This window comes from Podarcis melisellensis (assembly GCF_964234715.1).
Source record: "Podarcis melisellensis genome assembly, chromosome: 14".
NCBI lineage: Eukaryota > Metazoa > Chordata > Lepidosauria > Squamata > Lacertidae > Podarcis > Podarcis melisellensis.
This window is the reverse complement of record NC_138546.1, coordinates 7,398,501-7,542,679: the sequence shown is the minus strand read 5'-3', so window position 1 is coordinate 7,542,679 and position 144,179 is coordinate 7,398,501. Positions and strand designations below refer to the sequence as shown.

At 45.6% G+C, this 144,179-nt stretch overlaps 1 long non-coding RNA gene across 1 annotated transcript; it reads right to left on the bottom strand.

The window, feature by feature from the left end:
• Positions 1 to 75,453: 75,453 nt before the first annotated feature.
• Positions 75,454 to 115,292, bottom strand: LOC309357332. The gene is made up of 2 exons (XR_014163099.1): positions 115,233 to 115,292; positions 75,454 to 75,497 (listed from the first exon to the last, which is right to left on the bottom strand). It is a non-coding gene; the product is annotated as an uncharacterized lncRNA (long non-coding RNA).
• Between the last annotated feature and the right edge of the window lie 28,887 nt (positions 115,293 to 144,179).

The window sequence follows — 144,179 nt, the reverse complement described above, 5'->3', positions numbered from 1 at the left end:
AACACGTGGATTGCATGAGTATTTGCTGCAGCTTGTTCTCCTTAGCACTGTGGATCCGTGGCTTATCAAAAAGGGTTGGTCATCAGGCCACCTCAGTGGCAGAGATAGGAAGGGCTCATTTCATCCCTGAACTGTGTCAGCTGGCCATTATGGAAACAACTGTTTAGAAACTGTTCTGACTCAGAACAGCCCCAGATATGAACAAACTAGGGCTCTTCACAGATGACCTGATAGTCGTGACACCAGATGCCATAAACACAGCAACCACCCTAACTAAAGAACTCAACACATTCACAATGGTGTTGGGTCTACAAGTAAACTTTGCAAGATCTGAAGATATGTGCTTCAACACACATACACACACACCGCATATCCAAAAGGAATTCACCAATATCCACAAAGATAAAATTCTGTTGCATCAAATTCAGGTACCATGGGGAACAAAAAACCAGAAACCTCAACAAACTATATCTCCACAATTACAAGCCCCTGTGTCAACAAATCTAGAGACTTGAGGAAATGGAACAACACCAACTTCACCCTCTCAGACAAAATAGCCATGATCAAAATGATTGCCCTCCCCAAGCTAACCTACTTATTCCAAACCCTCCCAATCTGAATTTCCCCAACCCAACTCCACAAGTGGCAGAACGCCTCCCCCCCATTTATTTTCTCACACAAAAAGCCAAGAATAAGCCCTAAATACCTGCACCTCCCCTCCTCAGAAGGGGCATATGGAATCCCCAACACAGAATCATATTACATTGCCAACCAAGTATGCCACATAGTCCTGTCAATTCTAGAAGACGAGAGGAAACTATGGGTCGAGTTGGAGAGAGACACCATCAGAAACACCCCCACAACAGGATACCCATTTCTCCAAAACAAACTAAAGAAAATCCCCACAACGCAGAACATGTTCACACAGTCAGTATAAGGCACCTTCCTATGTACATGTTTTCCTGTCTCCATGAAACTGTAACTGGTTTTGGACATGTTTCACCTGGACTGAATCCTCAGCCTGCAGTGCAGCATGTTCACTTATTATCTGTGTTTCCCAATTCCTGTTTATCTACAGATAATGAGAATTTGGCAGTTTTAGGTTCAGCCACCGGCTACAGATTTTGGACCAAGGATTCAGTGCTGTTGAAGGAAGTTGAAGAGTTTGCCTGGAGGCGTCTGCCCTGAGTTTTACAGTGTAATGGAAGGAGAGCTCTAGAGGGCTTATGGAATACTCAGAGATCTCAACTTAGTGTATTAATCAGACTCCAGTACTCAGCCTGCAACAATAGGAGAGAAAGGAAAGGCAAATTCCTGTTGCAGGGATGGTTTTGTTTCCTTTAATTAATAAGATGCAGGGATTTTCAGTTCGTGATATGTCTGACAATGGAGCTTAGTGCTAAGTGGGGTGGTGAGATCAAACAAAGCTCTATCGAGCCCAGTGTTCTCTTTGGAAGAGCAGTTGGCCCTACCCCTAAAGCAAGTCAGGATTATATATCTGTGTGTGTTCATGGTTAGCAAACCATTCAGATGAAACAGGAAACTGAGAATTGTTCTCATTCTTTTAACTCTATATCAGGCCTAGGCCAACTTGGCCCTCCAGATGTTTTGAGACTACAATTCCCATCATCCCTGACCGCTGGTCCTGTACCTTAAGGTTGCCAGATGTCCCTGTTTCCCGGGGACAGTCCCCGGATTTACAAATCAGTCCCCATACAAAATCCATTGAAGTTAAAACAAAGTTGGGAAAAAAATCTGGTAACCTTATGTTAGCTAGGGATGATGGGAGTTGTAGTCCCAAAACTTCTGGAGGGCCAAGTTTGCCTATGCCTGCTCTGGATGATGGTTTAGTATTACATTAGAACCAGGCCTGTGTGTATGAACAACCTTCTGTGTAAGCACTCCTGTAGCCAGTAGTAGTCAGTGGAGCATGGACCTCCTACTGAGGTTAGCACAGTATAAACACAAAAGCAGAGCCAATCCATAGCTGTCAAAGATTTGAAAATAAGGGACCAGCAGCCTTGAAAATAAGGGATCAGCAGCCAAAATAAGGGATTTTAGTCAACCAGCAGCCAAACGAAGCCTCAAGTGGTGGTTCCCACAGCGCAGCCACCTGGCAAAGGGGATGCAGCAAGGAAAACCACCGTCACCTCTCTGCTGGGAAGCACTGAGCAAAGGCGAGTCCCCAGGCAACGCGGCCGATTTGATTGGCACAAGGCATGCAAGCTCCACCTCCCAGTCGTTCTTAGACTCCTTACTGGGTGAGCAACACAGCCAAGCAACACAGTTGGAGCCTCCCTCCTCCTTGGGCGGCAGGGAAGGAGGGAGAGGAGCTGCTTCCTTTGAAACCCAGGAAATTTAAGGGGCATCATCAATAAGGGACAGCAGCGGGACATGGCGCTGGGATAAGGGACTGTCCCGCCAAATAAGGGACGGTTGACAGCTATGAGCCAATCTAGGGCACCTACTAGTCTTGTCACCATGTTAACCATGCCCTCACCTTGATCCTCTTTTTGCCAGTAAGCTACAGCAATGCCAGCAATGGGAGATCAGTAAATGCTGAGATTCTTGTTTATCACTCTTGCCCGTGGCTTAAAACTGTAGCATGAAGCAGAGCTAGAAAAGTGTAGAATGAAGTAATGGGTTCTCTTTTGCAATGCAAAGAGGACAGATTTCATAACGCTCTCCGAGTTTTATTAATCAATGCTGTCACTCAGCAACTGCCCTCTTTTGTGCACTGCTCCTTCTGCCCTTTGAAATTCAAAAACAATTTGGGACATCTTATCTCCCCTAAAATGGCTTTTAGTGAAAAATTTGCAAAGGTTAGGGACAAATAAATGTCTCTTTAAATTTTCCCCAGTCCAGTAGTGAGTATTCTGGAAGGCAAAAAAGCAAGAAGGAAGGAAGGAAGGAAGGAAGGAAGGAAGGAAGGAAGGAAGGGAGGAAGGGAGGAAGGGAGGGAGGGAGGGAGGGAGGGAGGGAGGGAGGGAGGGAGGAAGGAAGGAAGGAAGGAAGAAAGAAAGAAAGAAAGAAAGAAAGAAAGAAAGAAAGAAAGAAAGAAAGAAAGAAAGAAGAATTTACAGAAGCCACCCCAGTTTCTGATTTGATCCTGGAATGTCCCACTTTTCCTTAGGACGTCCCTATTTTCATCAGAAAAATGTTGGAGGGGATGCCAAGTTCCCTGCCCTGGTCAACAGAGCAGAATTTGATGCATTCTAGTACAATACACACAGCTGGATAAAGGCTTAGCCTCATATACATTTCTTGCAGTTCCATGCCGTGGTCTCATTGTCATATTTGCAGTCTCACCTAGAAGCTGACTCTAAAAAAAAAACACCCTTAAAAAAAACCCCAACACTCCCCCCCCCACACTATCCTACCATCAGCAATAATTATTTCTAATTTAAATTCTGCCCGCTCAGCGATCTGCTTTCCAAAGCTGGCTGTGAGCCAGAGCTGTTCTCTGAATGAAGATCCTTAACATACGGTCAGCAGAGGAAGAGAAATACAGATGCCTTCACTGATGTGAATCATTAGGGGCCCTTTTTCAAGAAGGGCATTGAGCCTTTCAGGCCAGAGACTTCCATATCTGTTTATTAATAGAGCTCTTCCCCTTTTAGCTTCTGTGATGTAAATGTCAAGGAGCAGCTCATACGGCCAGAAAAAGAACAGGGAAGAAGGTGATCAATTTTTCATTTGCTGCATTTTGATCTATTTGAAGCAGGACCATGAATCAAAAGTAAAATAAAGTGGAAGTCTTACAAGGGGAGTGTTTTGCAGAGTTTGGAACAAGGAGAGGCCTCTCTCTTATTGACGGTCCAATGCCTCACCAGACATTCTAATTAATAAGGCACACAGGCGGTATTCATTTTCATGACATAATAGGTTATTGATTGATCAGTGGGTTTGACAGCCAAGGTTGTATCCTGCATGCAAAATGATAGTGTGTGTGATGCTGAACATCCATCTTTATTCCATGTGCCCAACAGGTACTCATAAATTCTCACCTGTCCAGGCAGAAGAAGATATCGGCTTTTCTTGACTCTCCAGTAGGGGTGTGCAGTGAAAGATGACTTAAGTGGAGACATAGTTTAGGTTTATAGGATAGTATAGGTTTATAACACTAGAACACAATGAAGCTGAGAGCTGATCCATTCAGGTGACCATCAAGAATGGCTCGATCTGGATGCAATCCCCTCATTTGTTCAACTTTTGAACAAATGGGTTTAGTGAAATACCCAGACGTCCCAGACCAGACATAGGCAAACTCCGGCCCTCCAGATGTTTGGGACTACAATTCCCATCATCCCTAGCTAATAGGACCAGTGGTCAGGGATAATAATAATAATAATAATAATAATAATAATAATAATTTATTATTTATACCCTGCCCATCTGGCTGAGTTTCCCCAGCCACTCTGGGCGGCTCCCAAACAAGTGTTAAAAACAGTACAGCGTTACATATTAAAAACTTCCCTGAATAGGGCTGCCTTAAGATGTCTTCTGAATGTCAGGTAATTGTTTATCTCTTTGACATCTGATGGGAGGGCATTCCACAGGGCGGGCGCTACTACCGAGAAGATCCTCTGTCTGGTTCCCTGTAGCCTCACTTCTCGCAATGAGGCAACCGCCAGAAGGCCCTCGGCGCTGGACCCCAGCGTTCAGGCAGAACAATATGATGATGATGAGAATTGTAGTCCTAAACATCTGGAGGGCCAGAGTTTCCCTATGCCTGTCCCAGACTGACTCCATCTGAGGTTGGTTACTGGATCCACCTGGTCGAAGAAAGAGTAGGAGAAGATTTCTACCCATCTTTCCTAACACTAGAACTCATGGGCATCTAGTGAAGTTGAATGTTGAAAGATTCAAGATGGACAAAAGAAAGTATTTCATCAGCACATAAGCTAAAATGTAAAGGTAAAGGACCCCTGGATGGTTAAGTCCAGTCAAAGATGACTATTGGGTTGCAGCACTCATCTCACTTTCAGGCCGAGGGAGCCAACATTTGTCTGCAGACAGCTTTCTGGGTCATGTGGCCAGCATGACTAAACCTCTTCTGGTGCAACAGGACACTGTGACGGAAACCAGAGTGCACAGAAATGCCATTTACCTTCCCACCACAGCATTACCTATTTATCTACTTACACTGGCATGCTTTCGAACTTCTAGGTTGGGACAGAGCAACGGGAGCTCATCCAGTCATGGGGATTCGAACCGCCAACCTTCTGATTGGCAAGCCCACAGAGCCACCCGTTCTTATTACACTAATTTATTTTTCCAATTAACTTAAACTCATTTCATTGTTTCTTTGATCTCTTCCTCCATCTCAACTTTACTCTCCTTTCATTCTATTCTTTTTCTGGATTCAATCAGTGTCTGTCAAAAGTTCTACCTTTTCCACGTAGATTTTAATGTATTCCTTAAAGATAGCCCACTCCGTGCTAACTTTTTGCACCATGTCTCCTCTAATCCTCCCTGTTAATTCGGCAATATGAAAGCATTCCATCATTTTAGAGAGCCAGTCTGTTTTTGTTGGGACACTGCTGCTTTTCCGATTTTTGGCCATTAATAACCTTGCCGCCGTAGTCACATGTATAAATATTGGTCTGGCCATTTCTTTGATTTCTTCTGACATGATCCCTAGGAGGAAGGATTCCGATTTCTTTTCGAGTGAAGATCTGAACATCTTTTTCAGTTTGTTATAAATATTTTCCCAGAATCCCACCCAGTTTTCTCATTGGCCAAGCAGATGCTCCAATAGGAAGCCCCAAAGCTCCTCTCATGGGCTTCCCAGAGGCATCTCATTGGACACTGCTGGGCTTAATTGGCTGATCTAGCAGCTTTATTCTTAAGCACCATCATTTTGTGCCCCTCCCTCCTTCCCAGAGGAATGAAGTTCACTCCATTTGAGTGTGAATAATACCCAGACTTTGAGGGGATGTTCTTTGGGGTGGGAGTAAATATATGACCCCTTTTAAAGTCATTTCCCTGGAAGGAGCTGTCAGACTGTATGGAGACTATCAGATGCTGTGCTCTTGTTATGACAGCAGTATATGCTTTCCACAGATGCCCAGGAGCTGAACCGCTGTAACGGGAAGGATCGCATGTGGGTGTCAAGGCATAAATCAGAAAAACAAACCTCCTGGACGTGAGCGATAAGGCACCACTATCCTACAGGAAGAGAAGCTCTGGGTCATTTAATGCAATATTATTAAAGCATCCGAGCTGACACAGATTAGACAATGCTGATGTCTTTTCTGCATCTCACAGCAAATTGTCTTTTGCATGATTATTTCATGAAAAAGCTCATCCCATTTTGCTTTGTGCTGCTAAATGACTTAGCTGCATGATTAAGCCCTTCTGGAAAGTGCAGGCTGGGTCTGTTTAGGTTCCAGTTTTTAAGAATTTCTCACAGGAGTTTCTGAATAAAGGAAGGGAGGCAGATCAAGAAGAGGAGGTTTTCTTCTGCATATTCGTACATTTGCAGCAGGGGCAGAGAGCCTCAGACCTGGGGGATAATGAGGGAAAACAGCCATTGGACTGAAAATGGGCTTGATGCACAGATTTTGGAATCATGAAGGATATAGGAAGCTCCCTCTTACTGAGCCAGTGTCCTCGTCCATCAAGCTCTGTGTTGCCTACACTGGCAACAGTTCTCTGGGTTTTGGGGAGGGAGGCCTTATTGTTGTAACTCCAGAATCTAGCAGTGATCTGGACATGGTGTTGGAGGCTGCAGGAGCATCATATGGTGAGCCAGGCCAAGTTCAGGACTCAGAGCTGAATGCTGAGCATAGGGATACCATTGTACCTGAAGCTGAACCTCCCAGACCACCAAGGCCTATAGGGCTAGAGGCTAGACCTTCATAGGCCCTTCCTCTGAAGCTGAAAAAACAGATGCCTCCCACTCCACACCACCCATCTGGTACAACTAGGAGCACTCCATGAGAGAGCCTATGGAACAGAGAAAGAGTGTCATTCTTCAGCCAGAGGGTTGGCCCTTTGAGGCTCTGAACTTCTCATTTAGGAAGTAGAGTCTGGAGACAGAGACTTAAAGTATGGTTACCAGATATCCCCTTTCCCTGGGGACAGTCCCCAGTTTTACAAATCTGTCCCCAGAATGTCCCCGGATTTCATTTAATGTCTCCAGATTGATATTTTAAGTGTTGTAGATTTATTAGTGGGGAATGAATGTTGTGTGATTGGTTCAACAGCACAAGACACATCATATGGGAACTTCCGGTGAGGCAAAATGGCAGGCACCAAGGCAGCTAACAGCTCCTGAAGCCAGCCAGAGCGAACTGTGCTATCAGGCTGGCTTCGGGCTGCCGAGACTGCTGCTGCTGCCACTGTCAAGGGGGGAACCGGGGATGCCCGGCACGTCAACTGGGGGAACCGCTGACCCCTCCCCGCAACCCAAATTGAGCCGGGAGCAAGAGCACCCAGCCACCCGGCCAACTGCCCACAGGAGAGAAGATATTACTTCTTTTTAAAAAAAACAAAAAAGAAACACTTTTTAAAATAACTTTTGTTTTCTTTTCAAAAAAAAAGGGGGGGTGTCCCTGGATTCTTTGAAAAAAATCTGGTAACTTTAACTTAAAGGGGCCCAGTCTGCTCCCAACATTGTTGGAGCAACTTGCTCACTTGGAGTTGTCCATGGTCCTGAAACCTTGGACCAGCCATGCTGATTTCTGTTTATTCTGTAGAATCTGGCATTGGACCTGAGCACATAATCTATCCGGTGATGCCATTGAAGATCATACCTGCGGCCTCCTGCATGCATAACAGATGTTCTACCCCTGAGCTGTGACCCTTCCCATTCCACATTGCATTAGCTTAAGAGAACACACACAACCCTGCCTACCAAAAAAACAATTCCACTTAATGACTTTGCCTATCCAAATACCTCCCCACGCACACTTTTCAGTGTGAAAGTGATGGAGTTTGTGCTTAAGTTTCCATAGCTAAATGAGGAAAGGCAGAGTGGTCTTCTGATGGTTTGTGGTGTGCTTTTGGCTACCACTAGACTTGGGTTGGGGGGTGGGGGTGGTGAGTTGGCCTGACTTAACTTGCTAGCTGAATAAGAGGGAGGGGGAAGATACAGAAGACTCGACATAAGTTCCATCAATCCATCTTTACTATTGCAGTCACAGATCAGCCACTAAGCTACAGTCAAGCAGCTCTGATTTGCAAGGTCATAGAAAACCATTAGGAGTTAACAGCACAGCAAAAGACTATTCTTATTTTAACATGCATTGTTTGGACAAATTCTTTTAATCTTATAGCAAAGAGGACCCTGTTCGGAAAGTAACGAATTGGCCTACGTTAATGAATCGTTAAATTTGAAGTATTTATTGCGAGCTGATTTAATGCCATGCTCTTTAAATGGGTTGGTAGCTGGAGGTAAGATAGGATAAATATTTTTATGGATAATTCATAATGAGGATTGTAAATGGATATATGTGGTTATATTTTTTTATATAATTTTTTATTCATTTTTCAAACACATAATAAAAAACAAACACAACACAAAACAAAAACATACACAACATTAAACATATACCGACTTCCCCATACCTCCCTTTCGCTGCATCCTTATTCCACAATTCTTTAGCAACCCTTTAGTCAGTTTATCTATTAGTTCCCTTTCATTAAATTTCCTTAAAGTTATTAGTTACAGCTGTAATTCTCTACTTCTTACCCCTTGACATCTTAACACTCCTCAATTTTACAACAGTTTTTAAGATATGTTTTAAATTTCTTCCAGTCCTCTTCCACTGTCTCTTTCCCCTGGTCTCGGATTCTGCTGGTCATCTCTGCTAGTCCCATGAAGTCTGTCACCTTTGTCTGCCATTCTTCCAGAGTGGGTAGTTCTTGCATCTTCCAATACTTTGCCAGAAGAATTCTTGCTGCTGTAGTAGCATACATGAAAAAAGTGTGGTTATAAGGAATAAATTGCAATTGCATTGCTTTGTTGTGGATACAATAAGAATATTGCTGGATCAATCCCATCTGGTCCAGCAACATATGCTCATCGTGGCCAAACAGAAGTATTTGGGAAGCCTGCAAGCTGAACCTGAGTTCAACAGCACCTTTCCCAACTTGTGACTCCCAGAAACTGGTATCCAGAGGCACATATTACCTCCGGCAAGGGAGGGAGAACATAGCTGATGTGGGTAGTTGCCATTGATGGGGTTCTCCTCCATCTGTTGTCAAATTCCCTTTTAAACCCATACAAACTGATGGCCATGACTTCCCTAAAAGGTAAGGTAAAGGGACCCCTGACAGTTAAGTCCAGTCGTGGATGACTCTGGTGTTGCAGTGCTCATCTCACTTTACTGGCCGAGGGAGCCGGTGTACAGCTTCTGGGTCATGTGGCCAGCATGACTAAGCCGCTTCTGGTGAACCAAAGCAGCACATGGAAACGCCGTTTACCTTCCTGCCGGAGTGTTACTTATTTATCTACTTACACTTTGATGTGCTTTCAAACTGCTAGGTTGGCAGGAGCAGGGACCGAGAAATGGGAGCTCACCCTGTCGTGGGGATTCGAACCATTGACCACCTGATTGGCAAGCCCTATGTGGATGCAAATTCCATAGTTTGTCCATGGATTTAATGGGATGGGGAATAAAGGAAGCTTAGCTACCAGTTTTGAATTGCAAGTGCTTTCAATCAGCAAATAGGGTGGGAAAAATAGAGAGAATGTTTTGGGCTGGGCAAAATGGAAAAGGATGCTTCTATCTCACTCTATATCGGCCTTCCCCACCCTGGTGCCCTCTCCATGTTGTTGATCTCCACTACCCATCAGACTCAGGCAGCATGGTCAATGGTCAAGGAGGACTGGAGTTGTAGTCCAATAACATATGGAAAGCGCCAGGTTGGGGAAGGGACAGCGCAGTAGCTCCTGTGCCAGGTGAACCAATAGCACGAGTCCATACAAGCCAGCTTTGCACATCCATATGAGGTTTCTGTCTTGTTGTTGTTATTGCCACTCTCTGAGATGGAGCGGAGATCAAAACATGAGCTGATGACTCACTGAGTCCCTTTCAGAGGGATGTGTCCTCACAGCGAATGAGCATGATCAAAACAAGAAGACATTGACAGGGCAGAACATGCAAATACTGAAATCCAAACCGGGAAGAAAATGCTAAAACTTTGCATAAATAAATCTCTGTGGCTTGGGGGCACTAAGTGAGCAGGGGACCTACACTCAAGCACACACATTTCTCTTTGACAAGATGCCTGTCTTCCTTGTCGAGAGGGAACAGAAAAATAGACTTTAGGCAGATCGAGGGGAAGCCCCAGGTGGCTCCATGGTGAATGGAGATGTGATTAATACAGCTAGCAAACATGAAGTCGTTCGTAAAGGAATAAATGCCGTGATTCAAAAGTGCGTCCTTCAGCATGTTATGTAAAGGTTGCAGTGCACAAGGTGAGCTTTGTGTTTATTTTACAACCACGTTGCACAAATAATAGTGTACAGTTGTCTTCTGTAAGTGGTACATTTGTTGTTGTGTGTATATATGAGGTTTTTTTAAAAAAAAAAATCCCAAGTTGTGATTTAAAGTTAAATGTAAAGGTAAAGGGACCCCTGACCATTAGATCCAGTCATGGACGACTCTGGGGTTACGGTGCTCATCTCACTTTACTGGCCGAGGGAGCCGGCGTACAGCTTCTGGGTCATGTGGCCAGCATGACTAAGCTGCTTCTGGTGAACCAGAGCAGCTCACAGAAACGCCGTTTACCTCCCCGCCAGAGTGGTACCTATTTATCTACTTGCACTTTGACGTGCTTTCAAACTGCTAGGTTGGCAGGAGCAGGGACCAAGCAACAGGAGCTCACCCTGTCGCGGGAATTTGAACCGCCGACTTTCTGATCAACAAGTCCTAGGCTCTGTGGTTTAGATCACAGCACCACCCGCATCCCCGATTTAAAGTTAGGCTTGAACATATGTGAGCAATGCCTGATAGTTGAGAGTTTGAATTGTTGGTGGGATGTTGCATTGCTCTTTGCAGGGCAAATCATGCAAAGTGTATGCAAATGTGGAGATACAATGGAGATGAAAATGTGGTAGAAAAATGGTGGAAGTTACTTTACCAGGTAGCCAGTACCTTTCATTGAGGAAGGCTTCTGCTACTACTTGTTATTATTTATTCGCCATCCTTCACCCTAAGGTCCTAGGGTGGGTTGCAACAATCAATACACAATGCTCCTAGATAGCTCAGTTGGTTAAAACATGGTGCTTATAACACCAAGGTTGCTGGTTTGATCTCCGTATAGGATGGTTGCATATTCTTGCATTGCAGGGAGTTGGACTAGATGACACTCGGGATCCCTTTTAACTCTACAATTCTATGATTCTATGAAAAACAGTTTAAAACAACTTGCAATCACAAAAAAATGAGGTTGGTCCTCAAAATTGCTGTAACGTTCCTTCTAGATGAAGTCCCTCAACTCCAGTCTTTCAAAGTGCATATTAACTACTTATCATCTTCATATACATGGCAGAGAATTTCCTAGATCAGTGTTGAATAAATGATTTCATCTTCTCGGTCCAGATGCTACTGACCATCAGTTTGTTGAATGACTGCTGACTCTATTAATATGAGAAAGAAAGGAAGGACTACCTTGCAACTCTCGTAATTCAATCAATGGTGATGTTTCTCTTTGCTCAATGAATTTTTCTCCTACTTTTCATTTGAACCTCTGTGGTTGTAATTAACTGGGAAAACACCCCGCCCCCTGCAAAATGGTACATGCCAATCAAGGTTGCTGGCCTCAGAAATCTCTAACGGTGAAAGGACATCAAATGAAGCAGCTAATGTGTCATTCTCCAATTAGCGTCGTCGAGGTTTTGATTCATTCCTTCACCCTGTAACTCTGATTTCATGTCATCTGGCAATTTCATGCCTCTGAAAATTACACTAATTTGTTTGATAGAAAGTTCTGTTGCTTCCCATGGAAATCGGTGTGTAGAGAAGCCGGAGAGTCAATTGGTTAAAGAGGAATTAACGTGTTGCGAATCTCAAATCTGCTCTGCGAGGGTCTCATGGGGAAGGACAGTAAACGGGAGAATGAATGGCAACTGGCTTAAGGCTAGGCTGAAAAACAGATAGGTTGCTGTGTGTGTCACAGAATCATAGAATTGTAGAATTGAAGGGGACCCTGAGGGAGGACCCTTTGGAGGTCTTTAAGCAGAGGCTTGACAACCATATGTCAGGAGTGCTCTGATGGTGTTTCCTGCTTGGCAGGGGGTTGGACTCGATGGCCTTTGTGGTCTCTTCCAACTCTATGATTCTATCTGGTCATGTGCCATGCAAGCATCTCAAGATTCCACCTAAACATTAGGAAGAACTTCCTGACAGTAAGAGCTGTTCGACAGTGGAATTTGCTGCCAAGGAGTGTGGTGGAGTCTCCTTCTTTGGAGGTCTTTAAGCAGAGGCTTGACAACCATATGTCATGAGTGCTCTGATGGTGTTTCCTGCTTGGCAGGGGGTTGGACTCGATGGCCCTTGTGGTCTCTTCCAACTCTATGATTCTATGATTCTATCTGGTCATGTGCCATGCAAGCATCTCAACTAAAACATCCCTGGCAAGTGGTCATCCAACCTCTGTTTAGAAATCTCCTGTGAAGGAGACGCCACCACCTTCTGCAGGAGTGAATTCCACTGTCAAATAGCTCTTACCATCAGAAAGTTCGTCCTGGTCTTTAGTTGGATTCTCATCATTTGAATCCATTGGTCTGGGTCCTACCCTCTGGAACAGCAGTGGGGGGAAGCTTCTCCTTCTTCCATGAAACAGCCATTCAGATATTTGAAGATGGGTCCCATATTCACCTCTCAGTCCCATCTTCTCCAAGTTAAACATATCCAACTCCCTCAGCTTTTTCTCATGGGGCTTGGTTTCCAGACCCTTGATCGTCTTGGTCACACTCCTCTGCACACATTGCAGCTTGTCAATATCCTTCTTAAACTATGGTGCTCAGAATAAGACACAGAACTCAGAGGCAGGTTTGGGGCAGTGTGGCTGGTTCATCTGCACATAGACCAAGGGGGCACCTCCGTACCTTCTTTTCAAAGCCTTATAAGTGCAGGGATTTGGGAAGGAGGTGTGAGGTCTCTGTCAAGGTCCTAAACCGCTCCTTCCTCTTTCTCAAAGCCTAGTTAGTGCTTGCCCAGCTTTGGGAAGTAGGAATGAGGACTCTAGTACCCTGCCAGAGCCTCACATCTCCTTCTCAAAGCCCCATATCTCCCTTACACAGCTTTGAGAAGGCAGCATGAGGGGCTGGGAAGCGGGGTGTCAAATTTTGGCCTTGCACAGGGTGCCGTATTACCAAGGCCCACCCTTGCAGATCTCCAGGTGGGGTTTGACCAAGGCAGAATAGATTGGCGCTATTACTTCCCTTAAGCTAAACACTATACTTCTGTTGATGCAGCCTATTATAGCAATAGGGTGGGTTTTGCCCCCTGCTGCTGCATCATATCATTGGCTCCGCAAGTTGTCAAAACACACCTAATAAGAAGAGTCCCTTTGGAACAAAGCTAAATCTAGCCCGGATTTTTCTCTTAGTGACCAACCAGATGCTCATGGGAAGCTCACAAATGGGACCTCAGCAAAACAGTGCTCTCCCCACTGAGGGGTGGAGCCAGGAGCCAATGGATGGAGATGAGGGGTGGAGCCAAGAGATGAAGTCCAGGGAAACCTTAACCTAAGGGGTGGATTCAAGGGTTGGATCTGAGAGATTGAGCCGGGAGCCGAATGATAGATCTTTGCAAGTTTGACTGGGGTCATGTACCACCTATAGATCATTTTCATTATATTCTCTTTCAGGGCATTACATGCCGTAAATTTAACACCGGTGGTCCATAACTGTTCCCAGTCGTCAAACATAATGTCATGACCAACATCCTGTGCCCATTTAATCATAGCTGATTTCACTGTTTCATCCTGTGTGTTCCATTTCAGCAGCAAATTATACATTTTAGATAGATTTTTAGTATTGGATTCTAGCAATTCTGTTTCTAACTTTGACCTCTCCTTCTGAAAACCAAGTTTCCTGTCCTGCTTAAACATCTCATTTATCTGACGGTAGTGTAACCAATCTCGAACTTTATGCTTTAGCTTCTCAAAACTTTGTAACTTCAGTTTTTCGCCATCATATTCTAAAATTTCACAATACTTAGGCCAATTTGAGTCCATATTAATTTTTTTCACTGCTTTCGCTTCCATTGGTGACAACCACCTAGGGGTTTTACTTTCCAATAAATCCTTATATCTATTCCAAACATTGTACAATGCTTTCCTGACAATATGGTTTTTAAAACTTTTGTAAACCTTTACCTTGTCATACCACAGATATGCATGCCAACCAAAACTATTGTCATATCCTTCCAGATCAAGAATGTCTGTGTCTTCAAGAAGTAGCCATTGCTTCAACCAGCAAAAGGCTGCTGATTCATAATAAAGTCTTAAGTCCAGCAGGGCGAAGCCCCCTCTATCTTTTGCATCAGTTAAGATCTTAAATTTTATTCTGGGCTTTTTGCCCTGCCAGACAAATTTAGATATGTCTTTCTGCCACTTCTTGAAACAGTCCATTTTGTCTAGAATCTGCAACGTCTGAAATAAAAACAACATTCTTGGCAATACATTCATCTTGATGACAGCAATTCGGCCTAACAAGGAAAGTTTCAGCCTAGACCATATGTCTAGATCTTTTTTAACTTCTGTCCAGCATTTTTCATAGTTATCCTTAAATAGATTCACATTTTTTGATGTCAGGTTTACCCCCAGGTACTTAACCTTTTTTTCTATTTCCAACCCAGTTTCACTTTGAAACCTATCTTTCTCCTCTTTTGTTAGATTTTTTTCCAGCACCTTTGTTTTCTGTTTGTTCAATTTAAATCCTGCGACCTGGCCGAATATCTCCATTAATTCTAAAACTCTTTTGGTACTAGCTTCTGGCTGTTGCAAAGTTAGCACTAAGTCATCTGCAAATGCCCTTAACTTATATTGTTTGGATCCGACCTGTATTCCTTTTACCAGCTGGTCCTTCCTAATCATGTTTAATAAAACCTCCAGGACAGATATAAACAGTAAAGGGGATATAGGGCATCCCTGTCGTGTACCTTTCTCTATTGATATTTCATCCATTACCACATTGTTCACAATTAGCTTCGCTCTTTGTTCAGAATATATTGCACCTATACCGTTTTCAAACCCTTGGCCTACCCCCATCCCATGGAGATTCTTCTTCATAAATTTCCAAGAAATGTTGTCAAAGGCCTTCTCCGCATCCACAAAGATCAGAACTGCCTTCCTGTTAATGTCTACCTCTAGCATCTCCAAGATGTCTATAATGTTCCTCACATTCTCTGACATATGTCTCCCTGGGAGAAAGCCTGTTTGGTTCTTATGAATCTCCTCCACCAAAACTCTCTTGAATCTTTTTGCCAAAACGTCTGCAAAAATTTTATAATCCACATTCAAGAGTGATATAGGGCGGTAGTTTTTAACTTGATGTTTCTCAGTTTCTGTCTTCGGTATAAGTGAGATGAATGCTTCTCTCCACGATTCGGGAGTCTTTTTCCCCTCTAATATCTGATTGCATACTTCCTTCAATGGCTGTATTAGCCATTCTTTAAGATCTTTATAGTATTTCGCAGTCAAACCATCTGGTCCTGGTGATTTCCCCAATTTCATATTCTGGATGGCACCCTCTATTTCTTGTTCTGTAATTTTTTCATTCAAAATCCTTTTATTTTGTTCTGAAATCTTTGATAGTCCATATTTTTTAACAAATTCCTCTATTTCTTGTTCGTTTGTAGGCCCTTGTGCATAAAGTTTTTTGAAAAAACTTTGAAAACAATTACTTATTTCATTTGGTTTGTTGATAATTTTCCCATCTATTTCCAGGGATGTCACAGTGTTTAACTTTTGCCTCTTTTTCAGTTGCCATGACAGCAGTTTCCCACATTTATCTGCCGATTCAAATGTCTTATGTCTCATTTGCTTTATCTTCCATTCTATTTCTTGATTCATCAATTCCATATATTGCGTCTGATGATATTTTATTTCTCTTAAGATCTCATGAGACTTCGGTTTAGATCTCAATTTCTTTTCTCCTTCCTTTATCTGGTTCAAAATCTTTTCCTTCCTCTCATTTTGTTTCTTCCTTTTTATAGAATTTTGCTGAATTAGGAATCCACGCATCACGGCCTTACTTGCGTCCCATACTATTCTTTTTTCCACCTCCGTTCTCAAATTTATCTCAAAGTAATCCTTCAATATTTTTTGGGCCTTTTGATAAATTTCTTCATCTCTAAATAGGGTGTCATTCATTCTCCATCTGAAGGTTCCAGCCGTTGTTAATTTCATTTCCATCTTGACTGCGTTATGGTCGGAGCAGGTTTTTGTGCAGATTTCTGTTTTTTTCACTCTTGGTGCCAGACTGCTAGAAATCCAAATTTGATCAATTCTAGTCCAGGTCATTTTTGCTTCCGAGAAGAAGGTTCCCTCTCTTTCCAGAGGGTTCCTAGTTCTCCAAATGTCAATCAAGTCCATGGTGTCAGTGAGTTCAAAGAAAGTCTTTGGTAGTCTCCCGTCCTTAGATATTACTTGTCTTTGTGCCTTGTCCATGTTTGTGGAGACAACTCCGTTGAAATCTCCCATCATTATGATTTTAAAGTCCATAAAGTCCATTAAAGTCTCATGCAACTTCTTGAAGAACTCTGCCTTCCCCTCATTGGGTGCATAAACTCCAACAATTAAAATCTTTTCTCCTTGAATTTGAATCTCTACTGCCAGGTATCTTCCTTCATCATCTTTAAAGATCATTTTTGGTTCCCATTTTTCCTTGGCATAAATCACCACCCCTCTTTTCTTAACTTTGTCTGAGGAAACAAATTCCAGTCCTAATCTCTTATTTATCAAAAGTTTCCTGTGTATCCTGGCAATATGGGTTTCTTGCAAACAGATTATATCTAGCTGTTCTTTCTTTAATATGTGGAAAACTTGATCTCTTTTTCGGGGATGGTTTAGACCATTGCAGTTCCAACTCAGAAGTTGCAGGGACATTTTTGTTATTGGGTATTTTTCCCACCCACTGCTCCAAGTTCTTGTTCCTCGTCGGTCGGTGCTTGGTTCAATCCAAACGATAGGTTGGTAATGTCCAGTGTTCCCCCCTCTGCAGTTCCTTTCTGAAAGTCCTCAAAGTTTCTCTCCAGAAAGTGTTCTTTATCTTGAATTGTTTTTATTTTAGTTTTCTTCCCTTTGAAGTTAAAGGACAGTCCTTGTGGGAATTCCCACCTGAATTGAATGTTGTTTTGTTTTAATATGTCGACTAGGTCTTTACATTGTGTTCTCACCTCCAAAAAGTATCTGGGAATATCTTTGAAGATCTGTATTTGGGAATTTTTGATAACCAATGCCCTCTGGAAATGTAGGTTCAATATTTTATCTCTCTCTTCCTTGGATCTGAAAGTTATTAAACAATCCCTTGGCTTCTTGCCTTGCTTTCTTCCAATCCGGAAGGCTGTAGTTATTGTAAATTCCTCTTCCTCTTCTCCCAACTCTTCACTCCAAAATTCTTGGAATTTATCTGTAAGAAATTCCCCAAGCTTGTCCTCCTCCTCCTCAGGCACCAGTCTCAATTTCAAGTTCTTGCCTTTCCTCTCGAGTTCCATAAGGGCCAGGGCTTCCTCATGTTCATGTACCTTCTTTGCAATAGGAACAAATTTCCCTTTGGTTTCCTCGGCCGTGGTCCTCGCGTTTTCGGCTATTTTCCTCGTCTCTGCACTTTCCTGAATTAAACGATTTATAGAATCTGTATTAGTCGATATAATTGTCGTGTTCAAATCCAATCTTGTTGTCAGTTCAGTCAGTTTCTTGGAGTTCTCTGTAGATTGCCTAGTAAGCGATTCTAAAGATTCATTTATCCTGAGTAGAGCCTGTGTCATGGAATCCATTGATACCGTTGTTGTTCTTTCCTGTGTTGCTGTTGCTCCTGTCAAGGAGCCTCTTTTCTTTTGAGCCTGAGCCTGTTTTGCCTTGGATCTTGTTGATATTTCATCCAGTGGGCCGCTCATATCTCAAGGTCGTTCCCACAAATGCTGGAAATGTAATGAGGCTGAAGGTACTTTTTACCATCTTTGGTGGACCTGCCCAAAGATTAAGGCCTACTGGGAAATGATCTATAATGAAATTAAAAAAGTCCTTAAGTGGACATTTGTTAAGAAACCGGAGGCTTTTCTCTTGGGCATGGTCGGCCAATTGGTATCAAAGAAGGATAAGACACTCTTTATGTATGCAACCACAGCAGCAAGAATCCTGTTGGCAAAGTATTGGAAGATGCAAGAATTACCTACTCTGGAAGAATGGCAATCGAAGGTGATGGAATATATGGGACTGGCAGAGATGACCGGCAGAATCCGTGACCAGAGGAAAGAGACAGTGGAAGAGGACTGGGGGAAATTTAAAATATATCTAAAAAACTACTGTAAAATTGTGGACTGATAAGATGTTAAGGGGTAGGAAACAAAGAATTACAGCTGTAAATCTTAAACTTTAAGAAAATTCAAAAGGGACTTGACTAAAGACTGATTGATGAGTTGCTCGAAAAAATGGTAAAACAAGGATGTGGCGAAGGGAAGGCATGGGGAAGTCAATTTTTGTTGTTTGTTTTTAATGTTTATGTTTGTTTTGTTTGTTCTTATTATGTGTAAAAACCAATAAAAATATTTTTTTTTAAAAAAAAAAAGAGATTGAGCCGGGAGCCAATGGAAAAAGTCAAAGGGAGGTCCCAGAAGCCAAGCAATGGAACTGAAGGATGGAGCCAGGAGCCAATGGAAGGGGCCACGGGATGGTGCTAGAAGATGAGGGATGGAGTCAAAAGAATGTGTTGAGGGATGAAGCCAAGGGACAACATCCAGTAGCCAAGAGCCAATGGACTGGACTTGGAATCAGAGGTGAAAAGTATGTCAAAGCATATTGGAACCCGAAAGGCCATTCTAATCAGGCAAAGCTCCATCTCAAGGAGGAATTCCTTAAAGCTCTTCCTGTCTACTAGGAGTGCCCAGTGGCCAGCCTGGATAGGTGGAACTGACCCAGAGCTCAAAAATATTTCAATACCTGGAAGATACTCCAAGTCTGGCAGCTTCCCTACATGGGTCAGCCACACACAGAGCTGGGGCTCCTCACACTGGAAGAAAACACACACTCCATCTCTCTCCCAAGTACTAATGCAGGGGGATGTTGAGTATATAAATTGCTTCCACCAGCGTCCCCACCCCATCTGTGGAACAGAGGGAGCTCTCAGGCACTTGTCAGGTTAATCCTACCAATTAAACATGTCTATAAACCGTGTGGGTTGTTTTAAAGGAAAGCAGTCTCCTGAAAAACAGTTGTTACAGAATCCCACATTCATGGCAATTATTCCATCTTATTACAAATTATAGCACAGTTACCAGAAAATGTATTTGCAAGCAATTACCTGACTAACACAAACAAATGGGGAAAGCTTGCTGCATATCGTCAGCGGGTGCAGTTAGAACCAAAACCCACCCCGAGCTAATGGATTTTCTCCTTTATGCAGCACCATGGGAAATATAGTGTACAAGTGCACACTGATGGCCAACCAGGTGCCTCTGAGAAGCCCAGAAGCAGGACATTGGGTCATAAGAAGCTGCCTTATACTGAGTCAGACCATTGGTACATCTAGTTCAGTCTACACAGAATAGCAATAGTTCTCCCTGGGATAAGGTTCTCTCTCTGCCCTACCTGGAGATACCAGGCATTGAGACTGCGACCTTCTGCATGCAAGGCCAATGCTCTGCCACTGAGCTACAGCCATTGCCCACAGGAGTGTAGCAGCACTTCCCCACTTGCAATCCACAGCAACTGGTACTCCGAAGCAATCGGTCTCTGATCCTGGAGGGAATAGCCATCATGACTCAGAGACATTGGTGGACTTCAGAGACGTCTTTACCATTGGGAGTAGTGGCGCAGCGAGCCAGGGCACCAAGCAGTGGAGGGCGCCAGGCGGAGAGTCCAGGGTGGGGAGAGCGGGGAGGTAAGCGAGGTGGAGCGAGGGCTTGGTGCCTGCACGCCTCCAGCGCCCGTTGGAGGTGGGAAGGCTCTGGATGCTTTCCTGCAGTCCTGAGCTCTCTACACTGGTTCACACGACCTCCTCGGCTGTGTGGTGTGTGCTTGCATCCCAAGCTCTGCGCATATATATATATATTTTAAATATATATTTTTTATTATTTTTTTTTCATGTACAGTATACTTCTAACAATATATCGTTAACAATTTTTCAGATTTTGACCCTCCTCCCCTAGACTTCCGTTTTGTTTTATTTCCACATTCTTCGCCCTGCGTGTTGTTTCCCCAAAATTTTCTCAACACGTATAGTCTTATTTTTTCTTGTATCCAGTTGTGATCGTTTACTCAAACCCTGCCAATGAGTCCATTGCTTTATGTTGCCTCTTCATATCTGTTGTAAATGGTCCCCATTCTCTTTTAAAGTCTTTGTTGTCCTTTTCATGTGATTTTTTGGTTAGTTTTGCCAGTTCTGCATATTCCTCAAGCTCTGTGCATAATAAACGTGAATCTACCACCACTCCCTCTGTCCACTCTACCTTGAAAGATCCCCACGCTCAAGGCTACACGCTGCAACTGCTGCCCCCAGCGCCCCTCTCTCCTTGCACGGAGCCTGTCTCCTCCCACTGCCCCCACCACCTCTGCACTCCTCCACATGAACTACGTTTCCTTCCCCTGCCCGATCCCCTCCCAGTCACGCTCTCTCCTCCCCCCCTTCTGTTAGGATATTGATGTTCCGTTTCACCTAAGAGGAACAGATATGTGGATTGCTGCATGTCACATGTCTGTTTACATTCCAGCACAGCTTGCTGGGAACTTCCGTTTGTGTATAGCTTTTGCCTTGTGCTTCTTGCTCTTAGACATGAAGGAGAGCAAACATTTTTTTTTGGTCCCGAACTATGCTGATTAAACTGCTTGTAAATATGCTTTACATATGCCTCTGTCTGCCACTTCTATTGCGTGTTATTCACTCTGATGATTAAGGCATGTTCAAGTGTCTGAAGGCTTCTGAAGCTGTGAGTCGCTGTTTGATGCTGTTCCAATGACCGGAGTTCGTCCAGCTGCCGTCCGGTGGGCTGGAGCCAGCTGGGGGCCTGCGAATTGCCACAGTTCCCTTGGACGCATCCCAACACCTTCCTCCCCAAGGACAGCGAGACTGCGGCTGAGAGAGCGTGCTTCTCTGCTGCGGTGACGTGAATGGCCCAGCTCGCTTCGCCTGTCCCTGCCCGGACGAGACCCTTGCCTGCCTCCTGTGCCGCCCCCATCGCACCCGGCTGCCCGGGCCCACACCATGATCCCGCCGTGGGAGCCGATGCCCGGAGTGCAAGGGGGGAGCAGCCTTTCCTAAAAAAGGTCAGCAACTTTGGGGTCCCCCCCTTAAAAAAGGTTGACAACTCTAGGGAAATCAGGAACGTTGCATTTGACTGCTCCAATGGATTTCATCCAACATTTCATAGGAGCTTCCAGGTCAAAGTTCAGATACCTACTTAGGAACATCCTAAATTTAAATGCCCACACCCAGCTATCACAACCAGTGGCATAGTGGGGGGGGTGCAGGGGGGGCGGCCGCACCGGGCACAACATCTGGGGGTTAGGGTTAGGGGGTGCAAATCCATGGGTTGGGGGGCGCAAATTACTTGCCTTGCCCCGGGTGCTGACAACCCACGCTACGCCACTGATCACAACACTGCACACCCTCCTCCCAAGCCTTCCAGAGGTCTGTCCCTTTCCTCTTTGTCTTGCCCTGCTAACTGATACTGTGCCATTTCTGCAGATCCAAGAGCTCTGGCACTGGTCAAATGTCAGGAGCAGCAGCTAACCAGAAACAGACTCTTGAGATGCGTGTCTGGGAAGAGAAACCGAGGCTTCAAAAGTGCAGAGGATTCGGGCAGGCAAGCCAAGCGTGGCCTCCAGACAAAACCAAGCAGGATGTTCACAAAGCCTTCTTCATCCACAAATATATTTGATATTTAAGCTCAATCAACAGCACAAGCTGAAGGACAATACACTCGAGCTGGCAGTGGCTCTTGCAATGTCAGAGCGCCGAGAGAAGCCTTGTTTTACAAAGCTTTGGCAAACAGGGCCAGGTGACCATGCCAAGGCAACCCTATCAAGAGGATTATGAGAATCTCTACACTTCCATGAAGCGTACAATTTGGAGAGCACTTTTTATGGTCCACAGATTTCCAGTGCGGGGTCCAGATCATTTCCTGACATTTAAAATGGGAAGGGGGAAAAAGAAATCTGTTAGGAGGTACAGTGAAAGTTCAGCCACTTTTCCTAACTATCTGAACCAACTTTCTTTTTTTCCTCTTTTTGTATCTGTGTGTTTTGGTGCAATTTTTAAAAAATCTTTTTTATTTTTATTTTACAAATTCAAAATTATAACAATCCAAATGCTTATTCTTATATTCAGAGATTACTCTGAATCTTGTGGCTTCCCCCACCCCCACCCTGGGTCTTATTATCAACATATACAACTGCATATTAATCCATAATCTATATTTTGTATCAATCCATATTATCAATGGTTATTGGTACATTACATGTGAGATTAAGATCCTGCTAATGTTTCCATCTGCATGCTGCGGTCTCCTAAATAACATAATTTCCCCCCATCCTTTTTGTCCTCTTGGTTCCTGAGTTTTCCTTATTTATTATTATTAAATAATTTTTATTAATTTTCAATTACTAAAATCCAATAACATCCACATTTTATCAGTGTCAAATTACAATTCATATCCAAATATATATCAGTTATATATAAAGCCAATTATAGAATTTGTGTGACTTCCCGTGTGCTGGGTTTCGGGGTGCAAAGTTCTTATTTCTTCCTGCTTCCGAAATCTTGATTAATCCAATTACATTCAGTCCTGATCTTAGTTTCATATCAACAGCTACAGAGTTCTTGCCTTCCATTTGTATTAACACATACAGTGGTACCTCAGGTTACATACGCTTCAGGTTACAGACTCCGCTAACCCAGAAATAGTGCTTCAGGTTAAGAACTTTGCTTCAGGATGAGAACAGAAATCATGCTTCGGCAGCACGGCGGCAGCAGGAGGCCCCATTAGCTAAAGTGGTGCTTCAGGTTAAGAACAGTTTCAGGTTAAGTACAGACCTCCGGAACGAATTAAGTACTTAACCTGAGGTTCCACTGTATAATAAATTTTATTTCTGCAGAAGTTTTCCAGTTAGCTTCGCCATTCTGGCATAGTCCATTAGTTTATCTTGCCATTCCTCTCTGGTATCTGAACCAACTTTCAAGCTTGTGGAGCCAACTATTGCCCCATATGTAAACAGCCCTTTGTCATCCCTAGGGCTCCCCTAGACAAGGTTTCACAAGCTTTCAAGGAGGGCATGCAGAGTGGCACATCACATCATGTTTCCAAGAGCACTATCCACCCAGAGCCCCTGAGAAGCTTGAAATTAGTCCTCTGCTAAAATTTACCCTCCCCCCCAACCATTCTCCATTGATTAGTGCCAAAAGAAATGGAGTCTGAAAATTATCAAATATATTGGTTAAGGTCTCATGCGTAATGATCACATCTTGATCTCACAAGTGTCAATGTTTTTGGTTTTTGGGAGGAGGTCAGACTGGACAATGTCCTTGGATCCTTTCCAGGCCTGTGATCCTGCCTCCAGGAAGGGTTAGAATCTAGTCCAAAAGGATGCAGAACCTGCCAGGCCAGTTCCTTTATTAAGGTCATGCTTTTGGCTGGCCAGTAAAATGCCAGTCATCAGCATCACAAAGTGAGCTAGAGCTACAGCAAAACACTGGCTGGTAGAAGCCTGGTTGGTAGAAGCACAAAATCATAGACATCTAGAGTTGGAAGAGACCCTGCGGGTCACCTAGTCCAAGCCCCTGCAATGCAGAAATTCTGCCCACAGTCATCCCTGGGTGGGCTCAAACCATGAACCTCCTGGTTAACAAATCACCAACCTTCTGGTGAACAGCCAGATGCGTCAACCCATTGTGCCACAGGAAGACTAGGGTAAAAGAACATATGTGGTGAGTTGAAAACTGGAGGACAGAGAGAGACATGTGTTCCTCTGTGCTGGTATTTGGGGTTCTCCTAGAAGCCAGATGAGGAAACAAGATCTATGGGATCTTGTTTCCCATCCGTCCTATGCTGCAAGCCCCTTCATCCAGGTTGCATAAGCCATACCATATCTTCTAAAGACACCAGTGTCCATTGACCCACGCTTCAAGGAACCCTAGCCCTGGGTGAGCACTGGAATCCCTGCAATCTCTCACTGCTTGGAGATTGGGGTAGCACGTAATGATACATATGTTTATGTACCCTTCCCAGCATACAAATTTATGTGTGCAATTTTTTGGGGGGTTGAAGAACTGGATTGCAATATTTGGATCTTGAAAGATAGTTGTCTCTCGGCTGAGGAAGTATGGATTAGATAAGCTGGCATTAAAAGGTGAACCAAACACATTTCCTTCCCCATACTGGCTTTTGCGGGTGTGAAAAGGCTGATAGCTACAAAACAAATCTGAAAGGGAAAATTCAGATGGTTGCTTGCTTGCTTACTGAGCGAGGATCTTGGCAGGGCAGCTGGGCCCTGGGAGGATGGCTGCTGAAATTCCAGGAGAATATAAAGTAGCTTTTATAATGAACAGTAAATCTTTATACTTACAGCTGTGCTCGTTTGGATTGATTTTGCCAATACACATTTGAGGAAGAGGGGAAACAGGTTTTGAAGGTTATTTGACATAGAACAGTGACTGTAAAAATATGTGATCAGACTCATAAAAAAAGTTTCGAGTAATCCTGGTTTATAGTTGTGCATGAAAGTGTCTTATCTCCTTATAGGAAAAATAAATTGAGCAGAGCCGGCTAAGAGGGTGTTGACCTTGGGCTGTGATTCAAATTCCCATTTAGCCAAAGAGTCACTGGGTGGCCTCCATTCCTGCCCATCATTAAAAGGGAAAAGGCATAAGAAGACTCACCTCGGAAAGATTTCTCTTCCAGCTTGAAGTAATGAGGTATGAATTGCAATAAATAAATATGCTATTAACTTAAGAGTCCTATTTGGAGGACGGACATAGTTCAATGATGATAGGAGCAAAGGCAGATGCCTTATATCCAAGGGGTAGCCAGTCCATCAGGGCAAACAGAGATTTAGTTGAGATTCCTGAATTGCAGGGAGTTGGACTAGATTTATCTTTGGGGTCCCTTGCAAGTTTTACAATTCTAGGATCCTGATATAAGAAAAAAAAAACTGCTCCTTTTCCCTTATGGGGTACCCAAGAGCCCATACAGAGTCCTTTTGTAGGTTCTCTATCAGTAGGAGAAAATGACAGAGGCCAACCAGAGAATCTTGAGAAGCAAAACAGCTAGTAAGCCTGATCTTTATTAACTGTTGCAACAGGGTGCTCCCCCACACGCAGGAGAGAGGAGGAGGACCCTGAACAAAGGTGTGCCCATCCTTATATAGACATTTTAAATTGCCCACCCTGGAGTCCAAGACCACCCCCCAGATACATCATACCTACATCACAGAAAAGTCGGTCTACAACAGAAATCTGAGTGCGTTGTTTATCTCCTATCTGGCAAGTTACCTGATTGCATTATCTGGGTTTTGGCCACTCTTTTTGTTATTATAACTACTTAATTCCTGAATTGAGGTCACAGGCTCACACCCTGTTCATATCTTGAATGTGCCCTTAAGACAGGATTTGTGAGGAAAGAGACAATGGGGAGGTTTCCCACTTTGACCTTGCAGAGAAATATTTGAGGTCAATTTGTTCAGGAACTTTTCTATGGGGTTTCAAACATGTGGTTTATACATACAGTTATTAATATATATATATGACCTTAAAATTCTTATAACAATCCTATGCCCCACCGTGCTCAGACTGCCCTTGGCTAACCTTCCCGTGCTTGCCACTTTTCTTGGCTTGAACGCATTCTGGAGTGACTCCATCCAACCAGACTTGCAACTGACTCTCCCTAACCAGAAGGGCTCTTACGACTTTCTGTTCGGACTGCCGCTGGTCTGGGCAATGACAGTCTCTCCTGGCACACTGACTTGTGTTTGACAGCTGCCTTTGGCACAATTGCAGGCTCATTGGTTCCCAGGCAGAACCAGTTGTCTATTACATACACAGTGGAGGTTTTTGCCATTAGGACAAGTAAGATACTGCCCCTCTTAATTCAGTCTGCCCTCAGCCAGCTGCAGCCCACCCCAAAAACCAGAATTACTTCGATGGGTTAAACCACAGAACCTAGGACTTGCTGATCAGAAGGTTGGTGGTTCGAATCCCCGCTACAGGGTGAGCTCCCATTGCTTGGTCCCTGCTCCTGCCAACCTAGCAGTTCGAAAACATGTCAAATTGCAAGTAGATAAATAGGTATTGCTCTGGTGGGAAGGTAAACGGTGTTTCCATGCGCTGCTCTGGTTTGCCAGAAGCGGCTTAGTCATGCTGGCCACATGACCTGGAAGCTGTGAGCTGGCTCCCTCGGCCAATAAAGTGAGATGAGTGCCGCAACCCCAGAGTTGGCCACGACGGGACCTAATGGTCAGGGGTCCCTTTACCCTTTACCTAGTTCCACTAACCATTTGGTAGCAACTGCTGTTGGCCTCCTTGCCTTCTCCCAATGAGGACCACTCTACACTGAATACATGCGTTTAGCATCATGGATCTATTCTCATCATCACCACCACCACCACCACCATCATTTTATTTGTACAGTGGTACCTTGGGTTAATTGGGACGTGGGTGGCGCTGTGGGTTAAACCACAGAGTCTAGGACTTGCTGATCGAAAGGTGGGCGGTTCGAATCCCCACGACGGGGTGAGCTCCCGTTGCTCGGTCCCAGCTCCTGCTCACCTAGCAGTTTGAAAGCACCTCAAAGTGCGAGTAGATAAATAGGAACCGCTCTCCAGTGGGAAGGTAAACGGCATTTCCGTGTGCTGCGCTGGTGCTGGCTCGCCAGCTGCGGATTAGTCACGCTGGCCACGTGACCCGGAAGCTGTCTTCGGACAAGTGCCAGCTCCTGGCCTCTTGAGTGAGATGAGCGCGCAACCCCAGAGTCGGTCACGACTGGACCTGTTGGTCAGGGGTACCTTTACCTTTACCTTTTTACCTTGGGTTAAGAATGTAATTCGTTCCGAAGGTCTGTTCTTAACCTGAAACTGTTCTTAACCTGAAGCACCCCTTTAGCTAATGGGGCCTCCCGCTGCTGCTGCACCGCTGGAGCACGATTTCTGTTCTCATCCTGAAGCAAAGTTCTTAACCTGAGGTACTATTTCTGGGTTAGCGGAGTCTGTAACCTGAAGCGCCTGTAACCTGAAGCGTCTGTAACCCGAGGTACCACTGTATGCCGCCTTTCCATAGTGAAAACAATGCTCAAAGCGGTTTAAAACATGACAAGGTTTACATAATTACCAACATAACAAAAGTCATAAACAGCAAACAAAACACATCCAAAGGTACACAACCAAATGGAAAACCATTTCCACATAAATCATAAAATCTAAAACTGAAAACACATTAATATCAACAACGATCTAAAATGACATAGATAAAAAACATTTATTATTTTTTTTAAAGGAGCCCTTTCTGTTGAGCAACCGCAGCAGCAGTCCTTTATGGAGCCTGTCAGGCCACGCTCCAAGGCAGGTGGAGAGAGGCAAGCCAGAGCCCTCAGACTCTCAGCAGGTCAGTCCTGGGCAGCAGCATTCTCTTCCATTTAAGGTCACAGGAAAATGTTCTATGCAACACTAGAGAGTCTGTGGCACCAGGGACACATTAGAATCATAGAATCAAAGAGTTGGAAGAGACCACAAGGGCCATCAAGTCCAACCCCCTGCCAAGCAGGAAACACCATCAGAGCACTCCTGACATATGGTTGTCAAGCCTTTGCTTAAAGACCTCCAAAGAAGGAGACTCCACCACACTCCTTGGCAGCAAATTCCACTGTCAAACAGCTCTTACTGTCAGGAAGTTCTTCCTAATGTTTAGGTGGAATCTTCTTTCTTGTAGTTTGGATCCATTGCTCCGTGTCCGCTTTTCTGGAGCAGCAGAAAACAACCTTTCTCCCTCCTCTATGTGACATCCTTTTATATATTTGAACATGGCTATCATATCACCTCTTAACCTCCTCTTCTCCAGGCTAAACATGCCCAGCTCCCTTAGCCGTTCCTCATAAGGCATCGTTTCCAGGCCTTTGACTATTTTGGTTGCCCTCCTCTGGACACGTTCCAGTTTGTCAGTGTCCTTCTTGACATTGTGGCATATGAGGTGTCCCTTCTTTGAATTCTTTTGGGGGGATTTTGGGTGACATCCCCACCCCCCAAAAGGGAGTTGGAAGGATTCCTAAGGGTCTTTTAGTCCAACCCCTCTGCAATGCAGCAATCTCAACTAAAGCATCAATGGCAGATGGCCACCCAACCTCTATTACAAAAAAATGTTAAGGAAAACCCAATTGCTTGGGGTCCAGGCTTCTTGTTTATTGTCATAATTCTGATCATTCTGTGGGGATCACTCAAATGTCCATGCCTAAGATATTGTAGGGACGTGGGTGGCACTGTGGGTTAAACCACTGAGCCTAGGACTTGCCAATCAGAAGGTCGGCTGTTCGAATCCCCGCAATGGGGTGAGCTCCTGTTGATCGGTCCCTGCACCTGCCAACCTAGCAGTTCGAAAGCACGCCAAAGTGCAAGTAGATAAATCTGGCGGGAAGGTAAACAGCGTTTCTGTGTGCTGCTCTCGTTCGCCAGAAGAGGCTTAATCATGCTGGTCACATGACCCGGAAGCTGTACACCGGCTCCCTCGGCCAATAAAGCGAGATGAGCGGCGCAACCCCAGAGTCGGCCACGACTGGACCTAATGGGCAGGGATCCCTTCACCTTTAAGATATTGTAAGCTTCACTGTCATCACAGTGAAACCCACTACATTACATTATGGGATGGAGGCTTAACGTTTCACCCTCAGTAAGTTGCTGTCTGTAGCAATTATGGGGAATTTTGATGCTTGTGATACATTTTGAGTTGACTTGGATTAAATGAGTGAGGAATGTAGAAAACTGCCTTATTCTGAGTCAGAATCACTGGCGCAGTATTGTCTACACAGACTGGCAGCACCTCTCCGTGAATTCAGCCAAGGGCATCTCCCAATCGCTTGGACTTAACCCAAGATCTTCCACACAAGCAAGATGAATACTCTTATATTGAGCTATGGCTCTTTGACTTCTTCTTGTTGTTTCGTCGTTTAGTCGTGTCTGACTCTTTGTGACTCCATGGACCAGAGCACACCAGGCACTCCTGTCTTCCACTGCCTCCCGCAGTTTGGTCAAACTCATGTTGGTAGCTTCGAGAACACTGTCCAACCATCGCGACCTCTGTCATCCCCTTCTCATTGGGCCCTCAATCTTTCCCAACATCAGGGTCTTTTCCAGGGAGTCTTCTCTTCTCATGAGGTGGCCAAAGTATTGGAGCCTCAGCTTCAGGATCTGTCCTTCCAGTAAGCACTCAGGGCTGATTTCCTTAAGAATGGATAAGTTTGATCTTTTTGCAGTCCATGGGACTCTCAAGAGTCTCCTCCAGCACCATAATTCAAAAGCATCAATTCTTCTTTATGGTCCAGCTCTCCCTTCCATACATCACTACTGGGAAAACCATAGCATTAACTATACGGACCTTTGTCGGCAAGGTGATGTCTCTGCTTTTTTTTTTACTTCTTAGATTCTGCCTATTGACTGAAGGGGCTGGTTTTGGCTCAGGAAAACCATTGGAACTGTGCACAGCGGAAGCTGCCTTCTGCAGAGCTAGACCTTCAGTCCATCCAGTTCAATATTTCCTACACTGACTGGCAGCATCTCTCCAGGGCATAGCTGTCCACTTTCCACTTTTCTTGCGAGGAATCCTATTCGGAATAAGGGAATTTCCCTTTTAAAAAGGGAAACGTTGACAGCTATGCTCCAGAGTTGAAGGCAGGAGACTTTACCAGCCTCACTTAGAGATGCTAGGGATTGAGACTTGCTGTTTGCTACAGGCGAACCCTAACACCGAACTATAGTCCATTGTCAGTAGCAACAATGGTGGGTGTACCCTACACCCCCCCCGACGGTTGTGCCTGGGCTTGGCATGCAAATGTGGGTTGATGAAATCACTGGTGCCACCAAGAGGGTTCTTGGCTCGTGCAAACGCCTTGGGATTCCTGTGCAGAGTTAGGCCAGGACTGTGAAAAGTGCTCCGATTCTCAATGTCATTTTTTCTCCATTACATTATTATTATTTTTTACAAAATGCAGGGAGGTTTTTTTCTTTTCTTTTTTTGTATCCGAGCTTCACAGGGGTGGAATTTTGAAATGAGGAAAGATTAATGGTGGAGTGCTGCCTAGCAAACCCAGCATGTGAGATGGGATTCATCTCCTCCGTGATTTGATTTCAAGTCCCAAGTCCCCATCTTTCTCTTTTGCCATTTTGACCTTGCTAAGCAATTGAATTTTAAAGAGATTGGCTGCTGGCCGGGAATGTAGCCAGGCTAGCAGTCATCCAAAGCATCACTGAAAAGCATTTCACCATGCCCAACCCCTTTTTTAATCATAGGCAATTTTTAATTAAAGGCTATTAACTGCTCCAACTCCCAGTTACCTGGGACAGGAGAGGTGGAGAGAGGCCGTCTGCCATCACCCAGTTACTGGAAGACAGTGCCCTTCAGTAAGGAGGATGGATGAATCTGCCCATTTAAGTTTCTCATCCCCCCCCAACCTTAAATTCCAGTTCTCCCCATTTCCACAGAACTTTGCTAAACCTATCTTAGGGTTAATTCTGTGTCCAGAGCGGCTGTCTACCAGCTCCACCTGGTACGCAGGCTGAGACCCTACCTGCCCACAGACTGTCTCGCCAGAGTGGTGCATGCTCTGGTTATCTCCCGCTTGGACTACTGCAATGTGATCTCCGTGGGGCTACCTTTGAAGGTAACCCGGAAACAACAACTAATCCAGAATGCGGCAGCTAGACTGGTGACTGGGAGTGGCCGCCGGGACCACATAACACCGGTCCTGAGAGATCTGCATTGGCTCCCAGTACGTTTCTGAGCACAATTCAAAGTGTTGGTGTTGACCTTTAAAGCCCTAAATGGCCTCAGCCCTGTATACCTGAAGGAGCATTTCTACCCCCGGACATTCAGCCCGGACACGGAGGTCCAGCTCCGGGGGCCTTCTGGCGGTTGCCTCATTGTGAGAAGTGAGGTTACAGGGAACCAGACAGAGGGCCTTCTCGGTAGTGGTGCCAGCCCTGTGGAATGCTCTCCCATCAGATGTGAAGGAAATAAGCAGCTATCTTATCTTTAAAAGACATCTGAAGGCAGCCCTGTTTAGGGAGGTTTTTAATATTTAATGCTGTATTGTTTTTAACACTCGATTGGGAGCCACCCAGAGTGGCCGGGGAAATTCAGCCAGATGGGTGGGGTATAAATAATAAATAATAAATTAGCATCATCATCATCATTATCTTTGGCAGGGAGGACAGGGATCTGTGTGAGATTTCATCAGCATTTTTGTGCAAATTTCTCCCAGAATAAACTGTGTGTATGTAGTTTCGACTGCTACACACAGTTTTCACAGCAATTTCTTCAACAGAATGCCCTTTGTATGTTATTTTCACTAATACACAGTTATCTGTGCACAAGGCCCCCGAATGTATTCACTTATTGCACATGTCGTTTTGACTGGAGGACTGCATCACCCAATTTGGAGAAGCACAGATTACTTTTTTTAAAAAAGTTATTAGCAGTTTCAGCATAACAATATTTCAAACCATATCATAGAAGCACAGATTTGAAAGGATAGCTCCATTTCAGTTTGCTAATAAGTTTGAGAAGTATGAATTAGGGTATTCTTTTTTTAATGCAGAGAAAATTAAATTTATCCCCCATCCCTACCCGTTAGCTCCAGGAAGAACATTGTGGCAAAGGGGAGTCCACCTTGTTTTGTTGTTGTTCATATTTACTAGTCACTTTCTTCACAAAATTGACCCAAAGCAACTTACAAACTGAATATGAGCACTAAAACCAATTGCAACCAACACAACTGATAAAAGCCTAAATAGCAAACAAACACACAATCTGTCCCTTCCATCAGCCAGTAAAGGAGAAGCTGCTCCGGTTCATACTTTCCTCTGCCCTCCCCATTGCTTTTTCCTTTTGTGCCATGTCTATTAGACTGTGATGCTGGGGGTCAGGTCTGTCTTACACATATGGAACTTAGAAATTGTAGGTACATGATGTATTGCCAAGAGGTTATTTTAGGATTCAGGGAGGCAATAAAAGAAACATCAAGCTGTACATTAACAGGTTTATTAAGATCTTGCAGAAGGAACGGTTCTGATAACATTGGTGCCAAAGCTCCGCAAATGTTTCTGGACTAATAACAATATTCTAAAAAGGAAATACATATGCCATTCAGCCGTCTGGGCATGTATTAAAATGCAAATCTGCCTTTAATTAGAAGATAATTAAAATACATCACAAATTTTAATAAGTGTTCCCCCACCACAGGAAAATGAAATGCAGGGTTTTTTCTTTCCCTAATGCTCATTATGTGCAACTTAAATGGCTTCATTTGTCTGGAAATGTAAAAGCCTTTTTAAAAAAATGATAGGAACGTATTCAAAATTAGCCCATTTTTCTTCCTTCTCTTTTCATTCCACAAAGGCCTGATGTTGTCTGGGAGAAACTGGTATGTACTGTAAGCTAGCCATATCCAAGCTATTGCGATTCAAACGTTGTTGAACACCAACTTTCATCAGACCCAGCTGGCAGGGCTAATGGTCAAAGAGGAAGCGGGGTTGAGTTGTACCGGTTTGAGGAAAGATGCAGTAAGTGTTTAAACCTTGGCCACATTCGCAGCATACATTTAAAGCACTATGACACCACTTTAAATGACCATGGCTTCCCCCAAAGAATTCTGGGAGCTGTAGTTTCTTAAGGGTGCAGAGAGCTGTTAGGAGGCCCCTATTCCTCTCACAGAGCTACAATTCTCAGAGTTCCCTGGGAAAGAGTTACCTGGAATGACTGTTAAACCACTAAGAGAATTGTTGCTTGTTGAGGGGTTTTTTCTTTCCTTTTGGTTTTTTGAATATCTACCCCAAAATCAGGGACGCGGGTGGCGCTGTGGGTTAAACCACAGAGCCTAGGACTTGCCGATCAGAAGGTCGGTGGTTTGAATCCCCGCAACCGGGTGAGCTTCCGTTGCTCAGTCACAGCTCTTGCCAACCCAGCAGTTCAAAAGCACGTCAAAGTGCAAGTAGATAAATAGGGACTGCTCTGGTGAAAAGGTAAACGGCGTTTCCGTGCACTGCTATGGTTTGCCAGAAGCGGCTTAGTCCTGCTGGCCACATGACCCTGTACGCCAGCTCCCTTGGCCAATAAAGCGAGATGAGCGCTGCAACCCCAGAGTCGGTCACGACTGGACCTAATGGTCAGGGGTCCCTTTACCTTTACCTTACCCCAAAATCCAATCAGATTTTGCTCTTATGTTCTGGGTTCGGTTCAGAATATCCAGTATGGAATCCTTAATATAGGATAGGTGGTAGAATTAGGTGGAGGTGCCCCACTTATGAGGAGTGTAATGGCAGATTCAGAAGTCCTGATGGCCACAACCATGCCCATTCTAAGATTACAGTGGTACCTCAGGTTAAGAACTTAATTTGTTCTGGAGGTCTGTTCTTAACCTGAAACTGTTCTTAACCTGAGGTACCACTTTAGTTAATGGGGCCTCCCGCTTCCACAGCACCACCACCGCACAATTTCTGTTCTCATCCTGAAGCAAAGTTCTTAACCCGAGGTACTATTTCTGGGTTAGCAGAGTTTGTAACCTGAAGTGTCTGTAACAATAATTCATCAAATATTGAAAGCTTCCCTAAACAGGGCTGCCTTCAGATGTCTTCTAAAAGTCAAATAGTTGTTTATCTCCTTGACATCTGATGGAAGGGCGTTTCACAGGGCAGGTGCCACTATCGAAAAGGCCCTCTGCCTGGTTCCCTGTAACTTCATTTCTTACAGTTAGGGAACTGCCAGAAGGCCCTCGGCACTGGACCTCAGTGTCCGGGCTGAATGACAGGGGTAGAGATGCTCCTTCAGGTATACTCAAGTAATGAGGTGTTCACCCCTAAGCAAATCTGTTCTGTGCCTGTATTTTCCCGATATCCGCTCTCCGCTTCTTATTTTCCAGACAAGGCATTTCACAAAATTAATTGCAGGCACACCTTAAAAATTCTGCCTTAGTCACCAAACCGGAGAAAATGTTGACAAACGAAGTATCCTAATTGGGGGAGAGATTTATTTACCACACGGATGCTCTGAACATTCTTCAGTTTAACAGCCCTTTCTAGTCATAGCAGGGAACTGCAGCAGAAATGAAAGGATATTACTAGCCACCTTCTCCTCAAATCCTTGAGAAGGAACCATGTCCATGCATGGGGTGAGGCAACAGGGAAGTGGAAGCACATGAGCAGGTGCTGTTGCTGCTGCTGACCTTTAAAGCCCTAAATGGCCTTGGCCAAGTATAACTGAAGGAGCGTCTCCACCCTCATCGTTCTGCCCAGACACTGAAGTCCAGCTCCAAGGGCCTTCTGGTGGTTCCCTCACTGTGAGAAGCCAAGTTACAGGGAACCAGGCAGAGGGCCTTCTCGGTAGTGGCACCTGCCCTGTGGAACACCCTCCCACCAGATGTCAAAGAGAAAAACAACTACCAGACTTTTAGAAGACATCTGGGTCAGCCCTGTTTAGGAAAGCTTTTAATGTTTAATAGGTTATTGTATTTTAATATTATGTTGGAAGCCGCCCAGATTATTATTATTATTATTATTATTATTATTATTATTATTATTATTATTATTGCCAGGCCCAGCAGTAAGCAAGCAAGGCAAGCTGGTCTAGTCTCATGAGAGGCCCTCCTGAGTCTCAAAGGTCTTGGCTGATGTCCAACCTGGCTGTCCTCTGGGGCCAAGTCCGTCCACAGGCCAAATCTAACAATGTACAGTGGTACCTCGGGTTAAGTACTTAATTTGTTCTGGAGGTCCGTTCTTAACCTGAAATTGTTCTTAACCTGAAGCACCACTTTAGCTAATGGGGTCTCCCATTTAAAAAAGGGAAACGTTGACAGCTATGCTCCAGAGCTGAAGGCAGGAGACTTTACCAGCCTCACTTAGAGATTCTGGAGACTGAGACTTGCTGTGTGCTAAAGGCAAACTCTAACACCGAACTATAGTCCATTGTCAGTAGCAACAATGGCAGATGTACCCTACCCCCCGACGGTTGGGCCTGGGCTTGGCATGCAAATGTGGGTTGATGAAATCACTGGTGCTGCCAAGAGGGTTCTTGGCTCGTGCAAACACCTTGGGATTCCTGTGCAGAGTCAGGCCGGGACTGTGAGAAGTGCTTCGATTCTCAATGTCATTTCCCCCCATTACATTACTATTATTTTTTACAACATACAGGGAGGTTTTTTTCTTTTCTTTTCTTTTTTTGTAGCTGCCAATGCGCTGCTTCTGTATGATTTCTGTTCTTATCCTGAAGCAAAGTGCTTAACCCGAGGTAATATTTCTGGGTTAGTGGAGTCTGTAACCTGAAGTGTACGTAACCCAAGGTACCACTGTACAATCAGCAGTAGAGCAAGCCAATAGGGCACCTTGGGTGGCGCCCATGCCCTGCGCCCAGGGGTGGGGCGAGCCGGGGCAGGATGTTCTGTGGGGCCTCCGAGGACTATGTCTGCCCCTCAGCTGTAGGGTGGCTGAGTGGGAGATAGCGGGCAGACCATTTGGGGCAGCGCAGAGCCTGCGGTCGCCCAAGCCCCAGGAGAGACGCGTGGCTCGGGCACGCTGCAGGCCCTGCAGTGAGTGCCACCCAGCATTTTGTCACCCCCCTCAGCGGTGACACCCAGGGCATACCTCCCCCACCGCCCCCCACTTCCTCCACCCCTGTGTACAATACCAACAGCTCTTATTGCAGTCTGACTCATATCAGCTGAGACACAGAAAAGAGACTCTCCTCCCCTTTGCCAATTTCCCCAAGTCTAAATGCTTAATTTTTATTGCACTGCCTAGACTGACTTTTATGGCATTTGTCGCCTGAAATATTTATGCATTGCATTCAGTGCATCTCCCCACATCACCCAATCCCATGTCTTAATCCCCAGTACTGAAGCTCCTCTTTGCATTGATCCAAGAGGATTTGTTTGTTTTCAAAGCAACAAAGTGCAGTGGACGCTCGGGTTGCGAACGTGATCCATGTGGGAAGCACGTTCGCAACCGGCAGAATCTGCAACCCGCAGTGTCATGTCTGCGCTCACGTGGGTTGCGATTTGGTCTTCTGCAGATGCACAAAGCATGATTTAGCACTTCTGTGCATGCGCAAGTGCTGAAACCCGGAAGTAACCCATTCTGGTACTTCCGGGTTCAGCATGGTGCGCAACCCAAAATTGGGTCTGTAACCCAAGGTATGTTTTCATGATATGTTTTGGGCTGGGATCATGAGTAGATATTGCCTTGCTAAAGTGGGAATTGAGGAAGAAAACCCTAATTAAGAAGACAGTCACTGAGTGGTCTGGCAAGTTTGCCTAGCAGAAAGCCAGTTCAGCAAGATTTATTGATTTGCATATCGGAAATATTTATCTATGCTAAGTTCAGGGAAAAGATGAAAAACACATGCTTCCCCCCACCCCAGCTACCTCAAGTTTGATATCTGCATTTCCTAGAACTCTGATATCAAATTCATGCAGTACATTTCTACATATCTATATTTTCTTGTAATGACACCCTTCTGCGTTTAATGGAGCTCACCGCATCATCACTGAGTGGCATATTTTAAATGAGGGTCAGGAACCTGGTGCCTGCCAAATGCTGTTGGACTCCAACTCCCATCAGCCCCAGCCAGTGTGACCAATAGTCAGGGATGATGGGAGTTGTAGTCCATCTGATGCGCCATAGATCCCCCCACCCCATTTTAAGTCATGATGAGCCCTTCCGTTTAAAATCCGATAACATTCTGATGAAAAAAGTTGCCTTGTGTTGGGCAAATCTGTCAATTCTGGATTCACATTTTTTTCTCTCCCAGTCTCAAGCTCACTTCTCGGCATTTCTACATACATTGCAAGAAGAAGAAAAAAAATCTCATGAAAACGCATCAGCAGTTTTGCGTGAATTTCTCACGCTACACACATATTTGCATGCCATCATCCCTACACAAAGCGAATGCAAGAATGCAATATTTTATAGAAATAGACAAGGATACAACATTTCTCTCTTTGGCTTTGAGGGGTGAGTTTCAAGCATCACTGTTAAAAGAGCACATGTACCTATAGCCTCATTAGCCTTGATCTTTCCAGCCCCTCTCAAAATTGCAGTCTCATCTGGGCAGGGAACCTCACTTGTCTTGTCATCATAATTTCTGCTTCCTGGGGGAGGCCGCATTTTTCTCCCCTGTTTCTGGGAATTTACAAGGTTGAGCAGGGTTGGGGGGAGTTAAACGGTGCTAAGACAGAGGAACAAAACAAGCCACACCTGTGATTCAGACCAAGGGGGAGGAAAGCCTCCCCCACCAAGCTCCTTAGTAATTAACTTGCACCGAATGTGGATGCTGATTGCAATTCAGGCCGCCTCTGTGGTTCTCTCCAGCCCTCTCCCTGCAGTTGGAGGCACCCAGCAGCTAGCAAACACTTCAGGACCAATTGTTCTTTTCTTCTGTATCCATCCCATTCGAGTTTAGCCGCAATTATGGCAGAACAGAACAGATTAATTTGTGGTTTAAATTGCTCTCTCCCTCTCTCTCGGCATAAATATGTCAATTCTTTTGCAAAGCATCCCCCCCCCCACTATAGAAATCTCAGGACTGCAGGCTGAGTGTGGCCCTCCAGTTTTCTATATCTGGCCCCTGGGACTCTACCTGGACCATGCCCATACCAGGCTACACCCCTCACCAGTAGCTGTGTGGGCTGATCCACTCTGTGGATCAAACATTAAAAGCTTCCCTAAACAAGACTGCCTCCAGATGTCTTCTAAAATTCTGGTAGTTGTTCTCTTTGACATCTGTGGGGAGGCCGTTCCACAGGGTGGGTGCCACTACCAAGAAAGCTCTCTGCCTGGTTCCCTGTAATTTCTTGCAGGGAAGGCCCTCGGCGCTGGACCTCAGTGTCCGGGCAGAAGAATGGGGTTGGAGACACTCCTTCAGGTATACAGGATCGGGGCCGTTTAGGGCTTTAAAGGTCAGCACCAACACTTTGAATTGTGTTCAGAAAGCATGCACCACTCAGGTGAGACAGTCCACGGGCAGGTAGGGTCTCAGCCTGCGTACCAGGTGGAGCTGGTAGACAGCTACCCTGGACACAGAATTGATCTGTGTCTTGTTTAGGGAAGCTTTTAATGTTTGATGCATTACTGTGTTTTGGAAATTTTATTTACAACATAACACAAACCCCCCAACCCCCCAACACATAAATCCACCCCCATCATACACAAACATAACATACAACAATACAAACAACCAAATAAAAGACTTCCTTTATCCTGTTTCTGGCATCCTTATCTACTTCTTGTAAGCTGTTTCCTTTATGAATAATTATTAAGATTTTTCTAATTATAACTTAAATATCCACAAAGTCTCCTGTATACATTAATCGAAACAAGTCCAGGTATGTATTTTAGGGCACTGTTTTGTGAAGTGTTCTCTGCATTTCCCCCCATGCTTTTTGAAACTCTTGTCTAGTGTGATCTCTAATTGCCTCTCTTAATCTAGCCAGTTCAATATACTCTAACAGTTTGTCTTGCCATTCCGTTTTTGTTGGCACAATTTCTTTTTTCCAGTTTTTAGCAATTAGGATCCTTGCCACTCCTGCAGCATAGAGGAATATTTTCTGATCTTCTCTTGCCATACCTGCATCCATTATCCCTAGTAGAAAAGCTTCTGTATTTTTTATAAAGTTATACAAAAAAAGAAGAAGATGCATTACTGTATTTTAATATTTTGTTGGAAGCAGCCCAGAGTGGCTGGAGAAGCCAGATGGGCGGGGTATGTATAATAAATTATTATTATTATTATTATTATTATTATTATTATTATTATTATCATTATTATTATTATTATTAGTGGTGGAAGGAACCTCATTGGATCCAAACTCTAATGGGAAGCAGTGGAAGGCAATGTGGTGTAGTGATGGACTAGCAATGGGAAAATCCAAGCACATATCACCCTTTAAGCATGAGGCTCATTGGGTGACTTGGGACCAGTCTTCCAGCCTAGCCTACTGTCCTGCACTCTCTGGATGCAGAGCAATGGTGGGAGGCAGCAGCTGGGGAACCACCAAGGGATGAAGACTCAGAGCCTAGGGAGTGGTAGTGGGATGGTGGTGAATGGTCCGAGGGAGGTGAGGGAGAAGACTGTGTCAGCATCGCCCTTGAGCCAGTGTCACCAACTGGACTCATGCACTTCAGCCCCGACTGGGCTAGGCGAGCTGGGTAGCACTTCCAGAGACCACCTTCTGCACAGGAACAGGTCAAAGTGCTGTGGACTCACAGCTTAGAGCTGAGAGCACCGGATTCACTGTCTCAATAATACAGTCGTTGCGCAGCAGAGTTTTGCAGAGTCTTGCAGAGTATAAACCACTCGGAGAGCAGCTCTGTAGAATATCTTCCTTTTATTCTGTAACTACAACTATGATGGGACACAGGTGGCGCTGTGGGTTAAAGCCTCAGCGCCTAGGACTTGCTGATCGAAAGGTCGGCGGTTCGAATCCCTGCGGCGGGGTGCGCTCCCGCTGCTCGGTCCCAGCGCCTGCCAACCTAGCAGTTCGAAAGCACCTCCGGGTGCAAGTAGATAAATAGGGACCGCTTACCAGCGGGAAGGTAAACGGCGTTTCCGTGTGCAGCTCTGGCTCGCCAGAGCAGCGATGTCACACTGGCCATGTGACCCGGAAGTGTCTCCGGACAGCGCTGGCCCCTGGACTCTTAAGTGAGATGGGCGCACAACCCCAGAGTCTGTCAAGACTGGCCCGTACGGGCAGGGGTACCTTTACCTTTACCTTACAACTATGATACAAAACTATATACAGAGCTGAATATTCTAAGCATAAATCAATGCTACACTGAGAGTCTGCAGCTGCTCTTAGCAGCAACCTTATCTCTAGACACGATCTCTAACACTCTCTCTCTCTCTCCGATACACTGACTGACTGACTCTCTCACACACACATTGATGTGGTGCTGGGGCAGAATAAGTAGATAGCAGAACACGCCTCCTCCTCTCTGGAGAGTCAGCAGAGATCATCAGGAGATCATCAGGAGATTCTTGGGTATGGGAGGGGTGAAATCTCCTCAGACTGAGAGGAGGAGGTGCAAGAAGCTAAAGAAGCAACAGGGTTTAGTGAGCAGAGAGTCTGGGACAGAGAGAAATCCAGAGTCAGAAGCAGAGGTGGAGATGAGTCAGGCTGGGGTCTCCCCCCTCCTGCTGCAACTAGCTCCCTTCCCCCTGGTCTCCCAGAACCAGAGGAGATATGAAGAGGGAGGAAGAAAGGCAGGCATGCTGGTGTAGTCTCAGATCGCTTGGGAAAGACCCAGTGAGAAGGAGATTTGGGCAGCTATGGGAAGGCAGGAACCTTCACAACTGCCTCATAGGGCAAGATCTACCAAGAAGACTTGCTGCGCTCATGAGGCCTGGCACTCGCGAGCAGACTTTGTTTCTTCTCACAAAGAGTTGCCGTATTTTTCGCTCTATAAGACGCACCCGACCATAAGACACACCTAGTTTTTAGAGGAGGAAAACAAGAAGAAAAATACTCTGAATCTATATTTTATTCAAGTTGGAAGAGGGAGGGAGAGAAGGAAGAGAGAGAGAGGGAGAGCTCACATTTGAGCAGCTGTGGTGGGCAGCTGTCTTGCCTCACCTCCGAGGAGACGCCGGGACAGGAGGAGTGTAAGCAGCTCTCCCTTTGCTTGAATTACAGTCAGCTGGGACTAGGGGCAGAAGGGGCTCTCATCCGTCCCTCCTCCAGCCTCACTGTAAAGCCAGCAGAGCAAGAGCCACTGACACGCTCTCCGTGGCTCTTGCTTTGAAGCAAGAAAAGTGAGAGCTGCACAGAGCATCTCAGCGGCTCTTGCTCTGCTTGCTTTACAGAGAGCGACGGATGGGAGCCATGGCTCCGGCTGCGGAGGCATCCCTCAGCTCACGACTGCAGCGGCAGCCCAAGGGATCCCTCTGCCATCCACTGCATTCACTCCATAAGATGCACAGACATTTTCCCTTACTTTTTAGGCAGAAAAAAGTGTGTCTTATGGAGCAAAAAATACGGTAACTCTACTTACTCTGTGTGATTTATTGCTGACCTGCTCGTGTCACCCATCTTTCAGGGTTGTGATGAGACTAACACGGATGGGGGCAGTGCTTTTTTATTTATATTAAGGTGTTGGTACTCACCCTGAAGTTGTTATAGTAAGTGCCACACTTTTAACACTTGGGAAAAAGAAGGTGCCAGTTCTATTTACCCTTGAGAACCCGCAGAAAGAAAGAAAAAGCACTGAGGGAATCATGTACGCTGCCTTGATCTCCTTGTAAGAAGGGCAAGATATTAAACAAACAAACAATACCCGCTTGACCTTTCAACTTGCTTTTTTTAAAGGGTTTATATAGCAGATTTAAAAGCTTGGAAGCTAGAGCTACCCAGTCACATCCCACCCACCCCCACCCCCATTAAATCTCATTGCTTAAAAGAACAAATAAACCACAGAGAGCCCAATGGGACTGATAGGGCAGAAGACAGGAGCAGAGGAAAGGGTGTGTGGTAGGGGCGGATCGCCCCGGGTGTCACCACTAAGGGGGTGACAAAATGCCAGGCAGCACTCACTGCGGTGCCTGCAGTGTGCCCAAGCCATGCGTCTCTCCTGGGAGTGATGAGGTGGCTTGGCACCCGCAGGCTCCACACTGCCCAAACAGTCCACCCGCTGCCTTCCCCTCAGCTGTGAGGTAAGATTCCCGGGGACAGTCCCCGGATTTGCAAATCTGTCCCCGGACAAATTCTGTCCCCGGAATGTCTCCAGATTTGCAAATCTGTCCCCGGGAAACGTGGCAGCGGCAGCCTCAGCAGCCCGGAACCAGCCTGGTAGTGCAGTTGGCTCTGGCTGGCTTCAGGAGCTGCTTGCTGCTGTGGCACCCGCCATTTTTCCTGCACCAAGGCAGCGAGCAGTGAGCAGCTCCTGAAGCCAGCCAGAGCCAACTGCGCTACCAGGCTGGCCCCTCCTGGGCAACGGCCGGCCGCCTGTGACTCCCGAGCCTCTCCTGATCTGTCAAAACAAAGGGGGAAGGAGATGGGGGAAGGCTCGTGAGTCCCAGACGGGCAGTGCGCCGTTGCCCAGTTTTTTTAAAAAACTTAGCATTTCTGTTTCACAGGGTGCAAAAGAATGGATTTGCACCTTTATACAATATGCATATGTGCTTGGGCCCAGGGTATTTTGCCTCACCATCCCCACTACTGGTTACAGATAGGTAGCCGTGTTGGTCTGCCATAGTCAAAACAAAAAAAATTCCTTCCAGTAGCACCTTAAAGACCAACTAAGTCAGTTCTTGGTATGAGCTTTCATGTGCATGCACACTTCTTCAGATACACTGAAACAGAAGTTTCCAGACCCTTCTATATAGTGAGAAGGTGGGGAGGGGTATTACTCAGAAGGGTGGTGGGAATGGGTGATTGGCAGATAGCTGTGATGAGCCTGTTGAGGACTCTTAATGACTGCAATAGGTCTTACAGGAAAAAGCAAGGGGTGAAAAATGGCTTTGTCATGTATAATGAGATAAGAATCCAAGGTCTTTGTTCAGACTTTGTTCATTGCAACTTATCACCAAACTTAAAACCATGGAGAAACCTGGTCTTTAAGGTGCTACTGGAAGGAATTTTTTTTTGTTTCATCCCCACTACTGACTCCCTGTTGCTACTCAGCTTCAAATTGAAGAAACTCTGGTAACCATACTGTAGGGCAGTTGAGTGGGAGGAGGCAGGCAGACTCCTTGGAGGCCTGAAGAATGTCCTGCCCCAGCTGGCCTCACCCCATGGGTGGCTTGCCCCGCCCTTGGGCACAAGGCATACGTGCCACCCCAGGCACCCGATCGGCTTGCTCCGCCACTGGCAGAAGGGACAGATGAGGACCCAGGAGGAGGACCCAGAACCAGTGACAGGCAGAAGCAACTCATTCTACTTTCGCCCCTACCATACTCTCCCCTGCTGAATTCCACACAAGGGCAACTCTGAGACTATGGCAGAGGAGAAATCTGACATGGAGTGCCACTCCCTTGACTGGTTGCATGTATGCATGTAACAAAGCAGGTGGGCTTAGAGGAGAAGAAGAAGAAGAAGAAGAAGAAGAAGAAGAAGAAGAAGAAGAAGAAGAAGAAGAAGAAGAAGTAGTAGAAGTAGTTAGCGCCCATCTGGCTGGGCTTCCCCAGCCACTCTGGGTGGCTTCCACCACAATATTAAAATACAGTAATGCCTCAAACATGAAAAGCTTCCCTAAACAGGGCTGCCTTCAGATGTCATCTAAAAGTCTGCTAGTTGTTCTTCTCTTTGACATCTGATGGGAGGGCGTTCCACAGGGCGGATGCCACTATTGAAAAGTCCCTCTGCCTGGTTCCTGGTAACCTCACTTCTCACAGGGAGGAAACTGCCAGAAGGCCCTCGGAGCTGGACCTCAGTGTCCGGGTAAAACAATGGGGGTGGAGATGCTCCTTCAGGTATACAGGATCGGGGCCATTTAGGGCTTTAAAGGTCAGCACCAACACTTTGAATTGTGTTCAGAAAGCATGCACCACTCAGGTGAGACAGTCCACGGGCAGGTAGGGTCTCAGCCTGCGTACCATGTGGAGCTGGTAGACAGCTACCCTGGACACAGAACTGATCTGCACCTTCATGGACAGCTGCAAGTCCAAAATGACTCCCAGGCTGCGCACCTGGTCTTTCAGGGGCACAGTTACCCCATTCAGGACCAGGAAGTCCTCCACACCCGCCCGCCTCCTGTCCCCCCAAAACAGTACTAGTCCAACTCCATGCATCTTAATCGTGATGGGGATAATTTTTTGGACTAGGCCCCATTAAATACTTTGTGCTCTGCTTTAAAAACTCAGCATTTTAACAAGAGATATGGCTTCCTTTGCGGCACAGAACAATTTAACATGAGTCAGCTTCCCCTCGAAAAGACACTTTAAGAAAGCCATAATTTACAAGAGAATGTCAAACGCGCGTTGGCTTCTCGAGCCGTTCCCGAAAGTGAAAGTATTGCATCTGAGCCGGGTGATTTAAGCACGAGGCATTTCGGAATTCAAATGAAGCCCAGAGTTTGAAAGCCTTTTGGACACAGGATCCCTGGCCAAACAAATGCTAATTTCAAACCACCAAAGTGCATGTGTGGGAGGAGATCAGACCCCTGTCCCTATTTATGCTAAATGTTGCCTATGTAGTCTAGAGCATTGGGTGGGAAAATTCTGCTAGAGGGCTGCACCTAGAAGCAGCCCACCTTCCATGAGCCTCTTTGGCAGGTGGGTGAAGTCTACCTCCTTATGATAGCAGGTGATTGAAACTTCAAGCTTTGTCTACTTGAAGAAGCCATGGTCCTGTCAGGGAACTGCCATCGGAGCCAGGAGTGGAGGTAAGGCTCTCCAATGATGCCGGAGAGGGGCCCAGCAGGGAGAGAGGGAATTCATCCACTGAAGAAGGAAATCAGCGTGACACCAGGAAGAAAGGGGAGCAGGGGAGGGCTTCGGAGAGATGTCTCCAGGACTCTTCCACAGAAACTAGCGGGGAGAGCACAGGTCCTCCGCTGGCCACGCCCACCCTGCACAGAAGACTTCCGCGCAGGGAGGCTAGGCGGAGACTTGGCGTCAAAGAACTTTTATGCTGGAAGAAGTTCAGGAAACGCCCACTGACGGATTCTGCCAGTGACTGACACAGCCGCGGAGTAAGGGCTGTGCAGCCAGGGAAAGGTTTAACCAGGCAACTTTGCCAAGAGTAGAGGCAACTTACGCACGAGCAACCCCAATTCCCATTACAGGTCCGATCTGAAAAATACAAATATTTAGGTTACAAAACTGTAAAAAGAAAGAAAAATTAAGTTTGCAAAACAATAATTGCCATGTGGTTAGGGTAGATCAACGTGTCAGTGTCCACTTATCCCCAGCGTAAATATGACATTGGCAAAAGTCGGAAATTGAAAGATAACTATAGCATGTACACGAAAATCGATTTCAGATTTGAAATCCGCATTGAAGGAACATATAAGAATAGTCGAAAAATCTCATGCAACAGAAAATGAAAAAAAAAAATGTTCCTCAGTATACTGTGTATCCCAAGGGAATACATTGTTTTGCATACCTCCAACTGTACATAGATATACATGTCGTTTTCAATGCTATATAAGTCACTTACATTTATACTCACATTGTACTGCTTTGGCTATGTGTTTAATAAAATACCGAATTCTTGCATTGTGAAAAACAAAGATTATGGTGAAAAGTGAAAAACATGAATTGCAAAAAAAACAGCAAAAAACTAGAGCTTACAGAACAAAACCAACTTCAGATATGAAATCAGCACATTGAAATTAGGTTAGAAGAACTGCAGGTGTCAATGCAACAAAAAAATTGTTCCCCAGTGATCTGAAGAGAAGGTGGAGCAACCTTGTTTTCTGCTGCTCCAGAGGGTGGGACCTGAACCTATGGAATCAAATGGCGAGAAAGGAGATTGCAACTAAAAATTAGGAAGAACCTTCGGATGGCATGACAGTGGAACAGGCTCTTCTTCACTGGAGGTCTTGAAGCAGAGGTTGGATGGCCATCTGTTAGGGATTCTATAGCTGTGATTGCTGCATTGAGCAGGAGGTTTGAGAAAAAGACCCTTTGAGTCTCTTAAAAATCTACAATTTTATCATTCTGTGAAAAATGGTATCATCATGCTATAAATGTATGGTGCGAATATGACGTGAAGGAGCGTCTCCACCCTCATTGTTCTGCCCAGACACTGAAGTCCAGCTCCAAGGGCCTTCTGGCGGTTCCCTTGCTGTGAGAAGTGAGGTTACAGGGAACCAGGCAGAGGGCCTTCTTGGTAGTGGCACCCGCCGTGTGGAACACCCTTCCACCAGATGTCAAAGAGAACAAAAACTACCTGACTTTTAGAAGACATCTGAAGGCAGCCCTGTTTAGGGAAGCTTTTAATGTTTAATAGACTATTGTGTTTTAATATTCTGTTGATAGCCTCCCAGAGTGGCTGAGGGGGGCAGCCAGATGGGTGGGTATAAATAATAAATAATAATTATTTAGAATAAATAGAATAAATTTGCTGGTGTTTTTGAGTCAATGGCACATTGCAGAATACACCCACAACACAACATCAGTCTGGAGGCACCCCCAGATTCCCTGAGCCTGAGTACAATGTTTTATATCTACTGCCCCACGTATTGGATTTTGCTAGATTTGTTCATCTTCAGGCATCAAGTGTGTGTGTGTGTGTGTGTGTGTGTGTGTGTGTTTAAAGATGTAGGAATTCTGAAATGTTAGCCTCTAGCATGACATAGAAACTTATCTTCCAGTTGTAAGGGTGAGGGAGAAGAAGAAAAAATAGATTTTTTTCCTTTCTGAAGTGTGCTCACTAGATTCCCTTGATCTCTTATAGACTAGCAGCTGCTTAGGGAGACTTGTGAAGAGGAAACTTTGAGGCCCCTCTCTCATTCTCTGCACACGCTCTGGCCCGAGCTCAAAGCCACGTTGACTCTATCGTGTCCTTGGACTGTGGCACGAAACTTTCAGAGATCTGATGAAGGTTTATCTGGGAGAGAAGACTCCCAAGTTGTACCTTCTGGAGATGTGATGGGAAACGGCAGTTCCCCAAAGGAACACAAAATTCAAAGGGAAGGCTGAACTTCTCATGGATGTTGAGGGAAAGCGGGTGTGAAAGGGAAGCTGAGCATGAAGGAGTCTTGCAGATGTGGGGAGAGAAAGGTGATCCCAGTGTGCGCACATAAAGAAAAGGATGAGACAAATCTTCACAACACAGCGAATTAAGACAAGGGATTTCGTTGCAAATCACAGAGGGGCAGGGACTAGAGATGGTAGGAAACGGAGAAAAAACACAGCAGAAATAGGGCTGTGCACCAGATTTGGCAAGGCAGATGTTCTGCTACTGAGCTATGGCCCCTTCCCGTCATAGAAGCAAACAGTGTTTGCAATCCATGCCATTGCATTAAATCCTGCACCTTTGCATCAACGGGATTCTGCAACTTGCATCAAGTATTGCAAGCCAGCAAAGGCGTGCCAATTATTCCCCCCAGTTTTGCACGGTTTATTGGGAAATGCTTAGTGCTGGGTGCAATTTAATTCTGGTCTTGCCTACAATGATACTGCAATCTGGGGCCATCCAATGAAACTGTGTGGAGTCAGAACAGAGAAATGGAACATAGCATGAGAATGTAAGGCGAGCCTGTTGGATCAGGCCAATGGTCCAGTATCTTGTTTTCAGAGTGACCAACCAGATGCCTGTGGAAAACCTGAGCACAAGAGCCCTCTCCCCTCCTAGATATATAGATAAAACTTCATTCGCATTAGCCAATGGCCATAGCAACAGTAAAACATTACCGTATACGCAGAAAAGAAAATTTGGACTGGTAACCACCTTAGCACTTTGGAAGCTGTTCAATCAAAGCCTCTAAGGCAGATTTTTTTCTGTACCGCCATGTGTCCCAAACGCATCATTGAGACTGGAAACAAGTCTGGACTTGGCAAAGAACTCTTAACTTCTGGCTCTGTCTAAACTCAAATCCCCCCGGGTTACTATCCCTAGTACTTCAAGATTCCCTTGAAAGTGCCTGGCTTAAAACCGTCTATCAAAAACTTCACTCTTGTGGCCTGTCCCCACAACACCTACTCACTACGGGCCCCACTAAAGAAAACAGTCTAATTGATCAACGTCTAAAAGATATCGAGCATCAAAACAACCTGGCCACTATAAGGAAATTCTGCCCTTGGTATGTTCAGTTTCCACCTCTCCATTTTGATTCTCTAGCCCCATGTCTGCACAAACTTATTATCCCTCTCCCCTCCTATGTTTTCCACCAACTGGTATTCCGAAGCATTGCTGCCTCCAACTGTGGAGGCAGAGAATCTTCCTTGCCATGGCTAGCAGCCATTGATAGCCCTTTTCTCCGTGAATTTGTCTAATCTGCTTTTCAAGCCATCCAAGTTGTTGGCCATCGCTGCCTCCTGTGGCAGGGAGTTCCATAGTCTAACTATGCGCTGAATGAAGTCCGTTTACCTGTCCTGAAACTTCCAACATTCAGCTTCATTGGACGTCCACAAGTCTAGTGTTACAAGATGGGGAAAACTTTTCTCTATTGACTTTCATGCATTATTTTATAAACGTTTATCATCTCACATATTACGTGCCTTTTCTCTAAGTGAAGAAGTCCCAAATGCCGCAATGGGGAGTTCCTCCATCTTCTTTAACATTTTGGTTGCTCTCTTCTGAACCTTTTCCAACTCTGCAATAAAGTAAGGACTTTGCATAGCTCATAGTTAAGACTATGTCATTTTCTCCCTGCCCAGAGATGTGATGGGGAGTAAAATTGTGCTCTTTATGCTCTTCAGACAATGGATCTGAAGAATGGAGAGGAAGTTATTTTACTCACTGCTCCCTCTGATGCTACATCTTGCTTTGAGAGGCAGCCCGTCCAACAAACTCTCATTTGGAGGACTGGATCTGGTCCACTGCCTAGCAGTTCACCACATCTCAGCTATGAAAACAGGTGGCCAGACTAGTGAAAAATTTACTATGTCATTAAATGCAAAGCATGGAAGGAAGGATACATCTTCTATGCTGGATGGGAGACGAGGGTCATGAATCCAGACAGAATGCAACAGCTTTTGGCTAACCTGTTGAATTGTCTCTCAGTCCAAGTTTGTCATCTATCCATCCCCATCTAACTCAGATTCAAATTGATCATTTGCCTACCTATCTGATCTCTTATGCCAGGGATCAGCAACCTTTTTCAGCTGTGGGCCGGTCCACCGTCCCTCAGACCATGTGGTGGTGGGCCGGACTATATTTTTTGGGGGGAAATGAATGAATTCCTATGCCCCACAAATAACCCAGAGATGCATTTTAAATAAAAGGACACATTCTACTCATGTAAAAACACACTGATTCCTGGACCGTCTGTGGGCCGGATTTAGAAGGCAATTGGGCCGCATCCAGCCCCCGGGCCTTAGGTTGCCTACCCCTGTCTTACGCCTTCCAGATTGCATTTCCTTGTATAATCATATATAATACAGAAACCACAGCAGGTAATGGGGTCTTATCCGAGTGGAGATAACTCTAGGAGGTCTCAACCATAGGTGAGGGAACTGTGACCCTCCACGTGTTGTGAGACCACAATTCCCATCAGCCCCAGCCAGCATGGCTGATGGTGAGAGATGGTGGGAGTTGTAGTCCCATAGGACTGCCCACCCCCCATTCCTACCACAAACCAAGCAAAACTGCAGTGATGTTCAATTAGGGCTGATGGGGGTATCCTACAATCTTCAGGAGAGCCAACCAGCATTGCTGATCAAGATAGATTTTTTGGAAGCCTACATCAGCCTCTGAGTTTGATGCTCCTGTTTCACGCTCCAGGAATACTGGAGAGAATCTGAAGCAGATTTACTTGGCTGGCCAACTTATTCTAGGATTTGTGGAAGCAGACAGCCAACCCCACCGATCACAGCTGGCTTCCCACCTTATGTTAATACAAGGAAGGTAGAACAGAGACGCCCAAGCAAGCAATGTGTCTGTTCACCTATGGAAATCTCCCATCCCTGCTGTTTCTAATTAAGAGTATACAGTTGGTAGCTTTAAATGAGAACACCTTGAGGATATATGTGTTGATGTGCTACCACCTAGTGGAAAGGTGGCCGAGACCCTTAAGTGGCAAGGGACAGCAAACAGAACTATCCATACCTTTGATTACTATTGTGGCATTGAGTGGTGACTTTATTTTATGGTCTTATTTCATCCGTCTGTACGTTACATTGCATTTCCAGCTGTTCAAATCAGCTGATCTCAAAAGCAGTTAAGCAAATGCACTCAAAGAGACCCAAAACGTTAATCAGATGCAGTGTGAATCTGAGCAGGAACTGAAGCAAAGGGAATTCGCTCAAACGTTTATTGGGGTGTGTACGGGGTGAGGGATGTAGGTCTTACAATCCAACCAGCGGTCCCAGCTTCACTTCAGACCCTGAGCCCTGCCAGCTGAGCTGGGCTACAGAATGTCATTGCCCGCCACCGCTTGTAGATTTCCTAGAGTTTGAACATGCCTTGCATTTCTCTCCCTAGTTCTGCTCGTTTGCTGATGGCTTCCTCCTCTGAACACTAGAGACCTCAAGGGGGAAAGCTCTCCAAAGTGAGTTGGGAAAAGGTTCTTCTTATTTTGCAAACACACACACACACAGCAGCCCTCTCAGAGGTCCAGAGAGGCCTAGGCCAATTCTAGCTTCTGAGACCCCTTGCTGTAATAAAAATTTAAAAAATGACAATCCATGGAAACAAAATAAGGCACAAAAAAAGAAAAGATCATTTGAATATCTTTTTTACGTGTTTAGCACATGCTTCTCTGGGCTTTTTTTCTGGACAAATGCACCCAATTTGAGGAGAAATCTAGTGTTTGTGGAATGTCACCATTTTTCTTGCTGTTGTTAATTATCCGTCCTTCACCCTGAGGTACCAGAGTGGGTCACAAAATTAAAACACAAAATAAAATCAATTTAAAGCAACTTACAATCACTGAAATAAGATAAGTCCTGAAAATAAACACCTCACGTGTCAAAAGCCAGGGCAAAGAGGTTAGTCTTCAGCCGGAATGTCCTAGGCACTGTTAGGAGCTCCATCGCTTTTTGATCTTCCCATTGCTTCAAGTTGCAGGATATTAATACCTGCAATAGTAGATGAGGAGTCAGTGCAGCTGTTTTAACAATGGTGTCATCGCATGGTGTGAGCCAGATGTCCCCACCAGCAATCTGGCTCCCACATTCCTCACCAGCTGGAGCTTCTGAACAAGCCCAAGGGCAGCTCCACAAGGGGTCTATTGCAACCTATGCGCAGGGTTGACATATTTTGAAGAGCAAAACAAGAGGACACTATGATGGCCATTAAAGGTAAAGGGACCCCTGACCATTAGGTCCAGTCACGGACGACTCTGGGATTGCGTTGCTCATCTCGCTTTACTGGCCGAGGGAGCCCACATACAGCTTCCGGGTCATGTGGCCAGCATAACTAAGCCGCTTCTGGCGAATCAGAGCAGCGCACAGAAACACAGTTTACCTTCCCACCAGAGCTGTACCTATTTATCTACTTGCACTTTGATGAGCTTTCAAACTGCTAGGTTGGCAGGAGCAGGGACCCAGCAACGGGAGCTCACCCCATCGCAGGGATTCGAACCGCCGACTTTTCTGATCAGCAAGCCCTAGGCTCTGTGGTTTAGAAGCAAATAAATGCAATGTGTCTCAGATGTTACCCTTGAAAAAGAGGACGTGCCCAGGAAAAAGAGGACACATGGCAACCCAACCTACACATGAACTACAATGAAGGGTTGACGTTCCCCTCTCCGATCTTCTTCTGAACCTTGCCTGTTCTTTCTGCCTGTTCTCCCCTAAGCTCTCCCCTTCGTCTCCTGGCTCAGCTCTGCTCATACTAAGAGAAGCATGTCACACTTCTTAAGTGTGCTAGGAAGCATGGTTGCGTCCTCAGCCCTGCCTTAATTAAAGAATAAAGCCACAGTGGCTGTAGCAATCTCTGGAAGCTTGTTCAAAGGAGCCTTTCCCCCTTTTGCATCTACCTAGTACTGAGCCACAAACCTGCTGGCAGAGGATCTGCAGTGCGCTGTAATTGCAGCGGTTACTGGACCGTGCAAAGCACAATGAAGTCAACCACTGAGAAGGCAGAATGCAAAATTACTCATTGTGTTGCATGGATTATTGGAAGAAAGCAATGTGTTAGTTTTTGAAATTAAACCATTATTCTAGGTTAAACTCCTCGCTTCCTCCCCATGTTTACCTCGAGCTCAGGGAAAAGGTAGCAGCATTTAAGGAGCAAGAAGTGTTTTTCAGCTAAAGGGCACCATGGAAAATGCTTATTGATCGATTGGTTTACTTCTACTTATTTATTAAACTTATTAGTTGCTTGTAAACCAAAGGTCTCCAAGCAACTTATATATAAGAAAGAAAAATGCATGCACACACATAGTGCCTCGGAGGAAAATGGGAGCTTGCATAATATGCTAATATTTCGTATGTCTTGTGGAAAAACAGAAATGACACACCTGCTCCAACAACATTAGCAATACTCAAACAATAAACAAAGCAATGCTTCCACACACTAAACAAACAACAACAAACCTGTGGTTACATAAAACATACTCAATAAACACACAAGACGTAACCGGCTGTACTTTTGAATAAATAAGGTACAGTATACTATTCATGGTATCAAATTGTAGATTTCAATGGAAGTTTCATAACGTTCAATGAAAAAAGCAGAAGATCCAGTAGATCAGTTCATTCTCTAGTCAGTTCATGCATAAGGTCCATACATGTATAAGTGTCTCTTCTACCTGTCTGTTCATAGAGTCCAATAAGCCACATGAAGGGTTGCCCACAGAATCCTTTCACAGAGTCTAAGACAAGGATTTCCGGAATATTAGCCTTGTTTCACCATCCTAGGCTTCATCAGTAGAACAGGCTCATATGTAATATTACAGGATAGTGGATCTTATAGCATAGAGTGACTGCAACCACCACTATGCTATAAGATCCACTATCCTGTAATATGGCGAAACAAGGCTAACGTTATGAAACTTCCATTGAAATCTACAATTTGATACAATGAATAGTATACCTTATTTATTCAATAGTACAGCTGGTTACGGGATGCAGGTGGCGCCGTGGGTTAAACCACAGAGCCTAGGACTTGCTGATCAGAAGGTCGGCAGTTCGAATCCCCTCGACAGGGTGAGCTCCCGTTGCTCGGTCCCTGCTCCTGCCAACCTAGCAGTTCAAAAGCACATCAAAGTGCAAGTAGATAAATAGGTACCACTCCGGCATGAAGGTAAACGGCGTTTCCGTGCGCTGCTCTGGTTTGCCAGAAGCGGCTTAGCCATGCTGGCCATATGACCCGGAAGCTGTACGCCGGCTCCCTCAGCCAGTAAAGTGAGATGAGAGCCGCAACCCCAGAGTCGGCCACGACTGGACCTAATGGTCAGGGGTCCCTTTTCCTTTACCTTTACAGCTGGTTACGTCTTGTGTGTTTATTGATTATCCACCCTGTCTGAAACCCTGAAGAGAACACCTGCTGTTAGGTGGACCATTGGTCTGATAAGGCAACTTCCTATGTTCTGCTGCTCTCAGGCTACCAAATAACCTTTCATATGGGGAAGAAAACCTCTGAAAATTTGGAGGACAGGTTTTGGCACAGTGCTAGCTTAAAGAATCTCCGTAAGGTAAAGGAAAAGGGTACTTATTTATCTACTTGCACTTTGACATGCTTTCAAACTGCTAGGTTGGCAGGATCAGGGACCGAGCAGGGAGCTCACCCCGTCACGGGGATTCGAACCGCCGACCTTCTGATCGGCAAGCCCTAGGCTCTGTGGTTTAACCCACAGCGCCACCCGTGTCCCACAAGAATCTCCATACATTTCTGTAAATGCAAGACCCTCACTTAAAGTGAAAATTACGAAGTGGCAAAGACAAAAGAGAGGGATTGTCAACCAATTAAAGAATTCTGAGTTGATTTATCATCTCCCTTTAAAGCAACTAATCACTTAATTAAATTGAAATATATCAGCATCTCCACCATTGTGGGGAATGAGAGGGCATATTATATTGTGGCCTGTGTTATTGAAGCTGCTTCACTGCTCTGCTCCATTTTATTTTATATCATTGTGGTTACTCTTTGTTTATACTCTTTGTTTATATTGTCAGGCTTGGGGGGTTCTATCCTCCCCCAGCAGTATCAAGGAAGAAGCATGAAAGTTCGTATTTATGGTTTTATTCAGTTCTCGTGGTGCAAGACAAAGAATCCAGTCCTTAACTCCATAGTGACATTGCTCATTTTGATCTACTCCCCTTCTTTCCCCAGCAATAGCCTGTGGTCCTATGGGGAGCCTCAAGTGTCAAACGTCTTTGAGCCCTTTCCTCTTGAATTCTAAGTGAGCGGCGCATACAAGGGGATGGTAGCACCTCTATGCTTTCTAAGGACATCTCTGCAGGCAATTCTCCCCCTCTTTCTCCTAATACCTCATAACTTGGCGGCTTTGAGTTCTGCTGCAATTTAGTCCTGTCTCCTTCTCTTGAAACTACTGGAGAAAGGGGGGTGATCTCCCTCACTCCTCCTCCGAGGGAAGCTAAAGAGGAAGATGGGGCGATTCCCAGCCTCCCCCTTCTCAGTGGTGGAGGAAGGGGGCAGGGGGGCGGGCTGCCCCAGGGGCATCTATAAGGGGGTGACACTCTGAGGGTGGCCCCACCCCCGAGCGCCGCAGCGCAAACCGCCGCCATCACGCCGCCACAGCAGCGTGTGGAGGATCCTCCGCTTGCAGCTGCACCCTCCACCGCCGTCAGTATGATGCTCAAGCGGTGCCATTGGCAAATCGTCTGGGGGCACATGCGCCACTACGTATGCACATGCACTGCGCCATTCGAGGGCCATATGGACGGTGACAGGATCCCTCCACCGTTGCTGCAGCTGCAAGCAGAGAATCCCTCTGCCGCCGCTGCAGCCGTGAGCAGAAGATCCCACCGCCGTATGTATGATGCACATGCATGTGCGGTATGTAGCGGTGCACATGCACATGTGCCGGGCAGTTTGTCCTGCCCGACACCCCACACTGGGTGCTGGTTCTCCTTCCTTTGCTCCTGCCCCTTCGGTCCAGTCCCTGACAGATATACATGTGGGAGCTGTGTTCATGCACTCCCCACAGATGCAGCTTTTAACGTGAGTTTGCATTGGCCCACCTAGTTCATCATCTTGTTCTCACACCAGCTACCCAGATGTCTGTAGGAAACCCTCGTGGGACCTGAGCATGAGAGCAACCCTCTCCTTTCCTATGGTTTCCAGCAACTGACATTCAGAAGCATTGTTGTTGTTGTTTAGTCGTGTCCGACTCTTTGTGACCCCATGGACCAGAGCACGCCAGGCACTCCTGTCTTCCACTGCCTCCCGCAGTTTGGTCAAACTCATGCTGGGAGCTTCGAGACCATTGTCCAACCATCTCGTCCTCTGTCGTCCCCTTCTCCTTGTGCCCTCCATCTTTCCCAAGATCAGGGTCTTTTCCAGAGAGTCTTCTCTTCTCATGAGGTGGCCAAAGTATTGGAGCCTCAGCTTCAGGATCTGTCCTTCCAGTGAGGTCTCAGGGCTGATTTCCTTAAGAATGGATAGATTTGATCTTCTTGCAGTCCATGGGACTCTCAAGAGTCTCCTCCAGCACCATAATTCAAAAGCATCAATTCTTCGGCGATCAGCCTTCTTTATGGTCCAGCTCTCACTTCCATACATCACTAATTCAGAAGCATTAATGCACGTAAAATATTTGCACTTGTTTGTGCCTAGCAGTGTTTCTTTTGGGGTGGGTGGCACAGCTGTGTGGCTGTCATCCCCAAAAGAACCCTGGGAAATGTAGTCCGGGAAGGAAGCTGAGGATTCTGAAATCCAGTCCGAGAGCATCCCCGATGGAATGGCTGAGGAGCCAGTTTAGAGGCCTGTGCTAATGAAGAACTAAGAGGAGGACCGAAGAGAATGCCAGAGGAGTTCTTCAGGGAAGTGTTGTGATGGATCTACATGGAAGGCCCAGCAATGACAGGTGTGCCCGCCGCGGCTGCAAACACTGACTGCTCAGAGTGACTGACTGCATCGCACAGATGCCTGTAGACCGGAGAGGTAGAAGCGGCTGGAGTGGGGGAGAAAATCTGTAATGGAAGGAACTGTCAGAGCATATTAACACCACGACCTTCAGCATGATGGAATCCCATCTGACATTGCCATGGGCAACTTGCCTCCATTTGTAGTTGGGCTGCAGCATTAGAATTACTCCTGATAATTTCAAAATAAAGTTGAAATCATTGAGCAGTCTATTTGGGAGACAGAGTGAAGCAGGGAGCAAGGGTTGTATTTTTGTGTGTGGAGGGGGTGGGGAGGAGCTTTTCAGTGCAGGATTAATAATGCAGGCATTTACACACTTTGGCATCCCAGGAGATTTGCTTATTTAGAGAGTGTTGGGTGAGGAAGGGAGGGAAGCATCCTGTTCATCTGTGTTAAAGAGGAAGATAGGGGTTCATGCACTTCTCTAAAGGAAGGCTGAGCATAGGAGCAAACCCCTAGGGGCTGAGGTCTCTTCAGCCCTCCTAATAAAATATTTGAGGTAGCCAGGGGGGCCCTAAAGTTCATGTGTATTGCCATTCAAATGGTATGTGCACCTTGTGATTATGTGGGGTGGAGCTTACCTGCACGCACGCACGCACGCGCACACACACACACACCATATTCAAGCTGGCACCCCAGCTGTGAGTCCCAGAAGACCTGCCCCCTGCCTTGCAGTCCCTTTTCCACCTGGCTTGGTAAGGCAGAGCCCTGACTGACTCCAGCTACAAAAGCTGAGGCTGCTGAACTCTCTTTTGTGCACACAGAGAGCACTTGCCATACACTTAAAGACCACAGACATCCATGCATTACTCTGACTATTGCACACTTCATATACAGTGGTACCTCGGGTTAAGTACTTAATTCGTTCCGGAGGTTCGTTCTTAACCTGAAACCGTTCTTAACCTGAAGCACCACTTTAGCTAATGGGGCCTCCTGCTGCCGCCGTGCCGCCGGAGTACGATTTCTGTTCTCATCCTGAAGCAAAGTTCTTAATCCGAGGTACTATTTCTGGGTTAGCGGAGTCTGTAACCTGAAGCATATGTAACCCGAGATACTACTGTATGTGCAACTACAGATATATGCCTCCCTCGTCCTCTGTTTCCAGATGCATCTTTCCCTCTCTCGCCCCCCATGCATACATACCTCCTTCTCTCTCCTTCTTTCTTTCACACGCAGACACATCAATCTTGCCCCCTCTTCCCAAGGGCACCTCTCCCACAAGACCATATATCCAGGCACCTCCATTTCTGCCATGTGCACAGAGACAATACAAAGAATATACAGCTTCTTCCCTCCCTCCAGCAAATATACAGTCATACCTCATGTTATATTTGCTTCATGTTATTTTCTTTCAGGTTGTGTCCCGCGGCAACCTGGAAGTACCGGAAAGGGTTCCTTCCAGGTTCCACCACTTGCGCAATTTAGCACTTCTGCGCATGCGCACAAATGTCAAATCACGCCACGCACCTGCGCAGATATGGTGCTTCAGGTTGCGGGCTTTCCATGTTGCGAATGGGCTTCCGGAACGGATCCAGTTTGCAACCAGATGTACCACTGTATCTCTCCCCAAAACCACACATAACTACATCTCACCATTACACACACACACACACACACACACCCTACTTGGAGCATTCTCCTCCACAATCAGAAAAGCCCCTCTGTGGAGCAAAGGAAGCATCCATCACCAGATTCACTTGGCTGGTGGGCAACAGTAGCAGGATACCCCCATCACTCTTTCCTTAACTCCCCATATGGGAGGCACACATAAATAAAGGGGCACACATCACCGGCTAGCAGGCAGTAGCAGCCTGAGCAAAGGCACGGTATTCCGACTGGAGCATTCCACCAGAAAAAGGACTGCTGCGCTGTCCTGTTTGGCCCTTCTCTGGTTCAAAACTGAGCCTCTCCAGGTAAGGCTGGGAGAATTCCCTGCCTGAAACCCTGGAGAGAGCTGCTGCCAAGACGATACTGAGCTACATGGATCAATGTTCTGGCCCAGCATAAGGGAGCTTCCTCTGTTTCTATCAAGCAAGTTTTTCCTCTCTCCCCTCTCTGGCTGCCATGGTTGTCCCTTTGTTTTCCTGGAGGAAGAATAGCATATGACTTGGGCATATGCACTCAGAGAATGGCCGTCTCCTTCCCATCTTTGTGGGGGAACTGTTGGCTCTTTTCCATCCCATCTGCCTCCCTTTGTGTGGGTCATTAAAGCTGCACCCTTTGCAACATCGGCTGCTCAAAATAAGCAGCACAAAATCCTTTATTTACTGACAAGGCTGGTGGCCCTGCCGCTATTTCCACTTCCATCTGTTGCCTCCAAGATGTTCCAAGGCCATGAAGCTCACTGGCTTGGTCACTGCCTCTCAGCCTAAACTACCTCACAGGGTTGTTGTGGGGCTTAATTGGGGAGGGGGGACAGACCACATATGGCACCTTGAGCTCCTTGGAGGAAAAAGGTGGGCTTTAAATGCAATAAACTAACTAACCATAAAGCACGTCTGCTGCTCATCACTATAAGCCTCCCCTCTGATAGATTTCTTAAAAAATATATGTTTAAACCCTTAAGCATATTTCTGAAAAGGCTGTCCCACTTTCACAGCCACAGTGGAGTGGCATTTTCAGCTCAGTGGGAGGCAAGCAAACAGCTCCATAAGAGCGGAGGTGCCCTTTAAGGACTCCACTGAATTTTGGATTTGATTGGTCCCACCCCTGCTGCTCTGGGGAACTCTCCGTGGTCCTGAAGTGTATGAGCTGGACCTCTGCTTCCTTGCAGCACTACTGGAGGATGAGACTGGAATATAAATAAATGGGTTAGATCCTTCCAATTAAGGAAACTTTAAAATATTGTGTTATGGTAGGGAGTGGATGGGCAGACTCTACCTTCGCCTCATCTTCTGTGGATGTCCAGCGGTTGCCTGTCTTGTTTCTCATGGGGTTTAAAGTCTTCCAATTCAATGAAAAGGAAGGGCAAATTATTCCGAAAAGATGCAAATTGTTTCTCTTTTGCCTGAAAATCCCCAAGGTTGCAGACCCATGATTAATCACCTGGGGATCAGAAAGAAAGTCGATAGCAGGAGGTCCCTTGGTTTCAAAGTCAGAATTTTGCTTGCCCCCTGCTCCTTTGTGTTGCTGGAACTATGAAGGGGGCCAACGACTCCCTCCCCTTCACTCACAACATAATCTATCCTACAGGAGGCTGAGTATATCTTGCTAGAGCTGCATGCATTGAGGTCATTTTCATTGAGTGCCTATTATGCTGGTTACTACCGTAATACTCATCATGAGGATGGGTAGAGACAGCTTGTGTATCGCTGGAAAACATGGGTGCCTCTGCAGGAACTGCACTCCTCTTCTGACCCCAGGGTCTGGAGTGAAAGCTGGGGTTTTCTCACAAATACCACCAGCTGTGTCCCATATTGCACTCAAGGCCGGCCCTTGGAATAGGTAGAGTGGAGCAGCCACCTTAGACAATCAATTCTGGGTGCTGTGAATGGTAGCAACTTATTCCTTACTGCATTTTTAGTGCAAGGGCAGGGCATTCATTCGTTCCATTTGTGCTTTTCATTTCCTCCAACGAACTCAAAGTATTGTGGAGGTGCTTTTTAGGACTTGCTTCTTCAGAAGTGAGGAGGAATCACTTGCCTAGCCTTGAGTGTGATGCTCTTTGACTTGGAATGGAGCACTCTCTTGCCACTTTGCTCCTTAAGGCAGCCCTGACTTCAGGTCAATTTCTTTAACTATGGCTTGTGAGGAAGAAGTCCTTCCTTTTCTCTCTCCTGACTCTCTCATGACAAGATGTAGTTGTGGCCACCAACTTGGATGGCTTTAAAGGAGTATTAAACATGCTCATGGAGAAAGATACAGCTATCAGAGTCTACTAACCTGTTGTTGTTGTTTAGTCGTTTAGTCGTGTCCGACTCTTCGTGACCCCATGGACCAGAGAACGCCAGGCACCTCTGTCCTCTACTGCCTCCCGCAGTTTGGTCAAACTCATGCTGGTAGCCTCGAAAACACTATCCAACCATCTCGTCCTCTGTCACCCCCTTCTCCTTGTGCCCTCCATCTTTCCCAACATCAGGGTCTTCTCCAGGGAGTCTTCTCTTCTCATGAGGTGGCCAAAGTACTGGAGCCTCAGCTTCACAATCTGTCCTTCCAGTGAGCACTCAGGGTTGATTTCCTTCAGTATGGAGAGGTTTGATCTTCTTGCAGTCCATGGGACTCTCAAGAGCCTCCTCCAGCACCATAATTCAAAAGCATCAATTCTTTGGCGATCAGCCTTCTTTATGGTCCAGCTCTCACTTCCATACATCACTACTGGGAAAACCATAGCTTTAACTATACGAACCTTTGTTGGCAAGGTGATGTCTCTACTTCTCAAGATGCTGTATAGGCCTGTCATTGCCCTTCTCCCAAGAAGCAGGCGTCTTTTAATTTCGTGGCTGCTGTCACCATCTGCAGTGATCATTGAGCCCAAGAAAGTAAAATCTCTCACTACCTCCATTTCTTCCCCTTCTATTTGCCAGGAGGTGATGGGACCAGTGGCCATGATCTTCGTTTTTTTGATGTTGAGCTTCAGACCATATTTTGCGCTCTCCTCTTTCACCCTCATTAAAAGGTTCTTTAATTCCTCCTCACTTTCTGCCATCAAGGTTGTGTCATCTGCATATCTGAGGTTGTTGATATTTCTTCCGGCAATCTTAATTCCGGCTAGGGATTCATCCAGCCCAGCCTTTCGCATGATGAATTCTGCATATAAGTTAAATAAGCAGGGAGACAAAATACAGCCTTGTCGTACTCCTTTCCCAATTTTGAACCAATCAGTTGTTCCATATCCTGTTCTAACTGTAGCTTCTTGTCCCACATAGAGATTTCTCAGGAGACAGATGAGGTGATCTGGCACTCCCATTTCTTTAAGAACTTGCCATAGTTTGCCGTGGTCGACACAGTCAAAGGCTTTTGCATAGTCAATGAAGAAGAAGTAGATGTCTTTCTGGAACTCTCTAGCTTTCTCCATAATGCAGCGCATGTTTGCAATTTGGTCTCTGGTTCCTCTGCCTCTTCTAAATTCAGCTTGCACTTCTGGGAGTTCTCGGTCCACATACTGCTTGAGCCTTCCTTGTAGAATTTTAAGCATAACCTTGCTAGCGTGTGAAATGAGTGCAATTGTGCGGTAGTTGGAGCATTCTTTCGCACTGCCCTTCTTTGGGATTGGGATGTAGACTGATCTTCTCCAATCTTCTGGCCACTGCTGAGTTTTCCAAACTTGCTGGCATATTGAGTGTAGCACCTTAACAGCATCATCTTTTAAAATTTTAAATAGTTCAGCTGGAATACCGTCACTTCCACTGGCCTTGTTATTTGCAGTGCTTTCTAAGGCCCATTTGACTTCACTCTCCAGGATGTCTGGCTCAAGGTCAGCAACCACACTACCTGGGGTATACGGGACATCCATTTCTTTCTGGTATAATTCCTCTGTGTATTCTTGCCACCTCTTCTTGATGTCTTCTGCTTCTGTTAGGTCCTTTCCACTTTTGTCCTTTATTATGGAAATCTTTGTACGAAATGTTCCTTTCATATCTCCAATTTTCTTGAACAGATCTCTGGTTCTTCCCATTCTATTGCTTTCCTCTATTTCTTTGCATTGCTCGTTTAAGAAGGTCTTCTTGTCTCTCCTTGCTATTCTTTGGAAATCTGCATTCAATTTCCTGTATCTTTCACCATCTCCCTCGCATTTTGCTTGCCTTCTCTCCCCCGCTATTTGTAAGGCCTCATTGGACAGCCACTTTGCTTTCTTGCATTTCCTTTTCATTGGGATGGTTTTCATTGCTGCCTCCTGTATAATGTTACGAGCCTCCATCCATAGTTCTTCAGGCACTCTGTCCACCAAATCTAAATCCTTAAACCTGTTCCTCACTTCCACTGTGTACTCATAAGGGATTTGACTTAGATTGTATCTTACCGGCCCAGTGGTTTTTCCTACTTTCTTCAGTTTAAGCTTGAATTTTGCTATAAGAAGCTGATGATCTGAGCCACAGTCAGCTCCAGGTCTTGTTTTTGCTGACTGTATAGAGCTTCTCCATCTTTGGCTGCAGAGAATATAATCAATCTGATTTCGATGCTGCCCATCTGGTGATGTCCATGTGTAGAGTCGTCTCTTGTGTTGTTGGAAAAGCGTGTTTGTGATGACCAGCTTGTTCTCTTGACAGAACTCTATTAGCCTTTGCCCTGCTTCGTTTTGATCTCCAAGGCCAAACTTGCCAGTTGTTCCTTTTATCTCTTGACTCCCTACTTTAGCATTCCAATCCCCTATGATGAGAAGAACATCCTTCTTTGGTGTCACTTCTATAAGGTGTTGTAAGTCTTCATAGAATTGGTCAATTTCAGTTTCTTCAGCACCAGTAGTTGGTGCATAAACTTGGATTACTGTGATGTTAAAAGGTCTGCCTTGGATTCGTATCGAGATCATTCTATCATTTATGAGATTGCATCCCAGTACAGCCTTCACCACTCTTTTGTTGGCTATGAGGGCCACTCCATTTCTTTTACGGGTTTCTTGCCCACAGTAGTAGATATGATGGTCATCCGAACTGAATTCACCCATTCCCGTCCATTCTAGTTCACTGATGCTCAGGATGTCAATATTTATTCTTGCCATCTCATTTTTGACTACCTCCAACTTACCCAGGTTCATGGTTCTTACATTCCAGGTTCCTATGCAATATTTTTCTTTACAGCATTGGACTTTCCTTTCGCTTCCTAATAGGGTCTAATTCCACCTCTACTGTCACATTTTGCCTTGAATGCCTGTTGGCAGGAATCATGAGTGTGGACAGTAGCTGTTGTGCTCAGGTCCTGCTTGCTGTCTTACCATAGGCATCTGGTTGGCCACTGTGAGAACCAGGATGCTGGACTAGATGGGCCTGCTTTGGCCTGATCAAGCAGGGCTCTTTTGATGCTCTAACTGTTGGAAAATTCCACTCCACCTTTAGTTGCAGACATGGAACTGTTGCATGTCACATGTCTCTTTACATACCAGCACAGCTTGCTGGGAACTTCTGTTGTGTGTATAGCTTTTGCTTTTCCCTGTCTCTCTGAGAAGACAAAGAGAGAGATGACATGTTTCTTTGTCCTGATTTATGATTAATAAATCCATAGTTGTAGTATGCTTCCACAAGGCTCACACCTATTCTGTGTGCGCAGTTCGCTCTGCTGACATAGTGTGCCCTGGCTTTGGAGCCTGGGTTGCTGGTTTATGTCAGAGCAGAGGCTGGTGGGTCTACGCAGTGGGACGGCTGGAAGGAGATGACCCAGCTGGGGCTAGCCAGCTGGCCTTGCAGCCCTCTGCATGCCGACACTAACATCTCACTATTCCATATCACTGGATGACCCAAAGTTCTAGCATTCTGGGAGATGGAGAAAAACTTTTCCCTATCTACTTTCTTCACACCATGTATCATCTTATGCACTGCAGTAGGGGTGGCCAATATGGTGACTTCCAGTTAGCATTGGACTACAACTTCCACATCCCTGACCATAACTGGAGCTTATGGGAGCTGGAACCCAACAAGATTAGGAAGGCAACACCTTGTCTCCTCCTGCACTCTGAGATGTTTGAGGTGCTTCCTGCTCAGTCCCACAGGCATCTGGTTGGCCACTACAAGGACACAGGGCTAGATGGGCCATTGAATTGATCCAGCAGAGTTCTTCTTATGTCCTTCCCCCCTTAAACATTAACTTTCATGTTCTACTACAATCCTGAAAGAGGAGTAGGATGTTGGAAGCGGGTGGTACCCAGGGATGGTGAGGAAGTTCATCACTGCGATTGTGAACTAATGAAACAACAAGTGTTAAGGAGAGAGAACACAAATGAGAACAAAGCCAGGACTCCTGTACAATATTGCTCCTGGGCTTAATCAGCCATTAAACTAGAAGAACAGCAACAGAAATCAGGAGATGCTTAAACGATTCTGCCATCAGCAAAAACAGCCATTAAAGCCTACTGGATTTTCTCAGTTGCTGCATAATTAGTGTGTCGAATGATGTGGTACCTACAGCTCCACATCCACCCACATGTTTTGTGCACGAGGAAGGAAACCTTTAGTGGTGGGTAAGTTCTAGCTTATTATTGTTTGTTTAGTTCATTTTAGTGCATTGGGAGGCCACACACTTCCCCCTCACAGAAACGTAAGGGGAGGCCCATCCAGTCCAACATCTTGTTGGACAAAAACACCTGGGTGAAGAAAAGGACAACCAAAATCTTCTGTGAGCTTGAGCAGCCCCTCTATGGAGGAAGGCTGTAAGGACCGGAGTGTCTTTGCTTAGAAGGATGGTGGATTTTACAGGTTAATCAAATGCCAGCTTCTTGAATTGAGTCCCAAAGCTAAGTGACAGGGCACATCATACAGGATCAACATGATAGAATCAAAGGACCTTAGGCTGAGTCAGACCATTGACTTACCTAGCTCAGTATTGTCAACAGTGGAGGCAACAAGGGCACTGCCCCGGCAACCAAAGTCTGCCCTTAGCCAGTCCTCACCTGCTTGCCTCCTTGCTTGCAGCCAGTTCAGAATATAGCAGTGGCTGTCAGCTGTTAGAATTCCTGCTCCATGATTGCAGCCATGGGATTATTGTCTTTCACATGATGGTATACGTTTTGACTCCACAGAGTGGGAAGTGACGGAGACAGGATGTTTGTGTTACTGTGTTCCATGAAGTGGGACTAGTGTCTTTTGTTCTTTTTCTCTTTGCTGTCTGATGCTAGAGAGAGAGGGAGCCATGTTGCAGTGCTCCGTGTGTGTTTTTATGTAAATAAAGTAGATTAGCCCAAATGCTGAGTTGCTGAGGTCTAAACAAAAAAAAATTCCTTCCAGTAGCACCTTAAAGACCAACTAAGTTAGTTCTTGGTATGAGCTTTCGTGTGCATGCACACTTCTTCAGAAGAAGTGTGCATGCACATGAAAGCTCATACCAAGAACTAACTTAGTTGGTCTTTAAGGTGCTACTGGAAGGATTTTTTTTTTGTTTTTACTATGGCAGACCAACACGGCTACCTATCTGTTGCTGAGGTCTGTCATGCATGATATGCAAACTCTGCAGATCCTTAAGTGTGCTGGTGTCGGTTGGCATTGGTCGCTGTAATGTTTGAGCAGAAGAAAGCTTTTCAAGCTCCCGAACGATCAACCAGGAGGGAGGGAACATGCCAGTCGGGCATGTGTCTCTGCCAGGGTGTAGGCTGAACTCCTGACATCAGCTTCCTCCTCCTAAGTTTCCATGCTGCCCTTTCACAGAGTCTGGCAAGGAGGAGGAGGATAGGGAGAAGTCTAGAATTAGTTGGTTCCACCTGTTATTGACTCTGCTGCCACCTAACTGTTGGTCTACCAGTCTTCTATCTAACCAATCTCGATGGGCACCAGCCACCACTGGTTGCCAACTGCTCTCCAGGTTTTCAGACTGTGTTCTCTCTAGCCCTATTGGGAGTTGAAATGGGACCTTCTGCATGCAAAACAGATGTTCCACCACTGAGCTACAGCTCCTTTTCCCTACTAGAATCAGAAAAGCCAATGAACAAGGTTCAACACTCTTCCAATGAACCACATACTTTAGCTCTACCCCTGGACACCACTTAGGAGGCAAGAGCTTCTGAAATCGGAAGTGGGTTATTGCATGCTGGGTTGGTGGTGTCAATGGGTGGTACATTGAAGATGACGAGTTAAGGCAACCGTATTCCCCCTAAGCCCACTGGAGTGTTTGTGTTTGTGAGAGAGTGTGTGCAGGGGAGCTCTAGAGAGAAGTATCCCTATTTAATGCTAATAGAGCTTCAAATTGATTTAATATTCCTCATTAACATTTGCATTGCCAAGACCTTCTTGTGTAATTAGATAATCAAATTTCTAAACACTTTGCCGAGAGGAATAATTGGAAGGAAAGGTTCAGAGGCTCACAAAACACTTAATTGGGGTCACCCTACCAGGTTCCACCTTGAGGGAGAGCCAAACCCAGCCAGTGCAGGATATCATGCAAAAACAAGTTGAGTCACACTCCATGGAAATCGCTTGAGTGTCTCCAATTCTCTGGAGCTGGAGCATTTTTGTTAGAAGGAATGAATGGAAGGAAATAGAAAAACTGGTGTCTATTTCTAATGCTCACTGGTCATTTCTGTTTATTAACTCCAGAGTTCTTTTACTTCCTTTGGTGGCACATAAAGGCAGTTCTATTTGGGGATTATTATGATTATTTTCATCTAGCTGCTCCTCACCCTAAGGCCCAAGGGAGGTTGCAACAGTAAAACACAATATCAAAAACCAATTAAAACCACTTAAAATAATAATGAAAACCCCTACTTATGAGTAGCACTTGAAGGAGCTGGGTATGTTTAGCCTGGAAAAGAGGAGAGTAAGAGGAGATAGGGTAACCATCTTCAAATAAGATGGGCTGTCACATGGAAGAGGGAGCGTGCCTGTTTTCTCCTGCCCTGGAAGGAAGGACTGGAGGCAATGGCTTCAAGATACAGGAATGGAGATTCCAACTAAACATTCAGCAAAATTTTCTGACAGTAAGAGCTGTTCAGCAGGGGAACAGACTCCCACGAGAGGTGGTGGACTCTCCTTGCTCGGAGTTGTTTAAGCAGAGGTTGGATGGCCATCTGTCATGGATGATTTAGCTGAGATTCCTACATTGCAGGGGCTTGAACTAGATGACCCTTGGGTCCCTTTCAAAGATTCTTTGATTCTACTTCTTGAGCGTCAAAAACAGAAGCTTCTGTTACAGGAAACCATGGTAGGGGAGAATGCTGTTGTGGTCATGTTCTGCTTCCTGGTTTCTCACAGGCATCCTGCTGGCCACTGTGAGAGTAGGATGCTGGACTAGATGGGCCCTTGGCGTGATCCAGCAGGCTATTCTTATGTTCTCATGTTGCGTGGCAAGTTCCCGGGCCCCCCATGTAGAAATAATGACACATGACACAATTATTAAGGTTAATGGGCTAAAAAAGGCCACAACAACAGGTGATGAGCGGTATTGACTTAGGCATTGGACCTAACTGAGTATATCTGACTCCAGCCCATCCGCTGGAAGTCTGGGAAGAGTTAACCACCAGTAGGGGGAGTCCTGCTGATGCACATCAACTAGGAGCTCCCCCAGGGTGACCAATAGGGGGCGTGCCTAGGCCCTAACCTCCCTAGGCTTCGGACAGGGCCAAGCCCCCTGGAATCCTTTATCAGACTTCCCTTCAAAATGCGGGGCAGGCGATGGCACTACCTCCCCTTTTTCCATCTAAAAGAGGGAGATCCCAGGCTGTGTCCTGCGTTTAAAGGGGCAGGCCACATCCCCAAAGCAAGACGATTGGCCGGCCAGGGGGTGATGCAGCCAGGAATCCCCCAATCGTGCAGGGGCTGGCCTCCCGGGGCTCGTGGAAGGGGCCGTGAAGCCCGCAACCCCACCTCCTCCCTAAGGCGGAAGTGGCTTTCTTAATATGCCAGGTCCTCCAAGTTCCCCTGTTTCCCAGGGACAGTCCCAGATTTACAGAAGCCATCCCAGTTTCTGATTTGCTCCTGAAATGTCCTGCTTTTCCTTAGGACGTCCCTCCATTTGCACTGGAGAAATGCTGGAGGATATGATATGCAGATCCAGTGTGGTGTGGTGGTTAAGAGCGGTAGTCTCTTAATCTGGGGGACCGGGTTCGCGTCTCTGCTCCTCCACATGCAGCTGCTGGGTGACCTTGGGCCAGTCACACTTCTTTGAAGTCTCTCAGCCCCACTCACCTCACAGAGTGTTTGTTGTGGGGGAGGAAGGGAAAGGAGAATGTTAGCCGCTTTGAGACTCCTGAAGGGGAGTGAAAGGCGGGATATCAAATCCAACTCTTCTTAAAGCAGGAGCAGCCCATTCCTCTTCTTTGTATTTTATGGAGTGGGGTACAGTTTTTGCTTTTGAGGGGGAATTACCAGAGTTCTTTATTTGCTGTCAGCTGCCATCTTTGGCAGGAGGAGCAGAAGGAAGGTGTCCACTGGCTGGTCAGAGTGATGCTCTGGTATATCTGGTGGGTCTCAAAACTGGAACACCCCCTTCCAATTTTACACCCTGTGCGGCTGTGAAATTTGAGAAGGGTGTTTTGGCCCAACCTTATAGAGTAATTAAAGGACGAAAGGCTGATGATTAATCAGATAAAAATCATTAACTGTTGAGCAGTCCTAATTTTATTATGGCAACACCAACATCCATCATCTGTCATCCATCAACATAATTTAAAAGCTGCTACTTAGACCTAAATTCATCTCCGTCACAGTAGCCATCCATAAAGGGTGAGAAACCATTTGTACTTGCACCAGCTTGTTCATTAGACAACTGGGAGCAGTGGTCTGTATGCTTGATCTCTAGCCATTTCAACCATTAACCAAGAGCATGGAGCTACCTCCCTCTTCCACCAAATACCACCTTGGAAAGCTCACCTTTTCTGCATGGGTTATGACCTTATTCCAGAGGTGAGGAACCTGTGGCTCTCCAGATGTTTTTGGACTCCAACTCTCATCAATCGCAGCAGAAGAACAACTGACTTGAGTGAAGAAGGTCTAAGGTTCAGTTCACAGCATCTTCAGGCAGGACTGGGAGGGACTATTGCATGATATCCTGCACAGGCGCTGCCAGTCAGTCTGGAAAATGCTAAGATAGATAGTCCAGTGGTACAGTCATACCTCGGGTTACAGACGCTTTGGGTTGCGCAATTTTGGGTTGCGCACCACGCCAAACCCGGAAGTGCCAGAACTGGTTACTTCCGGGTTTCGGTGCTTGCGCATGTGCAGAAGCCTTAAATCGTGCTTTGCGTATGCACAGAAGCGCCGAATCAAGACCCACGCGTGCACAGATGCACAAGCTGCGGGTTGCAAACACTGCAGGTTGCAAACGTGCCTCCCGCACGCATCATGTTCGCAATCTGAGCGTCCACTGTATAAGGTAACTATATTTGTTTGTGGAATCTTTTTTTAATTAAGTTTTACATTGCAAATTAAAATTCAGGAGAAAACATTTTAATCATAATTTTTAGTACATTACAAGCATTACTCAAATCCTGCCAAAGTTTTTAGTTGTTTACAGTGTTCTCTTAAATACATTATAATTTCCCCCCATTCCTTCTTAAAGTTCTTCTCTTCCTGGTTTCTGATTTCCCCGGTCATAGCCCACCATCTTCATCAACCATTCGTCTCTGGTCGGGACTTTATCTTCTTTCCATCTCTGGGCCAGTAGTATCTGTGCTGCTGTCATTGCATACATAAATAATTGGTTCTGATCCTTTGGTATCTCTGCACCTAAGATTCCTAATAGAAAAGCCTCTGGTTTTTCTTACAAATGTTATTTTAAACATTTTTTTCAACTCATTATAAATCAACTATAATCCTAGGAAACAGCTGTTGACTTCATGCAATGCCATGCAAAATCAGGTTAATCAAATGAGACCAGTGGGTTAAAAACAAGGGTAACCCCAGATATCAGTTTCTGGGGAGCAGCTGTGGGAGAGGTCTATTACCTTCCTACCTTGCTTGTGAGCTTCCAGGAGGCATTTGATTGGCCCTTGTAAGAAGCAGGAGGCTGGGCTACTTGAATTCCAAGATATCTCTTCTTATTAGTTATGGACTGTAGGCAGGACCAATCAGAGCCGGGCCAAGGAGGGCCATTTGGTCCAGGTCCTCAAGCTTAAAGGCCCACCCCCCGCCTCAAATTTAGACACTGTTAATTTTTTGGCATTTGTTAAGTTTTGTTTTTATATGCAGCAGACCAAATTGTGACAAACTCCCTTAGCTCGGAGATGTAAATTTAAGCAATTAAGAGATGCGATTTGGTAAAAGACTTTTTTTCTGATGTAGATTTTGTTATATGCTGAATGTCAGCTGTGACACTGCGTGAAAGTGAGATCACACCCCCTCAATAATTAGCGCATTTGCATAGAAAAGGGCTAAAAAGAGAGATTTTTTTTTAAATTAAAAAGTCAGATTATGTCTTGCTGTTTTTTGGGGGGTGCCATATTTCGTGCATTTCTGTCTTGTCATTTTATTATTATTATTATTATTATTATTATTATTATTATTATTATTATTATTATTTTAAATGATTATTATGGATAGGGAACTAAAAAGTTAGAACCTGGCCTCTCGGGGCCTCTGAATTGGCCTGGTTATAGGAATAGAACCTTCATGTCCACACGCAGAGCACAAAACCTGGAGGGTTGCTGTCTTCATGCCCTGCTTGCAGTCTTCCTGGGAGCATCTTATCGGCCACTCTTGAAAAGACTGTGCTAGACTAGATGGACTTTCGCTCTGATTCAGCAGAGCTCTTCAGACATTCTTATGAAGCTTTGTAGCACCTGGTGAAGAGAAGGTGATTCCCACAATATTGTGAAAGTTCTTTCTTTTCACCTTTGCTTATTGGGTTATGGGCAACAGTCTGAAGTGTCTTTTAGGTAGTTGGAGGATGGACGGTGACTTACAGATTAAGGTTGAATCCTGACAAGGCAGAAGTACTGTTTTGGGGGGACAGGGGGTGGGCTGGTGTGAAGGACTCCCTGGTCCTCCATGGGGTAACTGTGCCCCTGAAGGACCAGGTGCGTAGCCTGGGAGTCATTTTGAACTCACAGCAGTCCATGGAGGCACAGGTCAATTATGTGTCTAGGGCAGCTGTCTACAAGCTCCATCTGGTATGCAGGCTGAGACCCCACCTGCCCATGGACTGATACACCAGAGTGGTGAATGCTATGGTTATCTCCCACTTGGACTACTGCAATGCACTCTATGTGGGGCTACCTTTGAGGGTGACCCGGAAACTACAATTAATCCAGAATGCGGCAGCCAGAATGGTGACTGGGAGTGGCCGCTGAGACCACATAACACCGGTCCTGAAAGACTTAAATTGGATCCCAGTATGTTTCCAAGCACAATTCAGAGTGTTGGTGCTGACCTTTAAAGCCCTAAATGGCCTCGGCCCAGTATACCTGAAGGAGCATCTCCACCCCCATTGTTCAGCCTGGACACTGAGGTCCAGCTCTGAGGGCCTTCTGGCGGTTGCCTCACTGTGAGAAGTGAGGTTACAGGGAACCAGGCAGAGGGCCTTCTTGGTAGTGGCACCCGCCCTGTGGAACGCCCTCCCACCAGATGTCAAGGAAATAAAGAACTATCTGACTTTTAGAAGACATCTGAAGGCAGCCCTCTTTAGGGAAGTTTTTAATGTTTGATGTTTTATTGTGTTTTTAATATCCTGTGGGAAGCCGCCCAGAGTGGCTGGGGAGGCTCGGCCAGAGGGACAGGGTATAAGTAATAAATTATTATTAATAGATTATTAAGTGCATTAGAAGCCAAGATTTAAGACCACGAGCTGGGTCAGGCCAATGGCCCATATAGTCCAGCATCTTTTATCTCACTGTGGCCAACCAGATGACTTTGGGAAAGCCATAAACAGGATCCAAGCCCCAGAGCCCTCTCCCCTCCCCCTTCCAGCAACTGGTATGAAAAGCCTACTCAAGAAGACTGAACCTTCAGTCGAGAAGGTATCCTTGAAGTACAGCAACTGTCCACATCTCATGTCAAACCGTTTTTGAAATGGAGATGTCTTGCAAAGGCAGCCTGTTGATACATAGCGCAGGTGGGGAGCGGAGATGGCTCTTTGAAAAATCCCAAATCTCATTCAGGATAGTCAGGACAGGAGCTTCTGAGATACCAGCCAATGGGAGACAGCCATACAATTGGATTCTCACCCACCTACCTACCCCTGGCATTAGATCAATGCCTTAGGCCAGTTCTGGTCTTGCATTGCAAATCATTGTATGTCTGCAGAAGTCAGTGGTATCATTTGTTAAACAAACGTGTAAGGTCTCTATGCAGCGTGGAAAAGAAAAAAAGGAAATTAAGATGAGCCTTTCAAAGAGAGCTCTGATCATTTTGTCATCGCATGTCTGCATGATGAATATTCATCCACTCTGTTCTACATTTCTTTCTTTTTTTAAAAAAAATAGTGGTACAGTACAAATCATCATGTGCAATTAAGATGCATTTCGACACCTCTTAATATTTTGAGATTAATGCTGGGCAGCTCAACCTTGCGTGCAGCCCTTTAACCGAGGGAGATTTTCATTAGCCTCGCTGAGAATCAAATTATACCAAGTAATAAAGCAACAATGATTTATATTTGGGAGAGGTAACCTGTTTTGCTGATGCAAATGAAAATTATTGGATGTGGGTGGGATATTAGAAAGACTGAATCTTAGGATGAGGGTTGTGTGAACCTTTAAATCACGTGGCTTCACCTTGAAGTATTCTGGGAATTGTTGTTTCCTACCAGAGCGCTACAATTCCCAGAACCCCTAATGAACTACCAGGGCTGGATTGAGGTTTGATGAGGCCCTAAGCTCCTGAAGGTAATGGGGCCCTTTATATGTCCAGTTGTCCTTTGTCAACAACAAATTGTCACTGTTTTTTTGTCTTGAATATATGCTATATAGTAATTTATAGACCTCATAGGTATCTAAAGCCATTTGCACATAACAAAATATGTATTTTATCAAAGTAATTGTTGAACTGAAATACAGTGAAGAAGTATATTAAGAGTGAAATACAATTAAGAAGAAGTATATTAATAGTGAAATAATTGTTAAGCTCTAACTGTATGTAGGTTTTATTTTATTTGCTTGTTATCTTATATTTTGGAAATGTACATCCAGGTTTTTTCCCATTTATTTTTTTTGGGGGCCCCCCAAGAGAGCGGGGCCCTAAGCTATAGATTGTTTAGCTTATACACTGGTACCTCAGGTTAAGTACTTAATTCGTTCCGGAGGTCCGTACTTAACCTGAAACTGTTCTTCACCTGAAGCACCACTTTAGCTAATGGGGCCTCCTGCTGCTGCCGCACCGCTGGAGCACGATTTCTGTTCTCATTCTGAAGCAAAGTTCTTAACCTGAAGCATGATTTCTGGGTTAGCAGAGTCTGTAACCTGAAGCATATGTAACCTGAAGCGTATGTAACCCGAGGTACCACTGAACATAAATCTGGCACTGTGAACTACAGTTGCCAGTATTCTTTTGGGAGAGGGAGTTTTGTGCTTTAAATGTGCATTGGGGTGTGTTTTAAACGTATGGTGTGGATCTGCTCTATGTCAATTTAGAACAGCTGAATAGCGAGTTCAGTTAGGGCTGCAGTCCTCACCCCACTTAACTGGAAGTAAGCACTACTGAATTCAATAGGTATTAATACTGAGTGGGGATGGAGGAGAAATTTGGTATTGTATATACTATAGTTGACTAACTTAGGTTCAGTGGCTCTACTCTGAGTAGGACTTAGTTGGAGAAAACCCTCGGTTCAGTTCTCATTTTAATGCAAATCTTTCTAATTTGCACTTCTAATTTGCAAAGAGATAAATCATTATGCAACCTTCCGCAGACATCTGAAGGCAGCCTTGTATCGGGAAGCTTTTAATGTGTGATGTTCTGCTGTGTTTTTGTATAATCTGTTGGAAGCCACAGATAATAATTCCCTTAAAGAACACACTAATCAAAAGGCCTTTGAAATCTGAGTATCTCTGAATTTTTCAGTAAAGATTTCCAATAACATATACATTCGAACATGCATGTATAAGTGAAAACAGCATCCAGGAATGCATTATAGTAGATAAAATGGCTTGCAAAAGTGTGTACATTTCAACGAAATGGTATATAGAGAATGTGTATCTTAGGAGAGAAATGGGCCCTCACATGCAGATTATTCCTGCACCAAAGGGGGTCAGACTAGATGATTCTTTTTTTATATAAGATATTTATTAAAGTTTTCAATATTAATACAATAAAGAGAAAATCAGAAAGAAAAAAGAAAAATATAACAAAAACACAGAACAGAAAATACTTAAAAACACACAAAATTTCATTAACTTATTTTTCATTAACTTATTTCCCAGACCTCCTCGTACCTCCCTTTTTTGTATTCCAATTCAATTGTTAGTTCAGCAAATCCTTATCAATATTTTTTTAATCTACTTCTAAACCTTTTTTCCGTATTCTCTTAAAACATTACAGCTGAAAACCACTTAATTTCTATCCGACACCATTCTAACATTCATTAATTTTGTAGTATTTCTGTAGATAGTCTTTAAATTTCTTCCAATCTTCTTCCGCTGACTCTTATCCCTGGTCTCAGATTCTGCCGGTCATTTCTGCCAGTCCCATATAGTCTATTACCTTCATCTGCCATTCTTCCAGAGTGGGTAGATCCTGTGTCTTCTTGCTGCTGTTGTAGCATACATAAAGAAAGTTCTATCCTTCTTTGACACCAATTGGCTGACCATGCCCAGGAGAAAGGCCTCTGGTTTCTTCAGGAAGGTATATTTAAATACCTTTTTCATTTCATTATATATCATTTCCCAGAAAGCCTTAATCCTTGGGCACGTCCACCAGAGGTGATAGAAGGTACCTTCAGTTTCATTACATTTCCAACATTTATTATCAGGCAAATGATACATTTTTGCAAGCTTGCAGACTAGATGATTCTTGAGGTCCCTTCCAAGTCTACAATACTGAATGAAACTTAAGATTAGAAAAACAAGCAATGGAGAGAAACTGAAAAGGACCTAGTTGTTCTTTCCTACTTCTGAGTAGACCTGGTGAGGATTCTGTTTATGTCTGCCAACCTTTCCCACTCATAAACATTCAACTATTGATTGAACAACAGTCATCGTTGCCCCCGGCATGCATGCTGTTGAACAGAGCCAGTGGAAGAAGGATCTGGGTCACAAAATAATTAATATCGCCAGGAGTGGTAATAGCAATGTTACTGTAATCCAAATTAGCAGATGGAAGTACAAGATGATGTTGCTGATTGGACCCAGTGACTCTAAGCCAATCTATAGGGAACACATCAGCCTGAGTTAGTGGATTTGAAAGCTCCTTGCAGAAGAGGCCAGGTTCTGATCTACTCTGGAACTTTGCACATGGTCCAAAACTGGCAGCATTTCCACATGTCGCCATTCAGATTTCCAGCACAAAGAACCGAATTTGGAATGTGACATTCCAACTTGCAATTGTCAAATCTGAGAGATTTAGATGAGGTCGCAACTATGGAAGGTTCAGATTTCTAAATGCATCAGATAGAAAACCTCACCAATTGACAGCTGCTATGTAACAGTCAAATGCAGCATCATTGCTAAGAATTTGCAACTTTGCAGGAATCCTGTATACAGGCACCTGGAAGATAGTCCAATTGAAATTCAGTGTTTTTATTTTAAACTATGTGCCACCCTGTATCAATTGATTTCAAGCTGGTTTACAATAAACCAAGGAGCAATGTCGCAATTGTAAGCCCACTTACCCAGGAGTAAGCCTCATTTAATTAAGCAGAATTGAGTAACAACAACAACAACAATTTTATTATTTATACCCTGCCCATCTGGCTGGGTTTCCCCAGCCACTCTGGGCAGCTCCCAACAGAATATTAAAATCACAATAAAGCATCAAACATTAAAAGCTTCCCTAAACAGGGCTGCCTTCAGATGTCTTCTAAAAGTCAGATTGTTGTTTATTTCCTTGACATCTGATGGGAGGGTGTTCCACAGGGTGGGCGCCACTACCGAGAAGGCCCTCTGCCTGGTTCCCTGTAACCTCACTTCTCGCAGTGAGGAAACCACCAGAAGGCCCTCGGAGCTGGACCTCAGTGTCTGGGCTTAATGATGGGGGTGGAGATGCTCCTTCAAGTATACTGTTCCAAGGCCATTTAGGGCTTTAAAGGTCAGTACCAACACTTTGAATTGTGCTCGGAAACATACTGGGAGCCAATGTAGGTCTTTCAGGACCAGTGTACAGTAGACATGTTTAGGTTTGTGCTGTAGCTGTGGATGCCAGAGAATTCTGCCAAAAACAGAAAAGGAAGCAGAAATTGCCACAGTTTGGGCATTCGTCTGCAGTCAGGAAGGGAGATCAAGCAAATGTGGTTGGTATCATTCATGTGGTTGTGTTTAATTCCACACATACACTGTAATTATAGCTGTTGCCAGTGAAAGAGGATCAGGGATTGCTTATTCTTGGGTGAGCACTTTACACACAAGTAAAGCAATGACTTCAGCTCTTCGTGTTATGAATAAACCTTTCTCTCAATGCTCAGGGCTCCTTTGGACTCCCATAGACCACCCTGCAACCATCTTTCCACCCCCTGTCCTACTTGGATTGCTACTCTGAAGGTGGCAAAAGGTGGAAGACAGGGAGCAGGCTTCTTTCTTCATCCTCTGATGCTTGGCGTGCTGTTAAAGCTGCAGGTCAGGGATTGGGAGGCCTGGGAAATGCAATTTCCCAGTGCTCCTGGTTTCTGCAATGTTAGTGATAGCAATAGAATAATGCCATGTATGTGTGCTTCTTTATGGAGTGTGTGCATAGAATCCCCTCCCAGCATTGTGATTTAAACGCCTTCTGCATTTTAAACTTTTTTATATAATATCACTAATTAATAAATGTGGAAAACAAAAAATAAGCCAGCATACTAAACTCAGAACCTCAGTAGCCTTCCTCCTCATCTCCCCATGCTTAAAACCCAAGAAAGACACCATGAGACAACTCCTCTTAGGGGGTATTTTCAGTCCCACTATTGAGAACCAATGTGGTGTAGTGGTTAAGAGCGGCGGACTCGTAATCTGGTGAACTGGGCTCGCTTCCCCGCTCTTCCACATGCAGCTGCTGGGTGACCTTGGGCCAGTCACACTTCTCTGAAGTCTCTCAGCCCCACTCACCTCACAGAGTGTTTGTTGTGGGGGAGGAAGGGAAAGGAGAATGTTAGCCGCTTTGAGACTCCTTCGGGTAGTGATAAAGCGGGATATCAAATCCAAACTCCTCCTCCTCCTCCTCCTCCTCCTCCTCCTCCTCCTCCTCCTCCTCTTCTTCTTCTTCTTCTTCTTCAACATCTACATAAATGTAGTTCATGAGTTCTCCTCTTCTATCCCCATGAATCTAGCAATTTAAAAAAAAAATCCTCTACTTAATGCACTCATTATCACTCTTAATTCATTATCCAAAGTAAGTTTCAGAAGGTCGCTGTCTGAATCTGAAACTTATTCTAAGCAGTACTGTTGATCTTGCAATTACAGTGAGACCAGAGTAGTGATGTTTGCCATCACAGCTGCAAAAAGGGTCCTTGTGGTTATACCTTTGAACCATATTGCTCATTTAAGTACCAGGGATTTGTGTGTGTGTGTGTATATGTATGAAAACACCTCCTGACATACCCATTTTGGAGGAAATGAAATCTTCACCTGCCCATTTCCTGGGAGCTTGTAAGACATTCTATTATACTAAGGGTCATCATTTGTTAGAACGGATGATAGAAGCTTTTGTAGCTAACACTGTGTCTTGTTTGGTAGACAGTGCAGCAAACTGGGGCAGCTCTAGCAGAGATGGATCAAGCGTAATATGAAATAAATGCCTACATGCACTACTTATGAATCCCAGATAGTACTGTCGGTGCATTGCTCAGAACTGATATAGGCTCCCCTACTCTGAAAGCAGGCATTCATAAATCCATGGTTCTGTATGGTAGAAAAGCTCTCACTGATGCCAGTGCAGCAGAGAGCAAAACTCTGTTTTTATTTTTAGATTGGTAGAACAGAGAAGGCCAGGCATGGATCAAGAAGCAGTGGGAAAATATGTTGAATGCAGAAGTGGAGGAACTCAGGCCTGGAGGGCAAATCCATGCCTCCCTTATGGTAAAATGGTCAAGAGTTTCCAGAACTGCGCCAGTTAACTTTCCCATCCCAACTAGTGGGGCGGAGCAAGGTGGGTGCGGTGGCGGCAGAGCGTCCCGGGTGTCATCTCTGAGGGGGGTGACATTCAGCGCACTGCCCGCCCGTGACTTCCACCTACCGCAAGCCGTTGGGGGAATGGGGGTAGTTTTGCCACTTTTTACCACTTCGTTCTGACAGCCCCGTGATCCTGGGCTGCTGGAGGAGTCATGCAGGCAGGCAGGAAGGGGATGGGAAGGAGGCGGCTGAGCAAACAAACAAGTGGGGAGTGGCAGGTGAAGTTGACAGAATACGCAGAACTTGCCAAATTGTCAGAGAGGATCCGGGACCAGGAAGACCAAAGATACCAAAATAATTGGAGTAAATTTATTGAATATTTAAAGGAGAATTGTAAAGAGGTCAAGACACTAGCAGGATTGACATAATACCTTCAATGTATAATAGTACTATTGTGAGAATGATGTGAGCGATAGAAAGGGGTTAAATATACTAATTGCAGGGAGGGAGGGGAGTCGGGACTCGGCAGAGTCAAAGGGAATGTATGGCATTAATATGAATCATAGAATCATAGAGTTGGAAGAGACCACAAGGGCCATCGAGTCCAACCCCCTGCCAAGCAGGAAACACCATCAGAGCACTCCTGACATATGGTTGTCAAGCCTCTGCTTAAAGACCTCCAAAGAAGGAGACTCCACCACACTCCTTGGCAGCAAATTCCACTGTCGAACAGCTCTTACTGTCAGGAAGTTCTTCCTAATGTTTAGGTGGAATCTTCTTTCTTGTAGTTTGGAACCATTGCTCCGGGTCCGCTTCTCTGGAGCAGCAGAAAACAACATTTCTCTATGGTTTGTTGGAAAATAATATGTAAAGAAAACAATAAAAATTTACTTGAAAAAAGAGCAAACAAACAAGTGGAGGGGGGGGGAAGGAGAGAAGCAGAAGCTCTCTCAACTCAGGACCCAAACCCGGCAATCCCAAAATAAGCTCTACAACTTTGGCCAACCCTCTCCCAAAAAAGCTGAACAACTCTTGGCAATGACAATGGGTAGATCACAGCCAGTCTTTTTATACTGTGAGTAGATCGCAGTCTCTCAGGAGTCCAACTAGATTTCAATGGGGGGACGGAGGTTGACAAGAAATTTTCTGCACCGGGGAACCACCTGACCTTGCTATGCCACTGCCAACTAGGCTTGAGATCTGGGTCACACTTTGCTGCTGGGGAATCCTATGTGCTAAGTGTGGTACAGGACATAAACCAATTCCTAACACCCTTCCCTTTCAAACAGTAGTATAAGAACATAAGAACATGAGAAGAGCCTGCTGGATCAGGCCAGTGGCTCATCCAGTCCTGCTTCGTGTTCTCACAGTGCCCAACCAGATGCCCAAATGGGGAACCTGCAAACTGTATACATGCAGACGCCTCCTCTCCCCTCCTGTGGTTTCCAGCAACTGAAGCATTGCTACCACCAACCTTGGAGGCAAAACACAGCCATCATGCTTAGCAGCCAGGAATCTGTCTGCTTCTCTTTGAAAGCCACCCAGGTTGGTGGCTGTCACTGCCTCCTATGGGAGAGGGTTGAAAAAGGGGAGGGATGCATGAAAAAGGGGAGGGACGCGGTTGGCGCTGTGGTCTAAACCACTGAGCCTCTTGGGCTTGCCAATCAGAAGGTCAGTGGTTCGAATCCCCGAGACGGCGTGAGCTCCCGTTGCTCTGTCCCAGCTCCTGCCAACCTAGCAGTACAAAAACACACCAGTGCAAGTAGATAAATAGGTACCTTTGTGGCAGGAAGGTAAATGGCGTTTCTGTCCGCTTTCGTTTACATCATGGTGTCCTGTTGCACCAGAAGGGGTTTAGGCACGCTGACCTGGAAATCTGTCTGTGGACAAACGCTAGCCTGGAAGTGAGATGAGCGCCACAACCCCATAGCCACTTTTGACAGGACTTAACTATCCAGGGGTCCTTTACCTTTACCTTACCTTTACTGCATGAAGAAGCACTTTATTTTACCTATCCTGAATATAGGCAATATATTTTTATATTGCAAACTGCTCTGTGATCCTCTGATGAAGGGCGGCATAGAAATAATAATAATAGTAATACAGTCATACCTCGGGTTACGAACGCTTCAGGTTGTGCGTTTTCGGATTGCACACCGTGCCAAACCTGGAAGTACTGGCACAGGTTACATCCGGGTTTTGGCGCTCGCGCATGCGCAGAAACACTAAACCGCGTTTTGCACATGGGCAGAAGCGCCGAATCCAGCACCGGGTGCAAACTGGTGGTGGATTCCTCTAATCTGGTACACTGCAGATATGTTGGGTGTCATCACCGCCAGCTAGCATGGCCAATGTTCAGGGAGGACGGGAATCGTAGTCTAAAACATAAGGAAGGCACCAGGCTGGGGAAACTGCTCTATGGAAACCTTCAATGGAAATGTTCTCCCTGCCTTCTTCTCTACTTCTTTCAATGAGCAGCCACTGCCACCACATATGCCTCGTGTTTCCCCCAGTTGTGTATTTCCAGGTGGCCAATGTGTGTATTTGAGGGGAAAGCTCAGTATGTTTTAGCAAGACGGGTTTTTAAAGCGCTGTTTTAAAATTGGGGGGGGGGGGGTGTTTGCAGAAGGATGAGATTTGACAGGTAATAAATAAATAAAACTGTTTTTTTTTAAAAAAAAAATATAATCCTGTGTTGCTTAGTGCCTTGGAATCATTCCAGAGGTGTTTCACATCCCCATTCTTTCCTCTTGCCATTCACTTTTCCTCTCATCAGCTGGGTTTATTTTGAGGAGCTTTTTTTCGCAGCGGCAGGACAGGGAGGAGTGTTGTGAGGTTGGAACAATTGCTGATTGTTTTCTTATTTCATGCTTCCATAGTTTGCAGGATAAAAACCCATCATCAATGCATCGGGGAAGATGATAAAGGTTTTCCCACCCCACCCCCACTTTTTCCTTTTTTGAGTTCTTTTGTATATGCATCTCCACATCGGAACTTACAAGCAACAGTACAGATGGCAGCTAGGAGCCATTACGATGAGAACAGAGAAGTTTAAGTAACACAGGATCATTTCTTCTTCCCCATTAAAATTTCTAATTTCTTCTGAGATGCGTCCTTCAAACAAGTGAAAGAAATTCTCCACGGAAGCTGTTCTTATTCCATTCAATTAGCCGCCTTTTATGATATGTACCCAAGTAGCAGGAGCTGTTAACATTGCAGCTGAGCCAACAGTTCTTCGAAGACTTCTGAGATTTCTCTTTTCTCAACCCCACCTCAACCCCCCCCCCACTGAGGAAAAGGAGGACGCTTTGCAGCATTTCTCCTACATTTTCTGCCCTGTTAGGTATTGGGGTCATCAATGTGGCCCCCCCCCAGGCTTAAGGTGTGCACACCAGGACATCATAGGAGTCCCATGAAAGGTCCCAGTCAGCATTTTGTTTCATTTCACTTTTAATTTGTATACCACTTTTCTATATTACTACATATCCTCCAACATTTCTCCAATGATAATAGAAATGTCCTGTTCCATAATAATAATTTATACCCTGCCCGTCTGACTGGCTTGCCCCAGCCACTCTAGGTGGCTCCCAACATATATAAAAACATAATAAAACATTAAACATTAAAAATAGAAACCCTCCCTATACAGGGCTGCCTTCAGATGTCTTCTTAAACTTCTATAGTGACTTCTCTCCTGGGCTCAGGGGTCACATAACTCCATACCCTCCAACATTTCTTCAATGAAAATAGGGACGTCCTAAGGAAAAGGGGGTGCGGGTGGTGCTGTGGTCTAAACCACTGAGCCTCTTGGGCTTGCTGATCAGAAGGTCGGCAGTTCGAATCCCCACAATGAGGTGAATTCCTGTTGTTTGGTCCCAGCTCCTGCCAACCTAGCAGTTCGAAAGCACGTCAAAGTGCAAGTAGATGAATAGGTACCGTTCCAGCGGGAAGGTAAACTGCACTTCCGTGCACTGCTGTGGTTCGCCAGAAGCGGCTTAGTCATGCTGGCCACATGACCCGGAAGCTGTACGCCGGCTCCCTCAGCCATTAAAGCAAGATGAGTGCCGCAACCCCAGAGTCGTCTGCGACTGGACCTAACGGAAAAGAAGGACATTCTGGGATCAAATCAGAAACTGGGACGGCTTCTCTAAATCTGAGACTATCCCTGGAAAATAGGAACACTTGGAGTGCAATATACAATTAATCCAGAATGTGGCAGCTAGACTGGTGACTGGGAGTGGCTGCCGAGACAATGTAACACCTACATTGGCTCTCAGTACGTTTCCAAGCACAATTCAAAGTGTTGGTGCTGACCTTTGAAGCCCTCAATGGCCTCGGCCCAGTATACCTGAAGGAGCGTCTCCACCCCCATCATTCAGCCCAGAGACTGAGGTCCAGTTCTGAGGGTCTTCTGGCGGTTCCCTCCCTGTGAGATGTGAGGTTACAGGGAACCAGGCAGAGGGCCGTCTCGGTGGTGGTGCCCTCCCATCAGATGTCAAGGAAATAAACAACTATCTGACTTTTAGAAGACATTAGAAGGCAGCCCTGCTTAGGGAAGCTTTTAATGTTTGATGTTTTATCATGTTTTTCACATTCTGTTGGGAGCTGCCCAGAGTGGCTGGGGAAACCCAGTGTGATGGCCTGGGAGTCTGATTCAGAAGCTGAACCTGAGGAGTCCCAGACTGCACAGGAGTCCCCACCTCCAGGGCCGGCTGACCTGGGGCAGGGCCTTGAATCTGAAGGGCCTGCCCCTTTGCCGGATCCTCAGGAGCAGACACCAGATGTATCCACTCTGGCTCCAGAGGTGATTGAGGACCCATTGCCTGCAGGTGCGCCTCTCTCAGCCCTGTCAGGGGAAGGTGAAGCTGCTCCTGTGTCCAATAACCCTCCAGCCTTTCCTGAGCTGCAGAGGCTCAGGGCAGAGAGGCGGAGGGAACTAAGTTCTCTGAGGATGAGTGCTCACCTTAAGGCCAGGAGAGGCGGGTCACCTGTGGGCCAGGACCGCCCCTGGCCTCAGAGGAAATAAAGGCCAGTCAGCCCAGTTCCAGGTTGCAGAAGCAACGTCGTTGGAAACCTGTTTCTGCCAGCACCCAGACCTGTTCTTCCGGAGTTCCCGACCACGCCCGGCTTCACTCTTTGGACCCCGCTTCACCCTTGGTGGACAGTCTCCAGACCCTTGACCCAGAACCGAACTCTGACCACACCTCACGGTAACCTCCCCCCAGGACCAGCACACCCAGCCAGATGGGTGGGATATAAATTACTACTACTACTACTACTACTACTACTATTTATCTTTTTCTCTAACTATAGACAGATTTATCTATTTCTCTATGTATCTATCTATAGATAGATTGTTCTACCTCCACTGTTGGAATCAGCATGCTTCTGAATATTAGTCTCTGGGAAGTGGAGAGAGTGCTATAATACTTTGGTCCTGTTTGCAGACTTTCCACTTTAAACTCTGCAGGAAATAGTATGCTAGACTAGATGAGCCTTTGGGCTGATCCAAAGTGTTGGGCTCCCTCATGTTTTGTCTATCTGTTATCTATCACCTTTATTGCATGCTCCCCATAATGTTCTAGGGGTTGCACTGGCTGGATTTGGATGCCAGAGTGCTGGAGACGTAGGGCACTTTTGCCCTGTTTGCTTCCTTTGCACATTGCACATAGATTTGCTGTTGTGCATGCAGAGCATCCCCCTTCATGGATCACTGCCTTGTCATGGTGAAGGGGCTTGAATAACTCAGAGAAGCTGTGAGCTATGCCATGCAGGGCCACCCAAGACGGACAGCTCATAGCCGAGAGTTTAGACTAAATGTGATCCACCTGGAGAAGGAACTGGCAATCCACTCCAGCACAGTGGTACCTCAGGTTAAGAACTTAATTTGTTCTGGAGGTCCGTTCTTAACCTGAAACTATTCTTAACCTGAGGTACCATTTTAGCTAATGGGGCCTCCTGCTGCCTCCATGCCACCGGAGCCCGATTTCTGTTCTCATCCTGAAGCAAAGTTCTTAGCCTGAGGTAATATTTCTGGGTTAGCGGAGTCTGTAACCTGAAGCGTCTGTAACCTCAAGTGTATGTAACCCAAGGTACCACTGTATTTTGCCAAGAAAACTCCATGGACATAAAAAAGGAGAAGCTTTGAGAAGAAAGTTTCCAAGGCATGCTCTAGCTCATGGGGTCATGGAGAGTCAAACACGACTAAGACGACTAAACAAGACAACGCAGAGCATTAAGTGGATTCAGAGAACTGCCCACGTTTTGGGCATCCAGCCTGGAAGACTCAGCTGCTGTCCCCAAAACCTTCCACAGCAGTGGTCACCAAGGGCAAGGAGAGCAGAAGCTGCCACCTGGCCAAAGAGGAGAGGAGAGTGGACCCGCGTGGTGCTGGAGAGCCCCCAAAACTCAGATGTCTTGCATGAGTTCCCCATGAGGAAGCGAGCATCTGCGGTCTCTGCTTCTGGCCTGTTGAAAGCTAACATGGCAGAGGGTCAGGAAGGAGCTATCTGGGAGTCAAGCCAGCACAGAAGACTTGGCCCTGGGCAGGTGGGTGATGGAGCAGATCTAGTGATGGCAGAACCTTCCTCTTCAGCAGACCCTTTGATGGGAGGGGGGCATTCCTGGCAACACAACACATCCTGGGATTTTCTAATTGTTTTTTCTCAGAGGGAGACACCTGAAGGTTTGCCCGCTCACCAAGGGCACAAAGTCAGTGGTAGATGATGCAGACCCTACAAGTGTCCCTATTTTCCAGGGACAGTCCTGGATTTATAGAAGCTGTCCCAGTTTCTGATTTGATTCTGGAATTTGATCCCACTTTTCTTTAGGATGTCCCTATTACAGTGAAGAAATGTTGGAAGGTATGGTAGGACATCCCTATTTTCATCAGGGAAACGTTGGAGGGTATGGAGTTACGCAACCCCCGAACCAAGGAGATAAGTAACTATACAGTCTTTAGAAGACCTCTGAAGGAAGCCCTGTATAAGGAAGTTTTTAAATGTTTAATATTTTGTTTTGTTTTTATATACCATATTTTTCCGTGTATAAGACGCCCCCATGTATAAGACACTCCTATTTTGTGGGACTAAATTTAAAGAAAATGAGGGGAGATGGCCCAAAGTTGTTGAGCTTTTTAAAGGAGGAATTCTGGGAATTCCTGGGCTGGCTTATGCAAACCACTCTGGCAGGCTTAGTGAAGAGCAAACCTGTTAATGTGACAAAAGGTCTTGATGGGCCATTGGGGAGTGTGATGTTACCAAGGTGATGGGGTGTATATTTGAGGGGACAGGAAAAGGGTTTTGGGGAGGAAGAAGAATAGGAGGAGGAGGAGGTGGATCTGAGATCCATCTTGGGAGAGGCTGGCTGCAGGCTTCTTAGCCTGAAGAAGAGGAGGTTAAGGGGTGATATGATAGCCATGTTCAAATACAGTATATAAAAGGATGTCACATAGAGGAGGGAGAGGGGTTGTTTTCTGCTGCTCCAGAGAAGCGGACACGGAGCACTGGTTCCAAACTACAAGAAAGAAGATTCCACCTAAACATTAGGAAGAACTTCCTGACACTAAGAGCTGTTGGACAGTGGAATTTGCTGCCAAGGAGTGTGGTGGAGTCTCCTTCTTTGGAGGTCTTTAAGCAGAGGCTTGACAACCATATGTCAGGAGTGCTCTGATGGTGTTTCCTGCTTGGCAGGGGGTTGGACTCGATGGCCCTTGTGGTCTCTTCCAACTCTATGATTCTATGATTCTTCTGCTGCCTCTTAGAACGACCATGCAATAAGACTGGGGCTTCCTCCATGAAGACTGAATGTGTAAACAGGGCCATGAACCATATTTCTTAAAGCCATGACAGTCTTTACCGTGTCTTCCATTCTCCAAAGGAGCACAGACCTCGTGCGGATGCCTGTCAGCCCTTGGGCACTTGCAGAGAGAGGGGCAGGCACCCAAATCTTGTAACAATATGGTATTCTTGACCTAGGAATCTAATCAGCAGTTGGATTGAAAGCACATTCGCTTTAGCTGATGGACTCTCCTCCCTGCCTTGGGTGTTCAGACTGATCATCCTTAAAAACTCATTCTAATGTAGCTGATTCCAAAAGAAAAATGCACCTTGACAACTAGTATCTTTTCCTCTTATTTTCATTGCTTTAGACCTGCAAAAGGTACTCTGAGTACAGGTAGCACTCAAAAGCCATTGCCTCTCATTTTCTACTTTTCCTATTTTTTGTGGCAAACCCCCCCCCCCACACACACTTTCAATTTCCTCAGCACTAAAAGTTCCACGGCACCCTTAACTGTTGGATGTCGACAAATGGAGGGAGAAGATTTGTAAAACAATCTGGGATGGAAAAAAAGGCAAACGGACATACATTGTCAATAGAGTGGATTTCCCCCCTTCTTCTGATAGTAGAGAGGGGAGGGGAGGAGCTGTGGTTACTGAGAAGCATCCGTCTGTTGGAACTCTGTTTTTTAAAAATATTATTTTATTAATTTTCCAAAAACAAATATAAAAATATAAAAATATAAAAATATAAAAATATAAAAATATAAATAAATATAAATAAATATAATAAAAACAACAATACATATTCAAACATGGAAGGAATAGAGTTGACTTCCCCCTATTCCCTTCCCTGGTTCCATTGTTTATCATCATACTGCATGTTCATTTTAAATTATAATGTATTTTATTACATTAAAGTCATAATGTATTTTACAAGTCTTTTAAAAATCCTGCTAATGTAGTAACCTGTGTACATTGCTTCTGCATACATGCAAAGAAGTCCTTCCAATCTTCATTAAATTCATTGCCATCTCTTCCTCTTAATTTCAAAGTCAATTTTGCCGTTTCGGCATATTCCATTAATTTCACTTGCCAATCTTCTTTAGCTGAAGAAGTGTGCATGTACACGAAAGCTCATATCAATAACTAACTTAGTTGGTCTCTAAGGTGCTACTGGAAGGAATTTGTTTATTTTTAAAAATTTATTTTATTTTGTTCTTTAGCTAGGTCACTTTCTTCTTTCCAATGTTGTGCTAATAATATCTGTGCGGCAGTCATTGCATACTTAAATAAGTCTTTTTGCAGTCTTGGTATACCCAGTCCTGTAATACCTAGTAGGAAAGCTTCTGGTTTTTAAACAAGTGTTATTTTAAACATCTTCTTCAATTCATTATAAATCATTTCCCAGTACTTCTTAACAGTTTTGCAATCCCACCACAGATGAAAAAATGTCCCTTCTGCTGATTTACATTTCCAACGCTTACTTTCTTTATTCTTACCATCTGTTGGGACTCTACACATGTCTCAGAACTATAATATCTTGTGAAGCAACACCCTGCAAGATTGAAACTCTCCATTTCCGGGGAGGGGGAAGGTTTTTGTTTAGAGATACTGTGTCTTCATCCCAAGCCTCTGACCTTCCTGACCAGATCTCATCACCAGTCTCAGCACGAGAGTTTCCAAGGGTCTTCACTGATGTCTGAACAACTGGCACCATGTAGAATCAAGACGGCAGACCAAAATGTGACTTTGGCATGACTTCACCCAACTTTTGGCATGCCGGGTGCAAACTCACAAATATCACTATTCATTTCAAAATCCCCAGGGAGCCCTGGGCACTCTCCGTTAGTATTTAATAAACATAACCTTTCAGCCATTTCCTTCATGTGTGTGTGGGACAATCAACAGGTTTTGTGATGCCAATTTCTGGTCTGAATATCTCCCCCCCTTTCTGTTCACTGCAGCATCTTCTTCCTGCCTCTGTTCCCACCCCTCTTTTTAACCTGAGGGATTGTTGGCTCTCCATTCTTGAGGTTTAATAGCCTGAGAGCTACCTTGCCTCTAAAACATTTATGAGCTGACTCAGACCACATTTTCTTCTCTTTTGTTTTATGCACACAATCTCGGCAGCTCCCTTAAAAGAGAAAACAAGACTTTCATTCTCCTTGACTTTTCCTTCTTCTGCGGGTCTCTGGAAAACATAGAAGTAACCCACAGAGGGTTTAAAATATCAGTCTTGGATCTGACTAAACAACAGCCAGCTCAGTCCTGACTTCCTAGTTCTGCAGTAGCTGGCCTTTCTCTTCCCAAATCTTGTAACCAGGACTCCAAAACTTTAACTGCTTTAATTGATAAATTAATCTAGTTTAAGAATGGGCAGAGAATGTTCCCCCCCCCCCGGGCCAGGGGCCACATTCCATTGTGGATAATCTTCTGGGGGGCACTTGCCAGTGGTGGGTGGGGCCAGAGGCCAAAATAGGTGGAGCAATGGGTGTGACTCTTACAGTATAATTAAGAGCCTTGTATACATCCAATCTGGGACACGGGTGGCGCTGTGGGTTAAACCACAGAGCCTAGACTTGCTGATCAGAAGGTTGGCGGTTCGAATCCCTGTGACGGGGTGAGCTCCCGTTGCTCGGTCCCTGCTTCTGCCAACCTAGCAGTTTGGAAGCACGACAAAGTGCAAGTAGATAAATAGGTACCGCTCCGGCGGGAAGGTAAACGGCATTTCCGTGCGCTGCTCTGGTTCGCCAGAAGCGGCTTAGTCATGCTGGCCACATGACCCGGAAGCAGTACCCTGGCTCCCTCAGCCAATAAAGCGTGATGAGCACCACAACCCCAGAGTCGGTCACAACCGGACTTAACAGTCAGGGGTCCCTTTAGCTTTATACATCCAACCAGGCATGGAAGAATCATTGTAAAAATTCAAGGACAGATTCCAGTCAGGCAAAAGCACTTGAGAAGGGCATGCAATACAGCTGGTGAAGAGTGTGACCTGGGGAGGGACATGGTTTGGCAGAGCCCTGAGGAACAGATAGAGGTAGCTGGGAAGCCAAATTTGACCCCTGCATTTAATTATTATTAAAAACTTCTATTTATTTATTATTACATTTCTATCCCATCGTTCCCCAAAGGAGTTCAGGGTAGCATGCGGGCTTCTGCCCCTCTTCATTTAATCCTCACAACAACCTTGTGAGGTAGGTCAGGCTAAGTAAGAGATATCGACTGGCCAAAAGCTGCTCATTTGGCTCCATGGCTCAGTGGGGACTTTGGTCTCCCAGATTCTAGCCCAACACAATAACCCCTGCAGCACACTAGCTCTCTATGCACAAATATGAGTCTAAATGCCTCCTCCTTTTATTATACACAGACAAGCCTCTGCTACATTTTTTTGCAATTTCCTTGCACAATGATCTCACTTCCTTTTTAAAATATTTTTTTTTTAAAAATTAATTTTATGTTCTTTTATTTTTTAAAAAAATGTGATCTCATTTTAATACACTATGGAGGCAAATCTCTGCTCCACCCTCCCCTGAAACAGAACTTCCAATACAACAAACAAGGCATATGGAGGAGGGCTTTTCCTTTGTGGGGGAGAGAATGAAATGTGTCTGAAGGAGGCTCCTTAGACATGCTGTTTTCAACCCCAGTTCATTGGGGATTCGGGGTTTTCAAACTGACAAGAGATGGCAGGTGGAAAACCCACGTGGACTTCTTGCAGCTGTGAGTTAGTGCTCTTGAACTTGGATGATATAAACCTCTCTCAAAAATGAAATTATATCCGTTCAGCCAACTTTCAGGTGCCAAACCACATGGATTGTATAATTTTGCAGTTAGAAATGGGGAAATGCACCAATTTGAGGTAGGGGTTGCTCTGTTTCCTATCTGGGATTCTGGATGCTGGGACAGGAAAGGAATTGTTTAGATTTTCTGAAATCTGAGAAGTATCAGTGTTTTTAAAAACAGATTCCAAAGATGCTTATTTTCCATGTTTCTTCTTCTTCTTCTCTTTTTGAACAGAAAAACACAGAAGTAGCAAGTCCAAGCTTCTATGCAGTTCAGAGTGGGGGGGTAGGCAAAGACAGAGGGAGTGAGATCTCTGCAGCTAAATCGAAACCAACACTCTCACATGCATTTAAAGCAGGGGTCAGCAAACTTTTTCAGCAGGGAGCCGGTCCACTGTCCCTCAGACCTTGTTGGGGGCTAGACTATATTATTTCTTTTTTTTTGGTGGTGGGGGGGGGCGAGAACGAATTCCCAAGCCGCACAAATAACCCAGAGATGCATTTTAAATAAAAGCACACATTCTACTCATGTGAAAATACATCTGGCCCCCGGACCTTAGTTTGCCTACCCATGATTTAAAAGAACATAGGATCCTGCCTTACCATTGCTCCATAAAGCCCAATATTGTCCACCATGAATGATAGTGGGTCTTTGGCGTTTCAGAGAGGAATATTTCCCTTTTCTGCCTGGAGATGGCTGGGTTCAAACCTGGGACCTTCTGCATGAAAAGCAGATGCTGTATTCCTGAGCTATGACCCATTAGGGTGCTGGCACCACTGAGCATAATCTGTTACGATAATGAAGCAATGCAGCTGCAAAGTCCTAGCTTGAAGTGTAAACATGATTGGAATGTTGGGACTGCTGTGGGAACAGAGGGACAGTCATTTCACAGTGTGCAGCACCGGAATTGCCTCACAGTGTAATATGAGCTGTACAGGATGTACAGGGAGTGTTTGTTATAACACTGCTTGAGTATGGAGAGAGCAGTCACATTTTCTGTAATGCTGCAAAGACAGAAATAAAAGCATGTAATTACGTTTCTGTCTATCTCTTTCCCCTGCCTGGGGGAAGGCAGGAAAGAGGGGTGTGTTCTTCTCACGTTTGAGAAGAACCGCCGATCGAGACCTTGCCTGCGTCTGCTGGGGAATGCAGCCAGGGAGGTCAACAGGAATTCAAGCCAGGTGCCTGGACTGCCTCCAGTTTCTCGTGAGAAGGGCTTGAAAAGTCCTGAACTGAAAAGTTGAACCCACTTCCACAACTTCTGATGCAGGTTGCAGAAATGGGGCAGAATTATTTACAATTAATGTGTGGGGTCAAGAGAGGGCTTGCCATTAGAAGGAACGGAGGCAGTGACAGTAGCTTCATGTTTGGATGTATTTCTTTGGTTGGATTTTGGTTGTTTGGTTTAGCTCGGAGCAATAGAACTGCAACAGAAGCTCCTGGCAGGCTATCATTCTTTTCCAGGGGTGACTGGTGGGTCAGAGCCAGCCTCTTGACAGCAACATCAGTACCGCTTACTAGGATGGGGTAGTGCGGCAGTACTGAGGTCAGCGTAGTGTGGATGCATTGGCAGAAAAAGTGGATTGACTCTGCCAGTGTATCTTTGCTGCTCCTACTTCACTGCTGCCCTGACCCAACTCTTCACCATCCTGATAATCAAATGATAATGCTGTTTGGAGGCCAGCTCTTGTTATCTTCAATGCTTTTTGGGGAAAGATGCTACATCAGGGTGTTCCTGTGTGCCAGTGTGGTGTAGTGGTTAAGAGCTGTAGACTTGTAATCTGGGGAACCGGGTTCGCTTCCCCACTCCTCCACATGCAGCTGCTGGGTGACCTTGGGCCAGTCACACTTCTCTGAAGTCTCTCAGCCCCACTCACCTCACAGAGTTTATGTTGTGGGGGAGGAAGGGAACGGAGAATGTTAGCCGCTTTGAGACTCCTTTGGGTAGTGATAAAGCGGGATATCAAATCCAAACTACTACTACTACTACTACTACTCTTCTTCTTCTTCTTCTTCTTCTTCTTCTTCTTCTTCTTCTTCTTCTTCTTCTTCTTCTTCTTCTTCTTCTTCTTCTTCTTCCATAGTTCCAAAAGAATTGTTGGGAAACAAGAAGAGAGACCTCACTGCCAAGTGGCAGCTACCATCTTTTCTCTCATCTTTTTTTCATTGCGAGGATGCTACTTCCTGACTCCACTGAGGTGAATGATGATCTGGCAAGCCACTGAGTACATTAGAGTATCTCCTACCACCCTAGTTTTTAGGTATGTGGAACAATGGGCCCAGTATAAGGCTATCCAACTCAATGGATAGGACTCATTCATGAGTTCAGTCAAGCAGTCAGGAACAGTACCATGGACAGCTCCAAAGACCACTAGAAAGGTAGCTACAGGACATGTTCTTTCTGCAAAGAGCTGAAGCCAACTGAAACTTTATGTATGCTGACCAGACCAGGTGCCAGATTAAAGGACCTTTGTATTGTTTTACAGCCTTTAATTTCTGCAAAGCTGGAGAGACAGGTTACGTCATTGGAACCATCCTCTGACTCAGAGGATAATGATAGGTCTGTATTTTCTGGCTAGGATGGCACTGAATAAGATGTTGGTCATTCTCTCCAGAATGCTCTGCCACAGACTACAAGAGTCCCAGGTCACAAGTTATGACAAAGGCAGGTTCATGTGAACATATGTAAATATTCACAGCAATGTTTGCATGGCCAATGCCTTTGCTCCAGTTCAATGTCATTAGCCAGAATCAACTTACAGATATTGGATGAAGGAGAAAAACAACCCTTCTTTTATTCTCTCTCCTCCTAGCTGAACAAGGACTGGTGCAATGAGTCACGATTCCAGCCAGCCAGTAGCATCAAATGGTGCCGTAATTATCCTCTGGTCCTCTGACCAGCTGAGATGCTCTGCCTGAATTCAGCTGGGCTTTTTAAAGGAGCCCCTGGAGGTGCCCTCCATTCTTGCAGCTACTGAAATAGCCAATGCCCAGAAGGAGGGGGGGGGAGAGAGAGAAGGAAATGTGCTGATAGTCAAACGGCGCCAGATTTTGCCACCTTCTCTTTTCGGTTCCTCAAGTTTGATTGTTATCTCGTGTAGTCAGATTCTGTTCTGAAAACCTGGAGATGGGGGGAGGCCAGAAAATCCATCTGCATACCACTACCTAGCAAGCCCTGCTGACCTTGAGGCCTGTATTTCACTAAACTCGGAATATTAATTTATGTTGTTGCAATTTTACTTGTGTACCTTATGATAGAATTGTTTAGTTGTTTATTGGTCCTGTTAGTTTTCCTGATTATAATGCTAGAACCTCCACCCTATTTTATAATGTCCCTTTCACAATGCAATACCTGTTGCATGATGGAACGATGGCTTTTTGACCTATATAGTAATTAGTCACTGTCATGGCACATTTCATTTACACCAGTGGGTGTGGTGTAATACAACAACAAACATTACTGGACAACATCTCTCCTTCCCCACCATTTCTGCATATGCCTGCTTCTGTTCCCCCATGATTCCCTTAGGAAAATGTCAGAAAAGAACTGTATGCCAGTATATCACCTTGAATTTTGTGACTTCATTCCTGCAATTTTCTGGGTTTAAGGGGTCTGTGAATAGATTTTTTTCCTGGAATGCAATAACATAGGAACGAATGCTAGGCATGCACTATAGTCTTTTATTTGTCTGGAAGTGACTTTTATGTTGTGTGAAAGCTCAAGTATAGTGTGGGGCAGTCAGGGAAACATCAAGGAAATGGGATAAACTGCTGTGTGGATACAGCCTTAGTTCGGGGTAGCCAACATGGCGTTATTGTTGGACATCTGGAGTATCACAGGCCAGCCATTCCACTCATAAGTTGTTGAGGGCTGGTTTTCATGCCACTGAAATTCTCCCACCAGAATACTGTGCTTGGTTTGTGCTGCAATACTCTCTTGTAAGACAGTCTAGGCTGGCTTACTGTAGTATGAAGCTTGGTTAATGCCTGAATAAAGCTTCACCTCCTGAGAGCCTTTTTGCTTAAATGAAAAAATGTTCTCCTTCAGCAACATGGCTCTCTGACACAGCAATTAAGAATCCCAGTACAGGGGCAGCCAGAATATTAATAGCAAAAAACTGGAAAGGGGATATAATACCAACTAAGGAAAAGTGGCAAAACAAAGTGTGTGAATATATGGAATTAGCTAGAATGACAGAGGCAATAAGGGATCAATTGAGCCAAAGGTATAAAAAGGAATGGGAATGTTTTGAAATATATTTACACAAGCGTGGTTTCTAATAGGTTAAAGAAATATAAAAAAAATAAAAATTAAGAGGTGCTGAAAATAAATTTCACAAAAAGAGAAATTAGTCAGGGAAGAACCATTCTTTAAATGACAATAAATAAAGTGGAAAACAACACAGTTTAGAGAAAAGAGAGTATGAAGAAGCTGTAAGGAAGTGAGGAGGAAGTCAACTTGGAGAAAGAAATTTATGGTGGGAAATGTTCTTTGGTGATTGTCATAGTACTTTGAAAGGGAAAATTCAATGTATGTAAGCAGTACTGGATTTACGTATAAGTTAAACAAGCTATAGCTTAGGGGCCCACTTTCTTGGGGGCCCAAAAAATATACTTCTTCTTAATTGCATTTCAGTTCAACAATTACCCTATTTTTCGCTCTATAAGACGCACCAGACCACAAGATGCACCTAGTTTTTGGAGGAGGAAAACAAGAAAAAAAAATATTCTGAATCTCAGAAGCCAGAACAACAAGAGGGATCGCTGTGCAGCGAAAGCAGCGATCCCTCTTGCTGTTCTGGCTTCTGGGATAGCTGTGCAGCCTGCATTCGCTCCATAAGACGCACACACATTTCCCCTTACTTTTTAGGAGGGAAAACATGAGTCTTATAGAGCAAAAAATACGGTACTTTGAAAAAATAGATATTTTGTTATGTGCAAATGGCTTTAGATACCTATTAGGTCCATAAATTACCATAGAGCATATATTCAACACACACAAAAATGGTGACAATTTGTTGTTGACAAAGGACAGCTGGACATATAAAGGGCCCCATTACCTTCAGTAGCCTCATCAAACCTAAATCCCGTTCTGTATGCAAGTAAAAATATAGTATATATAATTAATAGGAACTGAAGAAGATATATGCATATGTATATGTAATTTTGAAAATGAAATAAATAAATAAATAAATAAATAAATAAATGAATCCCAGTACAGGAAACCTCCAGTTTGGAAAACACACACACACACAATTAAATACCTTCACATCAAAATGCAGCATTGTGAATTTAGTGTGGAAGTTCAAGACAGCTGCATCCAAGCTTGGACTTTTCTTGGTGGGGTGGGGGAAGAATTATGACATTTTCTGAGAAGGAAGAGACCCCTACCCATCCCTAATATTTCATAAGCTGGACACACATAGCAGTGGGTTCCCTCCTGCCAACACCAATACCCTCACAGCTGCTCCTCACTTGAGGTCAGGGCAAAAGGCATGCTCTCAGGCAAGGAGAGTTGCATTCCCAAATCTGCCAGCTGAGTCAGCTGATTGAGAAAGTACCTTGAATTGAGTTAATGCTGAGGCACATCCCACAATCTCAAACAATGATGAGCAGGAAGGCAGAAAAGCCATTGCTCAGGCTTCTTTTGAAAGGACTGATGCCAGTGTTAGCTCTTTAACTGCCTTTGGCTGATGGAAACAAAACAAAACAAAATTCTATGCATTTGCAAATAAAGTGGTACCTTGGTTCTCAAATGCCTTGGTACTCAAATGCCTTGGTTCTCAAACACCATAAACCCAGAAGTAAGTGTTCTGGTTTTCGAACATTTCGGAAGCCAAACGTCCGATGCGGCTATCAGCTATTGTTTCTGGGGTGCCTGCACCGATCAGAAGCTGTGCCTTTGTTTTCAAACATTTTGGAAGTCAAACGGACTTCCGGGACAGATTAAGTTTGGTGCTTTTGTTTTTGCTATTTATTTCACATTTTTGTTTTTGAGGCTTTTTCGGTTTGTTTTTGTGACTCTGTGGAACCCAGTTCAGCTACTGATTGATTGATTGATTGTGTGACTGCGGAAATGGATAAAAGCCCCCCATTCAGACAATGACTATTATCAGTGCAAGTCAGAAAAAAATATATTAATTTTTATCATCTACAATACTGTCTTATTTATTTTATAGTAGAGTACATTGATTATCGCTTTCATTTTATGGATCAATGGTCTCACTAAATAGTAAAATTCATGTTAAATTGCTGTTTTAGGGGTTGTTTTTAAAAGTCTGGAATGAATTAATCCATTTTGCATTACTTTCTGTGGGAAAGCACAACACTGTGCAACACTGTTTTGGAACGCTTTGCTTTTGGAACGGACTTCCAGAACGGATCAAGTTTGAGAACCAAGGTACCACTGTATGTAGCTTCATCCAATCTTGTTCTTTCGTCTTGTTTTGTGCTATTTGCACCCCTAAAACAACGACAGCACAACACTGCTGCTTCCACATGAAACAGTCAGAACATGAATGAATGGATCGTGATTGGGGGTGGGAAAGAAATTCAATGCCATTTGCATTTAAAGGAGAACCTACTTAATTCAAGCTTGCCGAAATGAACCAAAACACAATCCTTCAAAATTTGCACTTCTCTGAATATTTCAAGTAATATGCAGTAATGTATATGAAATTGAATATTCAAGGCTAAAGTAGGCATTAGAAACCTATATTTTCCTACAAACAGCAATCAAAAGTGCATCGTGTTAAGGAAAAATTCTTGGCAAATATCTGTATATTAGACAAAATCTATATTAGGAGAACCTTGACCCTATTTTACAATGGGATTGTGAGAGGCACCAGCAGTGTTATCTAGAGCAAAACCCCTACTTTCATCTTAGCCATTTGCCATACAAACTACGGAAAACAATATAAAATTTTGTAATCTCCTCTTCGCCCTCAGTTGGCCTCATTCAAGCTATAATGTTCAATTTCCTTATTCTCCAAATGGCAGCTTTTGGTAGCAAAGTCACATCTAAAGTGAATTTGCTGACTCTATGCTAAACAGCTTCCTGCAGAGTTGAAAAACATTGACTTTTGATGCAAACAGGAATGTGCAGATGTCAAAGGAGATGAGGATACTTTACCAGAGAGATGTAGATCAGACTGCTTTTTTTGGCACTTCCTCTTTTCAATTTATTAAAGGTTGTGTCAAAATAAATTTATTGTAATTGGGGATCAGCCTCGATTACGACAGCTTCATTTGCTCTTTAATGAATGAGATTGCAGAAGAAAAAGCATTGGAGGCGAAAGAGAAAGCAAATATAGATACAGGGGACATGCAAGGGAATCATTGTTTGATGTTGGTAAAAGTGAGGTGGGAATTGTTACAAAACGGCAGTACATTTCAGTCAAGCTAGTGCAATTCTAGGCTGCATCAACAGATGTCTTATGTTACAACAAGGGAAGTTATGTTGTTTTTGTGGTTGAGTCATTTAGTCGTGCCTGACTCTTCGTGACCCCATGGACCAGAGCACGCCAGGCACTCCTGTCTTCCACTGCCTTCTGCAATTTGGTCAAACTCATGTTAGTAGCTTCGAGAACATTGTCCAACCATCTCATCCTCTGTCGTCCCCTTCTCCTTGTGCCCACAATCTTTCCCAACATCAGGGTCTTTTCCAGGGAGTCTTCTCTTCTCATGAGGTGGCCAAAGTATTGGAGCCTCAGCTTCAGGATCTGTCCTTCCAGTGAGCACTCGGGGCTGATTTCCTTAAGATTGGATATATACTCTGCATATAGCCCACTCTCTGATAAATTTTTCATCTGTGATGTCTTTTAACCTTGCTGATAATCTTGCCAGTTCAGCAAACTCTCTTATCTTGTTTTGCCAATCCAAATTATATGGAATATTCTCTCCCTTCCAGCCTTTTGCGATTAGAATTCTGGCAGCAATTGTAACATACATACCCACAATTCCTAGCAGGAAGGCTTCAGTTTTTTGTTTTTGTTTTTTTAAGGGAAGGAACATTTGAACATTTTCTTAAGCTTGTTATAAATCATTTCCCAAAATTGTCTGATCTTTTTACAGTTCCACCACATGTGGATCCATGTGCCTTCAGCCTCCCTGCATTTCCAACAAATGTTTGTCCTGCTCACCAGCTCTCTTAAAAACAGGAAGAAGTGCATGATGGCCTCCCACTAACACAGCGATCTGACTTACACTGTAGTTGTGGTGGCGGTAATGGGATACCTGGTTAGTTCTTGCACAATCTGCTGCACACCCCATTTCACTTAACAAAGCAACAATATCAGTGCAGATTTTTTTTGTGCTCATGGAATGAGTGTGGCCCTCATTTCCCACCCTTCACAGAGTCTGCAGTCATGAGGCTCTAATCAGCACCCGCCAAGCTCCCATTCCCATCAAATCTTGCATCCAACCATACTTTGTTGACAGAGCAACTTCTCCACTGTCCAAGAGAATGGAGTTGACCATGCTATTGTCTCTGGATCAAGGAGCATACTTTCGAACTAGTGATCAAAAGAAGTGTAGTCATTGTAGGCTTGCGGGAAGCAATTTCAGATTGTTTGGTCCATTTAATTTCTTCAAGCACTTCACAGGTTTCAGTGGACCTGCTGTTAGATTGGAATGAGGAAGTGTGAATTATTAAAACGAGCAATCTTCATGCTCATTTGAAGTGTGTAGATGTGCACCCCTCTCTCTCTCTCTCTGCTATGGAGTTCTAACCATTTCTTCCTTTGATGGATCATAATTTGATCACTTTCAAGTACTCAGGGTAATAGCATTACATCAAAGGTGTCCCCCCTCCTCTTTTTAATCTTATTCACAAATTGTAACAGTGCTTATGATGTGCCACAATTCAACATCCTCATTAAAGACGTGACATTTTTAATATCACTTCCGTACTAATTTGCCTGGTGGAAGGTATCATTTTCCCTAATAAGAAAAATGTATTCTGAAGAAACTCCAACTTTGGCTGTTTACATTCTGTATGTCTTTGTATTTTATTTTAATGAAAATAATCGGGAACCTGTCAGTTCTGCCCAACCAGGAAATCAGGTGGGGAAACGCTTATTGGAAAGTACCAGCTAAGGTTGCAGGTGGCGCAGGATCTTACCTTTAAATACCTATAACTTCTTACACATAAAGAAGAAACAGTTAATTGCTGTTTCCCAGAGCCAAAGTATATAACATTTATAATAATATTTTTTATCATTTATACCCCATCCATCTGGCTGGGTTATACGTGAAGGGATCTCCCCACCTTACATTGCAAGGTAGTATTTAAAAATGTTACACCTCTATTCCACAAACTGGTGAAGTCTAGAACACAATACACTGGAAAGCTGTTTATGGCCTTTCTGCTCATATCTGTTGTGACATTGTAAGTTGGTACTGGGTTTTTTTATTATTATTTAAAAATCTATAGAATGCTTTTCAAGAAAAAGAATAATTTTTAAAGCAGTTTAACAATAAATATGCTTCAACAGATGTGCAATACTATTACCAGTAAAACCATATGAGAGAACGATTTCATTTCAAACACTGCAGAGAACAGCACAAACACACAATGACCAAGTGTAAATTCTTCATATAAAGTCCAAACACAGCATCATCTCTATATCATAGGAAACAGAGCCAGACTATTGGTCTATTTAGCTCAATATTACCTGTAAAAAGGTAAACGTAAAGGGCCCCTGGGCAGTTAAGTCCACTCAAAGGTGACTATGGGGTTGTGGTGCTCATCTCGCTTCCGGCCAAGGGAGCCGGTGTTTGTCCACAGACAGCTTTCTGGGTCATGTGGGCAGCATGACTAAACCGCTTCTGGTGCAACGGAAGATTGTGACGGAAACCAGAGTATATGGAAATGCTGTTTCCATTCCTGCCACAGAGGTACCTATTCATCTACTTGCACTGGCTTTCGAACTGCTAGGTGGGCAGGAGCTGGGACAGAGCAACGGGAGCTAACTCCGTCTCGGGGATTCGAACCGCCAACCTTCAGATCAGCAAGCATAAGAGGCTCAGTGGTTTAGACCACAGCGCCACCCATGACCCAATTATCTGTACTGACTGGTAGCAGCTCTCCATGGTTTCAGACAGGAAGTCTCTGCCATCCCTATGTAGAGTTGCTGGGGAGTGAACCTGGGACTTTCTGCAGGCAAAGCGGATGCTCTGCCACAGAGCTACAGCCCTTCCCCAAATCACAGCTTAGGCACTAAAAGGCAGAGTTAAATGGGGGGTGGACCACCTACCCCATGAGGAAAGGTTGCAGCATTCTGTACTTTTTAGTTTCGAGAAAAGGGGACTAATAGGTGACAAAATCATGCATGATATGATGAAAGTGAATAGAGGAAAGTTCTTCTCTCCCTCTCATAACACTAGAATTTGTGGACAGCCAATGAAGCTGAAGGTTAGAAGATTCAGGACAGATGAAAGGAAGACCCTCTTGATGCAGTTAAACTGTGGAACTCGCTCCTGCAGAGGCCAGTGAAGGCCACCAACTTGGATGGCTTTAAAGGAGGGTTACCTGAATGCATGGGACGCGGGTGGCGCTGTGGGTTAAACCACAGAGTCTAGGACTTGCCGATCAGAAGGTTGGAAGTTTGAATCCCTGCAATGGGGTGAGCTCCTGTTGCTCGGTCCCTGCTCCTGCCAGCCTAGCAGTTCGAAAGCACGTCAAAGTGCAAGTAGATAAATAGGTACTGCTCTAGCAGGAAAGTAAACAGCGTTTCCGTGCACTGCCCTGGTTTGCCAGAAATGGCTTAGTCATGCTGGCCACATGACCCGGAAGCTGTACGCCGGCTCCCTTGGCCAATAAAGCGAGATGAGCGCTGCAACCCCAGAGTCGGCCATGACTGGACCTAATGGTCAGGGGTCCCTTTACCTTTACCTTACTGAATACATGGAGGATGAGACTCTTGATGGCTTCATGCTCTGGCTATGCTCTGCCTCCATAACTTTATGACCACTGCCCCATAGCAATTGTTGATATACAATTCCATTCACCATATAGATAGGTTTATGAAGCATTTTTGTATCCTTCTGCTGTGCTGAAGAAGAATTCCACAAAACAGTGGGTATATCCTGAATCACTGTTCACTATGTCTGTTTGCGGACCACTTGGGCAGCGTTGGACGTCACAAAACAAAGCTTTACGGCTTGTTTTCAACCAGATAATGTGACCCATTGCTTCTTTCAGAGACTTGCATAGTTCACAAAGACTTTCAGAGACTTATAAGACTTATGTTTATTTGGTTCTATGTTTCCAAGAGAATCCATCAAGAGTGCATATTTTGTGACTTTCAGATATTTATAAGATTTCTGCTTTGCAGAGAGTGCATATTTCATATATTTCATACTGTTCAACGCTCTGTATAGATTATATAAAGAGTTTATACTGACATCGCATTGTTGTACTTGGTCATCGTGTTGACTTGGATATTACTGCCTCCATGGCGGGCAGCAGCGGCGCTTCTGAATAACTGTTGCTGGAAGCCACAGGTGGGGAGGGGGCTATGGTGCTCAGGTCCTGTTTGTGCATTCCCCACGGGCATCTGGTTGGCCGCTGTGAGAACTGGATGCTGGACTAGATGGGCATTGGCTTGATCCAGCAGGACTTGCCTTACGGTCTTACGGAGCAACAACGGGGCTGCCTCTTAACTTGACAAGCACACATGCGGTGTGATTCATTTCCCATCCTTTGCTTTCTGGTGATGCATTTGAAGTAATGTTCTGCCATTGTGCAAGGAGTGCTTCGGGGCTCCCTTTCCAGCCATATTCTGCAAAGCAGTTATATATTTATGTCCCTATTGTGCCATGTAATTCAATAGTCCTTTTATGGAGATAACACTTGGATTTATGCCTCGTTCCCTGGGCGGCATTTCCAGAAGTAGTCCTCGCATTGTCGTACAGTGGATGGATGTCAAATTTTGGAATTTTCTTAAACTGGGACCTTGATAATGGGATGTGCAGCAGATCGTAAATCAGTAAGATTCCCTTCCCCTACAACACACACACACACAAACTTATTTCATTCCTCATCCCCTCCCTCTTTTTGGAAGGAAATCAGATTGCTTCATTGTCTTTGGCAAAGACTTCCAGCATCACAGTTTAGCCACACATAACATCTCCCTGTGCGGCCATATCATATTGTTCAAACACATTCCCATAATTGTGCATCTTTGTATCAAGAGGCTAGACACACACACACACACACCCTTACATACTACCGGAGTAAATTGCTAACGTAGCCAAGAAGAGGAAGAAAGGGACATTAGAACAAAGTTTTCGTTTTACAGCATTCGGATGTTGATAGGTTTGTGCAGCCTGACACTCCATGACAGCAGTTGGACGGGGGGCGGGGGGGGGGGAGAGAAGTTCAGTTCACATTTTTAGGCCCTCCTACTTCATCCTACTTCATCCACACTTCCCAGAAGGATAAATGAACCAAAATGTAGATGTCCTTCAATGAGATTCACACTCCTCCCAATGTTGCTATTCCTCAAACTGCCCCCCCCACAAAAGGCTACAAAAATGAATATATTATGGGAAAGCGTGTGTGAAGATTCATAAACTAGTGAAAATGACATATAGATGCACACTGTACTGGGGGAAATTGCATGCAAAAATGTGCACATGAGGAGGCGAATTTGCATTAAAAAATGTGATTATCTGGCAAAATGCACAGCAAATTGCTGATTAAACTTGGCTACGGCCTTATTAAGATGGGAACAAATGGGGATTTGAGAGAATGTCATTCCTGCTCTTACAGAGGGGACATAGAATCATAGAATTGTAGACATGTTTGCCTTCAGCCTCTCTTACGAGTTGTGCTCACAAAGGGAGGGGTAGCAGTGTGACCATGTGAGACCTCAGGCTATTGGGGAAGGGGTTGGAGCCTGGTTTTATTGGCCTCTCTCTCCCCGAGCTCATCCTCCCATACCCTCCAAGTGTTCTGATTTTCTAGGGACAGGCGAGACAGGGAGGTGAGTCACCAGGGGATCAGGACTGGTCGTTACCCTGACAGAGATAAAAGGCTGTTGGACCCCGCCCCAGGTTGCAGGAGCAACGTTGCTGTTTGCCAGAACCTGCCTCAGACCCTGTGCCTGACCTTGTCTGGTTTCCTGCCTTTTGTCCTGCCTTGGCCCTGTCAGACTGACTCCTCGCGGAACCCTTGAATTCGGGACCGGACCTGGACCGCGTTTCTTGGGTTATCCCTGGGCCCAGCACAAATGCCCTTCTTTCCCCTGCGGCCACCAAGCTCAGGGATGAAGATGAGCCAGTGTTTGTCCCAAGTGGTGGCTGCAGCAGTGACCATTGTGTCTGCACAGCCACCGCTGCTCGCCTCATCCTTTGGGCAGCTTGTAGCAGCTGCTGGAAAGCAAGCAAGGAAGAGGAGGGGCTGCCAATGCCACAGCCCAGGCCCATATGAGGGGTGCCTTTTAGGCCTGACATGAACATTTGGGTGAATGCTGGACAGTGGGCTCTGAGTGCACAGGGTTCATACCCAAAAGCTCACCTAGTCAGGAGGAAGGCATTTCCTCCTAATCCTTAGCTAGGGAGCCACAGCCACATCTTATGTCCAGAAGTCTGGAGGGATGCAGTTTTGTGTCTCTTTTCAAGAAATGTGTACTTTGTACGTGTTCTACAATTTCCATTCTTTTAAGCCAGAGTTCATTGAAACCCTCACCTGTTAAGCCTTTATGAATTTGGTTAATTTCCTCTGCAGTTCTTCCAAGATCCTAGATTAATAAATATAACCATTATTCCAAGGCTTTGTCTCATGAGGCTTCTTTGCGGGTATGAAGGCAAATGGAGATTGAGAGAGTCATCCATCCCAATTCACTTCATTTGCCATCTCCAAAGAGCATATTTTACTGAAGTATACACTGTATTCCATGCTCTGGTGACTCCCACTATGGATTATTTCAATGTGATGTACGTGGGGCTGCCCTCGAAGACAACATGGAAACTTCAGTTGGTCCAAAATGTATCAGTCTGTTTACTGGCGTAGGTTCACTTCAGACCTTAAATAACCACCATTTCAAAACAGTCACACTGGTTGCCAGTTCATTCCTGGGCTCATTTGAAGGTGCTCGCATTAGTGGTTAAAGCCCTAAACAACTCAGACCCCTAATATCTGAAAGATTGCCACCTTCCTTACCAGGGGTGCCAACTTGAATAAATAATTGATCACAAGACACACACTATTTGAATGTCAATTCCCATCAATTTTTGAGGGGCCTGGCCCCCTCAAATATTTTATTGGGTGAGCAAAGGGACCGGACACAATTCAAAGTGTTGGTGCTGACCTTTAACACCCTAAATGGCCTTGGACCAGTATACCTGAAGGAGCGTCTCCACCCCCATCGTTCTGCCCGCACACTGAGGTCCAGCTCTGAGGGCATTCTGGCGGTTCCCTCACTGCGAGAAGCCAAGTTACAGGGAACTAGACAGAGGGCCTTCTCAGTAGTGGCGCCCGCCCTGTGGAACACCCTCCCACCTGATGTCAAAGAGAAAAACTACAGTCATACCTCATGTTATTTTTGCTTCATGATACATTTTTTTCAGGTTGTGTCCAGCACCAACCTAGAAGTACCGGAAAGGGTTACTTCCGGGTTTTGCCACTCGCACATGTGCAGAAGTGCTAAATCACGCTTCGTGCATGTGCGCAAACACCAGATCATGCCGTGCACCTGCACAGATATAGTGCTTCAGGTTGCAGGTTTTTCATGTTGCGAATGGAGCTCTGGTACGAATCCCATTCACAACCAGAGGTACCACTGTACCAGACTTTTAGAAGATATCTGCAGCCCTGTTTAGGGAAGCTTTTAATGTTTGACACACTACTGTATTATAATATTTTGTTGGAAGCCGCCCAGAGTGACTGGGGAAACCCAGCCAGATGGGCAGGGTATAAATAATAAATTATTATTGTAATTATTATTATTATTATTATTATTATTATTATTATTATTATTATTATTATTATTATCATCTTGGCCCCTAGGATTTGGTCCCTTTGTTCCCTACACATTCGCTTGGGTGCTGAGATCAGAGGAGGGGATCCTCTTGGAGATTCCTCTGCTCTCAGAGGCTCTGTGTCAGGAACTGGGCTGAACAAGAGGAATGGGAAATGCACATTCGGTCTGATCAGCTCCTCTCAGAAGAGGAGGGGGAAGGGAAGTACCTCCATCTTGTCTCCAGCTGTCTCAGGAGGAGAGGGAGACAGGGATGATGTACAGCTGGATGAGGAAATGCCTAGTTACGAGGTAGTTGAGGAGGAGGGAGAAGTGAGTGAGCAGCCAGCAGATATCTCCCTGAAGAGTCTGTGTGAGCCTGCTAGTCCAAGGACTCGCTGGTCCCTCCACATTCAAGAACAGAGAATGTGGAGGGATGTGGCTCTTGTGACTTCCTGTAGGTTTCCAGGATGTTGTCTGGGACGGAAGAGGAGGGACTCAGAGTAGCCAACTTCTCCTATGCGTGGAGACATGGATCTTTTGCCTTGCAACCAGTTGAACTGAATAAAAAACCATAAAATACAAACTCTTTGTTCTTGCCTCTGAGGCTACTGGGGGAGGAGAAGATACTCCATGCCTGACACTCTGGGTGGTGGCAGCCCAGGAGAGGGCATTCCCTGTGGTGACCCCTAAGCAGTGGAACTCCCACCCCAGAGAGGCATGCCTGGCACTTTCATCGCATAGCTTCTGGCAAATGCTGAAGATCCACTTCTGTTTTCTTTTTTTCCATAATATTCTTTATTGATTTTCATTTACATACTCCACATACACATATTGTATTACATTTTACATTTATATTTGCTCCTAGGAGCTGACTTCCTTCCTTCCTTCCTTCCTCTGGCTTTTTATATCACATCTAAATTTTCCGCATTGTCTTCATCCGTTTTGTATATTATTGTTCTTCTTTTGTATTTGTCCACAGAGTGTCTATAGCCAAATAAATCCTCCTGTATATTCAATTCTTATTGTCTGTCTGTATTCATTTACAACTACCATTGGTTAGATTAATCACATTATACATTATACATTTTACTTTTTATTATTTTCTTTATCCAGAAATTTTCTTTGTATTTCACATTATGAGCTTTATTTCAGTTCTACGGGTTTCACTATTTCACCTTATCCTTCCTATGTATGACATAGATTTTTCCCATTCTTTTTGAAATGTTTCACCGTCCTGTTGTCAAATTTCCCCCATTAATCTAGTTATTTCTGCATATTCCATTACCTTCTGTCGCCATTCTTCTACTGTTGATAATTGCTGTTGTTTCCAAACTTTTTTACCCTGGCTTTTGATACTTGAAGTGCATATTTTTAGAACCTACTTTATTGTATTTCTTTTTGCAACTGTAAGTTGTTTTTAATATTGTGTTTTAAGGGTGCAACTTGCCCTGGGACCTGAGGGTGAAGGGTGGCTAATTATTATTAATAATAATCATAATATTTTTTACCTGTGCTGTGTTTTACTGATGGCGCCCATGTACCGATGCACAGGATAGTCCTGTGCTTCACTGCATTGCATATATATGTTCAGCTCCCTTTCTGTTATCTCGAGTACTGTTGATTAAAGGTTGAAATCTCCAGAATGAACCTACCAAGCAAACATATTTTGATTTCTTTATTTATTTCTGGCTCTACCTCGAGGAGTTGACAGATGATATTTCTCATCGTTCGTTTAGCCGGAACATCAATACGGGACGAGTTTGCCAATATTTGCACAGGGATTTCTGTCATGTTAGTCTTCTGACATCTGCTCGGCTCCTGATACTGAAGACTCGCTGTGTTTTCCAAAAGGACAGAGTCAGGCGCTCCATCGGAAGAGAGGAAGGGAAGCAGGCATCATGTGAATGGCAACAAAGTGAATGGATTCATAACAAATGATGGATTCAAAAGAGCAGGGGCCACTCTCTTAGGGGCACGGTGGGATTTCGCGAACAAATCTTACAACAAATGATTCTGGGGGTTATGACAAACGACTCTGTGGGATACCTTCCCAGAAATGAATATGCAACTGGTTGTTTTTCTCCTTTGGTTGCATGATACCTAGAAAAGTGTGGGTTTAAAAGTATTAGTTTATAGTAGAGTTGTTGTATGGAAGTGAGAGCTGGATCATAAAGAAGGCTGATCGCCGAAGAATTGATGCTTTTGAATTATGGTGCTGGAGGAGACTCTTGAGAGTCCCGTGGACTGCAAGAAGATCAAACGCATCCATTCTGAAGGAGGTCAGCCCTGAGTGCTCACTGGAAGGACAGATCGTGAAGCTGAGGCTCCAATACTTTGGCCACCTCGTGAGAAGAGAAGACTCCCTGGAAAAGACCCTGATGTTGGGAAAGATGGAGGGCACAAGGAGAAGGGGATGACAGAGGACGAGATGGTTGGACAGTGTTCTCGAAGCTACCAGCATGAGTTTGACCAAACTGCGGGAGGCAGTGGAAGACAGGAGTGCCTGGCGTGCTCTGGGACATGGGGTCACGAAGAGTCGGATACGACTAAACGACTAAATAACAACAGCAGCAAGAGTTGTTGTTATTATTAGATATTTATTCCTCCATCTTTACCACTGATGGGATGGCTGATGGATAAATATAAGAACCGCTAAAAACAGGGAAATCATTTTTTTAAAAAAAGATAGAATCTCTCTCTCTCTCTCTCTCTCTCTCTCTCTCTCTCTCTCTCTCTCACACACACACACACACACAGAGAGAGAGAGAATAGTAGAGCTGAAAAACACCATGAGGACAATCTAGTCCAATTCGTTGCAATGCAGGAATCTTTCACTCAACGTGGAGCTCAAAACCCACAAACCTGAGATTAAGAGTCTCATGCTCTACCAACTGAGTACAGCACCAGCCCTTTGATTAAAAGCAGTCAATTCCCAAAAGCCTGTTGGAACGAGGAAGTCTTAGAATAATAGAATTGTAGTCCTTGCTTGCTTGTCACCCTCCCTTCACCCTAAGGCCCTAGGGCAGGTTACAACCTCATAACACAATATCAAAAAAACAGTTTAAAGCAAAGCCACTTCCGACTTCAGAGGAGGTGGTGTTGTGGGCTGTACACCCCACTGCGCACAGTGGCTGGCTCTCAGCCTCCATGCGATTGAGGGAATCCCCGGCCGCGTCATCCCCTGGACAGCCAATCGGCTGGCTCATGGTGTATGGCCTGCCCTATTTAATGCAGGTGCGGCTGGGGATCTCCCTCTTTTGCCGCCTCCAGCTGCTCTGGTTTCCCGCCCTCTAGGGTTTTCATCTTTGACCTTGCTATGGACCTCGGTTGGTCGCCGTTGAGGGGCCTGGTAGGAATTTTTTCCACTTGGCAAATTGGCACCAGCCACTTGGTTTTCGCCTACCTCGTAGCAAATCATCACAACTTTCTGGGTATTGGCATTTCTGGGTATTAGGCATTGTTTTGTAGATGGGAAGAGGGGAGGTAGCGCCATCACCTGCCCTGCATATTGAAGGGAAGTCTGATAAAGGATTCTGGGGGGCGTGGCCCTGTCCGAAGCCTATGGAGGTGAGGGCCTAAGGCACGCCCCCTAGCGGTGATCCCGGGGGAGTTCCTAGTTGATGTGCATCAGCAGGACTTCCCCCTACTGGTGGTTAACCCTTCCCAAACTTCAAACAAACAGGCTGAAGCTGGATATAGTCGGTTAGGACCAATGTCTAAGTCAATACCACTCATCGCCTGTAACCAATAAAGTTGTGGCCATATTTAGCCCATTAACCTTAAATAATTATGTCATGTGTCTTTATTTCCACTGGGGGGGCGAGAACTCACCACGCAACATACAGCCAATAAACAACTCATGTTTTAATTGTTTTATTTATTACATGTGTGTTTGCCACCTGGGGCTCCTTTCAGAGGACGGGCGGAATATAGAGCCAATGTGGCGTAGTGGTTAGTGTCTCAGACTAGGATCTGGGAGACAAGAGTTCAAATCCCCACTCAGCCTTGAAGCTCTCACTGGGTGACCTTGGAAGCCGCTCACTGCCTCCCGGCTTAAGCTACCTCACAAGGTTGTTGGGAGGATAAAATGGGGAGCAGGAGAACTATAGACGCTTCCTTGTGCTCCATGAAGGAAAGAAAGTGGGATATAAACAAATTGAATGAATGAATGAATGAATGAATGAATAGCTCTAGAGAAATGAAGTCCAGCCCCCTAACTTTACACCATTTTTCAGTTCTCTCCTTCAAAATGTGTATTTTAAGCATGTGAAGAAAAAGGTTTTTTTGTCAGCTTCCCCAATGCATTTTTTATGTGGCCATTTCAAGTTCAGTCTTGATTCTACCTCGTCTAAGATGAATAGACCTGCGTCAGCAAAAACCAATCCAACTAAGTACTTGGATGTTTGATGTATTTGAGTTTTTAATATTATTTCCTTTTTACTGAGCCCAAGGGATATCGGTTGCAAAACTTAAAATCAATAACTTTTTTTTTTGTAAAAAACCCACACACATTGGAAATGATTTATAGCCCCAACCTAGAATGTTGATTTTTTTTGTGTTAGGAAATGGACTCGTGAAGACCTTTTCCAACCCATTCTGTTTGCCTCTATTGTGTCCATTAAATTTCCATTTATATATATATATCTAATTGAAAGCAATTGATTTAGAGAGCGTCTTTCTTTAATTGGCCTTCTCTCCCCTCCCCAACTCCAATATCATTCCTGATAGCATCAATTGCCTTTGTCTCACATGAGTTTAAGCTTACAATAAGGATGAGCTCTGAAATGTCATGTGCTGGCCAAATATTGTGTGGCATTTGCTTCAGATTTCTTTTGACAGAAATAAAGACAAGCTACTAAAATACTTTTGCGTTTCTGAAAATCTATCAGAGCCTATAAACGTCTCCCAAAGCAATGCTCTGGGCTCTTAGTTCCTGCCACTGCAAGAAGGCAAAAAATAAAATAAAAATGTTTTGTTCTTGTCTCGATCCTAAACAGGGAAGCTGTTCAATGTGGATTGTCAAGAATGACATTTTCCCCCTAAAGGGAAGGATTCAAATGCCATCTGTTTGTACTTCCCGTCACTCTTTCAAGCTTTCTGGATTTTTGGACTATCGCTTTTTGGCGTGAGCAAAACCTTATTTAACCTTCCTTTTCCCCTCACATTATTAATATTCGTGCCATACACTCAAAGGAGATTGTAGAAACCAATTAGAATGCTCTTTGTCTAGGAGAAGTTGCTCCCTTATTATCTAGCCACAGAGATATCAAGCAGTAATTTCAAGAACTAATCCCCAGGCCCTGCTGGCATAATTGACAGACGACTTGTAAGACAAAAGTCTCCGTTGAGGCCTCAGAGGCCCAATTGGTGGGTCCTTGCATGTGACTTGGTCAGTAACGACCCAATTCAATGAGATACAAGCAAATGGAAATGGTAGATTTCTAAATGGGCCAGTTAGGCCCCCAAAATGAACCATTTCCTGGTGTTTGTCTGGACCCAACATGGTAGAAGGTGACAATGATTGTGGGCAGTCAATAGCAGAAGGATGACAAAGAGGCCGAAGGGATACAGGCCTACTTTTCACAGAGATGGGGGGCCTGTGGCCAAACAGATGATGCCTTCCTCCATTCCACAGGAAGCTGCCCCATAGTGAGTCAAATTATTGATCCATCAAGCTCTGTATTGTCTATACTAACTGACTGTCAGGGACTGGCTGGATGAGGAAGAGTGGTGGGACTCCAGGGAGGACAGAGGAAGAAGCAGAAGCAGAAGCAGAAGCAGAAGGAGAAGGAGGAGGAGGAGGAGGAGGAGGAGGAGGAGGAGGAGGAGAAGGAGGAGGAGAAGGAGAAGGAGAAGGAGAAGGAGAAGGAGAAGGAGAAGGAGAAGGAGGAGGAGGAGGAGGAGGAGAAGGAGGAGGAGGAGGAGGAGGAGGAGGAGGAGGAGGTGGAGAAGAAGAAGGAGAAGGAGAAGAAGGAGAAGGAGAAGAAGGAGAAGGAGAAGAAGGAGAAGGAGAAGAAGGGGAAGGAGAAGGAGAAGAAGGAGAAGAAGGAGAAGAAGAAGACTTAGTGTGCTGGCTTGGAATTCGGACTCAGATGCTGAACCTGAGGGATCCCAGCCTGCACAGGATTTGTTTTTTTTATATATAATTTTTTATTAAGATTTTTCATACAAATACATATTTAACAGACAAAATAATTTTTATAACATCTTTTCATTCTACTTTGGACTCCCTCACGCCTCCTGCTTCCACTTGCATCATTAAAAAGAGAATTTTTCCAAGCAAATTATCGTTTTGTTTAAAATCTTAAATCCAATAATTTAGGTTAAACTCTAATATAAAATATAATTTGATGGTAGACAGTTGTTTCTACTCTGGCATCTTTGTTAGCATTCAACCAAATTACAATACTTTTGTAGATAAATCTTGAATTTCTTCCAGTCTTCTTCAACCCTCTCCTCTCCCAGGTCGCGGATTCTGCCAGTCATCTCGGCTAGTTGCATATAGTCCATCAGCTGCATCTGCCATTCTTCCAGTGTGGGTAGATCTTGAGTTTTCCAATTCTTAGCAGTGAGTATCCTTGCCGCCGTTGTAGCATACATAAAAAATGTTCTGTCCTTCTTTAACACATTCTGGCCGACAATGCCCAGAAGGAAGGCCTCTGGTTTCTTAGTAAAGGTATACTTAAACACCTTTTTTAGCTCATTATAAATCATTTCCCAGAAGGCCTGCACAGGATTTGATTCCCCGCCTCCAGAACTAGCTGAGCTGGGGCTGGGACATGAGCCCAAAGGGTCCTCACCTGTGCTAGATCCTCAGGTGCATGCATCAGCTGAGTCTGCTCTGGCTCCTGAAGTGATGGAGGACCCATTGCCTGCAGGTGCTCCACTCTCAGCCCCATCAGGGGAAGCTGAGGTTGCCTCTGGGTCCGGTAACCCTCCAGCCTCTCCTGAGCTGCAGAGGCTCAGGGCAGAGAGGCAGAGGGAACTAAGTTCCCACAGGAGGAGTGCTCGCCTCCAGGCGAGGTGAGTCACCAGAGGATCGGGGCCACCCCATGCCTTGGGGCAGAAAAAAGCCAGCCAGCCCCAGTCCCAAGTTGTGGGAGCAACATTGTTGGTTGCTAGTTCCTGCCTGAACCCTGTCCTGCTTCCCTGACCTGCCCTGGCTCCCTGCTTGCAGGCCTGTTCCTGACTTCACCCGACTCCCTGCCCTGCAGCGACTACGGACTGCCTCTATATTGCACCTTTGACCACGGACCGGATTTGGACCTCACCTCTTGGGTAACCCATGGGACCAGCACACTTAGACCCCAGATCATGGTGGTCGGACATTGAAGAGCAGTTTGCATAAGGCACAAGCTGGGAGGTGCTAGAAACAGGGGGTTTGAGCAATCAAGTGGGGAGTCAGGAGAAGGAGGGCAGGGTTAGAGGTTGAGAGTCACAGTGTGAGTGCAGACTCAGGCAGAGAGGAGTCAGAGGTTGCCCTTGCTACCCAGCTGCTGCTCAGTCCCAGTCCTGGTGGCCCTCCTCCCCCCCCACCCCTCTTACACCCTGTTCAAGGAGAGTCCTGCATGTTGCTGAGCAATGGGCCAGGCAGGCTCAGAGAAGGAGCTCACCCCCTCTCCGCAGTCTCCGTCTGCTTGGGAGGGATCTGGTGCCAGAGGCTAGCGGAGGTAGCCAGGGTAAGTGGTCAGGTTCAGCAACATCTCAAGCTGAATGAATTGAGCCAGAGCAACCCTGCTGTGCTGTTGCTTTCTGTGAATAAAAGCTAATTGCTTTCCATGCCCCACGTTCTTCCTGCCCTGTGGACAACCTGTGCTTGCCTGACAGCTCCTTGACACTGACATAGTCTCTCCATGGTTTCAGATGGGGGCCCCTCTTTGGAAATGCCAGGGATTGAATGTGGGACCTTCTGCATGCAAGCTAGATGATCTACCCCTGAGCTAAAGCCCTTCTCCATATCCAAAAGCTGGTTGGACTGGCAACTGAATTTTACTTCCACACCCTCCACTGTACCAGAAAGCAGCAAAGCTAGCTCAAGGGGTGCAAAGCAGTCTTCAGAACACAGGCACACGCCTGAAGCAGCTGCCTCACTCTGCCCAGTAGTATCCTATTTGTGATGAGTAACTTCGCAGGTAGCACTGTGGGTTAAACCACAGAGCCTAGGACCTGCCAATCAGAAGGTCGGCGGTTTGAATCCCTGCGACGGGGTGAACTCCCGTTGCTTGGTCCCTGCTCCTGCCAACCTAGCAGTTTGAAAGCACGTCAAAGTGCAAGTAGATAAATAGGTACCACTCCGGCGGGAAGGTAAACGGAGTTTCCGTGTGCTGCTCTGGTTTGCCAGAAGCAGCTTAGTCATGCTGGCCACATGAGCCAGAAGCTGTATGCCGGCTCCCTCGGCCAATAAAGCGAGATGAGTGCCGCAACCCCAGAGTCGGTCACGACTGGACCTAATGGTCAGGGGTCCCTTTACCTTAACTTTGGTTGGAGAAATGCATCACAAAATTAAGAGGTCAATTTTGAAAGGAAGGCTGTGTTGCAGTTCGCCTACTGTTTCAGAAATTGCAAATTAAACAGATTCTCCTTTAAATGTGTACCAAGTCAAATTTCTCCTCCGTCCCTAGCTGATTTCAGTGCCTTGAAGTACTATGCTCCCAAGCAGTCCTCCGTTGAAACAAAACAGGATGTTCTGAATATGCATTCTTGATGCATCTTTTTGAAAAGGAGAACAACATTGATGTATGAAATTTTGACAAGCTAACCATGCTGTTGTCAAGGGAAGACAACACATCTTTGGCAGGGAGGACAAAGTCAACCTTGTGGCCTATAAGTTTCTGTTCTTTGCTTGACTTTCTGTTTATTACGCACCTGACTGCACCCATCATATCCTCCATGACTAGCAATCATCAACGCATGGAACTCGGGCTGCAAAGGGAAATGAGAGAGGAGTCAACTTGCTGGCACTGGCGCAAGCCTACCTGTGCTGCAGTTTCAGTCTGGTTTAATGGCCTATCCTCTCTTGTACAGGCACTACACTTTGTGGCGTAGTGCTTAGAGTATGGCCTGGAAGACCAGGATTCAAATCCCCACTCAGCTATAAAGTTCAGTGGGTGTTTTTGGGCCAGTCACTCACTCTCAGCCTAACCTACCTCACAGGCAGGGCCAGATATAGGTTTGGTGAGGCCCTAAGCTACTGAAGGCAATGGGGCCCTTTCTATGTCCTGCTGTCCTTTGTCAACAACAAATTGTCACAGTTTTTTGTGTTGAATATATGCTCTATGGTAGTTTATGGACCTAATAGGTATCTAAAGCCATTTGCACATAACAAAATATGTATTTTATCAAAGTAATTGTTGAACTGAAATACAATTAAGAAGAAGTATATTAATAGTGAAATAATTATTAAGCTCTAACTTAAAATGATTGGGGGCCCATTACTTACATCTTAGGAGCCAACATGACACAAAACACTGTTGCTATATGTAGGTTTTATTTTATTTGTTTTTTAACTTGTCTTTTGGAAATGTACATCCAGGTTTTTTTCCTTTAAATTTTTTGGGGGCCCCCAAGAGAGTGGGGCCCTAAGCTATAGCTTGTTTAGCTTATACTTAAACCCAGCACTGCTCACAGGGTTGTTTTGAGGATAACATTTTTGGGGGGATACCTATGTATACCACTTTGAGCTGCTTAAGGAAAGGTAGGGGATAAATGTAAATAACAGCTGTAGTAGTAGTTTGGAGTAGATGTCTTATTCTAACTGTATTCAGAGCCATGTACAAGGATGGTACTATATAGTAGCAGCCATAATAGGCATGCCTCTATTTTCAATGGGAAACATTGCAAGGCTTGAGACCTTTGCAGTGAGAATGGGCTGCAGTTTTAAAAAGCAGGAATTGCTTCCACTGAGAGTCTGGCCCCAATGGCCAGCTGCTGCTGACTCTTCTCACCTCTGGGTCTATCTCTGAGGGACTCCTTCACACACCTTCGTTGCAAAAAAGAAAGAAGATTTGATGAGAGCTCTCTACACATTGCCTCCACAGATCATCATTTTTCTCTGCCAACACATTTGCATCCCAGCAAAAGCTGATGGGAAACTTGGCAAAGGGACTGAAGTGCCTTCCATCCATTCGTTCTCAGCTCACTGAGCAGATAGATTAGCATGGGAATTGAGCAGAATTGCCGATGTGAAATTAAATCTCGGAGACCAGCAAAGGCCTCCCTCCAGCATTAAGGTGGTTTGACCTTTTCGCAGCAGAAAGGTTGAGGAATCAAGCAGAACCTTGATAATGCAATGCAGGGTCCATTCACACTGACACCTCTGTCGTGCGCTGACCCATGTACATGGCACGAATCTGCCATGGTGAATCCAATGCACTTGAAAATTCTACACCACCCACAGTCCATGGTGCCCCTCTAGATGTTCTTGGACTTCAACTCTCATCATCCCTGACCACTGGCCATGCTTGCAGGAGCTGATGGGAGTTGTAGTCCAACATCTGTAAGGTGCCATGGTGGCCACCCCTGGAATACACCCTGGCTTTGGGTTGATGTGACCAGACACTCCTGATCCAGGAATCTCCAGGGATGGTATTAAAGAGAAAGAGGAAAGAGGATTTAAAGCGGATTGCAGTATATATGAAGAACCACTGCAAGCAGGTTAAAACGTTAGCAGGTTTAGAATAAATTCAGCAGTATAAAATATATGGAGATGAAATGAGAAAGAGAAGATCTGGAGAAATCAGAAAATGCAGTGCTAAAGGATAATGGGAGGAAGCCAGGGAAGGGCGGAAGGGAAGTTGGCATTTTAATTTTTAATTGCAATGTTATATTGCATATGGAAATGAAAAAATTCTAATGATGATGATGATGACAATTTATTATTTATACCCCACACTCTGGGCGGCTTTCAACAGAACATTAAAAACAGAATAAAACTTCAAACATTAAAAACTTCCCTAAACAGAGCTGCCTTCAGATGTCTTCTAAGAGTCAGAGAGTTGTTTATTTCCTTGACATCTGATGGGAGGGCGTTCCACAGGATGCACTACCGAGAAGGCCCTGTGCCTGGTTCCCTGTAACCTCACTTCTTGCAATGAGGGAACCGCCAGAAGGCCCTCAGAGGTGGACCTCAGTGTCTGGGCTGAACGATGGGGATGGAAACGCTCCTTCAGGTATACCGGACTAAGGCCGTTTAGGGCTTTAAAGGTCAGCACCAACACTTTGAATTGTGCTCAGAAACGTACTGGGAGCCAGTGTAGGTCTTTCAGGACCGGTGTTGTATTAGGGCTTGCTCTGCACCTGGGTCTGAAGTGGCAACACTGGATCAAAGGGAAACCCCAGAAAATGCACCTCCTCTTTCAGTGGAGAGTTCAATCCCTACTAGAACAGGCTATGCAACTGGGGTGTCAGTGTGCAACCATCACTGATAGCCCTCTCATCCATGAATGTGTCTAATGCGGTTTTGAAGTTTGGTGGCTATCACCACCAGGGCTGGCTTACCCATAGGCGCTAGGGGTGCAGGGCACCCTGGCGCCAGGCTCTCAGGGGCACCAGGCCAAGAGTCCAGTGACTGAAGAGCCAGGCCAGCCAACAGCCGCTGTCGAGCAGAGCAGAGTTTTTGCACCCCGGTGCCAGGTATGCTAAAGACGGCCCTGATCATCACCTCCTGAGTCTTCCAACATCCAGCTTCATTGGGTGATGCCTAGTTCTAGGATTATGTGAGATGGGGAAAATGCTGCAGATAGCCAGTGTGGACAATACTGAGCTCGATGGATGACTGCTGTAACTCAGGATAAGGAAGTTCCCTGTGTTCTCTACATCATGCCCAGCTATCCAAGAATGACATGTTGCGTGTGGAGGTCCCCAAGCCACCCTTCAAAATAATTCACACATCACACATAATTTAAGTTTAAGGTTTTTGGGCACTATTTTGGCCACAACTTTATTAAAATACAAAACCTGTGAGTGGTTGCTTAGACATTGGTTATGACTATCTGTCCCCCTGCCTGGGACAGAACTAGCATTCCAAACTCCATCAGAAGCCAGTGAAGGGAAAGACAATGTTGGGGATCAGTTGAGCTGAGCGTCAGTCCCTCACCGCTCACCCAACCAGCTCTCCAAGGCTTGCCGGCCCTGGTCCCATTTCAGGGATTGGACGAAATCGTGGCAAGCCCCAGGATTCCTTTAACGGGGAATTCCCTTCCAGCGCCATTGGAGGGGCAGGCACAGCCTATCCTGACCCCTCCACCACCAGCTTTTTATAACCAATGCCTAACCGCAACCTTACAAGTTGTGACAAATTGCTAAGTAGTAGGCAAAAACCAAGTGGCACCAGCCAATCAGCCAAATGGCAAAATTCCTACTAGGCCCCTGCACCAAGGCAGACGACCCCATGACAGGCATAGCAAGGTCAACTGGAACACAGGGTGGGCAGGCAGGTGATCCGATGCACTCTGCTAAAGAGAAAGCAAAAGGCAGAGTGCCCCAATATTTAAAGACTATGGTCTCCCCCCCCAATTAACTACATCCAATTTGCCCCAGGAACCGGTCAGCCAATCGTTGCACCAGGCAATAGCCATTAACCTGCCTGGCAACAGAGGCCTGGCCTGGCGGCCCACACCGCAACCCGTGCTCTCATTTTAGGGAGAACACGCTTTATGTTTAATCTTCCGTATCCTACGTCTTCTATATTCTGTTTGCACTCCTTGACTTAACTCAGTGTCGGTGTCCATGCTGAGAGTCAGGAGTTATGACAGTCACCTGGCACCAGAGAACTCTATGGATCAAGTTTGAATGAAGAGATAGATGATAAAAGCCATACTTAACAAGGAACCTGCACTCTCTCCCCCCCCCCCACCTTTTTAATTCACCAAAAGCTTTCCTTTCTTTCCCATAATAGTCATCCCCCCCCCCAAGCAGCCAACTCTGATCTCACCCATCTGAAATCCTTTCTAAAATTATTCATAGAAATCTCTTTTTGGCTACAGGCCCAAATGTGACTGATGTAGAATTACATTCCGTCTAATAAAACCTGAAATTGATTTGCAGCTTCTTTTCTGCCTGTCTAGACAAGACAAATCTGCACCACGGAAAGCACCAGTAACCTCCCCATCATCATTTAAAAGGACACAGTCTCCTAAACCACTTATAGAACGGCACATTTCTTCATGGAAAGAGTTTAAAAAAGAAAGAAAGATATATATTATTATACCTTTGTAACAAAGCCAGCCAATCTTTTCTTTTCTTTTCTTTTGTACTTTCTGTATACCTCTCCAACCCCGCCAAAAAACTACTCTTTCCCATCAAAGTCAGCTTGTTCTCAGTCGATATCTGCAGATCAGAGTGCGTTCTCTCCCATCGTGGTGATGTAGGAGATGAAAGGCACGCCCGATGTCTTCTGTGAAGGGTTAAGTAGAAATTAACACTGGCTACTTGCCAAATGTTGGGGGAGACCAGAGCCATCCCTTCTGCCTGGTCACAGTCGGCTTCAGCGACATTATCTTGGTGAGTTTCCTGACCTTGTCAGTAATTGCCTTCATTGAGACGCTCCTAATTCTAACAAATTTTGAAAGGTTGAGGGATGAGCATCTGTCAAAATTTAAGAGCTGGCGACTGCTACGGATCTGATTTAGAAGGCACCCAGACTTCCATTGTGTGTCCTGTCAGAAATAAATTAAAAGATGGACTGAAAAATAAAAAGGTCAGGGAAGGTGAACAGAATGATCCCCCCTATCCTTCTGAGAATTGCATAATAAATCAGAGTTTTTCCGTTTCCTTCTGTCTGAGCTTTATGCAACACTGGGTTTGTTTATTTATTTATTATATGTTGAACCCCCCCCCCCCCAGTTTTCAGGCCAATGGCAATCCTCTGGTCCTGGGCTGTTGGTGAAACTCACAACACGTGAACGAATTGTGTACAAATGTAGGCTTGCCATGGACAAATCTAACAATATTTGAAATTCATTTCTTTAAAAAAACACACTGTACAGTGGTACCTTGGGTTACAGATGCTTCAGGTTACAGACGCTTCAGGTTACAGACTCCACTGACCCAGAAATAGTACCTCAGGTTAAGAACTTTGCTTCAGGATGAGAACAGAAATCGTGCGGTGACAGCGGGAGGCCCCATTAGCTAAAGTGGTACCTCAGGTTAAGAACGGACCTCCAGAACGAATTATGTTCTTAACCCAAGGTACCACTGTATTAGGTTAAGTTTAAGTTAACTACAAGAACAATCATGTAATGTTTATAAGGTTTCTTTTGTTATTTTTTTGCGAGGGTGCCATTTTATTTTATTCTTTTCATGTCTTATTTTACCATGTGCCCATATAATTTTATACTTATTTTTCAGTAAAGTATATATACACACACAGAGAGAGATTTCTTTGAGACCCCCATTCTGGGAGTCCTCCTCCTTTTCGGCTGGAGAAAGGGGAATGAGATGTGAGTGCTGAGCTTGGAGTTGGGGTAGAGTCAAATAGTCTGTTCTGAGAGATCCCTGTCTATGCCAGACATCCCAGGAGAAGAGAGAGAGAACAGCCTGAACCAGCCGCAGTCATGCCCCCTACTAGAACTATTTCCCCATCAACTAGGAAGACCCAGCCTAGTCTTGGCCGCGGCTCCAATCTGGTGGAACGCTCTGTCACAAGAGACTAGGGCCCTGCGGGACCTGACATCTTTCCGCAGGGCCTGCAAGACAGAGCTGTTCCACCAGGCCTTTGGTCAGGGTGCAGCCTGACCCCCTCCTCTGGCAATCTGCACAGAATTTTGCTGAATGGTTGCCATCAATTTGATTTTAATTTGATTTTAATTAATTTTATAATGAATGTTTTTAGAATGTTGGATTATTTTGATTGTTGTTAGCCGCCCTGAGCCCAGCTTCGGCTGGGGAGGGCGGGATATAAATAAATAATTATTATTATTATTATTATTATTATTATTATTATTATTATTATTAGAGGCAGGAGTGGGTAGAATGACATTTCTCTCCCTCTTGCATAACAATAGGACTTATGTACATCAAATGAAACTGAATGCTGGAAGATTGGGGAGCGATAAATGAAAGTCCTTCTTCCCACGATGCTCAGTTAGACTATGGAACTCACTCTCACAGAGGACAGTGATGGTCACCAGCCTGGATGCTATAAAAAGAGGATTGGCAATTTCATGAAGGAGAGGGCTATCGATGGCTACTAGCCACAATGGCCAAGCTCTCCATCTGCAGCTGGAGGCCTCAACGCCTCTGAATACCAGTTGCTGGAAGCTGCAGTATGGGAGAGAGTTGTTCTTGTGATTGTGCTAGGCCCGGGGGTAACCCGAGCAATGTGGTTCAGGTCTGTAATGGTTCTAGGGGTTGCTCGTGCGTAAGTTGTCGCCACTCCTGGCTAGGTTACCTGGGTGAACCCTTTCTGTCTGGACAGCCTCTCACCCGTGGCTGTCTCAATCGCTGGCAGAATCTGTCAGTGGGTGTTTCTTGAACTTCTTCCAGCAAAGAAGTTATTTGACGCCTAGTCTCCTCCTACTTTCCCTGTGCGGAAGTCTTCTGCGCAGGGAGGGTGTGGGCAGCCGAGGACCCGTGCTGTACCCGCTGGTCTCCGGCGAGGTGTCCTGGAGCCCCCTCGCCGATTCCCCCTTCTGCCCCCCTTCTCCACTGCTGCTACGCTGATTTCCTTCCCCAGCAGACGGGCTGTCTCTCTCCCTACTGGGACCCTCTCCGGCATCGCTCTGGAGCCTTCCCTCCACCTCTGGCTCCGATGGCAGTTCCCTGACAAGGTCCAGTCCCAAATCCAAGGGTTCCACAAGGAGTCAGTCCGACAGGGCCAAGGCAGGACATGAGGCAGGAAACCAGGCAAGGTCACAGTCTCTGGCAGGTTCTGGCAAATAGCAATGTTGCTCCCACACCTGGGGCGAGGTCCAACAGCCTTTTATCTCTGTCGGGGTAATGGCCGGTCCTGATCCCCTGGCGACTCACCTCCCTGTCTCGCCCAAAGGCGAGCACTCCTCCTGCAAGTACTCAGGTCCCTCCTTCTCTCAGACCTTGGTCTTTGCAGCTTGGGAGATGTCAGTGGGTTACTAGACCCAGAGGCCGCCTCAGCCTCTCCTGACCCAACCAGTAGTGGAGCAGCTGTAAGTGATGGCCCAGCTGGAGGCAACAAGGTAATCCCTGCATCTGGAGCCAGGGCAGGCTCAGGCCCCTGACTCGGCCCAGCTGGTGCTTGTTGTAGGGGAACCTCTGCAGACTGGGGTCTTCAGAATCAGGCCCCAGACTAGGTTCAGATGCCGCCTGAAGCAAAGGATCTGGTACGGACTGAGACTCCTCTGGTTCCAAGTCCGAGCCCAAGTCCCAGGCCATCACAGTGATTAGTGTCCTGTTTGCGGGCTTCTTTTGGAGGGTATCTGGCTGCCCACTATGAAAACGGGACGCTGGATGAGATGGGCCATTAGCTTGACCCAGAAGGCTCTTCTTAGGCCCAGTTTTCCCTGTGGCCCCCTACCAGAATAGAACATTGCCCTGGGACTTGGAAGCATCCCTTCCTACTGATCTCTCCCAGTGCTCTCAACTCCTACCAGCAGTGGCTTTCCAATACAGGCAAGCCACAGGTCCTCATCAGCCTTGATCACTGGAGATGCCAAGGACTAAACCAGGGGGCTTTGCACAGGCCAAGCATCTGTGCTGCCTTTGCATGGATAATTAAATATCGTTGCAATTGATGATGGCGGCATTCCAGTTTTTTTGGCTTCCGCCTGCTGCTTTTCACTTGGAAACGCTCCCTTGCCCTTGATATTTTCAACAGGCACCAGGGACCACTCCCTGTGCAGACTTTTAATGCCTTGAAGATGCCAAGGGGTAAATGGATGCTGTTGGAAGACAAATGGCCACCAAGAGGCCAGATCAGCACCTATCCACCTACTCCGATTGATGGATGTTTTCTTCACGGAGAAGGAAGTATGGAGGAAGATTTATGGGGATAGTGAAGTACAAATCCTCTCCCCTTCACAGCCTACAGTCAGATTAGTGTTAGCTTTGTCTTTTGATCAATAACACCTTTGCTTTCTCCCCCACCCTGCCATTCTCTTTCTGTGTTGCATTGGTCATAGCCACGAAACACATTTCAAGCATTGTGGTTTTCAGCAAAGGCACTTCCGAAGTGGAGAGGAGGTGGGGTTGCGGGCCCATGCCCTCCCCACGCACGCAGGGGCTGGCTCACAGCCCCCGCGAGAATGAGGGAATCCTCGGGTGCGTCATATCCCCGACCAGCCAATCGGCTGGCCTGGGAGGCGTGGCCTAGGGTATTTTGGGCCGGTGCGCCCGAGGATTTTCCTCTCTTCCCTGTTCCAGCTGCTCCGGTTTCCCACCCTGCCCACCCTTAGGTTTAGCTCTCTGACATTGCTATGGACTTCGGTTGGTCACCATCAAGGGGCCTGGTAGGAATTTTTTCCACTTGGCAAATTGGCACCAGCCATTTGGTTTTTCACCTACCTCGTAGCAAATCATCACAACTTCCTCGGCATTGGCGGTTAGACATTGGTAGGGGTTTTGTTATGCAAATGAGGGGGGAAGGAAGCACCATCACCTTCCCCCAAAGCAAAGGGTAGTAGGGTAAAGGATTCCGGGGGGCGTTGCCCTGTCTGAAGCCTATGGAGGTGTGGGCCACAGGCACGCCCCCGAGCGGTGACCCCGGGGGAGCTCCTAGTTGATGTACATCAGCAGGACTCCCCCCACTGGTGGTTAACCCTTATTGGCCTTCATGCAATCAGGCTGAAGCCGGTTAGTTGATAGGACCAATGCCTAAGCCAATACCGCTCAATTCCTGCAAACAATAAAGTTGTGGCCTTTTACGCCCATTAACCTTAAAATACCGTGTCCTGTGTCTTTATTTCCCAAGGGGGGAGGGGGACTTGCCATGCAACTTGTAATGGTTATATGGGGTTGCTCGTGCATAAGTTGCCGCCACTCCTGGCTAGGTAGCCTGGTTAAACCTTTCCTGGCTGGACAACCGTTCACTTCGTGACTGTTCAGTCGCTAGCAGAATCCGTCAGTGGGCGTTTCTTGAACTTCTTCCAGCAAAGAAGTTCTTTGACGCCAAGTCTACGCCTACTTTCCCTGCGCGGAAGTCTTCTGCGCAGGATGGGTGTGGGTAGCGGAGGACCTGTGCTCTCCCCGCTGGTCTCCGGTGAAGAGTCCTGGAGCCCTCTCTCCGATTCCCCCATCCCCCCCCTTTATCCCTGGTGTTACGCTGATTTCCTTCCCCAGCTGCTGAGTCCCCTCTCTCCCTGCTTGGCCCTTCTCCGGCATCACTTGGGAGCCCCGCCTCCACTTCTGGCTCCGATGTCAGTTCCCTGACACAACTGGTATACCCAAAGCATAATGTATGCTTGCCCCATCCATCAGGTGGAAGGGGGAAGGAGCAAGAAAAGGAGACTCATGAAGGCAACCTGTGCACCTCCCCCTACCCCTTCTTCACTGCCAGACTGCCCCCTCTCTTTCGATAGACCTCTGGGTAGACCTAAAGCAATTTTGGTTGCTCCATTAACCATCTGGATAAATGGCAGAGGCTGCACTACATGCCCACACAAAGATCTCAAGCAAATGTTTACTCTTGCCCCAGTATTACTTGATAAAATGTTCAGATAACAACCTGGGAGGCCTGCTGTTCTGTAGTTATTAGAGCAATAATGATCTGGATAACATAATTATGACGGACGTTTTCCCTCTGAACTCTGGAATGGCAGTGATCTGTAATGGAACTGATGTTCTGGAATAATCTCTTACCTTCTAGCTGAACAGCCAGGGAAGCCAACAGGAGCGGCATTGATCATGCACGAAAGTGAAAGCCTCTTGCTTAGCGTCACTGCAGAAAAGAAGGGCACACAAATTCAGAAGAACAGATACCTTCGTCCTCAGCTGAACCAAAAGAGCTACAGATAAAGGCAAAGGACCCCTGGACAGTTAAGTTCAGTCAAAGGCGACTATGGGGTTGCAGGGTTCATCTCACTTTCAGGCCGAGGGAGCTGGCACTTGTCCGCAGACAGCTTTCCGGGTCATGTGGCCAACATGACTAAACTGCTTCTGGTGCAACGGAAACCAGAGCACATGCAAATGCCACTTACCTTCCCGCCAGAGCAGTACCTATTTATCTACTTGCACAGGTGTGCTTTTGAACTGCTAGGTTGGCAGGAGCTGGGACAGAGCAACGGGAGCTCACCCTGTCACGATCAGCAAGCCCAAGAGGCTCAGTGGTTTAGACCATAACACTACCTGCTCCCCTTATGTGATGGCCTGGGATTCCGATTCAGAGGCTGAACCAGAGGAATCCCAGCCTGCACAGAAGTCCCCGCCTCCAGGGCCGGCTGAACTGGGGCAAGGCCTAGATTCTGAGGAGCCTGCACCTGTGTCAGATCCTCAGGAGCAGGCACCAGGTGAAACCATTCTGGCCCCAGAGGTGCTTGAGGACTCAGTGCCTACAGGTGAGCCTTCCCCGGGGCCCAGTAACCCTTCAGCCTCTCCTGAACTGCAGAGGCTTAGGGCAGAGAGGCGAAGGGAACTGGTTTCTCCCAGGAGGAGTGCTCGCCTTAAGGCCAGGAGAGGCGGGGCTCCTGGGGGCCGGGACCACCCCTGGCCTTAGAGAAGATAAAGGTCAGTCAGCCCGGTCCCAGGTTGCGGGAGCAACGTCATCATTGAAGAGCTGTATCGGCCAGCATCCAGTCCTGTTCCTCCAGTGTTCCTGTTCCCGGCCTCCTGCTTCTGACCTTCCAGCGTTCTTGTTCCCCGCCCGGCTTCCTGCTTCTGATCCTCGTGAGTTCCTGTCCCCGCCCGGCTCCCTGTTTTGGACCTCGCCTCACATCTTGTGAACTCTGTCTACGGTAACAGTACCTCCCCCCCGGGACCAGCACACCTTAGCTACAGATATGAAGAGTATTGACAAGCTGGAACCTGTGCAGAGAAGGGCGACCAAGATTATAATTCTGTTCCTTCCTTTTAATGAGGCGGGGGCAGGGGATGCAATTTTCACACCCTCCTCCCCTGCAAGAAGAGGAGAGATGGACTCTCCCACAGGGGTAATGTGGGCAAACACATGGGGCAATTTGTCCTATAGCGGAGAAGTGGAGATTGGCCTATTTAAGACTCCTTAAGACCATGCTCTCCCATCTTCTCATTGAGACAGTCTTACTTCTCCAAACCTTTATTAGGCATTACAAATCTAGGCCATCATAAACCATCCATATATGAAATTTTAAAATATATACAAATAAACAGCCATGTAAAATATGTAATAACGAGGATTTTCATTGGAGTTTCTTCCCGCTAAATAGCGCCATTCACCACTAAGAGATACTACTATTAATAAAAACTTTGCCACCCTTGCAGTTACTTCTGGGTTAATGTCAGACAGATAGGAATCTGATATTTTCATTGTGCTGCAATGTTGGACTACCCCAATAAAAGGGGATAGTACACGTTTGTGTAGCTGGTTGTACAATGGACAGTAGAAAATAACATATTCTATTGTGTCCGGCACATTCAAAGAACATCCAAAATGCCTATCATTTCTGGGGATGTTTTAATATCTGCCCTTAACAAAAGCTGAGGGGAAAGCGTTCAGTCAGGCTAAGATGAAGACCCTGCATTGGACTGGAATTGTTAATTTTCAAATAAACGTGACCCTGCTATCTGTTGTATTTAAGACCTAGAACTTGGGGGAGCAAATTTGATTTACGGCCGACTTGATGTTTTGTTTTTCAATGTCCCTTAATCTGGTTTGAATATTGCACACTTGAATTATACAAGAGTTCCAAGTCAATACCAATAGATCTGATTTTGCTATGTAAGACTTGGAACTATCTGGATTTATAAGAGTCCTTAAGTATGGAAGTCAGAAAGCAGACTTGAAGGCTGGCATTGAAAATGGCAATGCAACTAGTATTTTATAGTGCTAACCCACACCCAACATTCCATAATGTGTATTCCTAGTTCTGCTCACTGAGCTTCCCACCCATTTTCTAGTCTGGGCTCTGCTGGCTTCCTTATTTGAGGTGACCAAGTAGGGTTTTTTTGGGGGGGGGTGACACTAATTGACCTGGGTCATGTGATTTCCGCCTACTTCACACTGTTGGGTATTGTCTGCATGGTTGGAGTGGTGTTTTGTTAGAGGTCAGATGACCATCTGTCATGTATGATCTAGCTGAGATTTCTACATTGCAGGGGGTTGGACTCTGTCACATTATCACTCATAAGAAAACTGAGAGCCAGGGTGGTAAATTGAGAGCCAGGGTGAGATCTGAACTGGCAGCTGGTGGGCCTCTGTGGGAAGACTAGATGGATCCTCAGTCTGATACAGTCAGAGTCTTTTCTCATGTATCTCAGATACCCTGCAAAGTACACCAATGCACTTATTCAGCCCACACTGAAAAAGTGGATCTGGGTAAATGTGGTTTGCCTAAGGCCTCCTGGTGAGTTAAGATCTGAGGTGAGATTTGAACTGGCAGCTCAGCAGCACACATTGAGGAGGTGGAGGTGCAGGCTTCACACCCCACCACGCAATTGGGGGGATTCCTGGCTGCGTCACCTCCTGGCCAGCCAAATCGGTTGGCTGTGTGGGCGTGGCCTGTCCTATTTAAGGCAGGACTCTTTCCCCACCTGCCAGCTGTTCCTGCTTTCCCCACCCTCCCGCCCTATAAGGTTTTCGCTCTTTGACCTTGCTATGGAGCTTGGTTGGTCACCGTTGAGGAGCCTGGTAGGAATTTTTCCACTTGACAAACTGGCACCAGCCACTTGGTTTTCACCTACCTTGTAGCAAATCGTCACAACTTTCTTGGTATTGGCGGTTAGGCATTGGTACTGTTCTGTAGATGGAAGAGGGGAGGAAGTGCCATTGCCTGCCCCACATATTGAAGGGAAGTCCGGTAAAGGATTCTGTGGGGGCGTAGCCCTGTCCGAAGCCTAAGGAGGTGAGGGCCTAAAGCACGCCCCCTAGCGGTGACCCCAGGGGAGTTCCTAGTTGATGTGCATCAGCAGAACTCCCCCTACTGGTGGTTAACCCTTCCCGGACTTCTAGCAGACGGGCTGAAGTTGGATATAGTCAGTTAGGACCAATGCCTAAGCCAATACTGCTCTTCACCTGTAACCAATAAAGTTGTGGCCTTATTTAGCCCATTAACCTTAATAATCGTGTCATGTGCCATTATTTCCACGGGGGGGGGGCGGGAATTCGCCTTGCAAAAGGTGACACCATCTTTCATGCAACACCAAATGCAAGCATGCTTATATGTGTATGACCAGCGGGGACCCAAATCCACAAGTCAGCCTGTTCTGGAAGACTGACTGCTGAAAGGCACGGTGGATAGAGAAGAGGACTTATTAAAAGTTTGACTGCCAGGGGATGGTTTCTGAAATGCGCTTGCACTGACAATAAGATAGATAAGAGGGGGAGGATCAAAGGAGGACTTATTTTCATTCCGGCTGCTTCTGCTCTCACTGAGTGTAAGGAACAACAAATCATTCCATTGACCTTCAGAGGACTTTGGTGGAGAAAACTGTGCCATGAATTGGGGGGAAACTGTGTGCGATGCTGGCAGACTTGGACTGCAGACTAATTCGTTTTATAGTTTTGTTCCCTCAAAGCAGCAGATGATGTAGTAAAACAGGAGTGGGGGAACTTAGGCCAAATGTGGCCCTCTAAACCTCTCTTTCTGGCACTTGAGATCCTCTCCAGGTGATGACTGTTTCCAGTCGTGTTTCATGCCCTCCTTGAGTGGTTTGGAGTTCTTTTTTGCTCGTCTAGAATGTGTCCTTGAACTGTGATCATTCATTTTGCTGGCCTGGATAGAGGATGAATAGACATTCTTTTATTTATCAGTCAGTCAGTCAATCAGGGTCTTGCCCTCCCCAGCCAGGTGGAAAGAAGCTAGAAGGTCTTGCAGGACTCAGCCAAGAACATAACAGGAGTCTACTAGATCAGGCCAGCGGCGTTTTCCCTCCTAGGTGTGTGACATCATACTGGATCCATAGGGAAAGGGTTAACAAATGGTAAAATGACTAACCAATGGGAACCCAGGGGGCAGAGTTAACTGTGTATAAGGTTTAAGCACAGAGGGGGGTTTTTTTGGGGGGGAGAGTTAGAGTTAGGGTGGAGAAGACAGTCTGGATTTAGACAAGAGAGGGAAGATAAGTCTATGGGTTGGGCTAGTCTGGTGTGAGACAGTGTGAGAATTTGTTAAGAGGAGTCAAATAATCAGTCAGAAGGTGTTAGGAAGGTATAGGCCAGTAAAGAAACTAAAGTTAAGATACTGACAGGAGCATTATCAGAGAAACCATAAACTTGTTAATGTCTGTAAAATAAACTTGTTGGGTTTTTTGGTTCACTTTTAACAACTGTCTGGATTCAGTTTTTACCAGAGAGTAACTGGATGGTGGCAGCGGAGAAGCAAACACAGTGGTGGCACAGGGATCAATAGACCGTTCAACGTCCGGGGCCCTGTGTGATCACCACACCCATCAAATCCAGCATCCTCTTCTCACAGTGGCTAACCAGATGCTTACAAGTAGGACTCATGCACAAGAGCTCTCTCCGCTTCTGAGGTTTCTAGAAACTGGTATTCAGAAGCACTGGTGTCTCCTGCCATGGAAGGCAGAACATAGCCATTGTGGCTGGTAACCATTGATAGCTTCATCCTCCATGAAGATAATGAGCCACCCCATTCTTTGCTTCTGAACCATATTTGAGTCATTTCTGTTTCTCTGGCTGCATAGAGGACACACTGTAGGAATGACGGAGACAATTGGTGGTTGGATGCAGGTGAGCTATGCAGAAGCACGCTGGCAAGCATGCTCCAAGCAAGCTGCCGGCTAGCTCTGCCGAGGCTCCTTTTATTAGCAGAAGTCAACTGTAATGGTTGTGAGGGGTTACTTGTGCGTAACCTTACTTCAGTTCAGTTAGTTTGCTTGCCCCAACCATTCCTAGGGTCGGAGCTCGCCCTCCGTGACCTGTTAGTCACTTGCAGAATCCGAGAGTGGGCGTCTCTTGAACCTCTTCCAGCATAAAAGCTGTTTGACCCCGAGTCTCCTCCTATGTTCTCTGCGTGGAACGCGTCTGCACAAGTAAGGGGAAGGTAGGGGCGTCCCAGCGCTCTCTCCACTAGTGTCGGGTGAAGGGTCTTGGAGCCCTGTCACCAATTCCTCCATCTCCCTCTCTTCTCTATGGGTGTTATGCTGAAATCCTTCCCCCCTGCTCGTCCCCTCTCCGGCATCGCTGGGTAGCCCTGCCTCCGTTTCTCACCCTGATGACAGTTCCCTGACATCAACAATTGGAAACAGTAGTGAAACCACCCTGAACTTAACGTATTTCCATCTACGCACATTTCCAGTGTTAGCAAATACGTGTGTCAGCAGGTGTTTCCCTCAGATGTTCCCCCCCCGATACTTGATTACCTCTGCGTCCCTGGTCATGCTCCAGCCAAGCGTTATGTCTAACAAACAAATTGTGAGAGGACAAAAGGTCAGGGGGAAAACCCGGGTTTCTAGCCAAGAAGGCAAAAGGTCAGAAAAGCAGGCTCAACGCTCCTTGACATACTGTTGCATGTCTGGTGCGAGGTTTGCCTTTGCAAAGTGGAGCGTTACCTCCACAACATACCTTATTTGCCATACCATTTCCATAGTTTATTTAAAAGTCAAGCAACCCATTGTTTTGGGTTCAGTGGTTGCCATTCGTAGCCTGCCACCTCTGGCCCACAGAGGCTGCAAGCTCTCCTGAACTTGAGGGTGAATTGCTGCCGGCATCCCTTCTAGCACAGCACCCTGTGAATCTTTTCCTCCCCTTTACAATTCTTGGCATTTTTACACAAAGTCAAGGAGCAAAAGGACGTTGGCCAACCATGACTGAAAACTTGGCTGGGGAGATATCGAACACCTGAAGTGTCCTTCATATCACCACATTGCAGGTGCCCTTCCATCTGTCTCAATATTTCAACACTATTTCAGATATAAAAGAGGAGGGAGAGAAAGAATAAGATGGGAACAAGGCTGGAAGAAAGTACACTGTGTTGAGGACTGGCAAATTTCAGCAAATGTCTTGGACAGACTGAGATTACCAGAGCAGAACCAAGGGAGAACCAGGGGCTGATGGATGGAGTCAAAAGGTTGAGTCAGAATGTAAGAGGAGCTTTGCTGCCTCCAAACAATGGGCAATCTATTTTTTTAAAAAAAATATTTATTGGCATTTTTAAATACAATACAGAAAAATAAACAATATCACATATCTCTTGACATAGTTTCATAGCTTCTTTGGACTCCCTCACGTCTCCCGCTCCCACTTTCATCCCAATAATATTTCCCAGCAATTTATCACCTTGTTTCCAATCTTCATATCTAACTTTCTCTTGTTGCTTCTCTGATTTCAGATGCCCTATGTTCAGATCCCTAAAGTTTTAAAAATAATCCAATAATTATCCAAAAGGGAAAATTCCCCCCCCCCCTAAATCTTACTTATATTCATAACTCCGTCTAATTTAGTGGTGCCAAATTATTTATGATCTAGCATCCTTCTTAACATTCAACCAAATTACAATGTTTCTGCAAGTAAATCTTGAATTTCTTCCAATCTTCTTCAACCCTCTCTTCTCCCAGGTCTCAGATTCTGCCAGTCATCTCAGCCAGTTCCATGTATTCTATCAGTTGCATCTACCATTCTTCCAGTGTGGGTAAATCTTGGGTTCAAACAATGGGCAATCTAGTCCAATACAGTGGTACCTTGGTTCTCAAAATTAATCCATTCTGGAAGTCTGTTCCAAAACCAAGGCATGCTTTGCCATAGAAAGTAATGCAAAACAGATTAATCCGTTCCAGACTTTTAAAAACAATGCCTAAAACAGCAATTTTACTATCTAAAGAGACCATTGATCCATAAAATGAAAGTAATAATCAATGTACTCTACTATAGAATAAATAAGACAGTATTATGGATGTTAACAATTAAAATTATTATTTTTTTCTTACCTGCATTGATGCTTTTCATTGTTTGGCTTTTAGCCATTTCCACAGTCGCACAATCTATCAATCAGTAGCTGAACTGGGTTCCACACAGTCACAAAAACAAACCAAAAAAGCCTCAAAAACAAAAACGCAAAATAAATAGCAAAAACAAAAGTGCCGAAATTAATCTGTTCTGGAAGTCGTTTCACTTCCAAAATGTTCGAAAACAAAGGTGCAGCTTCTGGTTGGTGCAGGCAGTGGCATAGCGTGGGTTGTCAGCACCCGGGGCAAGGCAAGTAATTTGTGCCCCCTAACCCATGGATTTTAGCAGGGGGCAGAGAGCTGTGAGTGCGAGCGCGTCCCCCCAGATGTTGCGCCCGGTGCGGCTGGCCCCCCTGCACCCCCCACGCTATGCCACTGGGTGCAGGTGCCCCAGAAACAATAGCCAACAGCCGCATCAAACGTCCAGCTTCCAAAAAATGTTTGAAAATCGGAACACTTACTTCCATGTTTTTGGTCTTTGAGAACCACTGTATCTTCACACAGTGAAAAGCCACCACAGTTTAAGAAGGATATTCACAAACTAGAACATGCACAGAGAAAGGTGACAAAGATGATCAAGGGTCTGGAAACAATGTCTTAGGAGGAACGGCTGAGGAAGTTGATGTATGTTTAGCCTGGAGAAAAGGAGACTAAGAGATGATAGGATAGCCATCTTCGGATATATGAAGAGCTGCCACATGGAAGACAGAGAAAGCTTGTTTTCTGCTGCTCTGGAGGGTAGGACCTGAACGAATGGATTCAAATGGCAAGAAAGGAGATTCTGTCTCAACATCAGGAAGAACTTTCTGATGGCAAGAGATGTTCAACAGTGGAATGGACCACCTCAGAAGGTGGTGGACTCTGCTTCATTGGAGGCTTTTAAGCAGACATTGATTGGTCATGTGCCAGGGATTCTTTAGCTGTGATTCCTGCATTGCAGGGGATTGAACTAGTTGACCCTTGCAGTACCTTCAGCTCTACAATTCTATGTTTCTATGAAATGAAATAAGATTGAGGGCTGCATCTCGCCCCAAGACAGTTCAGCAGGTGAAGCTGTCTCCTGCCCCATGACACATACTACTGCCCAATATGCTTCTTGCACCATCCCTGGTCCTTCAGCTTATCAGCAGCAGAAGTCCTTTGGATAGGGGGTGAGCTCTAAAATATCAATGAAAGAAGCAACAGACAGCTTTGGAATGACCTCTGTATAAAACACTAAACTGGGATATGGGCTTGGATGCCTGCCTACACTTACATCTCGTACAGCACCCCCATATCCCATTTACCCTGATGTGCCCCAGTTCCCCAGCTGGGGGGCTGGGAGGGATACACGCCCAAGACCTAAGCCAAGGCCTTCCTACATTCAGAAGTTTAATAAAGTTGTGGCCTAATTTTAAGTCCATATAACGTCAGAGTCTTTATTCCTTCCTTATGACCCCTGGGGGCTGGGGCTGTCGCCGCTTGGTCATGCAATGTCCCCTGCCTGAAACCCTGGAGAGTCGCTGCCAGTCAGTGTAGACAATACTGGTTAGATGGACCAATTGACTCAAGTATAAGGCAGCTACTTAGGTTGATACATCAGTATATATGAGAATGAATTACATGCAGCCAGAAACATAGGGGGCGGCGTTTACAACCCTTGCCTTTTTAAAACGACACAGCTGTGCTATATTTTGGCTCAATTATTCATCAGTTTCCCTCTACCTAAACCTCACCTGTATTTTCAAAGGCATGTAAGCTTGCAACCACTACCAGTGTTAATAAAGAGCTTCCCATCACCCCCTCCTATAATTAGAAAATTACTTAGATTTAACATGCAGTCAGACTAAAACCTTTGGTTGTGCAGCAAATGAAATAAGAGATTAATTTAGTGCAATTATGAAGCTGCAAAGTCAATTTGGCTGATTGCAGTTAAATGTGGGGAATGCGTGGCATTTTAAATACTGTAGTATGGTGTCAAAGTATTTCTTCTTTTTAATTAACAGACTTTCCCGTTTATTGAATGCTCTGCTGCCAAAGGACTGTAGCACACACACTCTCGCTGCAAAATGAAGAGGGGAAAGGGAAAAAAGATATACTGTTGCTGAACATTACCTGAAGCAGATAATAAATCTGATCATTTGAAACTGAGAAAACACTCCCATTAATCTTAATCACCAGGAGAAATCTCTTTCAGATCTGCGGTATCCAATTCATTTTTTGGAAGATAAAAAATTAGCAGACTTTCATGAGCCGCTGAATGGGATTTATCACTGGAGGGGAAGATGAAATTGTAAGCTTTGGGTTAAACTTACCAGGCAGTTCTACTGTAAACACCACCACATGGGCAACAGAGCCTTTTGTCTGAGAGGACTTCACCGTGGGATCATGCCTGTCATAAATAAGTATTTGATGCAGAAGGAAGGGATATCTCAACCACGAAAAGCTTTGAAGGTGCAGCATGCTGCTCACATCTGTGAGTCTTGCATGGTGATTGTGTCCATGAGTGCAGACCTTCAAAGTGTCCCTATTGTCCAATGACAGTCCTGGATTTACAGAACCATCTCAGCTTCTGTTTTGATTCTGGAATGTCCTGCTTTTCCTTTTCCTTGCTTTTATTTAAAATGCATCTCTGGGTTATTTGTGGGGCATAGGAATCCATTCATCCCCCCCCCAAAGTATAGTCCAGCCCCCCACCCACAAGGTCTGAGGGACAGTGGACCGGCCCCCTGCTGAAAAAGTTTGCTGACACCTGCCTTGAGTCTCCTTTCCTCCAAGGGGTGGGAGAGACAAACCCAACCCTGCCAGCAGCAGGAATTTCACAAGACTGCTGATGAGACTCAGTTCCAAATCCCAAAAGCAGCCAAGAAACTGCTGAGATGGGACGCCTGGTGTAGAGGTCTAATTTGAAGTGTGAGTTTGTCACTTAGCAGTGGCAGCAATCACATTCACTTTTAATGAGAGCAACGATCCTATGAGTATATGCCACTAATGGGATTTTTAATCCAGGGCCTTCTCTTTATGGATGTGTCTTATGCAACATCTGGGCATATGCATTTCTTGGGGTGTGGTGGGAAGCTTCACAGAGCCTTGTGGCATCTTCAACAGCAACTGGTTTATTGCTGCATCTACTTATCTCTGTATCATACAGAAGCCAAACATGCAAAAGACCACAGCGTTCTGAAGAGGCCAGCTTCACTCCTGCAATACAGCTCAGTTGGTAGAGCATGAGTTTCTCAATCCCAGGGTTGTGGGTTCGAGCCCCACTGTGTCCAGTTCTGGGCACCACAGTTCAAGAAGGACACTGACAAACTGGAACGTGTCCAGAGGAGGGCAACCAAAATGGTCAAAGGCCTGGAAACAATGCCTTATGAGGAACGGCTAAGGGAGCTGGGCATGTTTAGCCTGGAGAAGAGGAGGTTAAGGGGTGATATGATAGCCATGTTCAAATATATAAAAGGATGTCACATAGAGGAGGGAGAAAGGTTGTTTTCTGCTGCTCCAGAGAAGCGGACACGGAACAATGGATCTAAACTACAAGAAAGAAGATTCCACCTAAACATTAGGAAGAACTTCCTGACAGTAAGAGCTGTTCGACAGTGGAATTTGCTGCCAAGGAGTGTGGTGGAGTCTCCTTCTTTGGAGGTCTTTAAGCAGAGGCTTGACAACCATATGTCAGGAGTGCTCTGATGGTGTTTCCTGCTTGGCAGGGGGTTGGACTCGATGGCCCTTGTGGTCTCTTCCAACTCTATGATTCTATGATTCATTGGGTGAAAGATTCCTGCATTGCAGCGGGTTGGCGTAGATGACCCTCACGGCCTCTTTGTACACTACAATTTTTTCAACAAGGATAGCTCAATCAGTAGACCATGAGACTCTTAATCTTAGGGTTGTGGATTTGAACCCCATGCAAAAGATTCCTGGATTGCAGAGGGTTGTGCTAGATAACCATTGTGGTCCCTTCCAACTCTACCGTTCTATGATTCTATACCCAGAGCTTGTGAAAAATTCAGAGTTTGAATGGGAAAGAATCACAGCTGCTGGTGGAATCCTAGTTCAGCAATTCCACTGTGACCTTTCGTTGCTGAAAATGTTACGTTTAAGGTCAGTGACACAAATGTCCTCCTGGCTCACGACGAGCCTCTGAAGTAGCTTTGTTCGTCAGAGACTGAGTTGCACCTAGCAGGACTTGGCCCATGTGTCAGGAATAGAGTTTTCCTCTTCTTCGAATGCTTTCCTCCTCACTGAAAGGAAAGAACCAAAGCGAGGCACAGGGCGGGTGGGGGAAACTGAAATACCAAGGACTGACCTTTCTCTCTCCATCACTTTCTGTTGGATCTGAGCATTAACCTAGCAAAGGGGTCGCAGGCAACACGGGGAAGTGTGGGGTTCGGCTGAGAAAGGTACTGAGCAAATGCGATGGTTTGCTGTACAAAGTTCTCTTGCCGGCCCCAACTCGACCTTTAAATCTTCCAGAGGGAAATGCTGGTGACATTTCCGCATGCCTCCCTCCACACACCCTTGCACATGCATGCACATGCCACACTCTGCGACAGGCACAGTTTTCACCACTCTGTGAATGGCAGATTCAAAACACCCTCTGGCCAGTTTGTCTTCGTCACAGACCTTCACTCTAGTGTTAAAAAACCTCTCCTCCATCTCTGGCACATGCCTATCTGTAGTGAAACCGAACAAGGCAACTTAGGGCTGGAGATTTTGAGATATTGCCCTTCTTCTGCTTCCCTTACAGGTAATAAGGACACCAAAAGCCCATCGGTATTATTGTTGTTATCCAGTACCTTTTTCTGGGGGGACACAGGGGGACACGTACCCCTAAACATTTTGTGTTGCCCTGACCAGCTGATGGACGGACCGACGTGCCAGCTATCTGTGCAGTAGCAGCATGGACTGGAGCTCCATCATTGGGAGGGGAGTCTGGGGCAGCCACAGTGGTGGCAACGGCGCTCCTCCCAGTGATGAAGAAAACCACTCGGGCACCTGGGACCCATTGCAGGGCCTCCAGAATCTGCCTGTTTCCTCTCTCTCAGCAGCCCTACAGCTGGGGGGGGGGAGGCAGTGGGCTGACCGTTTGGGCAGGGCAGAGCCTCTGTGCGCCTGAGCCACACGTCTCTCCCAGGAGAGACACATGGCTCGGGTGTGCTGCAGGCCCCTGTGAGTGCCACCCGGCATTTTGTCACCTTCCTCAGTGGTGACACATGGGGTGGCCTGCCCCCACCGCACCCCCTTGCTCCACCCATGGCTCCTCCTCCTCTTGTTAGGCTAGAGCCAGCCAGCAAGCACTTGCCCCTCCTCACTCAAGCTAATCCCACTGTCGCCGTTGCCGCAGGCCTTCCCATCCTCTCAGCACCACCACCTTGAGTCCCTCATCCAAGGATTGGGAGGGGGCTGGGAGTGGAGGAAGGGAGTGAGGGGGAGGGGGAGCAGCCAAAATGAGAGTACCCATAAACTTTTTTTTTAGAAAAAAGCACCATCATTATCTAATAACATTTGCATACCCCCTGATTGTAAAAGCACACGCCCCTTCAAAGCAGTTTATGAAAAGATTAAAAAAATCAAATCCCTGCCAAAAAGAATTAAAACAACAATTATTATTTTTTTTAAAAAAATCAAAAACCAGCAACAAACTAAAACAAAACAAAAAACCTTGCACATTAGCATGCTGGATATCTGGGTAGGCTGTTGATTTTTTTCATCAGTGTAGCAAAAGCACCTACCTGATGTCAATAGGCAGGGAGTTCCAAAGTGTCGATGCTGCCACACTAAAAGAGCCATTTCTTAGAAGCACAGAATTGAGAATTATGTGGTACCTATAAGGTTACCAGTTTCATAGTTCGAAGTGGTCCAGTGGGCATGTACGGAGTAAGACAATCTCACAAGGAAACTGGTCCCCAAGTTGTTAGGGGTTTATACTAATTGCACACACACACACATTATATTAGGGCTGTATACACTAATATTAACACATCTGGTGAAGCTCAAGGCATGTGAGAAGGGAGACGGCAGGGGCGGAGGAAGGGGTTGCAGTGGGGGTGGGTCGCCCCGGGTGTCACCACTGAGAGGGGTGACAAAATGCCAGGCGGCACTCACTGTGGGGCCTGCAGTGCGCCCAAGCCACGTGTTTCTCCTGGGAGAGACATGGTAGCTTTGGCTCACACAGGCTCCACGCTACCCAAATGGTCCTCCTGCTGCCTCCCCTCCCCCCCAGCTGTAGGGCGGTTGAGTGGGAGGAGGCAGGCTGACTCCTTGGAGGCCCCGCGGAGCGTCCTGTCCCTGCTCGCTCCGCTGCTGGGAGAAGGGAGGGGTGCTGCCTCATATTTACAGGACCGCCTCTCCTGGTTTGCCCTGCAAAGGACCTTAAGGTCCATGAATAATCATAGTTTAGAGGTCCAGGGCCCTAAGGAAGTCAGATTATCCTCTACCAGGCCCAGGGCCTTCTCAGTGATGGCTCCGACCTGGTGGAGTGCTCTGTCCAGGGCCCTGCAGGATTTAACTTCCTTCCGTAGGGCCTGTAAGACCCTGGCTTTCAATTTGAACTTAGCCTGATCTTTTATTCCCCTTCCTACCCTTCCTCTCCCCTTTTTATGAAGATTACCTGCTCTGGGATTCCACAGCTAATTCTCCACTGGTCTCCTCCCTGGCCCAAATAGGACTAATTTAGCCAACTAGCCCTGGTGATCATCTAATGTTTATTGTATGGATTTTCCCCCAAATAGATTTTTGAATTATGAATTTATTATTATTCACGTTTTATACTGTATTTTATGCTGTTTTTTTGTTGTTGCATCAATTAAGTGTTTAAAATTTGTTGTTATCTGCCCTGAGCCCAGTTTTCTGAACCAGGAAGGGCGGGGTATAAATAAAAAATTATTAAATTTATTATTCGCTTCCGAAAAAAGCCAAGCTATTTCTGAGCTATTTGTGACTGAACGTTAGGAAGAGCTTTCTGATAGGAAGAGCTGTTTGACAGTGGCACAAAGTTTCTTGCAAGTGGTGGGCTGTCTCCTTCCTTGGAAGTTTTAATGCAGAAGTTGAGTGGCCATCGGTCTGGGGTTCATTTTAGCTGTGATTGTAGGGAGTTAGATGACTCATGAAGTGAGAGCTGGACCATAAAGAAGGCTGATCACCGAAGAATTGATGTTTTTGAATTCTGGTGTTGGAGAAGACTCTTGAGAGTCCCATGGACTGCAAGAAGATCAAACCTATCCATTCTGAAGGAAATCGGCCCTGAGTGCTCACTGGAAGGACAGATCCTGAAGCTGAGGCTCCAATACTTTGGCCACCTCATGAGAAGACTCCCTGGAAAAGACCCTGATGTTGGGAAAGATGGAGGGCACAAGGAGAAGGGGACGACAGAGGACGAGATGGTTGGACAGTGTTCTCGCAGCTACCAGCATGAGTTTGACCAAACGGCTTGAGGCAGTGGAAGACAGGAGTGCCTGGCATGCTCTGGCCCAGGGGGTCATGAAGAGTTGGACACGACTAAATGACTAAACAACAAGATGACTCATGGGGTACCTTCCAGCTCTATAATTCTATTATTTTCTGCCTTTAAAAAATGTCTTATTTTCCAAACCGCCCTGCGATGAGAAAAGTTGTTCATCTCTGTTAATTAAAGAGTCATATTTCATATACTCATATTTCAGTGTGTGTGTGTTTTTCCAGGCTGGTTCATGAGTGCCTTCCCATGGGGGGCTGATGCTCCCCCCTCCATTAAAAGGAGCAGAGCAGTCCCCACCCCTCTGCAGAGACCAGGAATGAGGCTGGGGGATTTTAAAGGAGTGGGTTGACTTTGAAGTTCTGCATCATCGTGCACAAGGGCAGGGGGGAGCCAGTTTTATTGTTAGAAAGCTTCTCGCGGGGAAGAGAGGGAAACATGCACTGTTTCGGCAAGGCTTTGATGTTGCTTGCTGAGCAGAGAGGGACTGGCTGATGCAGCAGGTCAGGTACCCAGAGTATAGAGCCAGGCAAAGCTTCAGAATTGAAAAGATTCGTCAGGAAGTTTGCCTCCTGACGATCGCCATGTCATCGAGACCTAGAAACATTGATCGAGGCAATGAAAGAGAGCACTTTCTCTGCCCAGCAAGCCCAAAATTTAAAATACAGCAATGTCATTGTTGTAGTGCTTGGTGGGTAGAGCCCACCTGCCTTTTAACATATTACTCAAATTGTGCTTAAGCAGAGATGCATGGTTAAAAAAATAATCACACTAAGAGGTGTTGTTTTTTTGCCAAATGCAAGGTGGTTCTCTTAAAAGGAGATTCAAAAGCAATACTAAATACACAACTGAGTGAGAAGATTAAAGGTTTTATTCTAAATGGCAAACAATATATACGTACCAAGCAAGCACTTTGTCAGGGAACTGCCATCAGCAGGGGGGGCCGGCCGCACCGGGCGCAACATCTGGGAGTTAGGGAAATCCACGGGTTAGGGGGGGCAAATCCACGGGTTAGGGGGCGCAAATCCATGGGTTAGGGAGGGCAAATCCATGGGTTAGGGGGCGCAAATCCATGGGTTAGGGGGTGCAAATCCACGGGTTAGGGGGCGCAAATCCATGGGTTAGGGGGCGCAAATCCATGGGTTGGGGGGGCAAATCCACGGGTTAGGGGGCACAAATCCATGGGTTAGGGGGCAAATCCATGGGTTAGGGGGCGCAAATCCATGGGTTAGGGGGTGCAAATCCACGGGTTAGGGGGCGCAAATCCATGGGTTAGGGGGCGCAAATCCATGGGTTGGGGGGGCAAATCCACGGGTTAGGGGGCACAAATCCATGGGTTAGGGGGGCAAATCCACAGGTTAGGGGGCGCAAATCCATGGGTTAGGGGGCGCAAATTACTTGCCTTGCCCCGGGTGCTGATAACCCACTCTACGCCACTGAGGGCAGTTGTGTTATAGGGAACCTCCAAAAATCTTGCGAAGCAGTTCCTGCTCTGGCAAGGAGGAAACTCCCACCTCCAGTGGAGAGGAGGTGCAGTGCCTAGGGGATGCTAGGGAGAGCCTCAACACAGAGCCTGAGCAAACAGGAGAGGAGGGAAGTACAGTGGTACCTCGGGTTAAGTACTTAATTCATTCTGGAGGTCCATTCTTAACCAGAAACTGTTCTTAACCTAGAGCACCACTTTAGCTAATGGGGCCTCCTGCTGCCGCTGCGCCGCCAGAACACGATTTCTGTTCTCATCCTGAAGCCAAGTTCTTAACCCGCGGTACTATTTCTGGGTTAGCGGAGTCTGTAACCTGAAGCGTATGTAACCCGAGGTACCACTGTACCCCTTTGCCAGCGCCCATTCTGCGCAGTAGGTTTCGGGTGGAGAAGGTTGGCTGTTATGCTGGAGGAGGTACAAAGACTGACCACTCCCAGAGTCTGCTAGCGATTGAGCCAGACATGAACTTGCAATGCTCTTCAGTGTAAATAGTTTGCACTAAGAATAAAACCTGGAAAAGATAGATCAGAGTCTTGCCTGTTTGCTCTTGAGCAACCACATCAGCATCTGACACAGTTCAATCTGCCACTTGGAAGACCTCAAAAAGCAGCGAAGTGACTTCCCCAGGTAGCCTCAGTTTGCACGGCCCCACAGACAATCAGTCTGTGCACGGGCTTCAAAGAAACTCTCTCCCGAACCATCCAATTTTATAGATAGCCTGTGTGGCTTTCAAGACTGGCTACGTGCAGATCATTTATTAGCCACCCCCTCCCAATGCCTCACTTTCTCAAAGCAATGTCCAACATCAAAGAAGGTACCCAGCACCAGAGCCAGATTTGGGTTTGACGAGGCCCTAAGAAACAGAAGGTAATGGGGCCCTTTATATGTCCAGCTGTCCTTTGTCAACACCAAATTGTCCCTGTTTTTTGTGTTGAATATATGCTATATTGTAATTTATGGACCTAATAGGTATCTAAAGCCATTTGCACATAACAAAATACGTATTTTATCAAAGTAATTGTTGAACTGAAATGCAATTGTGGAAATGTACATCCAGTTGTTTTTTCCTTTAAATTTTTTGGGGCCCCCAAGAGAGTGGGGCCCTAAGCTATAGCTTGTTTATACGTAAATCCGGCTCCTCCCAGCACTATCCTCCACAACTGATTAAGACAGCTGGACTCTCCAAGACTGTTCTCAAACCATCAAAAAACTTAACAAGAGGGAGGGAGGGGGAAGGAACAGAGTCTGGAAGAGTAACTATGTCAGATCACTAACTCCTCAATATACATTTTGTCTTCCGGGTGCATTTTCCATACAGGTGTCTTTTTGAGCCATTCCAAATTGTAAGGACCTGATTTTTTTAAAAAACAAAATAAAACATTTCCTTACAATGTGCAACAGCTCAAAAAGCTACCTCCCCATGTGGTTTTGGCAACAACTGATCTAACATCAGCAACTGCTAATTGCCAGTGGTAGTGAGAACATTCCCCCCTATTATGGGCGAACTCACCTGAAAACAAACAATTCTGATCTTAACTCTGTAGCTAACTTAACCCAGCAAGTGCTAAAATCATTAATACCCGCTGGAAACTTTTATATTCCATCAGGCCTAGGCAGGCAATTAATAATACATCCATCCTCCACATTGGTTAATTGATGTCTGTTTTTGACTTTTTTTAATGGTTCCTGTTGTGTGGTTTTATGCTTTATTGCGGTAAATAACACACATTTATGACAGAGCATTCTATATAAATACTTATATAAATAAATAAACTTTCTACAATATGTTCTCCCCAACTAATCAACTAAATCAACTGAGTTGAATAATCTACCCACTGAATGAATTAAAGGTTTCCAACCCTCTGCTAGTCATCCTATATTTTGGGGCTCAGTCATGTGACCTTTTTGGTGCATGAGCCTCACCTCTAGATTGGTTTCTAGCTTAACACCACAACACCATTCTTGGCGGAAGCATTTTAATAACTTGATGTTTGGCCCATAAATCCACCATGGTTCGCTCCTTTCCACTCTAATTAAAGGGAAGGCTTTGCCCAGTTAGCTGCAGGAGGCCCAAAATTTATGGCACTTTTGCATAATGCAGACAACCATGTAATTCATGCGGGACAATTGCACCACAAAGTAGCGTGCATTTGACACATTCCTGAATAATTTGGAACTGCTTTGTGGAAAGTTATCCAGGAAACCTGCCTCTTTCAGGGTCAACTTCCAAGAAACAACATGTTGCTGATGTTGGTTGAGCGTATGAGAATAAGGAATGGCAGCTTGGTGTAGCTCAGTGGCAGAACACCTGCCTTTTAAGCAGAGGGTCCTAGGTTCAATCCCTGGCATCTCCAAGTAGCACTGGAAAAATCCTCTTCCTGAAACTGCTGTAGACAACCCTGAGCAGGGTGGACAATGGTTTGACTCCATAAAATGTAGATTCCCATGCTCCTAAACCTACAAGTCATTTCCATGTCCGAAGCAGAACCAGTAAGAAGCAAATGGTACAGCCAGCATTCTGAAGGTGGTTAATAATAATAATAATAATAATAATAATAATAATAATAATTTATACCCCTCTCATCTGGCTGGGTTTCCCCAGCCACTCTAGGCGGCTGCCAACCGAATATTAAAAACACAATAAGAGAATAGGGACCACCACACCAGGCAGAGACCAATCAGTGATCCAGGTGATGCAGATGGTGCTGTGGTCTAAACCACTGTGCCTCTTGGGCTTGCCGATCGGAAGGTCAGCGGTTCAAATCCTCATGACGGAGTGAGCTCCCATTGCTCTGTCTCAGCTGCGGCCAACCTAGAAATTGGCAGGGGGTTGGACTCGATGGCACTTGTGGTCTCTTCCAACTCTATGATTCTATGAAAGCACGCCTGTGCAAGTAGATAAATAGGTACCACTGTGGCAGGAAGGTAAATGGCGTGTCTCGGCAGTCTGGTTTCCATCACGGTGTTCCATTGCACCAGAAGCGGTTTAGTCCTGCTGGCCACATGACCCAGAAATCTGTCTGTGGACAAACTCTAGCTCCTTCTGCCTGAAAGCAAGATGAGCACTGCAACCCCATAGTCGCCTTTGACTGGACTTAACCATCCAGGGATCCTTTACCTTTTACCTTTTTACCAGCTTCCAGAATGTAAATACAGGGGAAGGCTCAGGACATCTTGAGGAAAGGAAGCAAACATGTCATATGGGGGGTGGGGGTGGGATAGATGGTGTTGGACCAACTCCCATCTGTCCCAGCCAGCATGGCCAAATGATATGGGGTGGAGGGAGTTGAAGTATTTGGGAGGCCATGAGTCCCTCAGCCATAATACAGTGGTACCTTGGGTTACAGATGCTTCAGGTTACATACTCTGCTCACCCAGAAATAGTACCTCGGGTTAAGAACTTTGCTTCAGGATGAGAACAGAAATCGTGCGGCGGCAGTGGAAGGCCCCATTAGCTAAAGTGGTGCTTCAGGTTAAGAACAGTTTCAGGTTAAGAATGGACCTCCGAAACAAATTAAGTTCTTAACCCGAGGTACCACTGTACAAGCCAAGAGCAAAGTGTGCCAGATACAGAGGTTTCAGGACCCTGGACAGCTCATTGAGAGCCACTCATCTCTTTGAATGGAGGAGACAGAGGCTAGACACGCTCTAGCTCTGTCACTTCACTCTGCCTGTCCTCAATGCCCAACCAGCCCAACTTCCTGTTCTCAGATTGGCCAACCAGATGACTGAGGGGAACCCACAAGCAGGGTCTAAGCACAAGAGCACTCCTGGTTTCCAGCAACTGGTGTTCAGAAGCATTGAAAGCATGAGAAGAGCCTGGTAAATCAGGCCAATAGCCCATTTAGTCCCAACTAGAGAGCTGAGACAAAGTCCTGGAGGAAAAGGCTAGTGACGGCTACAAGCCATGATGGCTGTGTTCTGCCTCCACAGTCTGAGGTTGTCAGGGACTGGACAGAAGAGAAGAAGGAGACAGTTCAGAATTACAACAAGGGTTTGAGGGAGGTCACAGCTCGGAGGCAGATGAGGGGAAAAGCTTGGAGATAATGGGAGGAAGAAGCAGCACCAGGGGAGAGACAGCTGGTGGACTCAGTGTCTTTAGAAAGTAGGAGAGCAAAGGGCTCAAAGGCAAAAGGCACTTTCCAGCAGCTCCTATAGGAATGGCCGATGAGGAAGTGGGAGAGACAGAGGGGAGGGGGTTTCACTCGGAGCAACACCATTACTCCAAGAGGCTGCATTTCTAAGCCTCTGTCTGTGAATATTGAATGAAATGCATTGGTCAGAACTTTCCTTGTCTTATCCATTCCTGGCAATGTACTGTGGGGGGAGGGGGTGGCTCCTCTGATGCCTGACAGAGGTGGTATTTTTTATGAATACCAGTAGGTGGAAACCACAGGAAGGGAGAGGGCTCTTGTGCTCAAATCCTGCTTGCTGATTTCCTGCAGGCATCTGGTTGGCCACTGTGAGAACAGGATGCTGGACTAGATGGGACATTAGCCTGATCCTGCAGGCTCTTCTTATCTTCTTATCTTCTTGTAGGCACCTGTGTTTCTACCAAAGTCCCATCCTCTTTTCTTAAGCATACAGTGGTACCCAAGGAAGCTACAAGGAGCTTCGGGGGCAAAGGGGCTGGAGGCAAGAACTCTAAATATATGCATGATTTTATTTTTTTTGCGTACCCCCCTCCTTACTTCTAACTATTAAAATCACAATTGAACCCATATGGGCTCCATCTGGGTTGTCTTTTTGCGGCTTCCATTTGATTACATTCATGGATTATGTGACTGCAGAACTTGAAAGCTGTGGGGTTGATCAGTCACCACTACCTGTCTTACTCAAAGTCACCTCTGCTTTAGTGTTACTCCAGGGTCAGAGTGGAGTGGAGCTGCTTCACTTGGTCTCTGGGATGGAACTTGTACCTCGGGTTACAGATGCTTCAGGTTACAGACGCTTCAGGTTACAGACTTCGCTAA